Raw genomic sequence first — 121,896 nt, forward strand, 5'->3', positions numbered from 1 at the left:
TCTCTCAAAATAAATAAATAAACTTAAAAAAAAAAAAAGATGAAATACTTCAGCTTCAGTCAAACGGCAATGCTCCAAAAGTGAAATCCAGACAGTACTGAAATGAGCTAACAATGGGGGAAGGAAAGGGAACGCAGATGTATCCACCTCTCTGTTTATGACATCCTTCTGATTCTTCCAAAGAGAAAAAGTAGAAATGAGATGACCTGAACCACAAAGACTAAAAAGTAAAAAAAGTGAAGACTGAGGTTTGTGGTATTCAAACTGGTCCTGATATCTGAACTAGGGCTTCACACGAGCCACTGCCTGGGTTCTTGGCAAAGCTGAAAGGAAAGCAAAGTTTGTCTCCAGCAGGCATCCATCATCTCATCTCATCTCTACCCTTCTGACAGCAATAGCACTCATTATATCTTCTGATTGCCTTATGTGTCATATAAGGCATTCTATACTCATTCTAATTTAAATGCCATAGAGTAGTAAGTATTCATGAAATGTTTTAATTTTTTTTTAGTGTTTATATTTGAGAGAGGGAGAGAGAGACAGAGCATGAGCAGGGGAGGGGCAGAGAGAGAGAGACGGAGACTCAGAATCTGAAGCAGGCTCCAGCTCTGAGCTGTCAGCACGCAGCCCGATATGGGGCTTGAACTCACAAACCGTGAGATGATGACCTGAGCCAGAGTCAGATGCTTAACTGACTGAGCCACCCAGGCACACCTCATGAAATGTTTTAAAGTACTCTTAAAGTTGGGGCACCTGGGTGGCTCAGTCACTTAAGCGTTCAACTCTTGATTTCAGTTCAGGTCATGATCTCACAGTTCATGGGATCGAGCCCTGAATCGGGCTCTGCTGTCTGACAGCACAGAGCCTGCTTGGGGTTCTCTCTCTCACTCTCACTCTCTCTCTCTCTCTCTGTCCCTTCCCCACTCATGCTCTCTCAAAATAAATAGATTAAAAAAAATAATAAGGTAATCCTAAAGTATTAAAAGGCTCAACCCCTTCAAGAATTAGTGACTGCTAAAACTTATTTTCTAAATATTTTCTAAGTATCTGCTATGTGTCTAGCACTTGCTGTGTGACAGTAGTGTTTTAAAAATCCACCTACACCTGGGTGGCTCAGTTGGTTGAGTGTCCGAATCTTAACTATCAGCTCAGGTTGTGGTCTCACAGTCATGGGATCAAGCCCCATGTTGGGCTATGTGCTGACAGCATGGAGCCTGCTTGAGATTCTATCTCTCCCTCTCTCTCTGCTCCTCCCCTGCTCTCACGCACACACACACTCTGTCTCTCTCAAAATAAATACTCAAAAAAATTTTTTAACACTTTATTGTAAAGTAGGTTTTGTGATAGATGGCTTTGCTCAACTATTGGCTAATGTAAGTGATCTGAGCACGTTTAAGGTAGCCTAGGCTAAGCTATGATGTTTGTTAGGTTAGGTGTATTACATGCATTTGCAGCTTAATGATATTTTCAATTTATGATGGATTTATTGAGACATTACCCCATCATAAATTGAGAAGGATTTGTAATCCCTATAGTATTCCTTATTTTTTTAAGACCATTTAGAAGGTCACAATCAGCATTTAAAAAATAAAATTGATGAGAAAATATGAGAGCATGTCACATATGGTAAGGTTAAGTATTGTTTCATCAAACTTTAGTTTTGTTTATATGCATATGCATATACAGAACACTGGGTTGAAATGTAAAATGTATTTCTTACTATAGGTTACAAATGAAAAAGTGTACAAGTTCTGCAGAGTAATGCTATTCCAAGTGTGGCCCACAGACCAGTGATGGTTGGGGAACTGTCACCCGTGTGTGATAACATAAGAAATTTATGAAAGAATGTAAATCAATTAAGCACACTGAAGTTGTTATAGTAGCAAGACTTTCTCTGTGAAGAAAGCAATCCACTGATTCATATTCAAGCCTATCACACAGATTGACTACTTCGAGTGACACTGCTCTAGAGGATAAAGAGAGTCACCACAGGGCTTCTGATTCAAATCTTAGTTTAGTTACCAAGACCAATCTAATACTTATTAAATAATAAGCCATCAACTAATTGCTACTCTGTACATTAATATGTGACTCCAGTCACTGGGAAGTCAAAAGAAGGAGAAAATGCAGTGTAGCTTCTTCCAGCCACTCTCTTCTCTTTTGTGCTGGGAGTTCTGCTTTCAAGGACCAACTTAAGGTCCACTTCTTCCATCCTTGATGGCCCCAGTTCTTGGAAGTTCATTTCTTGATCTCAGGTCTACAGTATGTGTAATCTATGTCATTGCCTTTGCCTTAGTATGGTATTTGGGCCAAATGACAGTTATGACTAGTTTTTAAGACCCTCATACCTCATAAACATGCAGTGCTCATGATGATGTGATGAAGCAGAGACAGAAATTAGCCCTATGGATGAGATTTAGCTATGAACAGAGAGAAAGGAGGGCATTCCAGAAGAGGAAACCAACATGAACAAAAACACAAAATGAGGAATTAGTATGGGAAGGCAATGAAAAAAATAAGGAATACTATAGGGATTACAAATCCTTCTCAATTTATGATGGGGTAATGTCTCAATAAATCCATCATAAATTGAAAATATCATTAAGCTGAAAATGCATGTAATATACCTAACCTAACAAACATCATAGCTTGACCTAGCCTACCTTAAACGTGCTCAGATCACTTACATTAGCCAATAGTCGGGCAAAGCCATCTATCACAAAACTTACTTTACAATAAAGTGTTAAATATCTCATATAATTTATTGTATACTGAAACTGAAAACAGAATAGTTGGAGTGTATCAGTTGTTTACCCTCACTATCACATGGCTGACTGGGTGCTCTGGCTCACTGCCACTGCCCAGCATCACAAGAGAATATACCACATAGTGTTGCCTGGGAAAAGATCAAAATTCAAAATTTGAAGTACGGTTTCTACTGAATGTGTATCACTTCTGCGTCATCAAAAAGTTGAAAAATCCTAAGTCAAACCATTGTAAATTGGGCACCATCAGTACTGGGAAATTATCAGATCAGTGGATTACATGCAAATGTACTCTTTACGTGTCACTACTCTGACATGCTAGATCCCTAGCACCTACCTCAGTCCTTACAGTCAACACTTAATAATGGTTGGCTAACAATAAATTATATTAGGTAAGGAGATGGAGTCATATCATGGAGGACTTCTGAAGCCGTCAAGTATTGTTTATATTATATTCAGCAGGCAATAAACTAGTTTTGTTTTGTTTTGTTTTTTGAGAGAGAGAGAGAGAGAGAGGGAGAGAGGGAGACAGAGAGGAAGGGAGAGAGAAGAGCAAGCAGGGGAGAGGGAGAGAGAGACTCTTAGGCCCCAACGTGGGGCTCAATCTCATGGGGGCTCAATCTCACGACTATGAGATCATGACCTGGGCCACAATCAAGAGGTGGACGCTTAACCAATTGAGTCACCCAGGCACCCCTAAACCAGTTTTGAAGGGAAAAATGGTATCTCAGGGCAGGTCAAAGTGGGAATATACAAGATGGATGTGAAGAAACAAGAACAAAAGAATAATACTTTGTAATCCCTTACAGCTATTCTTGGATAAGAATTAGCAGGCCGTTGCACTTAAGAGAACACAAAAAGGCAGAAGCATGCTTTTGTAACAGACTGAAACAGAAAATTTTCTCTTCTGTACACACACACACACACACACACACACACACCACACAATGGTAGTGCTACTAACAACAACAACAAAATGAATACTGTGGTCTTAAAAATGTCAGTTTACCGCAGCACTTCTCAACCTGGGCACTACTCCTATTTTGGACCAGATAAAAATTTGTTGTGGGAGGCTGCTCTCTGCATTGTAGGATATTTAGGAGCATCCCTGGACTCTACCCACTAGATGCCAGTAGTATTCATCTCCATCCTGTTGTGACAACCAAAAATGTCTCCAGACATTCCTGAATGACCTCTGGGGGGCAAAATTACTCCCAAATGAGAACTATTGATTTACAGAAAATTTTGAACATGTATACAAAAAGAACAACACCTAAAGATGTCTTGACAGAGATATAAATATGTAATTAGAGACTTGGTCCATAGAGAGACCAAACAAATATTAAATCAACTATTAAAGCATTAATGTTAATTTTGATAATCCCTATTGTTTTGGGAGATAACAAAGTATTGACACTTAAATGATACATTATCTAGGATGTGGTTCAAAATAATCTGGTTTTCTTCACTTTTATGTATACTTTAAAATTTCTATAATAGTTTTTAAAACACAGACATCATTTATGCTAATAATAAATCAGGAGAATGAATCAAGGAAATAAGATCTTGTTTCGCTATAACTGATAATATACTTGAAGGGCTCAGAACCTGGTGGGGAGGAGTATGAAAGGGAATGTTTCTAAAAGAGGAAAGAAACAGCCTGAAGAAAAACCAGATAAGTGCAACGTCATGAAAAGCACAAAAAAAGAGCTTCAAAGAACTTTAAGTTCTTACAATGCTTAAAAAGAAAAAAAAAAGAATAAACTAGTCCTAGTTTTGAAGACTGACTGTATAAATTGTCTTCTATTTGGCAAACATTTATTAGACTCCCTACATCTATTCAAGGTGCCATGTCAGAAGCTGTAAGAAATACACAGACTATACCTCCTAACAAAGCTTCCACCTTCTAAGATGAAAGAAAAGTACATAATGTTAATATAAAGCAAAGAACCATCATATAGGTACTAACAAACCATGCCAAAATCTGTAACTTGAATTAAGACTATTCCTAGAAAGAAACCAGAAGGGTAACTGTTTTCTGTAACAGGTGTCTACTTACATTTATAACCTTAATCCATTTTGTACATCTTCTCCCTATCTCCTTAATTTTTTTAGCATATGCAAGAATAGATGAACAGGGAACCACATCATACTTAGTATGTACCAAAAACCACCATAAACAAAAGCAGACATGCTTCTCAATCTTAGCTGTAGAATCCCCTAAAGAATTTTTAAAAACCCACTCCTAAATGCTTATATTAGAATCTTAGAGCATGGGACTTGCACACAGGTATTTTTTAAAAGCTCCTCAGGTAAATTCTAACACGTGGTCAAGACAGATCCATGGACATAAAAAATGGATATAAGCATGTTACTAAAAGCAGTGAAACAGTATGACGATGACAATTAGGCTCTAGTTGATATCAATATTTTAAGTCTTATGATTCCCAATCTATCAAAATAATAAGAAACCATGTTCTTTTTCTTTTTGAAGTTTATTTTTGAGAAGAAGAGAGAAAAGAGAGAGAGAGAGAGAAAGAGAGAGAGAGAGAGAGAGAGAGAGAGAGAATCCCAAGAAGGCTCCGCACTGTCAGCACGGAGCCTAACATGGGCTCGAACTCACAAACCATGAGATCATAACCAGAGCCAAAGTCAGACGTGTAACTGACTGAGCTACCCAGGTGCCCTCAGAAATCATTTTCATTTTTAAAATTATGTAACTGAGAGAATAATAATTAAAATAAAACCTTCAGGATTCCTATACCCATAACTTTTTCAGGACTAATTTGTTTTGAAATTGGTATTATAACATGTAACAATTTCTCTTACTATAAAGACATACAGGTTCACATCATTATTGGTATGTTTCAGAGAATTCAGAATTATGAAAAACTAAACTGTAATGTGTTAGAGGAGACACTGACTTTATTCACCACTACACATGAGTAGTTTTACTTGAATTAGTATGGCGATAAATATGGAATTCCAAATAAGCTTAATATAATATTTCATCATTTACTATATTAAGTTTTATGTTATTAGAGCACTGTAGGTCTTGGTTTCACTTTCCATTTATTAGCACATGACTTCGGGCAAATTCCTTAAATCCTCCCAACACCAACACTGCTACTCCTCAGTTTATGTCATCTACAAAATGGGAATGATTCATCTGCTTCTACAGAGTTTTCCTAAGTACCAAATGACAAAATACCTACAGAGAAATGCTTTGAAAATTGTAACGTACTGTGAAGATACAAAGCATTATGGTTAAAGAAATCAGAAGTGTACCTTACTCCGCATCTACTATTAAATCCAAACATTAGTTTAATACAACTTTATTATAGTAGGTTAATGGCCCCCAAATTCTTTGATATTCTTCCCTCCAAAAAAGGTAGGGTCTATCACTTGGTTAGGGGAGGGCTCTGACTGCTCTAACAGAGAATGCTGGGAGCAATGCTATGCCAATTTCTGGGTCCAGCTTTAAGAGACAGCTTTCACTTCTGTCTCCTCAAATACTTGCTCTTGAAACTCAAACTCCATGCTGTGAGATGTCCAAGGCACATGAAGAGTCCATGTGCAGGCGCTCCAGATAACATCCCCAGCTGAACTCCCAGACAACATCAACTGCCACCCATACAAATGAGCCATCTGGGATATCCCACTCGAGTAAGCTTTCAGATGACTCCAAAACCTAGCTGCTTATCTAACTACAAATGCATGAAACTCTTAAGTGAGAATCAACCAGCTGACCCCAGGCAGCCCAGAGAAATATAACAGATAAAACATTGTAGTTTGAAGCTACTTTGGAGTGACTCGTTATATAGCAATTTGTAACTGGGACAATAACCAATAGTTTTTTAAAAATGCTTCCTTAACTATATCTAATTTGGTTATCAACTCATATTTAATGGGCACATTTTCCCCTTAATCTCTACAAAAATAATTGCAACTTCATGTAGAAAATATGTTAGATATTTTAAGGGAAAAAAATCTAATATGCTTGATTTTAGAACTTTACAGAAGCCATTTTGGATCTTTCCCAGTATGTTCATATTACTGAACAAATGACCACAATGATTAATAAAGGTCAAGCAGATATACAGAGTTAAATGCTAGAAAGACATCTTTAAATTGTTTTTGTTTTTCTCACGCATTGTTTTCTTAAAGAACACATACCTACATGCTTACATGCAATTAATGCATATTTAGGTCATTAATAACAAGTGTTGTTTTACTATTATAAGAATCTTACTATCTAATTTTAAAGATATACCAATGTGCCACAAAAAAAGGGATACACGTTTCAAGGCAGCCAGAGCAATATGATAAAAGCAAAGCACAACCTACATCACCTTTCAGACAAACTGGTCCAGTACTGTGGAGTCACAAGAAACTATTTAAATCCATCAGAAAGACATTTGACAATGAACCTTAAACAGAATCTGTTGAAATGCAAAATCTGCTTACAGAGCAAAGCCCCAGAGCAAGCCTAGAACAGGTACAGTTCCTTAACAATATCACTTGATATTTTTAATGGCTGCAGAAGACATACAAAAACTAAGACTGCTTGCAGATTCGGAAAGAGTAACATCCCTTTCATCTGAAACCCTCAAGGTGCTTAACAAATATTAAATGCCTTCAGGTAAGTATTTTGTTAGTGATTATATGACTTGCTTCAAGGTCATAGAATGAACTGGAGAAAAGAATGAACCCGAGAAGTGTGGTCTACAGCTTTATGTATAAATGAACATCAGTGCGATTCAGGGTTCTGAAATTACCAAGGTGGAGTGGAGGTGAAATTAACTTGTCCCGCAACTCCAGGAGAGAGGCCACATTTTAGCAAAAGCTTTTATTTGGGAAAGTCATATTTTAATTCTGATGAGCTTATAGGCTCTTTAAACTCATACTTGGACTTAACTAAAACCAAGTTTGACTGGGACAGAAGAGGGATTGGGAAACAGTCTAAGAGATGGTATCAAAGGCCTGGAATTGTAGCTCGACAGCAGAAAATCAGAAAACGGAGGCCAGAGGAAGCAGGTCAAAGTCGAGTCTAAGTGTCGAAGAAGAACGAGGAATGGTCAAGGCCACCTCTAAGATCGGAAAACCTGAAAAAAACTACACGAAACTCCCTGGGTAACCCTAGGTAGGCGGCGGGAAAGACTCGAGGTTGGGCCCTTCCTCTAAAAGCCGATTCTATGTTCGGGGTTGTTCCACCCCTCTCGGCGGACAGGACTGGTCTCCCGAGTGACCAGCAGCTGGTGAAAGGAAAGGGTGTTCAATGCAGACAGCTTTCCGAGGAACAAAGGACAGGACCCAGACCCACACTCACCGTGGCGCCGGGAACGCTTGACTAACGCCGGCCTCCTCGCCAAAGGCCCATCTTCCATCAACTCGAGGAAGAATTAGCCTTCGCTAGCCCGACGGAAACCAGCCCAGCGCATCCCCTTTTCCCAGTTTGCACTGCGTTGCGACGCGTCGCGTCTCGGACGTCACGGAGGGGAGGGGCTGCGCGCGCGCCCGTGACAGCTTCCTCTTCCGCAGTCCTGCCCTTACCCGGGCGGAGGGAGGACTAAAGGGGAAGTTTGGGATGGGCGGCAAGGGCAGGGCTCAGGCTAGACTAAGTTTCCGTATGCTTGCCTGTCCGTACCCTGCGCCCTGCATTTGTCGGGCCTAGTTCGGTCACCTTGGTGTTACACGCTTCGTGGGCTTTGCCGCGGAGGAGGCCGGGACTCTTGTGCCTCTTCAGATAGGAGATTTAGAATAGAAAAGGGGTTGGAATCCCCTCAAACTCTGGCTGAAAGTTAAAAATTCTCTGAAGCCAAGTCTCTGGCCAAACAAGGAACATAATCCTAAAACATATATATACACATTTAACAAAAGTTAAAGGCCCAGTGTTACAAAAACAAGAGATTTGAACTTTCTTGTAAGGTGATCTTTGTACTGTCATAGAGAAAGGTGATTGGATGCTCCAATTAGTAAAAGTAAAGTTGCCTGGATGGTAAAGTTTTGTGGATGGAGTTGCTGGGCATGGTCACTTAAGTCCCCAGGGACAATCCAGGTGTCTCATGGGTGGGAAAGCTGGAGGGTGAGGTCTAGTAAGTGCCTGCTAGAAAGGTTTTAAATAAATTGTAATAAATAAACATAGTGCTTCACATACAGTAAGTAGTCTTTTCAATAAATGCTAATTTCCTTTCTGTTACAATGAAATACTTGCAAAAATATGGTAGCTCTTTTATACTTAAGCTATACACGGTTTTCCCAAAAGATTTAAGACTGATATGAAATATACAGTGCTGCCCGGAACTGCTAATTAGGAAGCCTTAGCAAATTTTTCGTAACAAGGAAACAATTTCATCTGTTTTGAAAATGGATGGTAGGAAAGGAAGTTGGTTGTTGGAGTTTGTTATTTTGTGTTTTGTTTTTTCTGTTGAGCACCTTGATGAATTTGGGTATAAAAAAAAAAAAAGACAGGGGTGCCTGGGTGGCTCAGTTGGTTAATGGTTTGACTCTTGATTTGGGCTCAGGTTATGATCTCATAGGAATTCTTGGGTTAGAGTCCCACATAGGGCTCTATGCTGAAAGCAAGGAGCCTGCTTTGGATTCTCTCTTTCAAAACAAATAAATAAGACAACAACAGCAGCAGCAGCAAAACAAAACAAAACAAAACAAAACAAAACTGAGTGTGGGAGTAGGAACCAAAGATAGGGAGAAGAATGAGAAATTCCCTGAAGACCATCTCGGAGAGAGGATACCAGGAATGTGAGGTGATAGAGAAAAAGAGAAATGATAATGAATTAACCAATGAAAAGAGCCCCTTATGATGGGGTGGAAAAAAGATTTTAATAAATACGACTCTTTAACATTCACCTGAAGTTACTTCTGTTGCTCTCTTATAATGGTTCCAATTCCCCCCATAAGTAGAATTTCCCCCACTTCTTAAAGTGTCAGTCAAGTTTGCTCAAACACAAGTCATCTGCCTGAGTTTTTTGAAAACTAAGGAGTAGTGCCACATGTGAGTCAACAGATGCAGAAGGGAAAGCAGGCACAAGATGATGAGATGATTCCAAAACTAAACTAAGATGGCGAAAGCAGGAAAAACCCAGAACCTTCCGAAGAAATTCACAGACATCTGTGACTTCTCAGTATTAGTGGAATAAGCATGCTTAAAGAGTAGGGTTACCTTGATGAAACTATGTTTATTGAATTGAATTGTAAACCCTAGCTCTTTTCCAAATTTGTGTTGTGACAAACTAAGCAACAGTATCTATGGTACCCCAGCGTTTAAGTAATGGGTCACTAGCTGTCTAGACTGCATGAACTGTATTTGACAATAGTTTTAATTCCTTTGCCATCCAGAATAAGCAGTAGTCCAAAATTTACTGAACCTTGTTCATCCTTCATCCGTTCAACAAGTATTTACTGAATGCATGTTCTATGACAGGCATTGTTTTGGACTTGGGATATAAAGTCCCTCCTCAACACAGAGCTGACTTACATTCTAGTGGGGGAGACGTATAATAAACAAATACATGTATACTATGTCAGGTATTATTAAATGTTAATAAAAAAAAACAAAAAAGGGTAAGGGGCCAGAAAACACACTGGTAATTTTGATGGGATAGCCAGGGAAGAGCTCTCTGAGAAAGTGACATTTCCACAGAAACTTTGGTGAGGAGAGGGAGCAAGCCATGAATATGTGTGTGTTGAAAAAGAGCATCCAGGCAATGGGAGAAGCACAGATAAAGTCAGTGAGGCAGGAAAAGGTGAATGTGTTGGAGGAACTGCAAGGAGGACAGAAGGGTGAAGAGAGAATAATGCAGACTCCATAGGATTTATAGGTCTATAAAACATGTTTATCCCACTATCCCCCAATAATGCAAGAAGTGAAGCACATAGTAATATTATATGAAAAATTAGCTTTCATATGGGTGATAAAATTTACAAATTATGTACAAACATTCATTACAATTGTTTTTTAGCCAAAGCAAAAGTATCTTGTGGTTCTTTCACTAGTCACTTGTTTTTTCTATTCATCTGTTTTTTGTTTTCTAAAGTCAGAATGATTACCACATTGCCTGGTTGCATGGGCCATCACACATTTTATCTCATGGGTCTGCATCCCCAGACAAGGGGTGGCAAATCTTGGCTATCCTCTTAGATATCAACATCTGAGTTTTGGAATTCACCACTCGGCACATCACTAAGACTCTATCAGCCATTGGTTTATGTGAAGTTGTAAATAATCAACTATATCACCACTTAGAGTAATTTGAGTTCTATTTTTTTTATGTGAAGTTGTGCTAAACTTACTTCAATAAGGTTTTAGAGATGCACTCTCATTCTACAATTTTAGGGTTTAGTGAACAGCTGTGCTTACTTTTTTCATCTCTTTATGATTTCACACTTAGATCTTCTCTCCTTTCTGCCTTTTGTTTTTCTATCCAAATGGAAGAGTTTTAGTCTGATTATTATGCTCTCCTTTGTGGTTCCCCGTTCAAGTTGTTACTTTGTCTTCTGGATCTTCTCTTCTTCCATCAGATTTTCCTTACAGATGTAATACTCAGAATACAATACTACACATGGTGATGCACATGGTTTTATACCAATGAGAGCTAGTTTTCAGTCTGTTGACCTACCACAAAATTTTCACCTACTTGACTGAAGTCACCAAAGAGTTACTTAAACTCCTTAAGGATTGTTTCTGCAATTTTGTCATGCTAACATTAACTGGCAAAAAGAGAATCCTATTTGACACAGAACTGTTGAGCTTTAAGTGTACTTAATTGAAATCATAGAATCAACATACAGGCTTAAGCCTTTTCTACATTTTTCCAAAAAGAAACTATTAGGTTTTAGCTTAAGGAAGCATCTGATTTAAAGAAGATACTGTTTTGGGATGTCTGGGTGGTTCAATTGGTTAAACATCTGAATCTTTTTTTTAATGCTTATTTATTTTTGAGAGAGAGAGAGAGAGCGTGCATGCTAGTGGGAGGAACACAGAGGGGGAATACAGAGGATCTGAAGGGCTCCTCAAACTCAGGAGTGTGAGATCATAACCTAAGCTGAAGTCAGAGGCTTAACTCACTGAGTCACCCAGGCACCCACTGTCTGACTCTTGATTTCACCTCAGGTCATGATCTCAGGGTTTGTGAGATCAGGCCCTACATCAAGCTCCATGTGTGGAGCCTGTTTGGGATTCTCTCTTTTCTCTCTCTGCCCTTTCCCCCTACTCGTGCACTCATGCTTGCCAGCGTGCGCGTGCACACACACACACACACACACACACTCTCTCTCTCTCTCTCTCTCTCTCAAAATAAATAAACATTTACAAGAAATAAAGAAGATACTTCTTTAAGTAAAACCTCCAAAAAATATTTCTGCAATTTGTTTATTTATATGCAATTTACTTCATTTTTATGACTCCTCACTATCTAAAGTAATATGTCATCTATGGGATGTCATCTAAGGGTATGATTTTTGTTGGGCTGTTTACTTCTTCCAAACCATAGGTAAATATATTAAATAATACATACCCAGTGTTTTTCAAACTTCAGTATTATCAAGCAATATACAGATAATAAATAAAAACATACAGTGCAGGCCCCAAACAAAAACTTACAGACTCAGAGCTAGCCAAATGCACAGGAACCCCCAGCTGCTCACCAATCCATGGAAAGCTGTGTCTGGACTGGCACTAGTGAATGCACTTTGGGAAATGTTCCAGAAGAGGGACCCTGACTCCCTGCCATCTCACATGTTTATGGAGGAGTAGAGAGGGAGCAGGGATCACCTAGTTGATTTGGAGAACTTTGTGCTTTTCTTTTGGCGTTACAATCTTACTGGTCTACAAAACAAGTTTTTGGGGTGCCTGGGTGGCTCAGTTGGTTAAGCCTCTGACTCTTGGTTTCAGTTCAGGTCATGATGTCATGGTTTGTGGGTCCGAGCCCCACATCGGGCTCTGTTTGGTCAGTGCAGAGCCTGCTTGGGATTCTCTCTCTTTCCCTCTCTCTCTGGCCCTCCCCCACTTGTACTCTCTCTCTCAAACTAAATAAATAAACTTTAAAAATAAATAAAATAAAATAAAATAAAATAAAATAAAATAAAATAAGCTTTGACACCAGTTGCCTGAGCAGTTTTCCTTATTGACTCTGGTTTCTGCCTGCAGGCCTTACTGCCTCTCTGCTGAGCCAGATTGTTGCTAGGCTGCAGGTGGAGTGAGCGTCCAAGCACCTGGGTTATCCATGAGACAGACTAGCATGTGTTTCCCTAAGTGTGCAGAAAAATCAACCTTGAGCTTGCATTCACAAGGTAAGGAGAGGGAGCCATGAATTTGCATTTTAAGATGTCCATGGTGATTCTGCTGGTGGTGATCATGGGCTCCACGTGAAGAAATGTTACCTCACTCAGTCATGAGAAAACATTTTCTTCAACCTGATTTCATTTTTCAAATAACTGTGAGAAACTTGTGGAAGATTTTTGAAATTCTAACTGGTTGATGAGATTCTTTATATAGTTACTGGGGAGTTTATAATTTTATCTCTGAAATATTTTAACATTCCAAATCTATCAGTATGTCATTATACAATCTACCAAGTGCGGAGGTACAATGACCCAGCCATCTTTATGGTCCTTCTTGTGGTGGACACATGTGAAACCAGTTGCTGTTCTGATTGATGTTTCTTCCTGTGCCTCCTCTCAGTGGGTCATATTAGTCTGTGAACCGGGTAGTACCTCACTGATTAACTTAGAGAAGCGACGTATTTCGGAATATATAATAGAGTGAGTGTCTCTGTGTCTTTGTATAGTCTATTCATGAATAAAGATGGGATTACTGGATGAACCTATTCCTGTATGTGTCTAGGAATGTGATGATTTGGGATAGGGGAAAATGTGTAACATTTTTTTTTTCACTGCCTCATGATTGGACAACGTGGTAAAGATATAGTGGTCAAGTTATTTGATTTATATTTTCTTCCTATTTAAGATAAATGTGCACAATGTCATTTGCAGATTATATAGATAATTTCTACTGTTTTAACTTAAGTTTCAATCTAGATAAACAAAGAGTTTCATATGCTCTCGTATATGAAAAAAGAAACAACAACAACCTGTTTTTATACTACAAAAGGACTTAACTAATGCCTGCCACATAATAGGTGCTCAATAAATATGTTGCCTGACTGCAAAGCTGGCTGGCACCTAGGAGGGAAAATTGAGAAGTGGTTTAACACTTTTCAATGACAGCAACCCCCACCCTCATTCTTTAATGGTGTCAGGTAATATTTTTATCAATATTTGTGGAGTGCTGTGTGAAAGCAAGTCCAAGCCTGCATTCCAACAAGCCATTTCTTTTTTTTTAATATTTATATATTTTTGAGAGAGAGAGAGAGAGCACAAGTGGTGGTGGGGATAGAGAGATAGGGAGACACAGAATTTGAAGCAGGCTCCAGGCTCTGAACTGTCAGCACAGAGCCCAATGTGGGGCTCGAACCCACAAACTGTGAGATCATGACCTAAGCCGAAGTCAGAGGTTTAACCGAGTGAGCCACCCAGGTGCCCCACAATGAGCCATTTCTATATGTAAATTATGGAACTGCAATTGGCTCTCTGACTCACTGGCATGTGTTGCCTTTGAAATAATCTTTCTTTCCATAATTTATTTGTTTTCCCCCAATTAATTTGTACTTCTGTTCTTCTGTTCAGTAGCAAGACTAGGCAGAGAGGCAGACAAGGTCACTTTTAATCCTTATATCTCCAAATCTCTTCCTTTGACTTATCATGGTATCTGAAATGCCATCATTAAAGACTCATTTCTTCATATGAAAATGTAATATTCCTGAGGAAACCCTGAGAGGCAGCATGAAGGGATCTGAATATATAAGCTCCTCCCTACCTAATAAGAATACAGGTGCACAAGGGAAAGGACCCATGCTAAAGCTCCCCCAGTTTGTTTTTGTTTTGTTTTGTTTTGCTTTTGCTTATAATCAATTTATTTAGTTTATCATGGGAAAGTTCCCAGCTAAATGCAAAGAAACAAGTGAAGTATCCCTGGGTTAATACAGGAGCCAGTGGGATACATGGGGACTGGGCATCAAGGCCAAGGAGAGAACATCAGGTTTCAGAGTCAGATCTGTCCAGAGACCCTAAGACAAGGGTAAGCTAATATCCCAGCACAGACAGCTGCCTTTCTCTCACAGCTGACATACTGCAAGGCATGTCATCAAAATCACATCATTTCAGTGATGTCAGGGGAACAGATATTAAAGAAAGGGAGCCCATGTCCTTGTGCACCTCAGCTGTCGCTGTTTTGTAAGTCACATACTAGCATGTGAATAAGAATTTTATAATATTCTAGGAGCAATGGGCCACAGAGAGGTAGAACTTCTGTGTTTCTCTCTCAGTGTCTCCTTGCTTGTTTTTATTCCTACCCGAACCCCCATCCTTAAGCCACATACTCTGAAAGTCTCTTGTGCACAACAAAAGTCTCCTGGATGACAACAGTTTTTCCAAAGCAGCACCTTGTGCAGAAAAGTCTATGACATCAAAAAAAGAATGTGTCTTTAGTTGGCTATTCTCTGTGAAGTCTTCCACCCCTGAGCAATGTCTAATTGAAAGCATAATTTAGAACACAGATTTAGAAACTGAAATGTGGGTAAGAATTGGAAACAAACTCCAAAAAAACTATAGTCCATGAAGGCTGAGCAGGATAATGATCAATTCACAGATGGTCTCACTTGAAGGTTATATAATTGTTGCTTACACAATCATTAGGGACATATTAGAGTTTACAGCTGATAATCTACAATTTGCTGGGTAAAATTCTTTGTCTATAGGTATGAGATGGTCACGGTCTAGCTCAAAACTTCTCTAACCCTCATAAAAAATGCCGCAGTGGAAGGGGAGTCACATCACTTACAGCATTTTAAAGGGAAGAAAGTCCTGTTAGAATAATAGAAAGTCCACACAGAATATTACAGTTTTAATTTTGAAGGACACCTTGAGTTCCATTTGTCACTTTTCTGTATTTATCTCTCAGGAACAGACTTAAGGACATTTAACTTTTTGTCAAAATAGAAACTGGTCATAGCCATGGTTCTATAAAAATATTTTAAAGGGGTCATTATTTCTGATTAAAATTATATTTTTAGGGGCATCTGGGTGGCTCAGTCAGTTAAGCCTCCGACTTCAGCTCAGGTCATGATCTCACAGCTCATGGATTTGAGCCCCAGATTGGGCTCTGTGCTGACAGCTCAGAGCCTGGAGCCTGCTTCGGATTCTGTGTTTCCTTCTTTCTCTGCTCCTCCCCTGCTCATGCTCTCTCTCTTTCAAAAATAAATAAATATTTGAAAAATTAAAATATTTTTTCAAGTAATACATAACAAGAAAGTATACATCTTCCATCTAATGTAAAAGCAAAAACTATTTCTGTATGTATGTATGTATGTATGTATGTATGTATTTATTTATTCTCAAGTTAGTTAACATACAGTGTCATCTGGGTGTTAGGAGTAGAACCCAGTGATTCATCTCTTACATATGATGCCCAGTGAAGAGTAAACTCTTTATTAGCCTTTTATTTTAAATACAGCCAAAGAATCAGTAGTGACTACAAGCAGTAGTGGGTTCTCCCACAGGGAATCAGAAGAATAGCAAAATAAGGTATAGCTGGTTATTATCACAGATTACTGTTAGGCAGTAATGTTCCTTCTGGAAGGCATAAGTTGGAAATCTTATTAACCAAAGGCTTAAAATAAGGTTGTGAAGATAATGTCATATGAGTAGGCAAACTGAACTTCTCTGGGCCACGGCCATCTTATTTATCAAGTGGAGACATGAACACGCTACCTCACTAAAGCTAAGGACATTCTAAAGTCCATTCCAACTTATTATTCTACTATGCTCATAGAACCTTGTCCTCCTCTGAGAATTGCTATCTATCACCACGCATCTGTCTTGTAGTTCTAGGATACTTGTGGTTTTTTTTTTTTAAGTTTATTTATTTATTTTTGAGAGAGAGGGAGAGCGAGAGTGCAAGGGGCAGAGAAAAAGGGAGAGAGAATCCCAAGCAGGCCTGACATGGGACTTGAACTGACAAACCATGAGATAATAACCTGAGCTGAAGTCAGATGCTTAACCAACTGAGCCACATAGGTGCCCTTAGGATACTTGTGTTCTAGATCTCAAACTGTCCTACCTTTTGGGGGGCTCTGTTTTGTCAATTAGTCCCCCATTTCCCCCTTGTAACTTGTATCTCTGTTTCTCTTATTGCCCTTTCTTCTCTGAACATGAACATGTTCTTCTACCTTAACTACCCCCACCCCACATACACACACACGACACAAAACCCAAACTTTTCCACCCCACGTCCCCCTTTACCATCACTGTCTCACTCTCTTCCATTCATAGCCAACTTTCTTAGAAGAATGCCTAAATTCAGACATTCTCTTTTTTCTCACCTTTCTCTCAGGGGTAGCTCTTCTTGCTGAGGGTGCCAGGGACCTCCTAAGTGCAAGATCCAACGGTGGCATTTCAGTCCTTATCTCCCTTGGTCTTTCTCTAGCATCTGTTGCAATTCTTTCCTTCCTTGGTACCTCTCCAGCTTTGTGGACAGTTTCCTCTTGGTCTCCTTCAAAGATGTTACTTTCCTCATCCACCCCATCCCAAAGATGTTGATGTCTTCCACCACCCTCAGTGTTCTCCCTATCTATCTCACACTATTGTTCTTTAGAGGGTATTTAATTTATCTCATAACTTCAATGACCACTTATTCACTTGGCTCTCAAGTTATTCGGCCCACTCCTCCTTCCAGATCTTATGTTAATTATATTTGCATATAATTTAATATAATCTGATATTATAATAATATACAGTTATATTAGTTTCAAGCATACAGTATAATGATTCAACAAATCTACACACTACTCAGTGCTCATCATGATAAGTGTACTCCTAATCCCCTTCACCTACTTCCTAGGTATCCCCCCACCCACCTCCCCTCTAGTAACCACCAGTTTGTTCTCGATTTTTAAGAGCTTGGTTTTTATGGTCTCTGTTTTTCTTTGACCATTTGTGTTTTTTTCCTTAAATTCCACATATGAGTGAAATCATATGGTATTTGTCTTTCTCCGACTGACTTATTTCATTTAGCATTATGCCCTCTATCCATCCATGTTGTTGCAGATGGCTGGATTTCATTCTTTTTTATGGCTGAGTAATAGTCCATTGTGCATATATGCCACAACTTCTTTATCCACTGGGATATTTAATTTTATGTATTACCTGTGATATTTAATTTTATGTATTACCTTGGCTAGATTATGGATTTTTTAGATGTGATTAACATTTTCTAATTTTTATTTTTTTTGAACAACTTTACTGAAGTATGACTGGCATGCAAAAAGCCATACATATTTAATGTGTACAGCTTGATGAGTTTGGAGTGAAGTATATGCCTATGAAGCTATCACCACAATCTATGCCATAAATATACCCATCACCTCAAAAAGTTTCTTACCCTCTTATCTATTAATTTTCTGTGAGTGTGTGATAACATTTATAAGATTTAACCTCTTAGCAAAATTTTAAGTATATGATATACTGTGCAGTAGATCTCTAGGACCTATTCATCTTCCATAACCAAAACCTTGTACCCTTTGACTAAAGAAGTACAAGGTATCCTGTACCTCTTTGCTTCCTCCCTTCCCAAGCCCCTGGCAACCACCATTCTACTCTCTGCTTCGATGAGTTTGACTATTTTAGATTCCTCATACAAGTGGTGTCATGCAGTATTTGTCCAGATGTGATAACATTTACAGTCAGTTGACTTTAAGTAAAACAAATTACCCTCTATAAGGTGAATAGGCTTTATCCAATAATTTGAAGGTCTTAAGTGCAAAAGATTGAAGTTTCCCCAAAGAATCTCAAGGAAATTCTGCCTCCAGACTGAAGCACAGGACTTCTGCTGGAGTTTTCAGTCTTCATACTCAAGACAATGATATCAAATCATACCTGAATCTCTAGGCTGCCATCTTGTCTTTCAGCTTTTGGATTGCCGGCCCTCACAATTGCATGACCCACTTCCTTAAAATCTCTCTATCTCTCTATCCATCTCCTTCCTATTGGTTCTGTTTTTCTAGAGGACCCTGATAAATACACCTGTCATCTATACATCATGTCCAAATCCCTTAGCATACTCACAAGGATCTTCATGAGCTGGCTGTCATCAATTTATCCAGCCTCACCTGCCTTTTTAAATACGTCTATCTTCCTCTCCTTTCATACTGACTCCTTGGTCATTTCCGGAGCTTGCCACTCTTTTGTACCTTTGCCTTTGCACTATCTATATACCTAGAACATTTTTCGTCCTTCAGAACACAGCTCAAGCTTCACTGTAGGCTCTGTGACGGAGGTAGGCAGAACAAGCAGCTTCTTCTATGACCCTATTGGCACCTTGCACACACATGATTCCTTTAACCATGAGTCACATTTATGAAATTATTCCTTATACACCTTTTTCCCCCCTTCTTTGAAAAATCCTGTTTTTAGCAAGCGTCTAGCATCTAGTATAGTATCTGTTACATGGTAGACAACTGGCAATCAATAAAAAATTGATTAATTGACAGGTAAAGCCTCTCTCCTTAAGATATTAAATAGCTGCCCATCACTTTCAAGATAAAGTCTCTTCAATGCAGCATACAGGGTTTTCCTATTTCCCTCTCCAGTGTCATCTCCTAGCAGGCCTCCACAGCACCTGAATTCCTAGTCATGCTGAACTAGTTGTGGTTCTTTTTTTTATTAAAATAATTTTTTTAACGTTAATTTTTGAGAGAGAGCATGCATGAGCAGTGGAGGGGCAGAGAGAGAGAAACATGGAGACACAGAATCCGAAGCAGGCTCCAGGCTCTGTGCTGCCAGCACAGGGGCTAGAATTCACAAGCTGCGAAATCATGACCTGAGCCAAAGTAGGACTTTCAACCAACTGAGCCACCCAGGCGCCCCAAACTAGTTGCAGTTCTTACAACAAGCTTACCTTCCTTGCATTTACTTCTATTCCTGAAACATGCCCTCGACACACACACACACACACCATTTGGCAATTTCCATTGTCCTTTTAATCTTCACCTCAAGTTTTCTCTCTCCTGTGAACTCTAATCTCATCCCTGCCTTACTTGTTTCTCTGTGTTCCCTTAGCACTGTGTACTTATCCTACTTAGTGTATGACTTGCTTCTTTGTCTATCAATTGCAGTCTAAATCACAGTCTATGTCTCCCCCACTATTGTGCAGCTCCTTGAGAACGAATATAACCCCACTGTGTTGCATTGGAATGGAGTTGAGAGATGTGGGGTTCCCAAGAGTAGAAGAGAGAAAGCAAAGTGGAAGAGTTCTGCTGAAGACAGTTCCCTTACTACACAGTTTGCTGAAGTCTTGCTTTGTAGGCCATTTCTCTGAAGATGAGATATTTGCCTTAAGAAACACTCAGTGGTGGTTGGAGGGTGGAAGGTCACCTCTGGGTGGCTCAGTTGGTTAAGCATCAGACTTCTTGATTTTGGCTCAGGTCATAATCTCACGCTTGTGAGATTGAGCCCTATGTTGGGCTCTGTGCTAGGTGTGGAGACTGCTTGAGATTCCCTTTCTTCCTCTCTCTCTGCCTCTCTCCAGCTTGCTCTCTCTCCCAAAAAAAGAAAACAAAAGAAAAGAGAAAAGAAAAATACCCAGCAAATGCTGTTTTTCAACAATGTTGATTATCTTGCAGCCATGCAGCAAGGTTTAGCAAGTTTCAGCATTTCAGAAATAATTCTCTATTGTAATCTAAGTAAACATATATAGAAAGATTAAAAAAAACACAGGATGTCTTTGAAAGATTTTGGTTTTAAATTTGATGTGGGGGGAGCAATGAAGGGACTGAAATCATTCCTTCTTTCTTCTGACCACATACCCCTTCTGCAGCTCCTTTCTCCCACAGGCACTTTCTGCATCCATGCTGCCACCCTAACTGTCTACCAGCCTACCTTCTTACTTTCCATTCCCAAGGCCTTTCCTCTTCATGGACCTTTGAGAATCCATACTCCCATAAATTGAATATCTCTACCCCAGCCTATCAGCCAGATCTGATGATCTTTCAAAATATTAATGGATGGTCCTCTGAAAAACTTCAAAAACATTGTCTTTGAATCAGACCGCATTAATAACGTCTGTGTTTTGCCACAAGGTGCATGTTCCCCCACTGGGACACAAAAGTGCTCTGCATAGTCCACAAGAATTTCATAACATTTACTAAAAACACCTTCAAATTAAATGTGTCCCTGCTAACTATTTCATGTCACATAATGGTATCTTGTGCACTCAATGTTTCTTCTTATGCCCTTAGGCCTTCCAGGAAATATCTTTCCTGTGCAAATGGTGTCAAGCTGGAGAAATTAAATCTTTGGCCAATCATAAGAGAAAATCTCAAGCTTGGAAGACAGAAATCAACTAGAGTCTGCAAGTTGACATGCATAGGCAGAGAGCTCTTTCACTCCCCCCGACCCTTTTTTCCCTCTTTCCTCCCTTCTTTCTTCCTGCCATTGATTGGTAGGCAAACCATAAGAGATTCTTAAGAACAAACTGAGGGGGGACAGGGAGGGGGGGAGGGCAGGAGGGAGAGGGAAAATGGGTGATGGGCATTGAGGGGGGCACTTATTGGGATGAACACTGGGTGTTGTACATAAGCCAATTGACAATAAATTATATTAAAAAGAAAGAAAAAAGTCAAGTCAATGTGGGAATCCTTTCACAATGTTTGCATATATCAAATCACCTTATATGCTTTAAATATATTACAATTTTGTCAATTATAGCTCAATAAAGCTGAATAAGCACACATGTGAAAAAAAGATATGGATTCATATTTCAAGAAAGAGCAAGCTATATAAAATATTGTGTCCATATGGATATTAGAAGAAATCCTTTTATTGTAGAAAATCTCAAACACAAAAAAGTAGAGTAGTACAATCAATACCCATGTATCCATCAATTCAACTCCCATCAATTGCTTGTAAAAGGTGTATTTTTAAAATGATTTTTTCTTTTGCAAAAGTAATACTTATTCATTGGTGAAAATATAGAAAATACAGATTAGGCAGATGAAAATACATACTGATCACAATTTCAGCCCTTCCAGCAGGGCTCCCAGTAGTCCAATTGATGCTTTTGAACAATTCAGAAAAAGGTTCTCCTTTCCTTGGCTATATGCAGCCCTATGCCTATTATATATTATAAAAAGCCCTGAGTATAAAAATACATATCCTTATGTATTTGTCACATAACTATTAGTACACATCCATGATTAAACTTCTTGGAATAAATTTTCAGGAATGAAATTCCTGCAACAAATGGCACAGCAAATCCCAACCTTTTTTTACACCTGTTACCAAATTGCCTTTGGTGAGGTTGAACGGGTTCATATCCCATTAGACTTTTGTTCATTCTCCCAAAAATATGGTAACATTAAATGTGATGATGAAGGATATGAGTTCATATTTTTTTTAAATTTTTTTTCAACGTTTATTTATTTTTGGGACAGAGAGAGACAGAGCATGAATGGGGGAGGGGCAGAGAGAGACGGAGACACAGAATCGGAAACAGTCTCCAGGCTCTGAGCCATCAGCCCAGAGCCTGATGCGGGGCTAGAACTCCCGGACCGCGAGATTGCGAGATCGTGACCTGGCTGAAGTCGGACGCTTAACCGACTGCGCCACCCAGGCGCCCCGAGTTCATATTTTTTAAAACAAAAAACCCCAACATTTTGTCACTTTGAGTATTAAAAAATAGTACCCAATGTTGCTTTATTTGGGTTTCTTTGAGTAGCAAAGTGAAAAATGTTTTTATATGTATATTAGTCATTCTTCCTGAATTTCCCACATGTATCATTTATCCTTTAGCACTCTTACACTGCCATATTTTTCTGATTTGAGAAATCTTTTTGGATAAAAGATGAAGATATGTATCATACTACTCAGACATTACTGAAAGTATAAAAAAGGCAATTTTTAAGATGCAATCATACCATATTTAAAGAAATGTATTTATTTGATTTATTGGCAATGAATATCTTTTTTTTTAATGTTTATTTATTTTTGAGAGAGAGAGCATGAGTGGGGGAGGGACAGAGAAAGAGGGAGACACAGAGTTCGAAGCAGGCTTTAGGCTTTGGGCTGCACAGAACCCAACGCGGGCTCAAACTCACAAACCGAACCAACTGTGAGATCATGACCTGAGCCAAAGTGAGACACCCAACCTACTGAGCCACCCAGGCACCTGGGCAATGAGCATCTTGAGGGAGGAGCGGATATTAGATTGAACCGTGTGAAATTGCCAACCCTATGTGATAGTGGTTCTCAAATTGTGGTCTGGGATCTCAGGAGGTTCTCAATTCTGTTTTGGGGGGCCACAAGGTCAAAACTATTTTCACAATAATGCTAAGACATCATTTGTACTTTCCCTTTCATTTTCTTACAAATGTATAGTGGAATTTTCCAGAGGCTGCATGGTGTGTGATATTCTAACAAATTGAATATAGAAGCAGATGAGAATCCATCTGTCTTCTATTAAGCCAGACATTGAGATTTGCAAAAAATGTAAAACGATGTCACTCTTAATTTTTTTTTTTTTTGGTTTGGGAAAATGTGATTATTTTTCATAAAAATACATAATTTATATTAACATGCAATTGGTTAAGTTTCTAAATAACTTATTTATTTTTTCAGTTTTAATTTAAATTTCAGTGAATGTCAATAGGTAAAACCAACATAAACAAAAGCTCTTTAGGGCCCTCAATTTTAAAGTGTGGAGTGTCTTGAGAACCCTGCTTTGTGGCATTTGAACAAAGTGGCCTTTATATCAGAGACAGGTGAGAAATACTTTCCTGAGAACTAAATGAGATTAATTATGGGACTGGCTGTTGAGGGTTTCATCTGATCCTGGGTGTCAGAGGCACTTTAATAATTTATTTTTTGTGGTTGTGATAATATGGGGCCCTCTTCAGGATGGAGCACACAGCAATGACCCCTGTTCCCTGGACCTAATGGTAATATTAGAAGAGCAATAATAATGAGAAAATTGGTTGATTGGGGATATTCGTATTTTTACCCCAACCACAAAAATGGTAAAACACGTCCACATGTTCCTTTCTTGCTTTTGCCCCATCAAAATAAAAAATACAGATATATCTAAGGTTATATGGAGAGCTTGTTCCTCCCTGAACTGTACTAGGAAGTGCACAATTTAAAGAGGAAAAAGGACGCACTCTCTGCCCACTTGGGCTCCTTTGGGAACAGAGTCCCAGGAATTTCAAAGTCTTGTCTTACGTTTACTTAGAAATTAATTAACCTAATAAGAAATGGGCTGGGTCTGAATGAGAAATGTTTAAAACTTTACATAGGAGAATAAATGAAAAGATATATCATATTCTTGAATTACAGAACAGAACATTATTTAAAATATCAATTCTATCCAAATCACATTTTGGGTGAAATGCTATACCAATAAAAAGTTGCATATCTTCTGAACCAGCAATATACTTTGTAAAAAAACCAAAAACTCCATGATGTTAGGCTTATTTTTACTCTTAAAAACTTAGTTCTCATTTAATTTTTTTCTTATTTCTTGTTTTCTCTAGTACTCAGATGTCCATATTGAAGGTATTTTTGTATAATTATCACTCTTGAATGGTGAATAATTTATTAACAAGAATGCTGCCCTAAACAAGGAATTCCTGACTTCAATCTCCTTTCACTATCATCACATCCTCTTGAACTTGATGATATTGTCCAAATATCTTCAAGGTGGTTCGAAGACTAGAATGCGGCAACGTACTGACCAAATGTAGATGTCCATAATTAAAATAGTGCTGGACTTTACAGTTGTGAACTTCAAACTAAATGGAGGTTATTATCTATCTAGTTATTTGAGCAATTTCATTAGTGTTGTGGATTTTCAAAAAAATTTTTTAACGTTTTTATTTATTTTTGAGACAAAGAGAGACAGAGCATGAACGGGGAGGGGCAGAGAGAGAGGGAGACACAGAATCGGAAGCAGGCTCCAGGCTCTGAGCCATCAGCCCAGAGCCCGACGCGGGGCTCGAACTCATGGACCACGAGATCGTGACCTGAGCTGAAGTCGGATGCTTAACCGACTGAACCACCCAGGCTCCCCAGTGTTGTGGGTTTTAAGGGAGATACCCTGTGCTCTATAACACAGAAGCAAAGACCACAAAGTACAGAACCTGGTATAATATTCTCTTGTGTTGAAATCATTAAAGAGTTCCCAAATGTGAAGAACTGGGCAGTGAGAGATTTGGAAGGTAGAAACTAATAAGAAGCATGGGCAGTTTTAATAGATAAATCACAGAGAAGCTAGTAACTTACAATCTTGGTCTTGTCTTCATTTAAACCCAATATGAAAACAAGGTTGACAGACTTTAGACCTCTGACTTAGAAAAAATCTTGCATGCATACAGAAAAGTGCACAAATCATGAATGTATATCTCAATGAGTTTTTACAAATTGAATGCACCTGCATAATGACTATCAGATCAAGAAAGATAATGTTATGTATCCCCTTGATAACTCTCTTGCTCCCCTGTCCAGTTACTACACTGCTCCCTCCTCATACATACACCCAGAATAACCACTATCCTCTTTTCTAAACAGAATAGATTATCTTTGCTTATTTTTCAATTGTATACAAATGGATTCTGCAGTATGAACTCTTTTGTCACCAGCCTCTTTGGCTCATCATGTTGTGTAATTCGTCCATACTGTTGTGTGTAGTTGTGGTTCGTTAATTCTCATTGTAGAGTAATACAACAATATAACAATTTACTACAATTATTTGTTTATTCTACTGTAGAACATTTGGATAGAATCCAATAGTTTCTGCTGGGTATATACCTAGAATTGGAATTGTTGGGTAACAGAGTATGCATTTGTTCAGCTTTAGTAGATACAACCAATTTTCCAAGGTGGTTGTAGCAGTTTATAATTTCACCAGCCATGTATGAGAGTTTTATTTGCTCCAAATATTGCAAACACTTGATATTTTCTGTTCTTTCCATTTTAGCCATTTTGATGACTAAAATATCTTGTTGTGGTTTTAATATACGTTTCTTTGGTGACTAAAGAAGTTGAGTACCTTTCAAGATGTTTACTGGTCCTTTGGATAGTATAGTCTCTTTTAGGAAATGCCTATTTAAATTCTGTGCCCATTTTATGATGGAGCTATCTTTTTCTTATTGTAGGCATTTTTAAATGTAATTTGGCTATGAGTCTTTTTTATTTACATATTTAGAATATCTTTCCCTCTGTCTCAGCTTTTTTTTGTCTTATTGGTGTCTTTTGATGAAAAATTTATAATTGTTTAATAGTCCCAATCTATCACATTCCCCACCCCTCTTTATGGTTAGTATTTTTTATGTCCTATTTAAGAAATCTTTGGTCAAGAAGTTATTCTCATATATTTTCTTCTAGAGGCTTTATTGTTTCACTCCTGATTATTTATTTATTTATTTATTTATTTATTTATTTATTCTTTTTAATGTTTATTTTATTTTGACAGAGAGCACATGCATGTGAGTGGGGGAGGAGCAGAGGGACAGGGAGAGAAAGAATACCAAGCAGGCTCTGTGCTCACAGTGCAGAGCCCAATGCGGGGCTGGATCGCACAAACCATACAATTGTGACCTGAGCCAAAAATCAAGTTAACTAACTGAGCCACTCAAGCACTCCAACTCTGGAATTTTAAAATTCCTGAGTTGGGAAAGTTGTGAAAATCAACATCTATCCAAACTGAAGAGCTATTTTTGAAGAACCAGTCACAGAGCATTGTGATATAAAATCTGAAGTAGTTGAACAAGCAGCTCTCTGCAGTAAGAATACTAGGGAAAGCAATTACACAACTCCCACTCTACTTCAGCAAAGTGTCTCTTACTAACTAGGCCATGCTGCAAGCTAGTCAGAAATTAGTTTAATTGCAAAGGGACTGGAAAAAAAAAATAAAACAGTGTGAGATTTTTCCACCCAGGAAAATAAACCCTTGAGATCATCTGAAGTAGAATCTGAGATTCATTATCTCTTATGCCTGGAAATTCTTGTCACAGAGGTATTTCATATCTTTCCCTCCACTAATACCTCTAATACCATGACCTTGCTCCCTCATTTATGCCCTCCTCTTTCTCCTTCAGTTTCTGGTCTGCTCTTTTGTTTTCCCTTTCACTCTACAATCTCAGTCTCCTCAGTCCATCATACACTGGAAACTGCAAACCTTTCCTCATTCAGGCTTCTCCTTCATTGCCAAACTTCACAAAAAAAGTAGTCACATTTGCTGCCCCTATTTTCTCACTTCCCATTTCTCCTTAACAACTTGTACCACTTTGCCTACTGTTTCTACCAATCGGTGGAAACTGCTCTCTTGCAGATTCTCAAAATTAGTGTGTCCAAGCTGAATTTTTTCACTTCCCCCAAGCCTTATCTTTTATGTTTATTTCTGTCAATAGTACACCATGCTCTCAGACGCTCAGGCTGCCAATAACTTACACCCATGTCTGTAACATTTCTCCCATTTGACCTCTCCCTTCCATTCCTCTTGCCATCTTCTGCGTGGTCTCCTTCCCTCTCACCTAGCTATTTTAATGGTCTGACTGCCCTCTTTGTTCCTAATGTGCCCTTATCCAACTTATCCTGTACAAAACTGGAATTAGTCTTCTTAAGGTTCTAACCATATCGTGTCCTAATTTAAAGATCTTTAATAGTTTTTTCCCATTGTATTAAATCCCACCACAAACTGCATCAAATTCATTAATTCTTCTTCACCCACACTACAGTAAGAACAATTTCACTTCATGTCTTCTATTTTGGTAACTTTGTTGATGTAATTCTAGATTCCCCTCACTTCTGAATGTTGAAATTCTTCCCACTTTTTCAAGGTGAAAAGCCAACTCCTAATGAATATCCTTTCCCATCTTCTCTATCTGGTAAACTCCTCTTTATACTTCAAGACACAGCTCAAACATAATTTCTTCCTTATACTATCTGTAAAACTAAGTTAATCACTCTTGATCTGTTTCCAAAGCACATTGAACATACAATTATAAAAACAAAAGTCACTACTACATAGTACTGCAATTATTTTCTCATTAAACTACTGAGTCTCAAAAGCAAATATAATCTTAATTTTTACATCCTCAGTGTCTAGTCTAATACCCTGCACAGAGACATCTATGATAAATCTCTATTGACTGAATGACTGAAAACACTTTTTTAAAAGTTCATTTATTTTGATTGAGAGAGAGAGAAAGAGAGAGCATGAGCAGGGAAAGGGCAGAGAGACAGAATTGCTGATAGCACAGAGCCTGATGCAGGGCTTGAACCCATGAACCGTGGGATCATGACGTGAGCCTAAATCAAGAGTTGGACTCTTAACCAGATGAGCCACCCAGGCGCCCCTCAAACCATTTTTGATCTGTAGCTGTAATTTTTGCTTATTAAACTGGCATAGCATTTTCTATATACATCTCATGTCATAGCATCACTTTCTACCATGTGTAATTGTTATCTATGTAGATAGCTTATATTCTCTGATAGATGGTTATCACTGAAAGGCCAGAGATTCTGCCTTATCATATCAAGGGCCTCATGGAGCCTAGTAAGAGGAACCATTACTTACCTACATCATTGGCACAACGAGACTTGGCTTTTGATCAGGACATACTGTGACACACCTGAAGAGCACAATGTTAGAGACAGGCCAACGCAAGCTATTGAGACGGGATTTACCCCTGTCTTCATGAACAGGTAGTTCAGGTTTCTATGAATAAGGTAAGTATTGCTGCTTGCAGGAACCATTCATTTGATTTTTCATTAATTCGTAAACCACTTCGTGGAGAAGAAGGGGGATGTGTCTAGAACAGTAACTATATGCCAGGGATTTTCACATACTTATCTCCAAATCACTATAATGACATTATGAGATGAGCACTATTATTCTAAATTTATAAATAACGAAAACAAGACTCAAAGTGCTTTAGCAGGCATGTGAGACACTCAAGTGTAAGCTCTTTTCCTCCTCCTCATGCCATATACTCAGGTTTCTGGAGAAACAACTGGAGAAACCCTTGAACCAAGGGGGAGTACAATCTGCCAGAATCAAAGGTCAGGGTTATATCAAACCTTGTATTGAGGAAATCCTGAGGAACACAAATAAACTTGTCAAATTTTATCTGGAGAACCAGGGAAGTAACTGCTTCCCACTAGGTTTAGGATTAGGGAACAGAAACATTCCCAGAAGGGATAGAGGCCACATGGTAGTTATGGTTGTGGGGTAAGGAAATAGAGGCTACAGGATTTATAACTGGGAATCAGAAACATTAGAAGATTCGAAATCAGGCGAAACTCACTCTAGTGGGAAACACATTGGAGAGGACACATTTGGATCTTAAGTATAGCATGTGCGTGGCCCTACACGTTCGGTTCAGTTCAGTTACATTAAATGTGCTGGGTACTGTAACAGGTGCTAGGAATACAAAGGAACAAATGGTTCCTGCCTTCAAGACACTGGCATGGGGCAGTCAGTTGATAGAAATAGGAGACAGAGTGCTGGGGAGTCTTTTCTAGAAGGTTTCTGAAAACCTATAGTGATCCCATAAGTGGCCTAGAAGGGTAATCTATGGGTTATTAAGAGCAGGCAGGCCAAAGTTTCTCTGTTTACCTAAAACTGGGATTGATGATCAATAGTCTTGTCCACCTAGCACCTACATATGAGCAGCAGGATATATGTTGCCCCCTGCCTAGGCCCTACTCAAAGAAAAATAATTAACAAAGTAAATTTAAATATGGCTTTAGGTGACTGAATTAGAGGCCTTATTGCTTTTATGTTCAATGCTAGAACAAGGATTAAAACTTCTACTTCCTTTTCCAGTATTCCAATTGACAGTTATGCATTCATGAAACCTACCAATGGGCCAGTCATTTAGTGAGCATTCAATACATTATTGAACAAATGAACAAAGCAGTTATGAGCCACTGTGTGAAGTGCTATCAAAAATACAAAGATATACTTTGAAGATGTAAACATTTATGAGAAGAAATTAAGACATGAAATAATCAGCAAACAAGCTAAGACGTCTGTGAGTTAGGAAAAAGGGAGATTAGCAAGGGCTAGGGCAGACAGCACCTATCAAGAGACTGAAGAGAAAGAAACAGAGAGAGAAGGAAAAGTGTTGATCAAGAGACCTGTATTCTCGTTCTTTCAGAAACTAGCTATGTCACCCTGTATTGAACATTTCCCCCTTGTATTCCTTCCTTTTCTCACTTTTACAATGAGGAAACTTTCAGTGATCTCTGAAGGCTTTTCCAACTCTTAATTTTTATGTTTTATTTCTAGATGGGGGACTCCCTCCTTTTTAAAGGACATACATTTAATTCATGTGGTAAAAAAAAAACAAAACACCACCACCACAATTATCAATCGGTACATTGAAAAGTTCTGCTCCCATCACCGTCCAATGGGCTAACCTTTATGGGTAACCACTTTTATTATAATCTCAGGGATCTTTGATGGTTTTCAAAATACAAACACATATTTATATCTTCTCCCTTTATTAAAAGGCAGCACACTATACACACTTTCAGCACTTTCCTTTTTAAACTTAATGATATATTAAGCTGGAGATGTTTCCTTATCAGTACTTACAGATTATTTTTTTCCTCTGTAGATGGACTATACACTGAATGTTTTTCCCCAAAATTCATGTTGAAACCTAATCCCCAAATTATAGGCATTTGGAAGAGGGTCCTCTGAGACGTGTTTAGGTTATGAGGGCAGATTAGCGCCCTTATTGAGGCACTAATATCTAGCATATGTCAGTCTCCTTACCACTCTTCTTTGTCAGGGTTTTCTCGCTATTTTTGCATGTATATCTTTCCCATATGAGCTTTATAGTCAGCTTGGATGGCTCCCCTTCTCTCATTTCCTTTGCTCCTCAATAACCCTTATTAGTATTTTGACATGTTAAATATAGAAACAATATTTTTATGATGTTGAATTTCTTAGCCAAGAACAAAGCATGGTTTCTATTTGTTACTACTCTTGTGACCTAAAAGATAGTGTTAAAATTTGAAGGTAGAATTTGAATTTGTTCATGTTTGCTAGATTTGGAGAGGCAGAAAATTAGAGTGAATACATTTTTTTGGAGGGAGAATAATCTATGAGGCACATACGATTATTGGTAGTTTGGGGGCAGTAAAGAGACTAACTTGGTAAGAGGAGGGAAAAGAAGCTAACAGTGCCTGCTATGTGTCAGGAACAATGCTACGGATTTTTCACATTCTATCATACTTGACTGCAGAGCTGCCCAAACCTAGGGCTGGATGGGGCCAGATCAAGGATGAGCCTGGAGGTCCACCAGATACTCTGTAGGGTAATGCTCAGAGGAGTATCAAGATGAAAGCAGTATTTGAGGACAATTGCAGTGGCAGTGAGACAGAATAGTCTGGGAATGGAAAGGAAAAGTTAAATTCAGAGGGCAGCAAGACTCAGTAATCTGAAAGAAAAGTGACAAAGGCTTACTTAGGGTGAAGTCCTTGCTGTGGAGATAAATGTATAAATACAAAGGAGATTTCTTACCAGGGAGGACAAGCAAGTTCAACTGAAGAATTAAAGTATGGCTTTGCAGATGCCAATGCAGCCCAGACACAGTCAATTCCACTGTGTTCTTTGACATTGCTGTCTATGGTGAGCCCTTGCGCCAGCTCTCCATTGAGCTGTTTGCAGACAAAGTTTCAAAGACAGCATAAAACTTTCATGCTCTGAGCACTGAAGACAAAGGATTTGGTTATAAAGTTTCCTGATTTCATAGAACTATCCTGGGGCCTATGTGCCAGGGTGGTGACTTCATACACTATAGTGGCCCTGGTGGCAAGTTCACCTGGGAGAAATTTGATGTTTCATCCTGAAGCATATGGATCCTTGCATCTTGTCCATGGTAAATGCTGGACCCAACAAAAACAGTGCCCGGATTTTCATGTATGCTGCCGAGACCGAGTGGTTGGATGGCAAACGTGGTCTTTGGCTAAGTGGGAGGGGGAATGAATATTGTGGATGCCATGGACTGCTTGGGTCCAGGAATGGCAGGACCACCAAGAAGTTCACTATTGCTGTCAACAACACCAACAAATTTGACTTGTTTTACCTTGACCTCCAGCTCATTCCTTCTGAGCTCAAGAGAACACCTTGCCACCCTCACCTGGATCACTATATCCTATAACCTTTGTGCTCTCACTGCAGTTCTTTGGCTCTATATTTTTCTTATTCTCCTCCAAGTCCAGCTGAATTGCAGCATTAGGCTTATAATTATGAAAGGAAAACTAAAGAAAAATGAAGACTGTTTTGAGCCTGGACTATTGGAGAAAAGTGGTACCTTGGTAAAGATAAAGAAGTTGGGGAGAGGAAAGTAAAACAATTTCATCTGAAGAGCTTAAAGGGAAGTGGGATACTCAAGTTCCTTCTTATAGGTCCTGTATGCAAGCAAAGTGCATGCAGTTGGCAAAAGGACAAACCAGTTTTTAGCACAAAAATCTAAATTTAACCCAAAACTTTGGGTTTCACCATTTTAGTAAATAATATATTACCCCACGTATTGTTGCCTACTGCCAAGAAGAGTTGGGTTAGCAAAGGGGAAAAGGCATCTTTCAGCTTTCCATCTTAATGAAAGCCTTCTCAAAGGGCAGAAGCCATACCAGAAGCATTTTGAAGGTTATGCCCTTAAGTACCCTGTAGGTATTCTCTTGCTCAAACTTAAAGCTCTCTATTTCTCATTTCCTGGGTTTTTTTTTTTCTCTTTGGGATCAAGTATTAAACTTGTTTTAATATATAATCAAATGTGATATAACTTCACTAATAATTCCTTTTTTGCTTCACTAAAGAATATCTCCAGATAAAAGTGTGGAGTTTGTGCTGTTATTAACTCTTCATTTTATCTTTCCTTGGCCTGGAGGTGCAGGAATCCAGGGGCAAGGCAAGTGTACCAAGGAGCTTCAGGTCTATCCCATATGACCCACTCTGCAGTCTAGTCAGTGAGGAATTGTTTTAAGCATAGTTGAGTCTAGACTTACCAAAGTATGGTGCTTCTTATTTGGAGGGAGAGATGGGTGAGGAGGAATAAAAATACCCAATCCCATGTAAGGCCTCAATGAATAGATCCTTTTCTTGGATTCAAGTCTTGCTTTAACCAATAGCGCTTATAAAATGTGGGTGGAGATTTGTGAAGCTCTGCCACACTATACGTAAGCATTTTTAAAGTTCCATTGTTATGACCAGCTTAGGAGTAGGGAGAAGTCCCAAGCCTCCTTATATTGCAAACGTGGCAGGTCTTTGGGAAGAGAAAGAAAGGACTGGCTGCTCAGTGTTAGCTGGGCGATGTTTCTACTTTGCACTTACTCCATTTCCTGAGCTGCACTGGTATGGCTTTTAATTGAGGGGATGTAGTCGACAGAGTGGGCTGCAGGAGGAAGGACATGGTTAAGTGTGTCAGGATTAAGCCCCACCCCACTCCTCCACTTTTCTGAGATATAACTGCCATATAAGATTGTGTAAGTTTAAGGTGTACAATATGGTTTGATATACATACATACTGAGAAATGATTACAATAAGGACAGTTAATAAACACATCCATCATCCTACATTTTTTTTTGTGGTGAGAACTTTTAAGATCTACTCTTTTAGTAACTTTTAAGAATACAGTAGTTACAGTCACTATGCTGTACATTAGATCACCAGAACTTGTTCATCTTATAACTAGAAGTTTGTGCCCTTTGACAACCTTCCCCCATTCCCCTGCCTTCTCCCCACCCCAACCCTGGCAACCATAAATCTGTTTCTATACGGTTGATGAAAAAAAAAATCTTTTCTTCTTTTAAGTAGGCTCCACACCCAATGTGGGGCTCAAACTCACGACCCTAAGATCAAGAGTCACATGCTCTATTGACTGAGCCATCCAACTGCTCCTGAGGTTGTTTTTTTTAGATTTGGTATATGTGAGATCATACAGTATTTGCTTTTTTCTGAGTTATTTTACTTATGTCCTCAAGGTTAGCATAAAGCCATCAAGGTTGAGCTCTTAATTTATGTTCTGAAAGTAAGATGAGAGGACCAGTTCCGTATCTTGAACAGTAACCAACACAAATACACGTAATAATGGTCAAAAGAATTCTTGGAGAACCAAAGCTTGGTGAGTTAGGTCTAGAATTTTATCAATTCAGTTTTCATTGTTTCCTTAAGGTATAGTACACCTTTAACTCTTGTCTTGGGACCGTAGTTGACTTAACAGGAAAGGAGAGGACAACAAGACCTCCAAAATCTTTCACATTTTCACACGTGAGTTTGTTTACCTGTTGTGCCAGGCTTTCACTCCTGAAAGAAAAAACAGCATGGAAGAAAGGGTAGTCGGTCATGTCTGAAAAGCAGTATGGCATAGTAGAAATAAAACATGGATCTTGGGAGGCAGACCAACTGGGGGAAAAAAAATCTGAATTCTATTTTCTATCTGTGTATCACTTATCTAGAGTCTGTATTTTCTCCTTTGTAAAATGGGGATAGCACCTACTTTTGCAGAGATTAAATGAGAAAATCTACTTGAATACATTTAATAGTTGCTAAATAAATGCATGGTAAATTTAGTTCAATGTGTACTAATGCCCAGCATTTTCATTTGTACGCTTGGTAAGACACTTAAGTTGAAAATTCTTTGTATGTTAACTTCAGCAGTTATCAGAATCACCCAGAATAGAAGAAAATAAAAGCATAATTGTAGTCACTAGTTATACACAATCAAAATCAAAAATTATTTTAATCTTTTTAGTATAGAACATATAAAGAAAAAAATATATAAAGAACCCTCACATATCCATCATCCAGCTTCTTAATTATCATCCTGTTTCCTTGATATTGCCAAAAATTTATACCCTGTTGCCACTCCAGATTATTTTGAAACAAATCCTAGATAAAATATCATTTCCTCTTCAATTTCAACAGCTCTCTAAAAGATTCTTGTTTAGGGGCACCTGGGTGGCTCAGTCAGTTGTGTCTGACTTTTGGCTTCACGAGTTCAAGCCCCGCATAGAGCTCTCTGCTGTCAGCACAGAGCCCGCTTCAGATTTCAGTCCCAATCTCTCTCTGCCCCTCCCCTGCTCACACTCTCTCAAAAATTAACATTAAAACTTTTTAAAAAGAGATTGTTTAAAAACGTAACCATAACAAAACATTGCAACTCAACAAAAGTAGTATGATTCCTTGGTACCATCAAATATCCAATCACCAGTGTGCAACACACATAGCCCATTTAGTTAATGAATTTATAACTGCATTTATATACCTCTTTTTATGTTTATTTATTTTGAGAGAAAGAGAGTGGGAGCACAGGAGAGGCAGAGAGAGAATCCTAAGCAGGCTCCATGCTCAGCATGGAGCCTGATGTGGGGCTTGATCTCACAAACAAGATCATGACCTGAGTAGAATCAGGAGTCTCAGGCTTAACCAACCACCCATGCACTCCTATAGCTCAATTCAAGAAAGAGAAAGACTCCAAATTCCAAGCCATTCCTGAGATGCAAATTAAAATTTAGGGGTATTAAATTGAAAGACCTCCCAATAGTCACTTGCCATGCGTGAAGATGTAATCATTTCCAAATTGTGCAGGAAACACAAACAATACGTTGGTTGTAGTTAATGTGAAGAAAGACACTATTAATAGTTATGACAACTTGTTTTAATGGACCTTTATGAATCTGGAAAACCAGAAATACATGGTCTTACTCAAGTCGAGCTGCCATAACAAAATACTCTAGGCTGGGTGGTTTAAACAGCAGAAATTTGTTCCTCACAGTTCTAGAAGTCCAAGATCAAAGTGCTGGCTAATTTGGTGAGAGTTCTCTTCCTGGCTTGCAGATGGCTTCCTCATTGTGTCCTCACATGGCCTTTCCTCTTGCCCAAGCTGAGAGATCTCTCTTGCTCTTCTTCCTCTTCTTATAAGGTTACTACTAATCCCATCATGAGAACTCCACTCCCAGGATCGAACTGAACCCTAATTACCTCCCAAAGGCATAATCTCCAAATACTATCACATTAGGGGTTAGAGGTCATGGATTTTGGGGGGACACATTCAGTCCATAACACACCTACACATTTATAAAATGACTACCAAATTTAAGTCAGTAAGCTAGAATGCCACATCTAACTCCTTTTCTCTCCCTAAATTATTCTGGCTCTAAGAAACTGAGATCATCATTCCTGGAAATTTTTCTTTCTGCCCTAATATAATCCCCAGTGCAGGTGGAACCCAGAGCCTAATATCCCTACTTTCTCTCTCCATGTGCCACCTCAGTACCAAGGCAAAATTAAGTAAAAGTCCTTTTTTAGCTCCTATCAGGGGAATTTTTTCATTAAATGAACAATTTTTCCTCTCTTCCTAGGTTCTCTGTAATTCAAACAAAAGCTGAAGGATCTTTCTAAATCCTGCTAAGCTTGCAAATTTGCCAAAAAAAAAAAAAAGTGTAGATGGGGCTGCTTGTAGTCATCCTTGGCCCTTCTCCAGGTTTACTGGCTGCTATGACTGCATAAGCAACCATGTTTTTACTAGCTGTGGGTGTAGCTGCAGGAGCTGCAGCAAAGAATTTCTGTATCCTAAAGAAATTCTGAAAATCAAACCCCATTTCTCTCAATTTAACCAAATGATTTTGTTGTTGATCCTGAAAATATTAGGTAGGACTTGAAATAATCTGTCCTTCAAAAGTTGGCAGGGAAAAATCCAAAACTTTGCTCCCACTCTAATCTATTGACAATGCTGTGGAGAAACATCCGGTACATGGAGGACAACATGGCTGAACCTATCAAAATTAAAAATACATATATGCCCTTTTGCAGAGCAATTCCTCTGAGAACGGAGATGAGATGTACTTAAATATACAAGAAGGTATGTGTACAAAGATATTCGTCCAAGCATTAATTAGAATATAACAATTTAGAAACTCTATGTCTCTCAATTGGATGATGACTGGTTAAATAATCTGCAGAGGTAAGAAAAATATGTATCTTATGCATTCATATGAAAAAGTCAGATGTCTTAAGTGCAAAGTGTAGAAAAATATATATGGCAGCCTCCCTTTTACATAAAAATTGGGAATAATATTCTTTCTTACATGTATAGGCATGAAGAAATTCTGGAAAAATAAAAAAAGTAAGAGCAGAGGTTATTCTGAGGGTGGGAACTGTATGAATGAAAGACAGTGAAGATGTTTAAAAAGTATTCTGCACCAGTGGATGGATTCAAATAATTTTTAAAATCATATGAAACCATAACCAACAATTATTAAATGCCCACTGCCTTAAAATATAGTGAGAAAATAAGGTTTCCCAAATGTAAAATATATAAAATATAAGGTTGAGTGAAGTGGCTGCTCCTAACCTGTTCCTGGAAATCAAAGTTCTTGGTGCTTCTGGGGAATGCTGAGATCATTGATTTTACCAAAGGATGTCACTTACTTACTGGAGGTCTTGTCTACAACTCAGAAACGGGTTAGATAAAGACAGAAGACCTCATGCTTCTACAATCAATTTAAAATTCTTCAGTAGTCTGCCAAAAATGCACATTATTCTTCTGTAAATCTAAAAACGTGCAGGGAGAAACCAGTAATTGTATTGTGGTAGAACATCTTTCTCTTACTTTTCTCTAATGTTAAAATGCTACCCTAAGAGTACACCTAGTAGGGGAAAGCCTTCCTTATTGATTATAGATTACTCAATTTTGAGTAGATACTGCTGCTTTCCGAAAGACATGTGTTCACCACCAGTCTTAATTATCTTTCATTCCAAGTTTTAGTGACCTTGGCTTACAAAGCCATCTTGATCTTTTCCCTAAGAATTTCAGGTGACCAAAATGCACAATACCAGTGAACACTATTAAATAACATCCCAATGTTTCCCAATGTGAATTACCCATACCACAAGCGATACTCATGGTTCTAGGTAGTATGCGAACAAAGCAGCAAATGTCATATCATATAGTGAGTTATTATTGTTTCTTGTTCAAGCACTTGGCTGGAAAGAGTGTTTAGCTAGGTCTTAATAATTGGCTTTGTTTTCATTATACTAATGTTTAGATATATTATTTCTCTTTTAGAGAGAGGGTGCAAGTGAGCGAGGGCAGAGAGAGAGGAAGAAAGAGAAATGGGGCTCACCCTAAGCAGTGCTCTTGTTCACCTCATGTGGGACTTGAACTCATGAACCATGAGATCATGACCTGAGCTGAAGTCAGATGCTTAACTGACTGAGCCACACAGGTACCCTAGACATTTTTTCTTATTGCCAGAGATCTGGGGCACAAATGATTGTCTGGATTATCCACGCTCATTGAAGCACAACAAACAAGTGCAGGTGCTGTTACATAGGTTTCAGGTCACAAATCACAAAAATCCAAATGTCTTTTCTCAGGGCCTAACTTTCCTTGACTCAAATTCACCCCATGGGCTTCCTAAAACACTTAGCTATCCAGGAATTGTATAGTGCACCATATAAACTGGAGTCAAACTGGTTCTCAATGCTACTTATTTTTGCTGTGAGTCCATAGTCAATCTACCAAATAAGGACAAATTGGCTACCTTGGAATCTGAGAGGAATAAATGATAACACACGTAGAGCAAACGGTATGCAGGTTAAATGCTGATTTCCTCTCCTCTTTACTTCTCTTTTTTCTATATTGTCTCCAAATGATCTCATTCACTCCCATAGCTTCAATTACTACCTTGATGTGAATAACTTCTAATTTTCTGCCAGCAATACTGAATTTGTTTTCAGAGTACAAAACCCGAAGTTAGGAGATACGCCCAGGTCACATGCCTAGAGTGGTTAGAGTCTAGGTTAGAAACCAGTTAAGACTTGAACTTGGGGCTCCTCACTCCAACTGCCATGGTCTTTCACCTTCCCATATTGCCTCAAGTTCTGCGGTAGTTTTTGCATCTGTCTCTCTGTTTTTGTTTTTTTTTTAAACCACTGCCTCTCCCATAATTCAGGCCTAACTTATCTTTCACGTTTATAATGTACAGATGAAAAGACTGGCTCAGTCAGTGAAGTGATAGTTGGTAATGTGTATCTCAGAATTGCCCACAAAAGTTTTTTTCCCTACTTGTTAATTCCAACAAAATTAAAAAAAAAATTTTTTTTAATGTTTATTTTTGAGAGACAGAGAGGGAGTGTTTTGAGAGACAGAGAGTGAGCAGGGGAGGGGCAGAGAGACAGAAAGGGGGACACATCTAAAGCAGGCTCTAGGCTCTGCACGGTCAGCACAGAGCCCGATGTGGGACTCGAACTCACTAACTGTTAGATCATGATCTGAGCTGAAGTCAGACGTTCAACCGACTGAACCACCCAAGCACTCCTCCCAACAAATTTTTTAAAACCATGAGATATGGTTTTATATATGTGTGTATATATATATATATATATATATACATGTGGATATATATATGTGTGTGTGTGTGTATATATATATATATATACATGTGGATATATATATGTGTGTGTGTATATATATATATATATATAAAAAATACACATATTGAGAAGTCACCAACCCCCGAACCTACAGCACAATGAATCACAAAGTGAATACCCACGTAACCAGCACTTAGGTCAAGAAACCAAATGTTGCCAGCACCCCAGAAGCTCCCTTGTGCCCTCCTCCCAAATATTACTGCCTTACCCAAAGCATACTATTTCCTTTCTTTTTATAGTTTTTACTACCTAAACATAAATCCTTTCTAAAATTTTTTTTTTTTCAACGTTTATTTATTTTTGGGACAGAGAGAGACAGAGCATGAACGGGGGAGGGGCAGAGAGAGAGGGAGACACAGAATCGGAAACAGGCTCCAGGCTCTGAGCCATCAGCCCAGAGCCCGACGTGGGGCTCGAACTCAGGGACCGCGAGATCGTGACCTGGCTGAAGTCGGACGCTTAACCGACTGCGCCACCCAGGCGCCCCTAAACATAAATCCTTAAATCTAGTTTGGTTTTGTCTGGTTTTTGAACTTTCCAAAGTGGCTATATCAATATACATTCTAACTAGCAATGTACAGTTTCATTTGTTCCAATTCTTGGCCACATTTGGCATTTACTGTAGTGTCTATTGTAGCCATTATTGTCAATGTGCAGCAGTATTTCATTGTGGTTTTAATTTGCATTTCCCTGATTGTAAAAGTTGGGTGCCTTTACATGTTTATTGGCCATTTAGATACCCTCTTTGGTAAATTGGTCAAGTCTTTTACCCCCTTTACTATTGGGTTTTTTTTTTGTTTGTTTTTTGTTTTTATTTTGAGAGAGAGTGAGCACAAGCAGGGGAGAGGGGCAAAGGGAGAGAATCTCAAGCAGGCTCCATGCTGTCAGTGTAGAACCCGATGCAGGCCTCGATCTCACAAACCATGAGATTCTGACCTGAGCCAAAATCAAGAGTTGGACGCTTAACTGATGGAGCCATCCAGGTGCCCTGGGCTGTCTTTTTTTTTATTGATTTGTGGAAAACTATAAATTCTAAATAGGAGCAGACACTTTTCTACTGTTGAACGCATTTGTCTGGTGGCATTAGAATACCACCAACTCCCCTTATTCTGGCCCAAATTCACTAATGAACTCTCTCGGAGGTAATGTAGTCAACTTCATGTACTATCGCTAAAACAAAACAGAATCATTTTGTGCTAGGGAATTTGCTAGAAACAATGGTTTTGAAATGAGACCTGTATTGGAATCCTGCCTAACATTTATCAGCTTTGTGACTTTAGGCAAGTTATTTAGACTATTTTGGCCTCTGTTACCTTACTGGAAAAATGGGGTTAATAATATCTATTTTTTTTAGTGTTGTTGTGAGGGTTAAACGTGACACAAGATATATAACCGATTTTGCATAGTGCCTGGCAAACAGTAACATTTAATAAGTGGTAGCTATTATAAATTTGGGTTATTTCTTTGTAGCCTTACATTTCTCTATGGAGGGAGAAAATGAGCAGATAGATATCCATTCCTTTCTTAGCTGCTATAGTTCTCACTATAAAGTTAAAAAAAAAAAAGCATTTGTTTTAGGTAATCTGGGAATTTGGTTCTTGTGACTCTGTCTCAGTACCTCTGGAGCAGGGCTTCACAAATTACCTGTGGTGCAGTGAAGATTAGGTAACTGTTGCACAACAAACTGAGGGACCATAAGAAGAAAAAATATGGGTAATCAAATTTGTGAATTTATATTAAACCTGGTCAACCAGGAGATGCAGAGGGTGATGGTGATGGCCCTGGAGCATGCTCAGGAGGCAGATGGTGCAGAAGGAGAGTCTCCTTATCACCCTGTTCATATAGAAAAATGCCTAACAGTTGAGGTCATTCTGAAAACCCAATGAATCAAAGAGGTCTGCAAACAACAAACAGTACAGTGGGGGAGCATAACTATGTGGACAAGGGCCAAGTGACATGTGATCAGGTCAGTGCGCTTAAATCTGTGATTCATAAGTCTGAAGATATGAAATAAAAAGAAAGGAGTTGGCTTTTACTGACACCTAGAAAAAAAGGCATTATTTAACAGTAACATAAGAGAAAAAAAGATGATCTTAATGGCATAGAGGACACACAGTTTGCATATCTGGGGGAAAAAAAAACCCCAAAACCTCTCATCATCAAAAAAAAAATTTCTCTCTGGTGAAAGATCATAGGTACCTCTATTAAATATGAATTACTAGAAAAAGCTATTTAAACAAAGACATATAAAACAATACAGATCCACAGACATAAAACTAGTCTTCAATTACTGTAAGTTTCCAAATTCTTATTCACTTTGTGTAAATGCCTTGTCTAGGAACAATAGCAAAGGGTTTGCAGACTGGCATTACCCTGTGGACCATACTTTGGTAGCACTGCTCTGGAGCACTGACAAAAATCAGACTTCTGAATCTGAAGGGCTGAGGTTAGAGCCTGGAAAGTGGGACTGAACTGAAGGGTTGCTCTTGTTCCTGAGTCACCAGCTAGACACCTACTGTTCTTTTTTTTCTTTTCTAAAGTTTGTTTATTTATTTATTTTGAGAGAGACCAAGACAGCACGAGTCAGAGAGGGGCAGAGAGAGAGAGGGAGAGAAAATCCCAAGTAGGCTCTGCACTGTAGAGCCTCATGTGGGGCTTAAACCCAGGAAACCCTGAGATCACCACCTGAACCAAAACCAACTTTTGGGCGCTTAACTGACTGAGCCACACAGGCGCCCCCTACTGTTTTTTTCTAGCCTTAAGTACAACATTGAGTCACTCTAGCTCAAAAACCGTCTATTATTCCCCTTGTATCTAAGATAAAATCCCTATCCTTTAACATGGCATCCAAGGCCTTCCAGGCTGGTTCCACACAACTTTTTTACTCTGATTTTCCACTAGACTGCACTGTCCAATAGTAGCTACTAGCCATGTGGCTATTGAGCACTTAAAATGTGACTAATTTAGGAATTATAATTTTAATCTTTAATTTAAAATTAAACAACAAATGATACATAATTCAAATACTGCAAAACTTTTAAGTATGTTCAGAATGACTGGGCATGTTAATCTACTTTTTCAACTGTAAATTTTATGGAATCAAGTATTGAGGTATGTTTAAATATAAAATACACACCAGATTTTGAACACATACTTAGTAATGAGAAAAAGACTGCAAAACATTTAAAAACATTTAATATTTTTAAATATTGATCACATATGAAATGATACTATTTTGACTATACTGGATTAAAATTAAATTAAAATTAACTGCAATGGTTTCTTTTTTAATGTGTCTGGCTACTATAAACTCACATATGTGGTTTGTTTTATATTTATATTGGACAGCGCTAGCCTAGATAATCATGCCCAAACCTAAGAATAACTCTGGATTCTTCCCGTTCCCTCACTCATGTCAACTCATTAGCAATACAGGTCAGGTCTAATCACCAAATATATCTTCAAATTATCCACCTTTTCTCTATTGCTACCAACCATGTTACTCCTTTCCTAAAACCCTTTGATGCCTTCTACCACACTTAAACTTACCAAGGCAGCCGACTACTTCTACCATTCTTGCTTTCTAAACTTGTTACATTGACCTCCTTGCTATGCACAACAAACTCTTTCTCACTTTAGGATTTTGCTCTGCCATTCCCTTTGGTCTCAAATACTGCCCTTATTCCCATTTAGATCTTAGCTCAGAGAATACCTTCTCTTGATCAACCAAGAAGCTTTTTCTTGAACAACCTCCAAAATTTTGCCTGTTCTCTCCCCTAGAGAAACACTTTATTCAAATACCCTTTTATTTTCTTAATGGAGCATATTATAAGATACTATCTTTCCTTTTGTAAAACTTATTTATGGTCTGTTCCTTGCACTAGCAACAGGAGCAGGAACCTTGTTGGTTTTGTTGCTGCTTAATCTATTCCAGTATTTACAACAGTGCCAGTTACAGAAGGGTGCTCATGAAACAACTTCAATGAATATCTAATTGCCTGCCAGACATATCTGCTTGGCTGTCTCACAAACACTTCAAATTCAACCAGGTCAAAACAGAAACTTATAACGTGTTACTCTTCTTCCCTGTTTCTAATCTCAGTGAAGACAGGACCATCTTTCCAACTGCTCCCCCAACACACCTGGGAGTCATCTTTGACATCTCCCTCTGTCATTCCCTTACCCACTCAACCAAATCACCAAACTCTCAATAACTACTTTGGCCACACTCTTTACACTAGTTGTCACTATCTCCGTCCAAGGCATTACTCTCTCAGATATTACTGTTTTTTCCAAACTGTTTTCCATGCCTCTGAGTTTTGCATAAGTCTGATCTGCCTACCATGCAAATCCATTTCTATGACACTTTTACTTAACGGGTTCCTCTTTGCTCTCAAAAGCTAATCTCTGCACATACCACTCAAGGTTTTCATGATTAAACGTCTTCAAGAACATCTCTAGACACTCCTAAAACAGCATTATCTTCTTTACTCAACACTCTCTTCAAAGTTTGTCTCCTAACTTTGCATGCATTGCATCCTCTTCCTGGAAGACTCTTCCCCAATTCCTTATTAAAGCTAATTGCTTCCCCAGTCCTCCTTCCCAGGTGAGTAAAGGATTTCTCCTGTATGGGATTTCGCAGTATTCAGCAGTTTACCCTCATTTACTACTGATGTTTCCTGTTTACTTGTCTAGGCTCTATGGCAAATCAAGGAGGGCAAGGATTCTGTAACAATCATTAGTTCAACGTTTACTCCAATCAACTCAATGTTAAAGCATATGATATCAAAAACTTGACAAGTTTTTATCAACTGAAGCCTTGAAAACATTACATCAAAAGAAAACAATATGGCTCCTATGCCACTTACTTTGCTTCTGTTTTAGGCAAAATGTTTTAATAAGTTAAAGACTTACAAGCCTTTACCACGTCAATATCACAAAAGGATAACTGGAGATAAATTACTTATCTGAAGTAATCACAAAATCAAAAAGTAATATGGATTTCATTTAAGCTTGTAAACTCTCCTAGATTGAACTCTTGGCGCTGTCTCAGATATTACCAACTCCTAAACATAGGAAGCCAAAATTTGCACGTTAGCAACTTGGGAAAGCCACGTAGGAAAGTCATTCTTAAGCTCATCTGTTAAAAACATACCGGTGTGTTGGATTTCTTAGCAAATCATCACAAGTAAATTAACTTCCAAAGACTTTTACTTTGTAAATTACCACCTCCAAATAAACTTTTGCTACTTTCTTAATAAAATACAACACAACAAAAATCTTGACATTCCAGCCACGGAAACACAGACCTCTACCTTCGAGGTGACAGTAATCCAAGGCAAATTAGCAAGCAATTATTTTAGGTCGCTTAAGTACGAGACGCCTGTGACACCACCAGTATGTTAAACAAACAAACAAAAAAAGGCTATAGAAATAAGTACGTCTTCGTCATGAACCTGACTGCTCAGTTTATGGAAGTGGAGATGGACCGACCATCCTTCGTTCCTCCTCTTGTACCTCAACCGCTACCCCTGTCCCAATCTGGTTAGTTGAATCTAGGGCCACTTTAAGTTAAATCCTAGCCTGCTGGCTGCTCTTCCGTCTCCCAGGACTCTGCTAGGCGACTCTGGTTAACCTCGGAGTGGGGATTCCCCGTCTCGGCGGTCTTGTCAGTGAGAAAAGAAGGTAGGAACACGCACTTTAGTATCCCAACCGCCAGCCCCCGCAGAAAGAGGCGGGAAGACTCGGCCACCAGCCGGGCTCCTCCACCGCGCACATGGCCGGCCGCAGCTCCCACCCCCGTGCCGCGCAGGCGCCGGGCGAGCCGGGACTTGCGGTCGCCGAGAGCGGATCATTCCGCCGCTTTCTTTGTGTGGCTCAAGCTCCACAAATGGCATATTTCCCTCTCGACCGTTAAAAAGAAAAATCAGATCTGTCGTCCCTTTCCTCCTGCTAGAATGGGGTCAGGGAGTGAGTGGGGGAGCGATCTGCGACCGAAGGCAGGGGCGGAAAGGCTCAGGCGAGGGCTTGACAAGGGCCGGGTCCGGGAGGGATGCTGGGAGCTTTGACTCACTCGCACACCATGTGTCCCTCCGCGCGCAGCACGGGGGACTTTTCGGTGGGGATTTTGGGCGCCGACCAGACGCGGCATTTTCGGAAAATAGCGCCCTGTGCAGCTGAAGCGCTTTGTGTGTAGCGGGGCCGCGTCAGCCCGGCCGGGTACGAGGCGCCTCGGGTCCCCGCACCACCTCCTGCTGCTCCCCCGTCGCCGCTCCCGAAGCTTTTCCAGGTCAGTGCGGGTCTGTGTAGGGCCCTGTTACCACCGGATGTGGAAGTTGATCTCTTCGCTGGTAAAAAATAATTCCACTTCCCCCGGAACCCAGATCATCCCCGCGATTTCCTGTTTATTGCATTAAGGCGCCGGGTTTCCGGGGCTCCTGGCCCCGCTTATTCCGCGGGGGTCGGCGGGGTCGGCCTGGACGCCCGCTCCGCCCGCGCCGCAGCCGCGCTTTGTCCGCTGGGCACCCCGCTTCTGGGAGGGGCGGGCAGACATGGTGGCGGCCGCCGCCCCCTCCTCGGCCCCGGCGCGCCGCGGCCTCACAGCCGGCCGGATCCCGGCCGGCGGCCCCGGGGCGGGGATGGGGTCGAGCCGGGGCGGCGGGGGCTCTGCGGGCGCCGGGAGGCGGGCGGTTGGCGGCAGAGGAAGGGAGGCAGGCTGGCGCGGCCCGGCCGGGCCTCGGCGCCCGCCGCCCCGGGAACTGCCGGCCTCTTTGTCTCGGCGGCCTGGCGGCCCCGCCAGCCTACCCGGAGCGAAGAAGGGGCGGCGGGGGCGGCCGGTCCGGGGCGCGGTGTGCTGCGAGGCCTGCGGGACCGGGAGGCGCTCGGGCCGCCGCGGGAGCGGCCGGCCCGGACAGGGTTAACCAGAGGGCCGGGCCCAGCCCGCGCGGGGACGATCGCGGCTACTGCCACGACCTCGGGGACTCAAGTCCCTGAGGGGACAAAGCCCGCGGTTCTGGATGCTCGAGACTTCTGCTCTTGGGACTTGGCCGCCGGGCGGGTGCACTGCTTCGGAAAAGAAGTTGAGAATTTTGCCAGGTCATTTCTGCCTGGACACAGTGAAATCAGTGTGTATTTAGTGTGCTTCGTTGAAGCTGTGCTGCCGTGTTGAATCAGCGTGCGTAGCCTCAGGGGTGCATCGTGAAAACTGAAACCGAAGGAATTATAGAGGCCTGCTTTGTGTGTGTTTCCCCACTTTAAGCTTGTTTTCTGTACACATACTCTTGTTTTAAACCTGATTGGACTGTGGCGAGCAGACGTCTGCTCAAAGGACGGGTAGCGACCACAGTACTTTTGAAGGGGGCTTGGTAATGTGGAAATATTTTAAATACTCTCTCCGAAGACTGATTTGCTGTCTGGATTCAGGCAAGTTACTTTCTGAAGTACATTTTTTCCCCCCTGAAGTATAGTTTTTATCTGGAAAATGTTTTTGATGTAGTCCGTAAATAATCCTTGTAAAGTAATTTTCCATTCCAGAATTAAAAATGCGCTGTAATTTATTATGCAGATGTTAGTCGAAAATTCTTTTTGCAGATACTTAATTTCACTTGTAGACCCACCCAGCTTGGTTTAAATGTGTTCGCAGTGACCCATAACGTCAGCCTTGACACTTCCACTTTCAGGGTCAGACTTTGAATTTAAGGAAATTAAAGATGGCTTTATGCGTTTTAAAAATTCTGTCTTTTTAAGTATTTCCCCCAAAATAACAGCAATAAAATTCCATTACATGTTAACACAAGTCACATATTGGCAAGAGTTGACATTGTTTTGCATTTCTGCAAGTCTTTTAAATGCTTTAATACAAGACAGCTAGATTTTTAAATCTGCATTCAGTCTGTTGTGGTATCACACCATGTAACTTCTGAAAACTCCCAGAACCCCACTGTATGCTTATGACTTTTTTTTTTTTAACTGAGAAATTTGTCATTTTTATCCTGTCACCATACATGTCAAATGAGTATATTAAACAAGATACATTTTAAAAATATGGTTAGGAAGATTGATTCCTATACTTTTGTCTTGGGTTCTAAGTTTTTTAATTTGGTATTTAGATATATAAACAGTATCAAGAATAAAGTTTGCTTAATGTACATATCCTGGAGACTCAGGAAAATATTTTAAGTGACTAACCTTAATTTTTAGTTCCATATCTTAATCTATGGAAGTAAAATATGAATTCCATATTAGATGTACCTGTGAAAACTTGTGTGTAAATGTAATATTTGAAGAAGGGACACTGTCAAAGCACTGCAGGACCTCTCCATTTAAAAGGAATCCTGCAGTGAAACATTTGGTCAAACAATACTTTTGTAATGTAGATACATATATTTAGAGTTAAGTCTCCTAACTTAGAGTTTGAGTTCTCTGTCTCTTTCTGTCAATCTGGGTATTTTAGGTTGGGGCCCAGTTATGCTGTAAATGTGTGAAAATGTAAGGCCATACTTTGGTTTAATGGTTTTGAAATGAAGCTACATTCATTTCCAGTTGTTTCTGTGAACTCTAGTTTGATTCTGTCAGGCTGTAGTTCTCTACTGTTCCATCAACAGGAAGCATCTGGTCATTCCTGACATAATTGTTTGAAAATGCCAGGTATATTTTTGATGTTTGCCATGAAAATGAAAATAAATATCAGATGGGATCTCCCCCTCACCCAGCATCTCTAAGATGTATTTATAATGGGCCTCATCTGTAGAATGGCCTTTTTTTTTTTTTTTTTTTTTTTCTTCTTCCTCCTCTTGAGTACTTCATAAGTTAGGGACAAGTAAGGCAAACAAATCACAAATTCAGAACTCATATGAAATTTTGAATCATGAATTTATTTTGAGTGTGTATTTTTGAGGGTGCAGTGTCCCTTTGAAAGTAGCCTAAGTGTGGATGAATTCACTGATGGTCCATCTCCTCTCTGTCTTGTAAATATTAAAAAAAAAAAAAAAAAAAGGGAAATGAAACATTAAAGTTCAGGGTAACTTAGTTTTCTAGTATTTCTTTGGCCCCAGAGCTTTCCAACTAGTAGTCATTAATTTCTATAGCATTAACGTGTCTATCTTGGTATTAGACTTAACTTTTTTGAAGGTATTATTCCATCAGGCTCTCCAGAAGGTCTGTGTACTAGTATTAAGGCCTGTATGTTTTCCCACCTTGTTCATAACAGTGTTTTGCACAGAGTAGATGTGTTGTTGCAATCAGCTGTCAGTTCAGTTGTTGATGGGCTAGTATACTTGAATTTAGACTTAAGTATGTCCATGATGGAAGTGTAGAGGCTAAAGCATGAAATGATTTCTCCACTGAAGGTGAATCCATATGCAGTCATTGATACATTTAGAAATAGGAGTCTAAAACTCTTTGTCCTGGTTCTCTTAATCTTTTAATGGGAATAATTGGAAAGGCTGGCAGTTAGAGCCCAAGGTGCTAGTGCACAAATAGAGAATGTGGAAAAGAGTCAGATCATTTTAACTGTATGTTTACCGTGAGTCAACACTATGGTATAATATTTTTTAAAGTAAATGTCATTTTGGAGTTGGTAGAACAATGTAGAAAGAGCAGGTGTTATCTCTGCTTTACTTGTATTGGTTGTATTATACCTGGGATATTGTGTCGGTTTTTCAGGTAGAATACTGTCACAATACGCGTGGCCCTTGCATCAGTTCTCAGACTTCATATTACAATCACCTGGAGAGCAGAAACATGGAAGCCCAAGCTTAAGTAGGATAGGACCTGGGCCACTGTATTTTTTTCGAGTTCCCCAGGTGATAGACACTCAAGTTTATAAACCAGTGAGCTATACAGCATATCCAGAGGACCTTGATCATGGAGGAAATGGACATGAGGAAAGGAGAAAAGGCTGAAAAATGCCCTGTTTGGCTCAAAGAAGAGAAAGAAGCTCATCTAAGAAATGATAGCTATCTGTAAATACTTAAAGGTCTATCACACAGAAAGATCAGATTTGATCTGTGTAGAAAGAACTAGGATCAGTGAGTAGTAGAGGAGGCAGGTTTCAACATTCTTTCAAGAGAAATTTCCATGAAACAGTAAAAATATAATGGGTTGGTTTGGGTGGTAGGCTCTCTGCTTTCACTGATGATGTTCAGTTAGGGATTCTAGGGTGGAGGAATTAATACGCTGAATGAGGATTTGGGCTAGGCGTCCTAAAGTTTCTTACAAAGTTTTGAGTTTTTATGATACAGGTCTAGGTTTGCGGTACAGAAGTAGAAGAGCGAAAACTAATTGAGTGAAACAGCTGTTAACTGGATCACAGTTTTCACCTTCTTGGATGAAGAGAAATGAGTATTAAGTGAGAGAGCTATTTGATGAGGCCTTTAAACCCAGCTGTAATTTGGCAGACTCAAAGCCTTTAAGAATGGTCATACCTTCTGACATGGGAATTTTCATTTAAGGGAATTTTTCTTGATGTAATAAGAATAAGGGTGTGTGCAAAGATTTAGCTCTGAGCATACTAATTGCAGCACTGTTGATAGTAAAAGCTGTGTATCAACATTTGACCCCCCGTCCCACATTAATTATATGAAGTAGAAAATACCTTCATTTTTCAGAAGAGAAAACAGGCATAGAGAGGTGAGGTAGCTTGTCTAAAGGAGCAGAGTTAGTATGTGGTAGAGCCAGGACTTGGATCCAAGCAGTTTGATTCCAGAGTCAGTAACTCTTGATCACTGTACTTGATCTTGATCATTGTACACAACCTGAATGTTTAACAGTGATTGTTAGGGTACATATTCACAGTGGGGTACTGCCTAGCTATTAAAATATGATGTTAGAAGAAGGTAAAGTCATGAAGAGATGTCTTGACATATGTTAAGTGAAAAAGTAGGTTTAAAAGCAATTCCATTTTGGTTAAAAAACATAATACACTTGATCCTTGAACAATAGGGCTTTGAACTACTTGGGTCCACTTATACACAGGTTTTTGTTTGTGTTGTACAGTACTGTACTGTATTTTCTCATGATTTTCTTAATATTTTCTTTCCTATAGCTTGCTTTACTGTAAGAATACAGTATATAACATATACAAAATACGTATATTGACTGTTTATGTTATCCATAATTATGCTTCATGTCAGTAGTAGGCTATTAATAGTTTCTGGGGAGAGAAAAGTTATACTCAAGATTTTCAGCTGTGTGTGTGTATGGGGGGGGGGTTGTATGTGTGCCCCTAAGCCCTGCATTGTTCAAGGAAAAATTGTATTGACATCTGGAAGGGTATGTGCCAAATTGTAATTGATTTTTTCTGAGTGTAGTTTTAAAAGTGATTATTTTCTTTTTGTTTATTCAGGTTTTCTGATTACTAAAATGAATATATGTTTTTGTGTATTTCTTGTAGTGAAAAACATTAAAATGTTGTATTTCAATAAAAAATTGAAGATGATTAGCATAAACTGAGGAGTTTGCGTTTTATACTGTGCAGTTTATGCAATTTGACTTAGGAATTGCACATAAATGGGACTTTGTAAGTTAATGAAGTCTTGTATTTTTTTAAGTTTGATTATTTACTATTCTAATAGTAATACATTAATTGAATAGAGAAAACAATCACTGAATCCTACCATTCTATCATAATCCGTTCTCTATTTTGTATTTTCTCCCTCTTACGTGTGATATTTTAAATGTACTCATCCCAGTTTAGTCACTCTCTAGCTTTGTGACTTCAGACAATTTACTTAATCTCTTTGTGCCTCAGTTTGCCACTTTGTAAATTAGGGATAATTATAATACTTATGTCATGGTGGTTGGTAGGATTAAATGATTTACTGCATATAAAGTGATCAGAACAGTGTCTGACACATTTAATAGCTCAGCAAATGTTAGCCATTAGTATTATAGGATCATAGCCCACTAAAACCCTTGGGGTCTAATAGGTTTGGGAATTAAAAGAGTTTTTTGGATATAGGCAAGGTAATAATATAATCTTTCAACAGAGTCCAGTCCTCTTCAAACATACTACTATTTCTGTAGCGAGATGTATGAACATTTTTACCAAATGGGGTAAAGGCTATAAATAGCTTCATGTCAGTTCAGGTAAGGTTTTACCATCAAAAGAGTTTTTGTATTTTGGAATTGCAGTTAAGGAACCCGTAGAATATTTATTCAGTTTTGAGTCCTATTTTAATATTAAAACATACACCTTTTCATGTTATTATATAGCTTTATAATCTATGGTAATTTAAAAAACAATTAAAAAGAAAACATGTTCACTTTTATTTCCTTTGATGATAAAATATGCTAAACCTCCACCAATATCGTTGATTCTATTACATTGTGTAGAATCTTTTCTAGAAGAGACTAACCTCTAACCCAGTTACCTTTTTTCTGTTTTATACTTGAGGGATAAGACATTAATTTATTTATTTTTCTACTTTATTTGTTTTGCTTTTTAATTCCAGTTAACATACAGTGTTATATTAGTTTCAGATGTACAATATAGTAATTTAATAGTAACATACATCACCCTATGTTCATTACATCAAGTGTACTCTTTAATCTCCATCACCTATTTTACCCATCACCTCCCCCCCCCCCGCGTTAACCATCAGATAGTTCTCTATAATTAAGAGTCTGTTTCTTGCTTTGACTCTCATTTTTCCCCCTTGTTTTGTTTCTTAAATTCCACATGTGAGTGAAATCATATGGCATTTGTCTTTCTCTGACTGATTTTGCTTAGCATTATACTCTCTAGCCATATGTTGCAAATGGCAAGATTTCATTCTTTCTTATGGCTGAATAATATTTCATCACACATATATATATTTGCATATATATATTTTGCATATATATGTGTATATATATATTTATATATGTGTGTGTGTATATATATATATATATATATATATATATATATATATATCACATCACATCTTTATCCATTTCATCAATCAGTGGACACTTGGGCTGCTTCCATACTTTGGCTATTGTAAATAATGCTGCTATAAACATAGGGGTGCATGTATTCCTTTGAATTAGTGTTTTTGTTTTCTTTGGGTAAATACCCAGGAGTGTGATTGTTGTAACTTGGTTTACTACAGTAGTAATTCTTTTAAAAGAGGTGAGTAGAGGCCGCTATGGTACTTTTCTTTTAATATGCCCTTCCATTCTGCAGATGTGGAAACTAGATGGATATTTACCCTAAGTCATAATATTATTAATTGTAGAACTGTACACTGGAATTAGGTTATTTCCTCTCATAAAATTGAATGTCCAGTCTTTGATTCCTGTACTCTTCTGTGTCTACAACACTTACCATGTATCTAAACAGAGGGAAAAAATTTAAACTGTGCCTTAGTGTGAGCTGCTATAATAAACACAGACTTGGTAGCTTATAAACAACAGAACTTTATTTCTCACAGTTCTGAAGACTGGGAGGTCCAAGATCAAGGTGCTGGCATGGTTGGGGTCTGGGGAGGACCCTTTTCCAGTTGCAGACTTGTCCATTGTATTCTCATGTCCTGGAAGGAGCAAGGGAGCTCTCTGGGTGCTTTTTATTAGAAGGACGTAAACTTTACTCATGATCCTTCCTCATGACCTAATCACCTCCCAAACATTTCACCTCCCTAATAGCATCACTTTGGCATATAAATTTGGGGGCGAGGGAGAGACACACAGGCATTCAGACCATAGCAGATGGTATGGTGTTTAAGTGAATGATCTGAAAAATTTCCCTTATATCCTGGCTTGTGTGAAGTCTTAACATTTTGCCCCTGTGATTGTTCCACCTGTGTCTTCAGCCATTCCTTTCATACAGACTCTCAATTTCTCTTAGTTTATTCCTGTATGCATTAGATATAGCCTGAACTTAACACCAGTCACTTCTTTCATATTTACCTGTTAAATCTTTCCATTATCTCCTCTGTTTTTCTTCACAGTCACAGCATATTTATGGGGGTAATTAGGTGGGTAATGACGATTTCTTGGCCACTGAATTTATGCTGAACAATTCCCAATGGGCCTTTGTAACTTGGCCATTGTTTTATTAATCTCACATTTTTCTGTTTTCTCATATGTCTTCTTTCTCTTTTTCAAAAGATACCATTGATTTGATTTCTACTTAATTGAAAAAGTGAATAGAGGGGCGCCTGGGTGGTTCATTTGGTTAGTGTCTGACTCTTGATTTCAGCTCAGGTCATGATCCTAGGGTTGTGGGAACGAGACCCCGCATTGGGCTCTACTGAGCCTGGAGCCTGCTTAAGGGTCTCTCTCTCTTCCCTGCCTCCCCTCCCACCCCATCCCTGCTTGTGCCCTCTCTCAGTCTCTCAAAAAAAAAAAAAAAAAAAAGAGTACAAGTTTGCACATTTTTTTTTTTCATTGTCACCATGATGAATCTATTCTTTCATCTTATTTTGTGAACTGGATGGAAGTGAATTCTTTTTGCTTTTCTAGGAATCTTGCTTCCACACAACTTTTCGTCTTGGATCACTTTGATTGTTAAGTGCAGTGGTTGGGTAATAATAAATCTAAAAGTGATGGAAATTGCTCAGTTTTTCTTTGTAAGCTTTATCATCATCATACTTAAATCTTAAAGTTGTTTATAATACATGTTTCTAATTTATTATTTATACCCATTAGTCAGCACAATTCTTTAGATTACTCTTTACTGGATCTCACTTTGTCCTGAGGCTCTGCTTTGCCTATTATTTCCCTTTCTAGCTTTAGAGTCTCTTCGTCCAATCCATCCTACATACGGCTGCCAGAATAATTTTCCTAAAACTTTTTTTGAACCCACTGCTATTAAACCTAAACAGTGGAGGAGAGAGCATGTGCTATGGGCCTTTGCACTCTGCATTGTGGCAAGCAAAGTGAATTGAACTTGTGCTGAATAAATGTTTGAATGGATCACCGTTTGCTCAAAACATTGAATGACTTCCAATTGTCTGCAGGATAAAGTCCAAACTCTGCTTTCTGGCTTTCAAACCTTTCACGTTGTGCATCTTCAACCTTACTTCAACCTTGTTTCCTCTGTAGTTTACCATGCTCAGGCACAATTCTGCATGTTCTTCCTTTTCCTTTTCCTTGATAGTCTTGTCAGGGCCTATTGACATGCTTGCTTTTAGCTGGGCCCTGTCCTAATCTTTGGTGGTATGGTAATGAAAACAGAAGACAGAGTCTCTGTTTTCTTGGAGCTGACATTCAGGATGAGAGGGGAGGAAAAGCACAGTAAATAAATTATCAGGTGGTAGTGAGTGGAATGAAAAGGAATAAAACTGGATAAGGGGTGAGAATGGTAGAAGGTGGTTGCTATTTTAGGTGGTCAGGGAAAGATCTCTTTGGGTGTCCTAGAACGAGGGAGTAAACCATGCAGTTATAGAAGTGAAGAGCTTTCTGGGCAGAAGAAACAACGTGTGCAAGACCCTGAGGTGGGAACATGTTTGGCTTGTTTGAATGATGAAGAAGACTTGTGTGCCTAGAGCAGAATGAATAAGGAGGAGTGATAGATTAGAGAGGTAGTGGGGAGCTAGACTGTGCTCCAAACAAATGTCTTTCATTGAAGAGGCCTTCCTTGACTACATCACTTTGTTGATTTAAAGCTTCTCTGAACCTGTATAGCGACTATGGAAGTTGCTTTCCAATTATTTTTTTATTGTGATCCACAGTAAAAAATGTATTTTGTATCAATAATCAATACATAAATAAATGTATTTTGCGTACATGTTATATGTGTGTGTTCTGTGTGCATATTTATGACTGGAACAACAATTTCATGAAACATGGCTTACTTTTACTATATTTGCTATATGGTGATACTTTTAAAAATGTTGACTTTAACCTGCTAAATGATTTCACAGTCTGCTAAAGGGTCATGACCTACAGCTTGGAAAACAGTGATCTACGGTATAAGCCCACTTAAAAAGAATCACAACCACTCTTATTATAAGCCACATATCCTTTCAGGTTATGAAATATCTTCAGTTAAAGAACATGGTTTCAATTATTTTGTGTATGTGTTTTTAGTGTTTGTTGTACTGCTGAATAGAGAGGACTTGTTTAATTTGGCAAATAGCTATTGAGTGGGATACTAGAAACTGCTGAATACTAAAATACACATAAGAATGAGATAAACGCTTCCTGACTTCCTAAGGCTTGCAGGAGAGGAGAGCTTGTAAACAAATCCTTGTAATAGAGTGGAATCCATATATTTATGGAAGTAGGTTCAGGGCACAATGAGAAAATAGAGAAATGATTAATTCTTTTTGCTGAGAAGGGCAACAGGAGCTTGTTGGAGGAGGTAATGTCTGAACTGAGTTTTGAAGAAAGAATATGAATACATGGTGAGGTAATTTGGGGTAAGGAGACTTCTTAGGTAAAATAACATATAAAGGAATGATGTCACAAGACAGAATCGTATGTAGGGGTAATTATAGGTAACTGTATTATTGGAGTATAAATGCAAGTAGGAAGTGGTGAGTTGATGAAGCCACAGTGATGCATGGGCCAGATCCAGAAAAGTCTGAAATGCTTTGTAGGAAGTTGCTACATGGGAAGTAGAGATACCATCTCTCAGTAAGTCCAATACAGCCAGTTTTTCCCCAAGTGATGAAATATATTGCTATTTCCTCAATTGTGCCCTAGTGGAAGTTGGCCTACATTTATGGGCTATGTCGTACCAAATAAAGTTTTTTATATATTAAATTTTCACCCATTGCAATGTTAAATTGACTCTATAAGAAGCATTTGAGAACAGAGACCCACTGAGGAGATGGGAGATTCCCATTTCAGGGTAATTCTGGGCTTTATGTTTATGAAGTGGAATGGTAGGTGGCCAGCTATTTATTTTTCACTTCAAGTTAAATATACATGTAATTAAAATCTGTATTTGATAGGTGATTGGAATACATGACTGTATGTTTTAGGAAGATATTTTGATAAATTTAGCCAAACCCCAGTTTAACACTTTATGACAATGTCCAAATACAGAAATTTCAAATAAACTGGGAAGAATATTTGTAATGTATATAATAAACAAGAAATATATATATAATGCACTCCTACAAAGAAACAGTGACATAGAAAAACAAGGAATACAAACTGGCAGTTTCAGACGAGAAGACGTAAGTGGCCAATAAATATTTGGTAAGTTATGCAATCTCATTAGTAATATGAGAGCTACATATTAAAGTTAGGCAAAATTTTAAAAGCTTACTAATATTAAAATTGACTATATTGTGAGGAAATAATAAATATTATATAAACTGTTGGGAATATAAGTTGGTTTGGGGATGTAAATTGATGTGGGCAATTTGTTAGTATCTGTTAATTTAAAATGGTATTCCCAACAAGTCTATTGCCTGTTGTCTGCACTAGAGGAACACTATTATATGTGCATAAGGAGGCATATACAAGTTTGTTCATTGCAGCAGTTTATAATGATAAAAAGTCTGGAAAAATAAAACTGGTCGTAATAGTAAAATAACCAAGTAATTGGTATCTTCATACTATGGAATAAAATGTCATTTGAAGAAATGAACACGGCATATACTGAGCGATAAGTTGTAGAACAGTATATATACTATGTTATTAAATATATACATAAGGAAAAAAACCAGAGCAGTGCTGTATTTTGGAGGGGCAGGTAGGTATATATGCATGTAAATGTGAAGAATATGGTCTAGTAAGGTAAATCCTGAACTGGTAGTAAAGTGCTTAACTCTTGGGTGATGGATAGAGGATTGGGTTTGGACAGTAGAGATAAGGAGGGATGATTGAAGGGAGTTTTTCAGTAATCTTTGGAACTTAAAAATTAGAATATTAATTATAGTGTATATTTAAAAAATCATTAAAATAATGATCAGTTGACAATAGGATTGACAATAGTTGGGATGGAAGGAAACCAGTTAAAGGGGTACTTGATTAACATAGGCATGAGAGGGGCACCTGGGTGGCTTAGTCCGATAAGCCTCTGACTTCGGCTTAGGTCATGATCTCACAGTTTGTTGGTTGGAGCCCCGCATCAGGCTCTGTGCTGACAGCTTAGAGCCTGGAGCCTGCTTCGGATTCTGTGTCTCCCTCTCTCCCTGCCTATCTCCTGCTCATACTCTGTCTCTCAAAAATGAATAAAGGTTAAAAAAATTTTTTTAAAGTAGGCATGAGAATGCAGTGGCAAAGACAGTGGAGAGAAGAGGACTAATTTATAAATGACGTGAAGGTAATTTCACAATGTGTATCAACATTACAATTGTATTTACTTTTGTCTCAATCCTACTTCAGGGAATTTATCCTACAGTTATATGAAATGAAGTGATATATTTACACAGTTCTTAGTTGCAGTGTTGTTTGTAATAGTGATAGTGTCCAGCCATAATAAACTAAGACCTATCCACACAACGGCATACTAAGCAGCTGTACAAAAAATGAGGAAGCTGTCTATGGACTAATGGGAAAAGATCTCCTGGATGTGTTAAGTAAAAAAGCCAGTGGAGAACAGTGTATGTAGTAATGCTACCATTTGGTAATAATAGAAATAGTGGAAAGATACTCATGAAACTAGTAAAGGTGATTATTTGTGGCTGTGGGGAAGGGTAATAGTGTAAGTGCTTCCATTGAGACTTTCAATGCATACATTTCTGTGTTTGGATTTTTGAGCTATATAAAACTGTTGCCTATTTGAGAAAAATGAAATTAAGAGAAAAAGAGATGTGAAGTAGACCCTATAGTCTTTGATGACCAATTGTATGTAGAGACATGAGGGAAGGAGGAAGTTAAGGGTAGCTCTCACATTTCTAATTCAGGGAGGTAAAAAAGGTCATAGCAACATCAGGGAGTATAGGAGGAAGATTAGGGTTTGGCCTGTGCATGGGAAGTTCTGGACTTAATATCCAGATGAATCCTTACTACTTCTTAGTTTAGTGTTTGTGTATGTATTTGTGTGTGTAATTTATGTACTTTAGATAAGGAACTTGAGCTTATTTTAAACATGAATATTAAATAATCATCAATAAATATTTTTTATCCTTAGATTACATTTCTGTTTTAGGTTTTATGGAGAACAGCTTTGTAATGACTTCATAATTTTACAGTTAAATAGGGACACTGGGATGCACAGATAGAATGTAGATAGAGAAATAGAGAATGTAGATCTGATAAATACAAAGCTTCTATGGGAATTAGGAACTTAATTTATTAGCATGGTTCTGATTTAATCACATCTTTTGGTATCAGAAATTCAAAGAAATAAACATAGCTTTGTATAAGGATGTGATCTTTAGGGTACCTGAGATTATACTGTAATATTTAAAACAATATTAAAACTGGTTTAGACAAGTTTATAGTAGAGCATGAAAGTTATTTTTTATATAGCATGCTTGGGAGTAAATGTATATTATGTAAGACAAGGAAGTTTAACCTTAATGGAGAAAAGGAGTCACAACATTCTGGGTACTGCCTAAAACAAGTTCATGCTATGTAATTTGGTATTTAAAATTTATTTGAATGAGTTATATTTCAGAATCTAATTTTGAGGCCCTAATTTATCCATACACCTTTTACCTGATTTCTGTTTGGCTAGAGTAAAAAAATAAAACGGGAGCACAGTAGATCACATACATGCCGGGACTTGCAGATGAATGTAGTAAATCTTCTCTAGGTTTATGTTAATAAGGACTTGGGTGTGGAATAGCAGTACAATAGAGCTGCTAAGTAATTCTTACTTGAGATTTAAAATTTTAACCGTTTTATATTTGAAGAAAAGACATCTTCTTTTAAAAATAACAAATAATGTTCTCTATATAATCCTGTAACACTTGCAGATGGTTTTGCTTTAGTGAGGGTGAAACTGTTCTGTCACCTCCAACCTATGCTTACTCCTTAACCCTTTGCCTTTCTCAGCACCACAGTCCTCTGGAGCTTTAGGAAACACAATTTGAGAAATGCTGGATTGGGGTGGGCTACAGTTTGGGCATGGATGGATTCTTACCTCAAATATGTTTGTTTGTTTGTTTGTTTGTTTTGTTTTTAGCACACAGCACAAAATTTTATTCATAGAGTAAAAGGAATACATGAATAGATGTAAGATGTTCCTAGATGGTAAGTTTGAAGTTATAAATAAACCAATTCTTTGTACATTAATTCAGTATACATTTTTCTCTTAAGCCTCAAAGATCTCATCCACTCCTTTGGCTTTTAATGCCATTTTATATGCTGATGAGTCCTAAAAGTGTGCTTACAGCCCTGACCTCTCTTAAAAAAAAAAAAAAATTAATGTTCATTTATTTTTGAGAGAGACCAAGTGCAAGTGGGGGAGGGGCAGAGAGAGGGCAAGGGCGGGGAGGCACAGAACCCTAACCAGGCTCCAGGCTCAGAGCTGTCAGCACAGAGCCCAGTGTGGGGCTTGAACTCATGAACCACAAGGTCATGACCTGAGCTGAAGTCAGATGTTCAATCACCTGAGCCACCCATGCGCCCCAATGACCTTTCTTTTTGTACAGCCAAGTTCTCATTGGACATTTTCACCTGGATGACTTACAAGCCAAAACTTAACTCTTATTTTTCCACCTAAAGCGGATCCTATTCTAGAGTACCATCTCTATAAGTGGCACGTCTGTCTACTCATTTTTTAAAAAACTTATTTAAATCCAAGTTAACATATAGTGTAGTATTGGTTTCAGGGGTAGAATTTAGTGGTTCATCACTTACATATAATACCCAGTGCTCATTCCAACAAGTGCCTTCCTTAATGACCATCACCCATTAGCCCTTCCCCCCACCTCCCCCCACCCCCCACAGCAACCCTCAGTTTGTTCTCTGTATTTAAAAGTCTTATTGGGGCGCCTGGGTGGCGCAGTTGGTTGAGCGTCCGACTTCAGCCAGGTCACTATCTCGCGGTCCGTGAGTTCGAGCCCCGCGTCAGGCTCTGGGCTGATGGCTCAGAGCCTGGAGCCTGTTTCCGATTCTGTGTCTCCCTCTCTCTCTGCCCCTCCCGCGTTCATGCTCTGTCTCTCTCTGTCCCAAAAATAAATAAACGTTGAAAAAAAAAAATTTAAAAGTCTTATGATTTGCCTCCCCGTTTTTATCTTATTTTTCCTTTCTTTCCTCAATGTTCATGTTTTTTGTTTTTTTTTTTTAATTTTTTTTCAACGTTTATTTATTTTTGGGACAGAGAGAGACAGAGCATGAACGGGGGAGGGGCAGAGAGAGAGGGAGACACAGAATCGGAAACAGGCTCCAGGCTCTGAGCCATCAGCCCAGAGCCTGACGCGGGGCTCGAACTCATGGACCGCGAGATCGTGACCTGGCTGAAGTCGGACGCTTAACCGACTGCGCCACCCAGGCGCCCCATCAATGTTCATGTTTTGTTTAACTTCCACATATGAGTGAAATCATATATTTGTCTTTCTCTGACTTATTTCACATAGCATAATACACTCTAGTTCCATCCATGTTGTTGCAAATGCCAAGATTTCATTCTTTTCAATTGCTGAGTAATATTCCAGTGTGTGTATATGCACGTGCGCATACACACACACACACACACACACACACACACACACACACGAATGTTACTTGGCAATCAAAAAGAATGAAATCTTGCCATTTGCAACACACACACATCTTCTTTATCCATTCATCTGTCAATGGACCGTTGGGCTCTTTAAATAATTTGACTATTGTTGATACTGATAGTTAAATAATTTGACTATTGTTGACAATGTTATAAACATTGGGGTGCATGTGCCTCTGCACATCAGCATTTTTGTATCCTTTGCATAAATACCTAGTAGTGCAGTTGCTGGGTTGTAGAGTATTTCTATTTTTAATTTTTTTGAGGATCCTCCATATTGTTTTCCAGAGTGGCTGCATAAGTTTGCATTCCCACCAACAGTGCATAAGTTCTTTTTCTGCATCCTCACCAACATCTGTTGTTTCCTGAGTTGTTAATTGTAGCCATTCTGACAGGTGTGAGGTGGTATCTCGTTGTGGTTTTGATTCGTATTTCCTGGATGATGAGCATCTTTTCATGTCTCTTAGCCCTCTGGATGTCTTCTTTGGAAAAATGTTTATTCATGTCTTCTGCCCATTTCTTCACTGGATTATTTGTTTTTTGTATTTTGAGTGTGATGAGTTTTTTGGTTTTTTTTTTTATAAATTTTGGATACTCTTTATCCAATATGTTATCTGCAAATATCTTTTCCCATTCCATCCATTGCCTTTTAGTTTTGTTGATTGTTTCCTTCGCTGTGCAGAAGCTTTTCATCTTGCTGAGGTCCCAGTAGTTCCATTTTTGCTTTTATTTCCCTTGCCTCCAGAGACAGGTCTAGTAAGAACTTGCTGTGGCTGAAGTCAAAGAGGTTGCTGCCTGTTTTCTCCTGTAGGATTTTGATGGTTTCCTGTCTCATATTTATAGGTCTTTCATCCATTTTGAATTTATTTTTGTGTGTGGTATAAGAAGTGGTTCAGTTTCATTCTTCTGCATGTTGGTGTCCAGTTTTCCCAGCACCATTTTCTGAAGAGACTGTCTTTTTTCCATTGGATATTCTTTCCTGCTTTGTTGAAGATTAGTTGGCCATTACATTTGTGGGTCCATTTCTGTGTTCTGTATTTCTCATATAACTTTGATGTGTCCAGTTGAGTGAAAGGATGGTAATATCCCAGTATATAGAAATTAAGCATTAGTGGTTCTTAATCAAGTATATTTTACCTCCAGGGGACATTCAGCAATATGTAGAGACTTTTTTTTTGATGTCATAAAATGGGGGACAGGGTGGTGTTACTGGCATCTGATGGGTAGGGACTAGGGATGCTGCTAAATGTCATACAATGCATAGAAAAATCTGTGACAAAGTCGCAGTATGTCAGTACTGAGAGAAATCCTTGGTTAGTTGAATACCACCTATGTATGTAACACTGTTACAAAGTACTTACCGGTGCAAATGGCACTAAAAGAAAACCTTGTCTATATCCACAAGAAACTTATAACCTAGCTAAAGCATCTTAAACTTAGTAAGTTTGTGGCCAAACTCTTAAACATATTTTTTAATGTAAATTTATTTTTGAGAGAGTAAGAGAGAGAGAGAGACAGAGACAGAGCGCAAGCAGGGGAGGGGAAGAGAGAGAGGGAGACACAGAATCTGAAGTAGGCTCCAGGCTCTGAGCTGTCAGCATAGAGCCTGACGCAGAGCTCAAACTCAGGATCTGTGAGATCACGACCTGAGCTGAAGACAGACGCTTAACCAACTGAGCCACTAAGGCACCCCAGGAAATACTCTTTATGTGTGCTGTCCAATATTATAGTCTGAAGCCACATAGGGCCATTGAACACTTGAAATGTGGCTAGTGTGATTGAGGTACTGAAGTTTGGTTTGTTTGTTTTGAGAGAGAGAGAGGAAATGTGAATGGGGGAGAGGTAGAGAGGGGGACAGAGGATCCAAATCCGGCTCTGCGCTGACAGCCGCAAGCCCGATGGAGGGCTTGAGCTCATGAACGGTGAGATCATGACCTGAGCTGAAGTCGGAGGCTCAACTGATGGAGCCACCCAGGTGCCCCAGGGTACTGAAGTGTGTGTTTGTTTGTTTTGAAAGAGAGCATGAGCAAGGCAAGGGCAGAGAGAGAGGGAGAGAGAATCTCAAGCAGGCTCTACACACTCAGTGCAGAGCCTAATGTGGGGCTTGAACTCACAGGTCATGACCTGAGCCGAAATCAAGAGTCGGACTCAACCTGCTGAGCCACCCAGGCACCCCTGAAGTTTTAATTAAATAGCCATATGCATCATAGTAGTGCAGTTCTATAGGACATACTTGGGCAGAATGAAATTGATACCACATGGCAGGAAAGAAACGTATGAAGGACTGAAAAGTAAAGTGACACATATTTGGAAAATAAAAATGAATCTTAACTGCATAAAACAGAACGTCTAATGGATTAAAAGACAAGGCAATAGCAGAAGGGGAATAAAAGGTTCTAGGTTCTGAGGTCTTTGTATTATATAGAAGGAGGGTCAGTTTTAAAAATATCCTTTGTATGGGAAACTTTAAATATGTAAAAGCAAAGGAGAGTATAATGAAGCCCCCATGTATTTATGTATTCATTGGCCAATGATGATCAACTCAAGACTAAAATGGTTTCTTACATATTCTTCTTTGTTTTATTTTATTTTATTTTATTTTATTTTATTTTATTTTATTTTATTTTATTTATTTATTTATTTTTATTTTGAGAGAGCAAGCTCACTAGCAGGTGGGGGGAGAGAGAGAGAGGAAATCCCAAGCAGGCTTCTCACCATCAGTGTGGAGCCCAATGTGGGGCTCGAACCCACAAACCATGAGACCATGCCCTGAGCAAAAACCAAGAATTGGATGCTTAACTGACTGAGCCACCCGGTTGTCTCCCTCATTATTTTAAAAGTGATCCCAAGTATCACATTATTTAATCTATAAATATATTGTTTTTATCTCTAAAAATATATAAACTTAAACTATAATACAATTATCCAGAAAAATATAAACATAATTCCTTAATATCATTACGTATTTAGGCAGTGTTAACATTTCCTCCATCTCCAAAATGATGTTTTTTCTTTTCTTTTTTAGAGAGAGTGAGCTTGAGTTGGGGGAGGGTAGAGGGAGGGAGGGAGGGAGGGAGGGAGGGAGAGAGAGAGAGAGAGAGAGAGAGAGAGAATGAATCTCAAGCAGGCTCCACACCCAGTGCAGATCCCAATGATTATGACCTGAGCTAAATCAAGAGTCAGACATTTAGCCGACTAAGCCACCCAGGCTCCCCACAACTGCTGGTGGTTTTTTTTTTTTAATGCAACATTCACATTTATTGAAATATCTTATGGAACAAAAAAGGGGAGTACTGAACATCTAACAGCTGTAAACTTTCTCAGGTATTTCTTTATCCAAAATGATTTTTTTTTTTTACCAACTTAATTTTTTAGGTCATAATAATTTTTTTAGGTCAGTTTTAGGTTCACAGCAAACTTGAGGGGAAAGTATTTTCCATACACCATCTGCCCCCATACATTGCATAACCTCCCCCATTATCAGTATCCCCACCAGAGTGGTACATTTGTTACAATTGATGAACCTACACTGACACATCATCGTCACCCAAAGTCCATAGTTTACATTATGATTCATACTAATGTTTTATGTTCTATGCATTTGGGCAAATGCATAATGACATGTGTTCGTCATCATGGTACCATACCGAGTATTTTTACTGCTCCATAAAAAAAAGATTTTAAAAATTTACATTTAGTTTCTTCAAATTGTAATCCAAACAGGGTCCACACATTGCCATTGACTGATGCTTGCTTAGGTCTTTATTTATTTTTTTAATGTTTATTTCTTTAAAAGTTTGTTTTTAACATTTATTTTTGAGATAAATCTTGAGCGAGGGAGGGGCAGAGAGAGAGAGAGGAAGTCACAGACTCGGCAGCAGGCTCCAGGTTCTATGCTGTCAGCACAGAGCCCGATGTAGGGCTTGAACTCACGGACTGCAGGATCATGACCTGAGCCGAAGTTGGACGCCCAACTGACTGAGCCACCCAGGCACCCCTTTAATGTTTATTTATTACTGAGAGAGTGCAAGCGGGACAGAGGATTAGAAGCAGGCTCCTAGCATACAGCAGAGAGCCTGATGTGGGGCTCAAGTGCAGGAACCACATGATCTGAGCTGAAGTCAAGAGTCAAACTCTTAACCGACTGAGCCGTTTAGGTGCCCCTGCTTAGGTCTTTTAAAGCAAGATTTTGGTTAACTCTAGACTTTTAATGCATGGTATAATTCTTAGGGAACCACTGCAAGAAAAATAGAGGCTGTAACTTCCAAATCAGTAGAAGAAATAGATGAAATGTTAAAAAAGAATCAGTCCAAAAGAAGACAGAGAAAAGAAACTGAACAGGTAACAAATGGAGAGAGCACAAAATTAGATGCTAGATTTAAACCTAGTTAAAGGTAAAAAGTAAATAATTGCACAGGTATCTTCCTAGCCTAAGGCATCATCAGCTGTTGCCTCCAATAATTTCCTAAGTAGTATTCCCGCCTCAATTCTTGCCTCCCTCTATGTACTACCCATATAATAACAGGAGTAGTTTTAAAAAAATGTAAATCAGCTCTTTTCTGCCATCTTTCTGTGCCACCGTAATGATGCACATAAATGTCCTGGCAGATTCTCTCAAGAGTATTAACAATGCCAAAAAGAGAGGCAAACACCAGGTTCTTATCAGGCCATACTCCAAAGTCATAGCTGTGATGATGAGGCATGGTTACGCTGGCGATTTTGAAATCGTTGATGATCACAGAGCTGGGAAAATTGCTGGGAACTTCATGGGCAGGTTAAACTGTGGAGTGATCAGCCCCAGATTTGATGGGCAACTCAAAGATGTAGAAAAATGGCAGAATAATCTCCTGTCTAGCCAATTTGCTTTCATTGTACTAACCTCAGCTGGCATCATGGACCATGAAGAAGGATGAAACACACCGGAGGGAATATCCTGGGATTTTTTTCTAGGGATATAATACATATGTGCAAATAAAATGCCTCAATGGACCATATATATATACACATATGCATGCATATAAATCATATCACAACACTCTCCTGTTGAAAACATTCCAACAACTTCCTGGTAAATTCAGTGAAGTCCGTACTTAGTAGTGCCTGTAACACCCTACATGATGTGGTCCATTTCTGTTTCTGTGACTGCATATCCTGCTATCATTTTTCACTCAAGCTTAGGGCCCTTAAACTTGCTGTGCCATCTCCCTGGATCACCAGGAGCAGTCAGAATTCTTAGTTTTTTTTTTTGTTGTTGTTGTTTTTTTTTTTAATTTTTTTTTTCAACGTTTATTTATTTTTTTGGGACAGAGAGAGACAGAGCATGAATGGGGGAGGGGCAGAGAGAGAGGGAGACACAGAATCGGAAACAGGCTCCAGGCTCTGAGCCATCAGCCCAGAGCCTGACGCGGGGCTCGAACCCACAGACCGCAAGATCGTGACCTGGTTGAAGTCGGACACTTAACCGACTGCGCCACCCAGGCGCCCCAGAATTCTTAGTTCTTAAAAAAAAGCAGCTTAGTTCTAAAAACTAGAAACCACCTCTGGTTAATTTAGCAGAAAAGGAATTTGTCACAGGAAGAAACCACCACTGTCAATGGAATCTGCTTCCATTCTTGCCATAATGGATTCTATATACTTGCTGCTTTTTTATGCATTTATTTCCTAAGTTATAGTCCATCCTGGACGTTTCTTTATTGGAGTGGAGGTCATGTAACTGCACCCTAGCTGCATGGAAAGCTGGAAAAGCAAATATTTAGCTTCACTAGTAGGTAGAAGTTTCTGGCTTCTTTCAGGACTCATCAGAGGGGAATTCCTTGGACATCTGAAGATGTTTTGATGCTGAGCCAAAAGAGTGACCTGTCCTTTATGATGCTTTTCTCAGGAATCCTTCCTTGCTTTGCTTCCTCCCTTAATTCACATTTCTACTCAAATGTCCTCTCCTCGAAGAGGCCTTTCCTTAGACTTTGTCTAAAATGGTGATTCCCCATCTCTAATCCAGTATTTTCTCTTTTCTTATTCTGCCTTACATTTTCTTCATAGTACCACTGTTACTGATTGATTAATTGGTAGCCTCTTCCCCAGGAACACAAGCTCCATGAGGGTAGGGACTTGTTTCTGTTTACCTTTCTGTTGGCACATATATGCTTAGTAAACATTTGTTTAATGAATGAAGGGAAAACATAGATAATGCTATAAATACCTGAGAAAATTTAAAGGGAAGGATTATTGAGGAATTAGCTCATTTAAGGAAGGTTTATTGGAGGGATGCTTGGGTAGCTCAGTTGGTTGAGCATCTGACTTCGACTTTGGATCAGGTCATGATCTTGCAGTTTTGAGTTTGAGCCCCACATTGGGCTCTGTGCTGACAGTTCGGAGCCTGGAGCCTGCTTCAGATTCTGTGTCTCCGTCTCTCTCTGTCCCTTCCCGGCTCATTCTCCCACCTTCTCTCTTTCAAGAATAAATGAACATTAAAAAAATTTTAAAAGAAAGTTTATTGGAGAAGAGAAATTTTTAAAATGGGCTTTGATTGGAGGATTTGGAGAGAAGGAAGGTAGCTATCTAAACTGGGCAAATAGCATGAGGGAAGGCATTGGGTATGGAGTAAGGTGGACACGTATTGAATAAGAATTGTTTAGAATCTGATGGCTATCAGGGTCCTTTATGAGGTGGGAATTGAGAAAAGTGGACAAGGTGAAGGTGTGAGGTTACAGCAGGTGATAGAGGGCCTTGAACTAATAATAAGGTGGTCTTTTACTTGCTGGAGAGTAAAAGATGACTAGTTTTTTTTTTTTTTTAATTAAAAATAAACTGGTATTTTCACATAGTATTATGCAGGCGTAAAATAGAATGAGGTAAATCTCTGGAGAATTGGGGCGCCTGGGTGGCGCAGTCGGTTAAGCGTCCGACTTCAGCCAGGTCACGATCTCGCGGTCCGTGGGTTCGAGCCCCGCGTCAGGCTATGGGCTGATGGCTCAGAGCCTGGAGCCTGTTTCCGATTCTGTGTCTCCCTCTCTCTCTGCCCCTCCCCTGTTCATGCTCTGTCTCTCTCTGTCTCAAAAATAAACGTTGAAAAAAAAATTAAAAAAAAAATCTCTGGAGAATTTTCTGGGAAATATATTAAGTGGAAAAAAAAGCTAAGTGCAGAACAGTGTATGTAGTATACTCTCTTGGTATATGAAGTGTGTGTGTGCGAGTAAGAATATATATACTAATTTGTTTATGTTTCAAAAAGAAAAACTGAAAAGCCAAACCAGAAATTAATAAAATGGTTACCTTGGGGTGGGGAAGAGGGAGGGAGAGGGAATGATGTGAAGGAAATAGGAATGGAAGTGAGATTCCTGTTTAGTTTTGACTTTTGAATTATGTAAATATTTTACACATTCAAAAATTACAATTAAATGAAAATAAAAACAATCTCTAAAATTGGGAACAAACTTAAAAAAATGAACCTATTGTATATCAAAATAGTTCTTTAAATACATGGAGAAAAACACACTCAAGTGACTTTTGAGCTCTATATCAAATGGCATATATGCTAAGGACAAAAAGAACTGCAGAGAAATCTTAAACCTCATTCATTTTATTGCTAGTTGTAATGTTGATGTTTTTATTATGATACCATTGGATACATGTTTAGGTTAAAGCCAATAAATAAGATTGTATGCTTATATGTTAGAAGTCAATAGAAATACAAAATCAAAGGAGCTAGGCAAAAAAGGATATTTATAATGTTGAACTTGAATTATAAATGTCAGTATGAATTCAGGATTTAAAATATGTATATTTCTTTATTTTTAAATTTTTTTAAATGTTTATTCATTTTTGAGAGACACAGAGAGATAGAGCATGAATGGGGGAGGGGCAGAGAGAGAGGGAGACACAGAATCTGAAGGAGGATCCAGGCTGTGAGTTGTCAGCACAGAGTCTGACATGGGCTCGAACTCACCAACCATGAGATCATGACCTGAGCCGGTCAGACGTTTAACTGACTGAGCCACCCAGGCACCCCAAAATATCCATATTTCTTAATTCCATCCATATATATATTTCTTTCTTAGATGTGTCCTCTGAAAGGATCTTGAAAGTGTGTCACTTTCGTAGATAATAAGTACTTGTATTACCTCAGTTTTGTTCTTTAAATACTTTATTGAAGAAATAACTGGTTCCAGGACTGAGGCAGGGAACGTACATAGTGAACCTAGGACAATTTGTGCCAGAAGCAAGAAACCTTTCAAAGACACAAGAAAAGCCTACCTGAAGAGGCTCTTTTTGGCCAAAATTGAGACAATTTGAACATAAAAAAGAATAAGGAGAATAATTTGAAACAATATATAATAAAAAAAACAAATGGAGATGGCTATTACCTATTCTTTACTCTGAAGATTGGTAATTTAACAATTGAACTGTCTTTTTTGGTAGAAATTTGCATGGTGCCAAAGTAACACTCCACAGAATACTAGTTGGTCTCAAAACAATAAAACTTTACAGTGGAAGGATCAGGCTTATTACCAGCTTTGTTATTAATCTTGGCATCACTAACAATGAGCCAAAAAATATGTGCATCCTGATGTGATTCAATATCAAATAGACTGCATCAACTGAAGTATTTTTTTAATGTTTATTTATTTATTTTGAGAGAGAGAGAGAGAGCAGTGGAGGGGCAGAGAGGGAGAGAGAGAGAGAGAGAGAGAGAGAGAGAGAGAGAGAGAGAGAATCTCAAGCACATTCTGCACTGTCCACACAGAGCCTGACATGGGGCTCGATCCCACTAATCATGAGATCGTGAACTCAGCTGAAATCAAGAATTGGATGCTTGACCGGCTAAACCACCCAGGCACGCCTGAAGTAATTTTGTAGAACATTTAAAATCTGAATTTAGTCGGACTTTTCAGACTTTCAGTTTATAAGTAATATGGGAGATGAAAGAAATTAAACACCACCTTAGATGAAGCAATCAGAAAAATACAGAATGTGAGATATAGATGAACTGGCCATTTAATGTCATAGGAGAGGAAAACAAGGGTAGCAGGGGGCGGGGGGGGGGTGGGGAGAGGAGGAAACTGTCCGAGCATATAATTAATCTAGAGATATAACAACCAAATGCAGTATGTGCCAGCTGTAAAGTACATTTTTTTTAGAAAGGAGTAGGATGAAGCAAGATGGCCAACTTTTAATTTAGAATGTGGGTGATGGGCATATGGGTGTGTGTGTTTGTGTATATACACACATATATTCATTTATATGCATACATATACACTTTTCTATATTTAAAAGATTTTATAATAAAAACTTAAAAATATTTTCCTGTTTATGGACACTTAGGTTGTTTGTAGTTTCTTTTTCTTCAATTACAAATAATGTTTCTGTAAACGTTCCTATACATGCTTCCTTTCCTTGTGTACATGTTAAGGAGATACGGCAACTTTCTAGTAGTGGAATCCTGGATCAGGGTAGACGTACCTTCAACTCTGCTAAATATTGATGATTTGTTCTTCAAATGGTTGTATTGATGAGGTTTTTAGACAAGAGGATTATGAAATGTATGTCTTCCCTATTAAGTGATGAATTCTTTGAGTGTAGGTACCATGTAGAGACTCATATAGAAATGTTTGAGTTGAACGAACTTGTATTTTAGTGGGACTGCCTGGTAGCAGGATGAGAAATTAGGATTAGGTCAGCTAAGAGGGTATTGTGATGTTTAAGGTATGAGGCAGTGAGTGTGTAAGACTGGAGGTAGTAGAGAGGAAGGGATGAATATTAGAAATCTTGGAGAGAAAGGATTGAAGTATATGTGCTTTTATTGTCAGGTAGGATATTGATGATTCACTGTTGTGACTTCTAATACCCAGTAGTTTGTTGGCTTCACTTTATAGTAAAGAGGTAAGTTATGCTTCCCTATTAACTCAAAACCATCTACTGACCTAGTTCTAGTAGAGTTCTAGCCTTTTCTTCATTCTCTGCTTGCACTCTTTTTAAGCCTCAGTCTTTTCCTGGGATAAAGATATTGATTTAAAAGAGACTAGTAGTTGAATGGGGTAAAGGGGCAGTGGGTTGCAAAGATGGAAGAATTTATGTAGTAATATGGGTAGAATTTGTGGGTAGCTTCATTCCCAAGTCAGTTTGTGAAGTCTTCCTAGGACAGAGGATATCTTCCTGTAGTTTTTAAGGGGAAAGTTTATCCAGTGTTATAACAGAGGTAATTAATCAGATGTAGTTTTTTCTAAGAGAATGTCCTATATCTTATTTTAAAATGTTGCAACTTTTTGTAAATTGTAAAGTTGGTGCCTTCAAGAAGTTTTGATTAATGGTTCTAGAATAGCTTTTTCCAACAGAAATATAATGTGAGGAGCATATTTAAAATTTTAGAGCAGCCACATTAAAAAAAGGTGAAATTAATTTTAATAATATATTACATTTAATCCCATATACCCAAAATATTACCATTTTAACATGTAATTGATATAAGTTATTAATGAGATATTTTGTATTCTTTTTTGGTACTAAGTCTTCAGAATCTGTTGTGTTATACTTATAGCACAGCTCCATTTGGACTAGCTACATTTCAGTGCCCACTATAATTATGGCTAGTGGCTACTGTATTGGACAGCTCAGTTCTAGAACATACTCAGTTGAAACGTTTGAACTCAGTTTGATGCTGATTTGACCCACTGTCATTGAGGGTGGCCATGAGCTGATCTTGCTTCATAGACCTGTTGCTGGTTATTAGATAAATTCTGGCTTCCTGTCCAAATCTTCCTGTCCAAGAGTGATTTTGAGGGTCCCAGACAAAGCCATTATCCAGATTTACTGATTATATTCACACTTTTCCCTTTTGCCTCAGAAAACCTAGAACTGACCTTGGACTGTTTTGAAACAAATCTGTCAATTTGAGTTGCTGCCAATAAAAAGAATATTCAAGCGAGTTCTAATCTCACTCATTTGTAAGGATTTTAGTTACAACAAGGCTGACAGGAATTCAGCGAGCATTTTATTGATTGTGGTATTTCTTAGAATTTGTGACACTGTCAGCCTTGTTTGCATTTTTAAAGTCAAACGTTATGACTCTTGGTTATCTGAGGTATTTCTGGAGTTTCTACTGTGTGCTAAATGTTTATTCAATGAATGTTTTTGAGCATTTACCATACTTTAGGCACAGTGACAACTTGTAGCCAAGTAAACAGGCACATTTAGTGTGGTCTGATAAATGCTATGATAGAAACTTCATATGCTAGGAGAAAACAAGGAAGGACACTTCAGTTAATTTTGGGGCATCAGGAATGGCTTCTCTGAGGAGATAAGCTGAACTCTGAAGGACAGGTAGGAATAAATATGGCAATAGTGGGTGTGGAGAAGAGAAGATTCTTCCTGGCAGAGGGAATATTTTTTATAGATATCCAACAGTGAGAAAAAGAACCAAGTACAACATTTTTCCTGTAATTCAGAATTCAGTGTGAGAGGTAGTGAGTAGTGTACATGGAATGGTGGCAACAGATCCCAAATGTGAAAGGCCTGGACTCTTATGGCAGAGTTTGACATTTTTGTTGTTGTTGTTGAGAGAGAGAGAGCACGCGTGCGCACACACAAGCTGGGGAGGTGCAGAGGGAATCTCAAGCAGGCTCTGAGCTGTCGGCACAGAGCCTAATGTGGACCTCGATCTCACGAATCATGAGATCATGACCGGAGCCAAAACTGAGTCCAGTGCTTCCGACTGAGCCACCTAGGTGCCCCAGAGAGTTTGACTTTAACTGAGTTAACTGAGGAAGAACGTGATTTCATTTAAGGATGACTAAGAAGTTTGGTATTAGAATGGAGAATAAATTAGAGGAAGACAAGACTGAGGCATAGACACTATTTAGAGGTGTCCTAGGAGAGAAAGGATGGAGATGAGCAAAGATTGAGGCAGAGAGACAAGACTGTCAACATATATTTATTCAAGGCCTACTTTCTAGCATTGGAAAGAGGTAGAAGAATTTAAGAGACATTTAGGAGGTAAAAGTGACAGGTCTTAATGATTGATTGGAATTGAAATGGGTAGAAGAAAGGGGTCAAGGACGATTCCAAAGTTTCTGATCTACAAAACAAGCCACTACTTGGACAGATTGACTTTTTTTTTTTAAATGTTTTATTTACTTTTGAGAGGGGGGGGAGAGAGAATGAGCGGGGGAGGGTCAGGGAGAGAGGGAGAATCCATGAAGCAGGCTCCAGGCTCTGAGCTGTCAGCACAGAGCCCAACATGGGCTCAAACCTGTGAACCACAAGATCGTGACTGGGGCCAAAGTCAGATACTTAACTGACTGAGCCACCCGGGCACCCCAGCTTGATTTTTAAAGTACCTTGGAATCTATAGGTGGAGGCATCTATCCAGTTGAACATTTGAGTCTAGTGCTTGGACAGAGTCTAGGACTGAAGATAGATTTGGAAGTCATCAGGTAATCTTGGCTAAGAAAGATAAACTTTCTAGAGGAGAGAATGTAGAGAATGAAAAAGAGGGCTGAAAAATGACACACTGAGAAACTGCCAATATTTAAGGGGAAGAGAAAAGGGATCCAGTTGAAAGACACATAAGCTACCATCCTTGCCTCTAAGCATTTTATAATTTAAGTGAGACACATAAACATGAATCATTTGGTGACCAGTGCAAGTCAGAGTCTAATTTGATGCCAACTTTTATTGTACCACCTCTTGTATTTTATGTGAAATGAAGTTAAGTGTATAAAGGAAGTGGTTAGTATTTAGGCCAGGGAGTAGCATTGGTAGTGCATGCATTCAGTGGGGACATCTAGCCTGTGGTCACTAGAAGGACTCAGATGATGGCATATTGCATAGTATGTGTATTGCCTGTGGTGTGAATGTGGACTCTGGAGCCATTCAGCCTTGGTTATTCTCCACTAGCAGTATGACCTTGGGCATGTAATTTCTATGACTCAGTTTTCTCAGCAATACAACGATGATGATAATTCTGACTTGAAGGTATTGTGAAATTGAATGAGTTAGTATGTGAAAATTCTTAGACTGTGTCTGGCACAATCTCTCTTGTTGTTTTCTCTATATATATGTACATACACATACATGGATGGCTGTGTTATACTTTACTATGTTACACCCACTATATGTGTATATGTAGTATTATATACATGTTAGGAATTATCATCATTTAATAAATGGCGTGTCTGATGAGGGCTCATGATTTGGGCAGGATAGGTAGGCACCAGAGAAGAAATGTTCCCTCTATGAAACTTAATGTGAACATACATGGTTTTTAAACAGGCTTTCACTGGTAAAGTGGGTGAAAAAACGGTATGAGAATCCCCTTTCCTTCTGATTCCCAGTTGGAAGCAAAGAATGCCCTTTTAATAGAAGGCTTTAAAGATGTTAAAGCCTTTGTGTGTTATGTTATCCCTGTGTGATAGTGGGATTTCCTCAAGTCATATTTTCTCAAGAAAAGTTATTCTGGAAGGAAGTTTTTCATCAGCTTTGTGAGTATGAGTTCACTGGATCCTTGGCTTTAACTTTGGGAAAATCTAGATCTGGAATCAAAGTTCTGGCTTTGGGGATTGGGAACCTTGTGGAGCAGCAGTCATTTTATACTGATAGTGGGAGTGTAAATTGGTATAATCTTTTGGTGATAATTTGGTAGTGTCTATCACAATTAAAATGTGAATGTAGGGGCACATGGGTGGCTCAGTTGGTTACGCATCCGATTTCAGCTCAGGTCATGATCTCACATTTTATGAGTTTGAGCCCCGTGTGGGGCTCTGTGCTAACAGCTTGGGGCCTGGAGCCTGCTTTGGGTTCTGTGTCTCCCTTTCTCTCTGCCCCTTCCCCACTCATGCTGTGTCTCTCTGTCTGTCTGTCTCTCTCTCAAAAATAAAGATTACAATAATTTTTTTAATGTGATGTTAAAAATGTAGCAATTATACTTCTTTTGTAAAAAATTTTTTAAAGATTATTTTTTTACTTTAGAGAGAGAGAGAGAGCATGAGTGGGGGAGAGGGGCAGAGGGAGAGAAAGAGAAAGAGCGAGAATCCCAAGCAGGCTCCATGCTCTGCACTCAGCAAGGTGCCTGATGTGGGGCCCAATCCTATAACTGTGAGATCTTGACCTGAGCTGAAACCGAGAGTTGGACACTCAACCAACTGAGCCACCCACGCGGCCCTAGCAAAATTATGCTTTCTAGAATAGTTTTCATAAAAGTGCTAACCCAAGTGTATGGGTTTGTTACAGCACTATTTGTAAAGATGAAAAATGAAAATTGATTGAATAATTAATGTATTCATATTCCATATATTTATTTCTTATTTCTGTAGTGTAATAGTTTCCTATTTTCTGTAACAAATTACCATAAACTTAGTGCCTTAAAACGACACAAATTTATTATTTTACAGTTATGGAGGTCTGAAGACTCAGAATTAAGATTTTAGTAGGGTTGTGTTCCTTCTGGAGGCTCCAGGGGAGAATCTGTTTTCTTTCCTTTTCTAGTTTTTAAAGACTGCCTGCATTTCTTGGCTGGTGCAGCACCCCCCTCCCACCATCTTCAAGGCTAGCAGCTATAGCAGCTTCAAATCTGTCTCTCTTCTCTCTGTTCTCTGCAACCTTCTCTTTGATCCTGACCCTCCAACCTTCCTCGTATAAGGACTCTTCTGATTGCATTAGGCCCATCTAGATAATCCAGGATCTTCCTATATCAAGATCTTTATTGACATTTTGACAATATTTATTCTTCCAATCCATGAGCAGGGAATGTCTTTCCATTTCTTTATATCTTCTTCAATTACCTTCATAAGCTTTCTATAGTTTTCAGCATACAGATCTTTTACATCTTTGGTTAGATTTATGCCTAGGTATTTTATGCTTCTTGGTGCAATTGTGAATGGGATCAGTTTCTTTATTTGTCTTTCTGTTGCTTCATTGTTAGTGTATAAGAATGCAACTGATTTCTGTACATTGATTTTGTATCCTGCGACTTTGCTGAATTCATGTATCAGTTCTAGCAGACTTTTGGTGGAGTCTGTCGGATTTTCCATGTATAATATCATGTCATCTGCAAAAAGCGAAAGCTTGACTTCATCTTTGCCAATTTTGATGCCTTTGATTTCCTTTTGTTGTCTGATTGCTGATGCTAGAACTTCCAACACTATGTTAAACAACAGCAAAGCTATCTACACGTTCAATGCAATCCCAATTAAAATTGCACTAACATTCTTCTCGAAACTAGAACAAGCAATCCTAAAATTCATATGGAACCACAAAAGACCCCGAATAGCCAAAGTAATTTTGAAGAAGAAGACCAAAGCAGGAGGCATCACAATCCCAGACTTTAGCCTCTACTACAAAGCTGTCATCATCAAGACAGCATGGTATTGGCACAAAAACAGACACATAGACCAATGGAATAGAATAGAAACCCCAGAACTAGACCCACAAATGTATGGCCAACTCATCTTTGACAAAGCAGGAAAGAACATCCAATGGAAAAAAGACAATCTCTTTAACAAATGGTGCTGGGAGAACTGGACAGCAACATGCAGAAGGTTGAAACTAGACCACTTTCTCACACCATTCACAAAAATAAACTCAAAATGGATAAAGGACCTGAATGTGAGACAGGAAACCATCAAAACCCTAGAGGAGAAAGCAGAAAAAGACCTCTCTGACCTCAGCCGTAGCAATCTCTTACTCGACACATCCCCAAAGGCAAGGGAATTAAAAGCAAAAATGAATTACTGGGACCTTATGAAGATAAAAAGCTTCTGCACAGCAAAGGAAACAACCAACAAAACTAAAAGGCAACCAACAGAATGGGAAAAGATATTTGCAAATGACATATCGGACAAAGGGCTAGTATCCAAAATCTATAAAGAGCTCACCAAACTCCACACCTGAAAAACAAATAACCCAGTGAAGAAATGGGCAGAAAACATGAATAGACACTTCTCTAAAGAAGACATCCGGATGGCCAACAGGCACATGAAAAAGATGTTCAACGTCGCTCCTTATCAGGGAAATACAAATCAAAACCACACTCAGGTATCACCTCATGCCAGTCAGAGTGGCCAAAATGAACAAATCAGGAGACTATAGGTGCTGGAGAGGATGTGGAGAAACGGGAACCCTCTTGTACTGTTGGTGGGAATGCAAATTGGTGCAGCTGCTCTGGAAAGTAGTGTGGAGTTCCTCAGAAAATTAAAAATAGACCTACCCTATGACCCAGCAATAGCACTGCTAGGAATTTACCCAAGGGATACAGGAGTACTGATGCATAGGGGCACTTGTACCCCAATGTTTATAGCAGCACTCTCAACAATAGCCAAATTATGGAAAGAGCCTAAATGTCCATCAACTGATGAATGGATAAAGAAATTGTGGTTTATATACACAATGGAATACTACGTGGCAATGAGAAAGAATGAAATATGGCCTTTTGTAGCAACGTGGATGGAACTGGAGAGTGTGATGCTAAGTGAAATAAGCCATACAGAGAAAGACAGATACCATATGGTTTCACTCTTATGTGGATCTTGAGAAACTTAACAGAAACCCATGGGGGAGGGGAAGGAAAAAAAAAAAAAAGAGGTTAGAGTGGGAGAGAGCCAAAGCATAAGAGACTGTTAAAAACTGAGAACAAACTGAGGGTTGATGGGGGGTGGGAGGGAGGGGAGGGTGGGTGATGGGTATTGAGGAGGGCACCTTTTGGGATGAGCACTGGGTGTTGTATGGAAACCAATTTGACAATAAATTTCATATATTGAAAAATAAATAAATAAATGTCTGGCCAACTCTAAAAAAAAAAATCTTTAATTTAATCATACCCGGAAAGTCCTTTTTGCCATGTAAGCTAACAGCTAACATTCACAGATTCTGGGAATTAAGATCTAGACATCTTTGTGGGGAGCATTATTCAGCCTACCACACTTCGTAAAACTGTGCAGCCAGTAAAAAGAATGTTTTTATCTGTGTGCACTTAGATGTCACTGATAAAACAAGAGGATCCCTGTTAAGTGGAAAGAAGCAAGTTGCAAAACCATATAGTATGATCCCTTTTTATGTTTTTTGTTTGTTTAAAAAGAAGTCTTGTGCCTATGTGTGTTCCTGTAGGCATAGAAAAGATCTGGAAGGCTACACACTAAACATTTAAATTGTTGTAACTTCTGGGGAATAAGACCACAGGGAAGTGTGGGGATGACTTTGAATTTGAATGTTACATTTTTAATATACAGTGAAAATGTATTTATTACAATTTTATTTTTATGAAAGTATACATGTACATAGTTGAAAAAGTAAAAAATACAAGGTTTTATAGTGAAAACAAAAAACCACACACAAACAGAAAACAATAACCCTGAGTCCCTTGTGTTATTCCTTCTCACCCCAGAACCCTCTTTCCCAGAGGTATCCATTCTTTCTTTTCATTTTTTCCCCCTAGTATTTCCCTCCATGTTTCTAAATAACAAGCTTATGCTATTAATTGATTTTTCTGTTTTGGGTATCTTTGACTTCCTACTTATGAAGATGAAGCTTTGGCTATCTTTAAAAAAAAATTTTTTTTTTCCAACATTTATTTATTTTTGGGACAGAGAGAGACAGAGCATGAACGGGGGAGGGGCAGAGAGAGAGGGAGACACAGAATCGGAAACAGGCTCCAGGCTCTGAGCCATCAGCCCAGAGCCTGACGCGGGGCTAGAACTCCCGGACCACGAGATCGTGACCTGGCTGAAGTCGGACGCTTAACCGACTGCGCCACCCAGGCGCCCCGAAGCTTTGGCTATCTTAAACCAAACCACCTCTAAGCATATTTTTCCTCACTCTTCATCTTCTTAATAGAAGTGCACCAAAAATTTTCCTGGATTAGTGTTCAATGGTTATTATAATCCTGGAACTACCATTTTTTACTAACCCATGCCATATTGGGATTACATTTTCTTTCTTCTATAGGTTTTTGTTTTCTTCCCTCTAAAAAACAAATTGTGTAGTTTTTTCTTTTGCCTTACTTTTCTTGTATCCATCATTAACCCATCTCAAATTCCCCACAGGAAATCTCATTCTTTTCCTGGCAGTCTTACTAGCTTATCTTTTCCTTGAAGACCTTCTTCTGGAACCTCTGTCCTCTGGCTCCAGTCTGGATTTACTTTCCGGGTCTCTGGTCCAGCACATCTTGGGGTCTCCTTTACCATTATCTTGAGGATCCTCTTCACTCTATTTATGTTAGATCCCTTATTTCCTTGATTCTTGTTTCTGGTTTACTCCTGGTTTTGGAGGACTACATCTTCTAGTGGCTTTCTGAAATAAGGGTCTGTGGGAGATGATTTTTCTTTAGACGTTTTATGTTTGAAAGTGTCATTTCATTTTTAAGTTAAAAAAAAGTAAAAAAAAAAAAAACCACTATACAAAATGGGAAAGGGAGAAAAATCCAAATATACCAGAGTTCATATGATTATTTTTCTTCAAAGGAATTGCACAGAGAAAGACTTAAAGGGCACGTTCTTTTATATCCCAGCAGATTCCCAGTGTTCTCTAATTTAGAACGCAAGAGTTAAGAAATACGGGTCTTCTCTTTAGACTAAAACTAGTGCTCTTTGGTAAATCCTTTAACTTTTTGTTTGTCTCCTTTGCAAAATGGAGACCATGACTATTGTGGTAAGGCTATTTAGTTACCTGAGACAATGTAGATAAAGATTTAGCAAGATGCCAGGTGCTACTTTTATTATCAGTATTATTTTCTTATGAGAATATAGGGAACTAAATTCTCATGCCCAACGATATCTTCCTACATATAGTTATGCACATGACTGTAATTACTTAATTTTACTTAGAGTCACATTTTACATGCTTTAACTGTTACATATTATTTATAAGTAATAGTCTTAAATGACTATAGTACTGTGTTAAAAGGTGTCTTTATTTTTTAGACATACATACTGAAATATTACAGATAAAATGGTATGATGTCTGACATTTGCTCCAAAATAATATGTGTGCGTGGGAAATAGGCTGGCCATAAATTGATAATATTGAAGCTAGTTGATGGCTATTCATTATACTATTGTGTCTATTCTTGTATTTGCTCAAAATTTCCCATAATAAAAAGTAAAAAAAATAAACGCTTGCAATATTCCATTATGATCTATCTTAATTTCTTTAACTATTGATTATAGTAAGGCATTCCAGTTTTTATCTATTTTAAATAACATTACTATTAATATATTTATGTTTCAGATAGTTTCCTTGTGTTAGGTTCATGAGTGGGATTATTTGGTCAAAGAGTATGATCATCTTCATACACAGTACTAAATTGCTTGGATGAAAAACTTTAGAAAAATTTTATTGGATTTATAATTGTTTCCATTGGGCATAGGTGTGATATTGTAAATTTACTCTGAAGTTTTTAATTAGGCAGTCAAGGTTTATTATTTAGTATATTGTGATGGGATTATATTTTCTAAGTGCTTTCATATTCTTTTTTAATGCTAGTAACAGTTCACATGGAGCTAGTACTTTACAGTTTCATAGAGTTTTCACATCCAGTAGATGATTTAATCCTCAAAATATCTCTATGAGCTATGAATTACAGAAATTTAAAACAAAATAGACTTTAAGCTTTAACAATGGAGAGTTAGTAATTCTTATTACCACTAGATGGCTCTCTCAGCATGTAGTTTTGAGCAAAAAGTAACTACTTTGTAGACATTTTGAAGTTCTTTTATAGATCTTATTAAAATTCATATTATTAAAGTTAAAAAAATAATGGTTTGTATTAGATTGTGATCAACTTTTTCAGAAGTAGTAAAAAAAACTAAGGATGGAATTTATTGCAGTGGGTTTGTAGATTACGTTTCTTTTTGAGAGGAAAGGGGTATTAACCTGGATGGCATTCAGTACCATACATACAGTGTATTTTCAGTAAGTATATTTAACATTAATTAAAATTTACTGAATTGAATTATGCTTCTTTATTTTCTTGGGGGAAAGTTATTTGCCATACCAAAAAAGCAACATTTGTTGCTAGGTCCTTAAATGATTTTATGTAAATTTAACACTCTATCTGTGGGGATTTAATAGATAAATAATGAACAAAGTAAATTGAGGGGGCTCTCTGGAGCTATGGCCCCTCAGTCAGTTTGTTGTCTTAATGTATTTGAGATCCTCTGAAGGTTAGAATTACTCTGTGATGTGTGTGGTTCCCCTCAAGTGAGAATCAGAAATGAAATTGCTACATTTTGGTATTGTCATTGTTTTAAGTTTTACTAATTGTCTACAAAAAATTAAGAGTGCCTTTGAGTTTGGTCTTACTTGATCTCCTATGTATTTTCTTCCAATGATTTTCCAATCTTATTTAGATCCATTGCTGTCTTTCTATAAAAAAATGTTTTGTATTGTCCCTTTTGCTAACTTGAAGTGAAAATTATGGTTAATATTACATATCTACATAATTTCAAAAGGTCATTATAATACCTTATAATGAAGAAATGGAAGGAAAGCAATTTATAATAAAATGTATATTTCAGTATGTAAATACTCAGGCAGACTACTCTAGATGAGACAAGAAGTTGTCAAATGCTTGCCCCATAGAGTCATTTGTAGTCACTATGAATGATAGCTGTGAAAGCTGATTGATAGTGTTTTATATTGGTGATTCCAGATAACCAAGTGGCATTGACATGGGTGATGTGATTTTCCAAAATAGTGAACAATTCTTAGTAAAGTTCTGAACAAAACAGATTTATTGTATGGTTGCCTTCTGAGAAATTTGAATTAACAACTATGGAAAAATACATTTTGTTTACATATTAAGTTCTAGTCTTAGATGTATTCATTGGAGCCTTTGGAAGCCACCCAGAACATGTGACAATTCTTTGCCATACTGAATTGTTTCCTGCATTGCTAGACTTCTAATATCCCTGACACTTGCCCATTAAATGGTGGTAGAGCTTTCACCTTACTGTGTCTTGCATCAGTCCCCAAAATGCGTTCACATATATCCAAAGGGCCCTCTAGGTGGCAGTGCTGCTACCATTTTGAGACCTAATGGTTTTAGAGTATCCAGCTACATATATCTACTATATGGCTATGTTGCTCATGGAATTTTATTTTATTTTATTAAATTTTTAACGTTTCTTTATTTCTGAAAGAGAGAGAGAGAATGCGAGTGGGGGAGAGCAGCAGAGCAAGGGAGACACAGAATCTGAAGCAGGCTCCAGGCATCGAGATGTTAGCACAGAGCCAGATGTGAGGCTTGAACTTACGAACTGTGAGATCATGACCTGAACCGAAGTCGGGGGCTTAACCAGTTGAGCCACCCAGGTGCCCCAGTTGTGGGATCTTAAAACTACAATAACTTGAGTAACCTGAGTCCTTAAATATGTCATGTTTTGAATAACTAAGACAACTACAGAATTGTTAATTATGGGAGAAGTTGATTCATTCAAACGCATCACTGTTTCATTGTAATTCTTGTAAGCAGATCAGTAAGTTTACTACTTTAAGTACCCAATACCAGCATTTTTATTTTTTTCACTTTTCCTGTTTAGTAAGTCAGTAGTATATAACTTTCTTTAATGTCAGCATTTAGTTAGTTGATAGTCATACAATGTAATTTGTCCCTTAAAGAAATCTTTTTATTTTTTTTAATGTTTATTTATTTTGAGAGAGAGAACACCATGCATGTGTGAGTAGAGGAGGAGGAGGAAAGAGAGAGGGAGGGAGAGAGAGAGAGAAAGAAAGAGAGAGAGAGAATCCCAGACAGGTCTGTGCTGTCAGTGCAGAGCCTGATGCTGGGCTGGATCTCATGAACCCATGAGATCATGACCTGAGCCAAAATCAAGAGTCTGATGCTCAACTGAGTCACTGAGGCACCACAAAAAACCCACTTTTGATTTAGGAAGATAATATAGTAACATTATAGAAACTTTGTAAAATGAAAGCAAAATTTCCCGTAAGCTTATCACTGACATATTGTCCCGTGTTTTGTTCTCTGTGTGTATATTTTGACATTCAAAAATTAGTTTTGTATCTTTTAACTTAATGTGGCATAACTTTTTAATGTTATTATGTAACTTTCAACTATATTTTAAGCTACTGCATATTCTCAGATTCCACAATTTTCCTACTTTGTTCACATGATAAAAATGTAATAATATGTATGTAGATCTATTTGTATATATGTGTATTGATAGATCTGTTTCAGTATATTATTTTTTCTCAGAAGTAGGATCATTTATTAAGTCATTAAACTTGAACATTTTGGTAACTTTTATGTATTGCCAAATTGACATTCTAAAAAAGCTGATCCAGGAGCACCTGGGTGGCTAGGTCAATTAAATGTCTGACTTTGGCTCAGGTCATGATCTCGCAGTTCAAGAGTTCAAGCCCCACATTGGGCTCTGTGCTGACAGCTCAGAGCCTGGAGCCTGCTTGGGATTGTGTGTCTCCCTCTCTCTCTGCCCCTCCCCCTCTTGCGCTCTGTCTCTGTCTCTCAAAAATAAATAAACATTTAAAAAATGTTAAATCTGATCCCTTTATACTGCTATCAACATGTATGTCACTATATATGGAAGTGTGAGTCTCAACTCATTCTTGACTGCATCAGAAATTACTTTTATTTACATTTATTTGACTTATGACACTGAACATTTTTTATGCTTATGAATTATTTGTTTTCTCTTTTGGAAAATTATGGTCATGTCCTTTGATTGTTGTTATGTTGGGTTCATGGTGTTTTTATTTTCCCCTTTTCATTTTGAATCAGACCAAAATTTTGCGTAATTAAAACATTGATGTTTCTTACATTCATTTTTATGGCAAACTTTCCTTTGCTGTATTTTATTTTATTTTATTTTATTTTATTTTATTTTATTTTATTTTATTTTATTTTATTTATTTTATTTTATTTTTTAATACATTGAGGTTTCATTATCTACCGATAGAAGATAATATGTGATATCAAAGAAAGGGGTGGAGAGTGAAGAAATCAGGTTCTGGAGGGAGATATTTATAATATTGTATCTGACAAAGAACTCATATTCAGAATGTATGTTATGAATGCTTACAAACATTAAGAAAAAGGCAGACAACCCAGCTTCCAAAAATGAGAAAAAGCCCTATACCCAGATGTCTCAGTCATCTGGAAGTGTGCATGCTGAATGAATTCAAACTGATTTTATATTACCTGTGTAGATATACTCAACAGGGTATATTTTGGGTGAAGATTTATTTCATTATAAAACCACATTTATATTAAGTTTTGGTGATACAAGTGGAGTCACTGTGTTAGTGTGGCCAGTTTAGATTTTACTGTGCTTTTTTTTTTGGAAGAGAGGTCAGTTTCTTTTTGCCTTACCCTGCCTTTTGTAGGAAATGATTGCAGGTTCTTTGCTTATTGAGTGTAATGTAAATTTTTACTATCCACCTGCTACATATTTCCTGGGAAGAATCCTTCATCAGAGATCAGTAATCTCTTTAGCTCATAGTGTCTTTAACAGGATTAATTTGTATCTTGGGTTCCAGTGACTCCATCGAGGTATGAGAGAATGGGAAGAAAACAGAAAGGAAATGGGAAATTCAGGGGTGAAAATGTAACACACAAAAAAGCATGCAAAAACCCCCACATCAAACACATAAATTCACCTGATTGTTTTTCTTCTTCACCATGGAATATATTCTAAATTATTTTTATCCTTATAAATTGAATAATTATAAGAAGTTCTTTCCTGCCTTGTGACAAATACCTGTTTTGGACATGTTCATCTCACTTAATCAGCCTCCCAGCATTAGTACCTGTTTCTGCTTACTCCTTCCTTACAGCTATTCTCATGTTGTAGAATCTACTAAAAAATACAGTAATGTAAGCATAAATCTGTTCTTTCAAGGGGCGTCTTTTAATCAATCTTTTTACATTCCCTAACATCTCTTCTAATTATGTAATGAAGTCTGACCTTCCTGGTATAAATAACCTCTCTAAGCTCTGTCAACTCCCTTCTTGCGTAAGTATGTACATATGTATGTACATACATATATACATACATACATACATAGTCCTCTCCCCTCCTTCTTGAATAATACCTCTTCATACAAGATTAGAATATACTAATCAACCTGACATCCCCTTCTTAGAACTTCTTTCCCCTTGACTACTGAATTCTCAAAGGGTATTCACTTATTGAGGCAAATTCATAACACGGGCACATTTTTCCCTGTGGAAATCTCAGGGATTCAGTATCTTCCCTTCCTCCCAGGCCTCAAACCCTACCTGTTTGCCTTTCCTCAAGGATACTATATAATATCATTGAATAGCTTTCCAGTTGAATAGTCTTTCTGAATTTGGGAACTTTTTTCTCCTCAGAACTATCATCTCTTGAATTTGAGCATCTCTGATACATTCAAATCTTTCTTCACTTGTGTACCCTTTCATGATCGTTCCCTAACATATATTTCAGTATTTCTTATTCAAGAAGATACACTCCCCACTTACCTCCACACCCTCACTCCCACACACTTTTACAACTCTGGCCTGTGACATTAGTGTTTTCAGGTATCTTGAATACAAGATAATGAAGTATACTTAACTTTCTAGGTTCTTAGTGAGACATGTAGTCTTTTGATAATACTGTTCAACTTTCTTTTCAGCATTTTCTTTGAATGTGAATTGTGTCCTTTTCTGGAAGAACTTGAATGTATATTGACTGTGCAATCATTCAAAGTATTATTTTTACGTTCTGAGTACATCTACTGATTTACCATTGCAAAAAGCTGTTATGATATATTTATTTTAATTTTCATCAACTACAGAGGACAGTATCTTGTACCTTATTTCTGTTTACTGTTATGAAAAACTATTGCTGCAACTACTCCAGTGAAAACAGTTTCTTATCACTCCTAAATATTAGACAAGCCTTCTCTGCTGCTTACCTCATCTGTGTTTACTAGTTATATTTGGAGAATTCAAACTAATTTTATTATGATAGGTAAAAACTTAATGAAAAAGGGAATATCTGTTCCAAAAATTCAAATATAAATTGCTTTTGTGTGATCTGTAGTTGCAGATTAACCATTTCACAAACTTTTAGAGGGATATTTGAGAATTGGTATTAATAAAGATACAAGAAAAATAATCATGTCATAATGTATGAAGAGAGATGTTAAATTCATCTTTCTTTGTTTAGATGTCCCTGGTAGATTTGGGGAAGAAGCTTTTAGAAGCGGCACGAGCAGGTCAAGATGATGAAGTTCGTATTTTGATGGCAAATGGAGCTCCTTTTACTACAGACTGGGTAAAGAATGATTTTAATGTTGTACTCTTTTTTTTCTTTCTTCTTCTGTTTAGTTTTTTTCAGATAAAGTCAGTATTGTATTTATATGTAACAAAAAATTTTTTTTGCAAATTTGTAGTTTTAGAATTATAGCTGTCTTTTAAAGGAAATGATTTGTATCTTTATGTCATGTATATATGACAACCTTATCTAGATATTCTGTCTACAAAAGGGCTTTTCTTTTAAACTATGGAGTTCAATATTGTAGGGTGAATATAAAATGTAGCTGCTTGGAATTTAATTTAAAGCTGATAAATGGCACAGCTAGAATTTATAATTCAGAAAATAACAGATAAAGATTGAGGTTAAGGTGATAATTGCTCCTAAAAAGGAAATATATTCATATTTCAATTGATACTTGTTAACACTATTGCAAACATGATCAAAGAGGAAGAAAGGAATGGGAACATGTTCCTAGTAACTATAGAAGACAATTGTGAGGAAGATAAAAACCATAACTGTACTTAATTCCTGGGGTAAGTCGAAAGAGATGGTCTTGGGAGTGTGAAGGGTTAGGAATCTGGATTAACCTACCTAACTGGGAACAACTAAAAATTCCAGATTTTTGATTTTGTTGTTTCTGGTATACTTGTCCTATGCTCTTTTTTGTTTTTCATTAAAAACAAAAAAATTTTTATTATGGAATATTTCAAGTATCTATCAACCCCTGCATACCCTTCAGCCAGCTTCAAAAATTACCAAATATACCAAAAAATGATGAATCTTGTTTCCTCTATAACTTCATTCACTTTTTGTTCTGTATTATTTTAAAGCAAATTCTATGAAATATTTTATTTCATCCATAAATATTTCAGCATTTGTCTTTCTAAAAGATAAAGCATTTTTTGATTAACTGTTTAAAAAAAATCTTCTTTACTGCACTAATGAGTTAGAAAGAAAATAAGGAATTATTAACTTGCAAAACTAAGCAAACAACCAGAATCCAGAGAATTTTGACCCTAAGAATATTTGCTGAACTCAGTGAATTTGCCTGTTGTTTGCCCACCTCACTGGCATGGGTTACTGGAGACAGAGACCTGAGACTGCTCATAGAAGCCTCCTAAGAAATCCTCTCCTCATAATTCTGGAATCCCAAAGAGATGCACCTTCTGTGTAAGCGTAAACCAGAAATGCCCTTTCCCTCTTCCTACCTACTTCTGTCCCTGCCCTTGCCCTGTTGTTAGGGCACTGCAAGGAAAATGAACTGACTTGAAACAAGTCACCAAATGGAAAGAAAAAAAATTATTGATGAGGATTTGGAGTCACAAGCCATCCCTGGACACATTTGTCACCTGAACTCATAAATTCTTGTGCATTCTGAAAAACTGTACACTGAAAAATGAATTTAAAATAATCTTTGGACTGAGGTTACCCCAGGTTCCTGGAAGAAGCAAATTAATATTCTTCCCGGGGAACCTACCTTCATCACAGTATCCACAAATGAAATTTCAAGGAAAATGAACAGTCAAAAATGACTAAATGCACAAGGACACAAAGCAACTTGGAAAATAACTCACTGGAACAACTAGCACCAGAGCAGATTAACAAGGATTTTAAGTTTATTTATTTATTTTTTTGAGAGAGAGGGAGAGAGAGGGAGAGAGAGAGAGAGAGAGAGAGAGCATGCACCCATGTGAGCAGGAGGGGGGCAGAGAGAGAGAGGAAGAGAGAGAATCCCAAGCAGGCTCTGTGCTGTTAGCTTGGAGCCTGATGCAGAGCATGACACAGGGCTCTATCTCACGAACTGTGAGATCATGACCTGAGCTTTATTTATTTTCTTTATTTTTATTTAAAATAATTTTTTAATGTTTATTTTGAGAGAGAGAGAGAGAGAGAGAGAGAGAGAGTGTGTGTGTGTGTGTGTGTGTAGGAGTGAAGGAGAGGCAGAGAGAGAGGAAGACACAGAATCTGAAACAGGCTTCAAGCTCCAAGCTGTCAGCACAGAGCCTGATGTGGGGCTTGAACCGACAAACCATGAGATCATGATCTGAGTTGAAGTCGGGTAGTTAACCAACTGAGCCACCCAGGTGCCCCTCTAGATAAGATTTTAATAGATTAGGAACAGCTAAAGAAAAAGCTAATAAACTGAAAGGTATGAAAAAAAATCCAGAATACAGAAAAATAGAAAATTTAAGATCTCAGAAGTCATGAAGGCTGGTATGCGAAAGTCTAATGTATCTAATAAAAAATCCACAAGGATAGTGAGAAGAGGGATGAAATAATTTTAAGAGATAATGGGTGGGATTTTTTCCAGAACTGGTGAAAGAGAGCAGCTCAGATTCAAGTAGCCCAGCTAATCTGTAGGAGGAACAATTAAAGAAAAATCTACATCTAAACATATCATAGTGATACTATAGTGTATCAAGACAAAAGGATCTTAGAAAAAAAATTTTTTAATGTTTATTTTTGAGGGAGATAGAGTGGGTGCATGCATGGGAGTAGGGGAGGAGCAGAGAGAAAGGGAGAGAGAATACCAAGCAAGCTCCACACTGTCAGCGTGGAGCCTGATGTGGGACTCGAACCCACGAACTGTCAGATCATGACCTGAGCTGAAATCAAGAGTCAGATTCAACCAACTGAGGCACCCAGGCACCCCCCCAGACAAAAGGATCTTACTTAACAAGGGTTAGTATCAATAGTACATAATGAATTCCCATGACAGCAATAAAAAAGACACACAAGGCAAAGAAGACTGGGCAAATGACTTGTTAATGGGCAAATGAAAGAGAAAGTTCAAATGACCAATAAATGTGAAAAGATGCTCAACTACATTAATAATTGGGCAAATGCAAAGTAAAATCATGAAATGCTATTGCATATCTACCAGATTTGCCAAAAAAAGCTTAGCAGTCTCAGACATTGGTGAGGATATGTGTAAATTGCTATAAACATTGTGGAGGACAGTTTGGCAGTTCCTAGTAAATTTGAACATGTACATGATCTATGATGCAGCAATTGAACTTACAAGAATACTTCCCAAATTGGGGTACCCGGGTGGCTCAGTCACTTGAGCGCCTGACTCTTGATTTCAGCTCAAGTCATGATCCCAGGATTGAGGGATTGAGCCCCACGTCTGGCTTCACACTGAATCCTGCTTGGGATTCTCTTTCCCTCTCTGCTCCTGTACCCACTCGTGTGCATGCTCTCTCTCTCTTTCTAAAAATAAAAATAAAAATAAAAATAAAAATAAAAAAAGAATGTTCCCCAAAGAAACTCTTGAATAGTGCTTGCCATGGAAAGTGCTTTAACAGAAATCTTACTTGCTATTATTATAGTAGTGATCTTAACAAATTTCATGTTCTAGTGAACTATCTTGGTTCTTTGGAACATCAGTGCCTTTGGTAATCAGAGTTAATAGGGACTTTCTATGCCTCTAAATGTGTGTAACTTAATTCTAACTTTCACCTATTAAAGTATATGCCTCTGATAAGGTTCTTCCTAACTTACATTTTACTACTTCCCCTGCATACTGTGAATTTAATGTTATTATAGTGGCTATACCACATGCAAGAGTTTCAGGAGAACTGGGCTCTGTTTTGGGTCTGTCCTGACTCACCTTTGGCAAGTATACCTCAGCAGGTTTTTCCCTTGAAAAATGATTATATGAACTTCTTTAAAAAGATCACTGAGTTGCTTTAATAAATTTATTTTTTTAAGTCCTTCAAAAAGAATTTAATGCAAAATCTACACTATTATATTTATTTGATATGAATTTCATAGATGAAAATTAGTTTTGTGTGACTGATATGGGGAAAACATTCCAGTACTTAGAAAAATTTCTCAAACCCTAATTATCTCTAATTTATGATGAAATTAATTTTGTTCATGCTATTTATCTGTTAAAAAATAAAAAAGCAAGTTTGAATTAAATAAAATACTGACTTTTCTTCCTCATTGAGAAATGTGTGGGAATTCCTCTAGGACGAATATGTGGTAAGCATAAATTATTTTCTTGAGTTTTGAGTTACTCTGTAAACAGATAATATAATCTGTTTGCTATGTAAACAGAAAATATAAACTAGAAGGTAGTAATAGAAGTGTGTTAAAAAACGGTTATAGGGGAGCCTGGGTGGCTCGGTCAGTTAAGTGCCTGACTTTGGCTCAGGTCATGATCTCGTGGTCCGTGAGTTCGAGCCCTGTGTTGGGCTCTGTGCTGGCAGCTCAGAGCCTGGAGCCTGCTTCGGATTCTGTGTTTCCCTCTCTCTTTGCCCCTCCCCTGCTCACTCTCTCTCTCTGTCTCACTTGCTCTCTCTCAAAAATAAATATAAAAAAAGCCAAACAAACCACAATTATAAATGTGGATTTTTTTTTTCTTGCGGTATAGCTGGGAACCTCTCCACTTCATCTGGCAGCACAGTATGGGCATTACTCCACCACAGAAGTACTACTCCGAGCTGGTGTAAGTAGGGATGCGAGAACCAAAGTGGACCGAACGCCATTACATATGGCAGCTTCTGAGGGCCATGCCAGCATAGTAGAGGTTTTGCTTAAGGTATGTGTTCTCTTTTTGCACTTTGCTTTTGAAAGTAAGCCTTCAAAGGATTTATGGTTTTGTAAGAGGGAGAAGGGAACTAGTTTTATTAAATATCTACTTTTTTTTCCCTATGTTACCTCATTTTTTTTGTATGTAATTCCATCAAATGAAAATTATCTTAAAGCTTTCTTTGTGGGAGAAGAAGAACTTCCTCTAGGTATGTTCTTAGTTAAGTCAGACAGTTGATTTCTGAGACCTTGGTTTCCATTATGATGAGGGACTATGGCTTTGTCTGACTTGACACAGTTAAAATATGGAAGGAAACATAAGGCTTGATTAACAAATAAATAATACAAATAAGGATTTTTATTATAGCCTTTAGATCAACTTACCCAAAAGACATACAATATGTAAGCCACAAATGTGAACACATGTAATTCTAGATTTTCTATTACCTACATTAAAAAAGTAAAAACTAATTTTAATATTATATTTTATTCAACCTCATATATATAAATACTGTCATTTCAACATGAAGTCAATGTAAAAATTGTTAATGAGATATTTTACATCCTTTTTTTTGGTGTTGTCTTTGAATTCCAGTGTGTGTTTACATACTTAGTACATTTCGATTGGGACTAGCCATATTTCATGTGCTTAACCACATGTGTGTAGTGGCTGCCACATTGGACAGTACATCCCTGATAGCTCCTTTTTTATTTATATAAAGGATATATTTTGTTTTATTTATATATGAATATATATATTTTATATTTATATATTATGTATATATTATATATTTTATTTATATAAAAGGATAGCTCCTTTTATTATTTATATTATACTGGTTTTGAAAACAGAGGCTATCTCTGTATAAATAAGGGAATAGAATTAAAGAGGGTTTTGGAGGAGTGCTCATAGCAGTCCTTCACTTCTTATGCCATTTTATGTCATGATGTTCACCTCTGGGTGAGTGAAAAAATCATTGCTGCACTCTTAAGAAATTAGAAGGAAAACAGTTGGCAAAGTTAGCATGATAGAAAACTGATTAAGTGACAGATGTGTGGAGATCTGTGGAACATACAGATTATTCAACACAAAAAATAGCCGATCATGTTAGTAGCACATTATTGCTTTAAAGCATAGTGGCTAGTATTTTCCTATTTGGAATTCTTTATATTTCATATTGTAGAAATATCTTATTTTGCAATATATTTATAGCATGGTGCCGATGTTAATGCAAAGGACATGTTGAAGATGACAGCTCTGCACTGGGCCACAGAACACAATCATCAAGAGGTGGTGGAACTTTTAATCAAATATGGTGCTGATGTACACACGCAAAGTAAATTTTGTAAAACTGCATTTGATATTTCAATAGACAACGGGAATGAAGATTTGGCAGAGATATTACAGGTAACCTTTGGCTTTAATTTGAGAAAATAAAAGGATCTCTGTCTTAGGATGATTTGAGCTATTTAGCTTCTAGCTTTTCATTTTGGATTTCGTTATTTTGGACAGTCCTTTCCTCTTTCACTTACTCTTTGTTCATTGCTATTCATTTTTCTGAGACCATAGTCTTTACATGTAACATTAGAAGATTAAATAAGGTGTTTCTGTGTTTTTAAGTTCCTGAATTCCCCTTCTAGACATTTTATTCTATTAATTATTTTTGTTGCATATTTGGATACAGTGTGGTTTTTCAAAATATGTTAAACTTCCACTAAAAATTTTCTTTAGCAACTATAACATTGCCCTCTGAGTAATTGATGCAGTCTTTATAATTTTGGTTGGTTTCTTTTATTTTTCATCATCCTCAAAAAAAAAATCTGTTTATGAGCCTAGTTACTTATGGCTTTTGGGCAAGGTTTTTTTTTTTTTTTCATGTTTATTTTTGAGAGAGAGATTAAGAGAGAGAGAGAGAGAGAGAGAGACCAAGCACAAATGGGGGAGGAGCAGAGAGAAGGAGACACAGAATCTGAAGCAGGCTCCAGGCTCTGAGCTGTCAGCACAGAACCCGATGTGTGGCTCGAACTCATGAACTTTTTTTTTTTTTAATTTTTTTTTCAACGTTTATTTATTTTGGGGACAGAGAGAGACAGAGCATGAACGGGGGAGGGGCAGAGAGAGAGGGAGACACAGAATCTGAAGTAGGCTCCAGGCTCTGAGCCATCAGCCCAGAGCCTGACGCGGGGTTCGAACTCCCAGACCGCGAGATCGTGACCTGGCTGAAGTTGGACGCTTAACCGACTGCGCCACCCAGGCGCCCCGAACTCATGAACTTTTGAGAGCACAACCAGAGCTAAAGTTGGGTGCTTACCCGACTGAGCCACCTAGGCGCCCTGAGACAGGTTTTTTAAATAACCAGTATTGCCTCTCTTTTCTTTAGCTACACAACATTGATGTAAATTATCTTTACTCAGAACCTCTTGCCTATCTTCTTGTTCTCCTTCCCAGTAGAACTTTTCTTTAAGACACTTCTGACTCTACTGAAAAGATGTTATATGTTCAGGAAGATGAATTTTGTGGTGCCTCTTGGAATTCTTTTACTCCTAGGAGTGCAATTTGGGGGCCAGGGTTGAAGATAGAAAAGAATTAATTGGGGAGGACATGCTTTATTTATTTATTTTTTCCCTTCAAATTTTTATTTAAATTATATTTAGTTAACATCCAGTGCAATATTGGTTTCAGGAGTAGAATTCAATGATTCATTCACTTACGTGAAACACCCAGTGCTCTTCATAACAAGTGCCCTGCAAAGGACATGCTTTATATGTATAGTGTTATATATTGCTGAATATAGTAGAGGAAATAATTTAAGTAATATAATTTCTGTAGCCACAGGGCAGCAAAATATCCAACTGTGTTCTATAAAAGCCTTTCAGATATTCTTTTCTCATGGGATTTTACTGCTTTACCTAATAGGGAATTAGGATGTAAATTCCTGTCTCTGATTTACCACTATGCTCTCAGTAGACTGTATACAAAGATTTTCATTTGTATTATAGGATTCTTCTTAAATTTTAGAACTTCCTTTGTGTTTCTACTGAATTGAGAATCTGTGCCCTATGTTCCGGTTGTAATTCTGAAAACACTGTGTTGATTTGGCCCCTAGATTGCTATGCAGAACCAAATCAACACAAACCCTGAGAGTCCTGACACTGTGACGATACATGCTGCCACACCACAGTTTATCATCGGACCTGGAGGGGTGGTGAACCTAACAGGTCTGGTATCTTCAGAAAATTCATCCAAGGCAACAGGTATTGAGATGCATATAGGATAGCTGTTGGGATTTTATGCTTTAGTAGGTGTTCCTCCTTTTATGAAAGGACTGTTGGAGAATGAGGGTAAGATTATATCAGTCACTTGGTTTTCTTTCGTATTGGCAAAAAAAGATTTTTATGAGACAATATCAAGAAAGATGATATTGCAAAATGAGCTACAATATTATCTTTCAAAAACTAATGCTATCAAAGCTTGTTTTTCACAAAACTATTATCCAAGCTTCTTTTAAGAATTGAATAAAGCAAAATAGAATATCAGAAAAATGCAGTAGAATTAAGCTCCTTTAAAATTAAAAAAATTTTAAATCTATTTTCTCTTTTCTCGTAGATGAAACAGGTGTATCAGCTGTTCAGTTTGGAAACTCCTCCACATCAGTATTAGCTACGTTAGCTGCCTTAGCTGAAGCATCTGCTCCATTGTCCAATTCTTCAGAAACTCCAGGTTAGAAAAACAAGTCAAATGCGTACATTAAAAGGTTGGAGACTCAAATATTTACAAGGCTAGGAATATAATATAAAGGGCTAAAGTGAGCAGATTTCAGATTCTGGCCATGTGAAGGCAGGGGGCCAGGGTAGGGGGGTATAATTTGTTGTCATTCAAATATTTAAATTAGTGTGTTTTCAAATTGTGATCAATAATAAAAATAACAACAGGTCATTGAATGCTTACTGTGTATGCTGTGCACCATGGTAAATGTTTTACTTATGATCTCATTGAATCCTCACCCAAAAGCTTGAAGGTCTTCATTACTGGATTTGACTCATTATGGTGTTCTGATTGAAAGGTGTATTTTTTTTCAAGGGGAAAAATGTACCTACCTCTCTCTTCTCTCTCTTTTTTTACTAACTAGTGCTTATAAACATTTATCTATTCTCCAGTTTCAGCTTCATAATCAATGTTTGAATCTACATCTTTTTATTTGGGAGTCTTAAGATTTTTCAGAATCCCTGTTGATATGCTGCTTTTATAGCCTATACCTGGATCTCCTTAGCATCTTTGTCATTGCATAAGCATAGCAAAGAAGATTAATTTCATTGGTGGTTTCTATTTGGTTAAAATTTAAATTTTTTGTCTGAAAGTATGTATCTCTGAAAATTAAGCAGATATTCTTGAAGGTCATCTGAAATTTCGACACTTAGATATTTGGCTCCATGAATTAGTCATACCAACTTCTCTAACTTCTACTTTTGAAAATGTTATATATGGTCTAGTCTGAGAGATTAGGAATTTCAGTTGACTTTTATTGCATGTGGCATACAATCTTCTGAGCGCAGTAGTTTTTCATTTTAATGCTACATCATAGTGGAATCTTTCTGAAGATATTTTAAGAGCTTGAATTAAGTTAAAGTTCAGGTGAGTACATTGCCACCAGTGTAAATAACTCAGCTGAGGTGTGAAATCAGATAAAGAAATATCTTCTCACCACTTAATTTCTACATGCTCAGGCTAATTATTTCTTGACTGTTAAATTTCTTTTAACATCAATTGTCAGACTCATCTCGATTTTAGGAAATGTTTATGTGTACTTTTTTTCAAGGACATCCTAGTTAGGATCTGGGAAATAAAGTAGTGCTTGCATTTTATATATGATGAAACTGAGATTCATGAGATTAAATAATTTTGCCCTAAATAGCGTGGTCATTAAGTGGTAAAAAAGTTCTGTGCTCAGGGTCTGATTGATTCCCAAGTTGTATGTATGTCTGTGACAACTATAATATACTGCATTTTTTTGGTGATCAGTGGACTTGTCTCTTCTAGAATGTTTATAATTTGGCTTGTGATAGGAATAACTATTTCTGTGATTATCATTTTCTCTTATATCAAACAAAAGCATCACCATTCTTGCTTTTACTCCTGAGGTGTGTCTGTTGAAGCAGAGGAGTGTTTTGCTCCTCTGTCCTTCTTTAATGGATGGAGATTTAGGGATTTAGGTAGATAAGAACTCCATTCCAGTTCATTCCATTTTGGAAATTATTCCAAATTGAAGATATAAAAAAGTGAAAAGGTTTTCTTTTGGAGGTTGCAGCTGCCTTTTGCCCCATGAAGAAAACCACCGCCATGTAGTATGCTGTATTTATTAATAAGCAGAGGCAGCTATATTATCCTGTCTTTCTACCAAAGCTTACAGGCCACTCTTATAGGTATTTTCTATTAAAAAAATCAAAACTTCAGGCAACTCACATCCTCACTCCCTCTTTCTCTCTGCTTTAAAACAAAACAAAAATGTACAAACAATAAAAATTCATGGAGGGATAGATCATGTTTTGTGATGGACACTGAAAACTGTTCTTGTGCTCAAATTTCCACTTGTTGTTTATAAACAGCCATTCATTTTTAATGAGAAAATATTTATTCATGCATTGAACAGGTTTTTGTTGAACATCTCTTTTGACCGCATTACTCTGCTTGGTGCTAGAGAGAAAATGGTAAATGATCAGATACAATCCCAACCTTTATGGAACATGTAGTCTTTTGGTAGAACAAGATATTAAACAGATAAAATAACTGTCATTAGTGGTACATACAAAGAATGCAGGATTTTAACCTAGTCTGGTGGGTCAGAGAATCTTCCTAGAAGGAGATATTTAAACTAAAGATTAAGTAGGAATTAGTAAGCAAACATTGGGGGAAGAGTATTTGAGGAAGAGGACACATGTAAAGCTTTTGAGGCAGGAAAGAGCTTGAAAGGGGACTTCAGAGGCCAGTGTGGCTAAGCCCCGCAAATGGGAGAGTAACTCCTGGTGGTTGAAAGTAAGATTATAAAGGACTTTTGGGACACATAGATGGCTCAGTTAGTTAAGCATCTGACTCTTGATTTCGGCCTAGGTCATGGTCTCACTGTTTGTGGGTTCGAGCCCTGCGTCAGGCTCTGTGGTGACAACATGGAGCCTGCTTGGGATTCTTTTTCTCCTTCTCTCTCTGCCCCTTCCCCCTCTCCATGCTGCATGCTCTCTTTCTCTCTCTCTTTTTCTCTAAGAATGGATCAATAAACTTAAAAAAAAATAAATAAAGGACCTTTAAAGTGATTATTACTTTGGCAGACTCTGAAAGGAAGTTCAGTTAGGAGTCTAATGCAGTCAGCTGGGGAAGAGATAATGGTAGCATGGGTTAGGATTTGGCAAAGAGATAAGAAGCAAATAGATTTGAGAATTATTTGGGATGTAGAATTGGAAGTCTTGATTGGTTGGATGTAGGCGTTACAGCTGTGTAGTTTGTCTGGTCCTTTTAAAATAAACTCTTTCGGGGCGCCTGGGTGGCGCAGTCGGTTGAGTGTCCGACTTCAGCCAGGTCACGATCTCGCGGTCCGTGAGTTCGAGCCCCGCGTCAGGCTCTGGGCTGATGGCTCGGAGCCTGGAGCCTGTTTCCGATTCTGTGTCTCCCTCTCTCTCTGCCCCTCCCCCGTTCATGCTCCGTCTCTCTCTGTCCCCAAAAAAATAAACGTTGAAAAAAAAAAATTTTTAAATAAACTCTTTCATGAAACACTAATTTCTGGCTGTAGCCTGAGGTCCTATATTGATTTTGCTTTGCTTAGCCTTATTCTTTTTTGCAGCCCAACTACATAATCTCTTGATTAAATAGACATCTATGACCACCCTTCTTTTTTTCTTTAGAGCAACTTCTGTTCATTTTTATTAAGATGTTTTTCTAGAGGTATAATGCACCTGATAGCTCTTTTCTTCCTTTCTCCTAAGAGTGAAATTTGAATCAGGTCCCCTTTGCACATTGTTTTTTTGCTGTTCCTAAACTAGATCTGTAAAAGTGAATTAATTGGCTTTAAGGGATAAGTTACTGGACTTTATAAGATTGTTTTGGTTTTGCTTTTTTGTTTTTAATTTCAGGTTCAATTGTAAGCACAATACCTTTGAAATGTTTTTAGTGAGCATAGTTTCTAGTGTTGAAATATTTATATGTAGAATTTTCAATCCCTAGAACATCTTACAAATGGGTTTTTCTCTGTCTTATTAGGCTTTTATGGTGTTATAATTAAGAAGTTTTGTTGAACAAGAGATCTCAGATATTTTCAAAGATGCTGCAGGTTATCTAGGCTCTCTTTGTATATAACAATCTGACTTTTGATTCAGACCAGTAAATATTACACTAATTTTTTTATCCTTTAGAGGTGTTTTGACATTTAGAGGTGTGTGTATGTATGTATTTATTTTTTTTAGATTTATTTATTTTTGGGAGAGTGTAAGTGGAGGAGGGGCAGAGGTGGGGGGTGGGGAGACAGAGGATCTGAAGTGGGTTCTACACTGACAGCAGAGAGCCAGATGTGGGGCTTAAAGTCACAAACCGTGAGATCATGACTTGAGCCAAGGTCAGATGCTCAACCAACTGAGCCACCCAGGTGCCCCTGTATGTATTTTAATTAACACTCTTAAAGTTTTAGGGTTTCTCTTTTATTCTTACATGTTTCAACATTTCACTATTGTGTTGTTCATAGGGTTTCTGAGGGACACTTTGTCTTCTTACGTAATTGGTTTTCTTATAATTTTTTCTTAAATTCCTTACTATAGTACAACTTAAAAAAGAAAACTTTTCAGATGAAAGGGAGGAACTCTATTATTTTAATGACAGTCATTGCGAATAGTGCAAAGATGAAAGTTCTTGAATTGTGCCTTGATTGTGTGTGATCTCAGAAATTTCTTAGAGATGATTATGCTTTAAAGCATTTACTACTTGTAGTTAGCATTCAACCAGAGTGAACATTTCTTTTTCATATGGATATATTTTTTTAAAAAATCAAAGCAATAGTTAATGTGTTTGAAAACCTTAGTAGTTGTTCTTTTGAATATATTACTATGGCCTACATTTCATTTTATAATTCTCTTCCTGAAATTTTCTTAAGTGCTTGGTGATAAAGCCTAATTATAGTTTAAGAGAAACAAAAATGAGAGAACTCAAAACATAAAGGTTTTTTGTGTTTTCAGTATTATCTTCTGCAGTTTGTATCGTGACCCTTGATTACCAAGTAACAGAGTAACAGGGTGGCAGCCAAGTCTGTCACCCTGCCATGAGTACATCTTTGAAAACTGGGGTCCCAATAACTTACCTTGCCTTTTCTAAAAAAGGAGCTCATTGATAACCCATGATGTTCTACTGGGAGTTGGTAGCAACTTAGCATGTTTTAGAGCAACTCTGCATCTGAATGGTAGGTAACACGACTTCGGGAGAGAATGGTTTTATTTAATTACTCTTTTTATAAAGTGTTGCCTCAAATAATACATGAAAAAACCCTGTATCATTAAGGAATAGTTTTTATGTGATTTCTCTTTTCAGAATTAGTTATGTTAGAACAGTTTTTAGGTTGACAGTTTTCAAACCCATAGAAAAATTGGGGGATAAACTTTGTATCTTTCACCTATACTCACCAACTGTTAAAATCTTGCCACACCTGCATGTGTACACACACACACACACACACACACACACACACACACACACACTTTTATTTTACCACATTATCTGAAAGTAGGCTGCAGATACCATGACACTTCACCTTTAAATACTTCATCATATATCTCCCAAGAACAAGGATAGCCTGCTACATATTCATAGCTCCGTTATATTTCCTAAAAACATCAACATTAATTTAGTAACATTATCTGACATGCGGTCCACATTCAAGTTTTCTCAATTGTCGCCAAAATGTCCTTTGTAAGTGTTTGTTTATTTTCCTCCAGGATCCAAAGTTCACATATTGTATTTGGTTGTTGTGTCTCTTTAGTCTCCCCAAACCTAGGACAGTCCTGCTGCCTCCGTTTTCTTTCTTTTTTTTTTTTAATGTTTGTTTTTGAGAGAGAGAGACAGAGACAGAACGCTAGTGGGAGAGGGGCAGAGAGATAAGGAGACACAGAATCTGAAGTAGGTTCCAGGCTCTGAGCTGTCAGCACAGAGCTCGATTTGGGGCTCGAAATTACTAACCACAAGTTCATGACCTGAACAACTACCTGAGCCAGCCAGGTGCCCCTCCATTTTCTTTTTGACATTGAAATCCTTGTAGAGTCTATGCCCATTGTCTGGAAGATCATTCACATTCCGGATTCATTTGTTTTTTAATAAGTAGATGCAGGTCAGACATTTCCAGGAAGAACACAAGTGATATTTTGTAATCTCCCATTGCATCATGTCAGGAGGTACATGTCAGGCCATCCTGATAATGACCACTTGGTAAGAGTGGTTACTGCCAGGTCCTTATAGGCACATTTTCCTCTTACTAATCTTCGGTGTGATACTTTGAGAACATATGAATATCTTGTTTCTCAGAACATTTCAGTGGTTTTAACATCCGTTAGTGATCCTTGCTTGAGTCAATTATTACACTGGAGGTTACAATGATAATTTTTCTTATTTTGTCAATTAGATGTCATTCTTCTATCAAGATATTTCTTCTTTCTCCCTTTCCTCCTTTTTCATGAAGGAGAAACGGATTTTTAAAGTTTCATTGTGTTGTAATCCATTAGTGTCATTTTTCCTTTTGATGCTTCTTTATTGAAATGTAATATGCATACAGAAAAGTGCATATATCATAAGTTTACAGTTTATTGAATTATCTCAAAGTGATTACTCCTGTGTAATCACTGTTTAGTTCAAAAATGGGAAGTACACAGTATATATTTTTTGTTTTTTAAATAATATATTTTATTTAACCCAAAATATCCAAAATATTTCTATAAGAAGTCAATAAAAATTATTAGTAAGATGTATTACTTTCTTTTTTTCATACTGTCTTTGAGATTCAGTGTGAATTTCATACTAACAGTAGCATCTCACTTCAGACCGCCACATTTCAGTTGCTTGATAGCCACATAATGTGAATCATTACTCTTTTTGCATAGTATAGCCTTAGCCTTAGGTTTGTCAGAGCTTTTTGAGCAACTCTTAGAATCTATAAAGACTGATCCGGGGGCGCCTGGGTGGCTCAGTCAGTTAAGCGTCCGACTTCAGCTCAGGTCATGATCTCACAGTTTGTGGGTTCAAGCCCTGTGTCAGACGCTGTGCTGACAGGTCAGAGCCTGGAGCCTGCTTCTGATTCTGTGTCTCCCTCTCTCTGCCCCTCCCCCACTCGTGCTCCTGTTTCTCTCTCTCTCTCAAAAATAAATCAACATTTAAAAAAAAAAGTAAAAAAAAAAAAGACTGATCCAAACTGTGTTATTGAGTTTTAAAACAGTATTACCTATTTTTTTATTATTGAGGTAATACTGGGATATAACTTTATAAATGTTGCAAGTGTACAACATTATAGTTCAACATCTGTAAACACCACAGAGTGATCACTGCCAAAAGGCTAGTTACCACCCATCACTATAAAACTGACCCCCTTTACCCATTTTGCTGTGCCCCAATCTATTTCCCCTCTGGGGATCATCAGTCTTAAAGTAGTATTGTATATTTTGATGAACTTAAAATACCATGTAGGAGAAGGGAGGGGAAAATTCTTTTCTACACCTTAGGGTCTTCCATTTGGAGTAAGAATTAAATTTATATGAGCACGATTAAAAGGAGAAAAAAACCCAAAGTTTTATTACATGCCCGCAGTGGCTCCGTAAGGAAATCGAGACCTGAAAAAGTGAGCACGGCAGGCAGTTTTCCCTCTCTCACACCACCTTTCCCTCGTTGTGGCAGTAGGATGGTGCTGCACACCCCACAGACCTGGGCATGTGGCCTGCTGGCCTGGCTGGTGCACCCTACACACTGGTCCAGTGCAGTAATCCGGAAGATCACACAGCACAAAATCCAAAGCAGGGGAGGAGTGTGGGCTTGGCCGCTCAGACTTCAAAGCCAGAACCCTGGGTTCTACTCCAGGTTCATGGTGGATTGTACCAATTATTGTGGCCACAGGTAGGGACTTGTAAGGTCAGTGTGGGACTCAACATGTCTAACATGCTCCAGTGGTAAAGGAAATTTGCAACTTTTAATGTATGTAGTGCCTCTTCCTAGACTGTCAAGGAAGCTATACTTTAACATTTGCTGATGTCAAAATGACTGAGAAAAATCTCAAATCATGGGCTCTATTTCTGCCTCAATCACACGTTGTACATCTGCTTCATTAAAAAACAATAACCAAAAAGGAGCATTCCAAGCATAAAGGAAAAAAAACAATCCCCTTGGATCCCATAAGATTAAAGTCACAGAGCCTTGCATGTATGAAAAACATAAGATAAAGTCTGTAGCTTTATGGAGTATCCTTCCTTATGTTAAATATATATAACCCTTCATCAAATATTCCTTTCCTGGAAAATTCTCTTTTTAACATTGTGTACCAGGCGGTTGTCCTAATTTGGGCTCTGCTCTTTTCTCATTTAACTTTAATTTTTATTTTTTTCACGTTTCAAGTTTTAATTTAAATTCTAGTTACCAGATAGTGTAATGCTGGTTTCAGGAGTGGAATTTAGTGATTCATCACTTACATACAACACCCAATGCTCATCATAAGTGCCCTTCTTATTACCCATCCCCCCATCTAGCCCATCCCCCACCCACCTCTCTCCGGCAACCCTCAGTTTGATCCCTCAAGTTAGGAGTCTCTTATGGTTTGCCTCCCTCTCTTTTTTTTTTTGTTTTTTCCTTCCCCTATGTTCATTTGTTGTTTCTTAAATTCCACAGTATATATTTTGTATCTGATTTATATCACTGAGCATGGTTTTTGTCACATTTATCCATGTTTTGCATTTAGTCATTTTAATGGCTGTGTAGTATTCCAGTGCATGAATCTACCACAGTCTTTTTATCCATTCTGCTTTTGATGGATATCTGGTTGGTTTCAAGTTTTTGACTGTTGTGAGTAAAGCTGCTATGAATGTTCCTGTGTATGTTGTTTGGGATCAGTAGTTGGGCATAGGATTACCTGTGGGAAAGGATTTGGGCAGCATTAATTTGTGATTTCTTTACCCAAGCAAGGCCAGGGGTGCTGCTTTCAGATGTCAGAATCCTTTCAGAGCCTCTATTTTTTTTTTTTTCAACGTTTATTTATTTTTGGGACAGAGAGAGACAGAGCACGAACGGGGGAGGGGCAGAGAGAGAGGGAGACACAGAATCGGAAACAGGCTCCAGGCTCTGAGCCGTCAGCCCAGAGCCCGACGCGGGGCTCGAACTCGCGGACCGCGAGATCGTGACCTGGCTGAAGTCGGACGCTTAACCTACTGCGCCACCCAGGCGCCCCTCTGAGCCTCTATTAAGAACATAGTGTTGGATTTTATTTATATAAATGTTAACATATTGTATTATTTACTGTCATGCAGTACTAGATCTGTAGGCCATTGCTACCAAGGCAACCCTTGCTCACACAATCCAGAAAGAGAATAATGCCTATTCTGTTTACTTGAAAAATACAAATTTCCATGTTTCTTTGAATATGGAAATACATATCATCTCATACGTAAACGTAAATAGAATACAACCACATACAAAATTCTCTTTTGGATTGTAGAATTTTATTAAGCAAGCGTAACCTTTGTTATATCTGTGACCTCAGAGGATTTTATAAATTTTGTGCCTCATATAACTAAATGAAGAGATATTGCTTATTTAAATATACATATGCATAGTCAGAACTCATTTAGTTATAAATTGTGGGGCCTGTAGTCTGTTGTTAATATAGGTATGCACAGCACCACTGGAGACTGCCTTTAAGAAAAACCATGTAACAGTGTTTCTGTGTAAGAGAACAGGGAAAGCCAAAGTAGCAAAGAAAAATAAACTTCTATCTGTACTTTTGTATATGCTCACTGATCTTTACATATATATTTTGTTCCAGTAGTGGCTACGGAGGAGGTAGTTACCGCAGAATCTGTGGATGGTGCAATTCAGCAAGTAGTTAGCTCGGGGGGCCAGCAAGTCATCACAATAGTTACAGATGGCATCCAGCTTGGAAACTTGCACTCCATCCCGACCAGTGGGATAGGTCAGCCCATCATTGTGACCATGCCAGATGGACAGCAAGGTTGGTAGTAGGCATTTGCCTAAAGTTTGAGTTTATTCTCAAGGCTCGGGAAATTGTGATATGTTTTTCAAAGCAATTTTTTTTTTGCCTTAAAATATATTTTTGCAACCTTTTGCAGTAGGCTTGATTGGCTAATTTTATCTGCTTTTTAGGCTACTATTGAAATTAGCTTGCTTTCTCTGAGTATACGAGGTGGAAAGAGGAACTGGCTCCAAAGTATTCCCGTTGGAAAAAGAGCTTAAATAAATAGTTCAGAATATGCTTTGGACAATAATTTCTTATGCCATTTATTGCAATTCACATATCATACCATGTAAGAAAAGGCTCCTTACAAAGAAGTTGGACTTAGGACTTGTAGTAGGAATGTGGTGGCCACTTTTAGCATCTTTGTTTGTAATTTCCCATTTTTTCCCCTTGGAAACCTCTGAGAGTAGTAAGATTCAACAAAAGCCCCGACCACATTTTCAGGGACGCTGAAAGGCTGAGAAAACCACAAAATTCCATATTTTAAATGCTGCCAAAAACATCTAAGACCATTAGAGCCATGGAAACTCACAGAGGTGCATCAAGAAAAGAAAAGGGATTGAGCTCAGGCATTAGCATAAATACACACTCCCAGCAAGACAGGGCTCAGTCTGTGTAGGAGGTGCCATAAGCAGGGCTGAGGCAGAGGAGTACATGAATGCTGAAGGAAGCAGAAAGAGAAGGTTCAGAAAATTCCTATCTGAGCAAGCATTGCCATGTACCCAGCATCCCCTCCCCAATACATACAAAAACATGTGTGCACACGCATAACCTTTTAGACAATGATTAGGATTGCACAGACTGTGCTCATTCATGGTCAGTGAAGGAATTAGGGAAGGGAAAGGCTGGAGCTAGAAGTTCTCCTAAACCAGGTTTGGTTTAGAGTGACAGAGGAGGTATAGCACTGTAGAGCCACCACGTCTCAGGAAAAAAGTTTGTCACTGTAGCAGAAGAAGAGGAAACCATTGACTTGTGAAGCCTGCAGAGATCTTTCCAATTCTGCAGAAATCTGCTGATGGCTCATCCAAGATACTTTCACAAAGCTTCACAGAACTAATTCTAGTTATATAGAAATAAGAAAACTTTCACAGTATTTGCTTATATCGAGCAGATATAATGTTTCTAAAACCTGACATTATAGAGACTAATCTCATCCCATGAACAAATGGAAGAAATGTCATGTTTTGGGATAGGAAGATTCACTGTCATAAAGCTCTCCATTCTTCCTGAGTTAATTTATAAATGTAGGGTGATATGAAAAAAAAAAAAAAAAAGGACTATTTTAGTTTGCTACGGCTGCCATACCAAATTACCACAGACTGAGCGACTCAGCAGAAGTTTCTTCTCACAACGCTGGAGGTTTGAAGTCCAAGATCAAGGTTTGGCAAATTTGGTTTCTTCTGAGGCCTTTCTCCTTGGCTTGCAGATGGCCGCCTCCTCACTGTGTCCTCATGTGGTCAGCCCTCCTTCTGTGTGTTGTCTGTACCTTAATCTCTGCTTCTTAAAAGGACACCAGTCCTATTGGATTAAGGCCTACCCACATGACCTCATTTTACCTGATTTACCTCTTTGAAGGCCCAGTCTGCAAATATAGTCACATGGTGAGGTACTGGGGTTTAGGACTTAAGCATTTGAATTTTGAGGAGGACACAATTCATCCCATAACAGAGACTATCAGGTTTTTTTCCTGGAACTGGCCAGATAGATTCTGAAGTTTATATTAATGGGAGGAGGAGGGAAGAAGAGTAAGAAAACTTTGGGAAAGAAGAGCAATGAGAAGAACTTACTAAATATTAAAATAAATTTTTAAAGCCCCCATAATTGAAAAATGTGTAACTGACATATGAATATATACAGACTATGCAGACAGTCCAATGAAGCAGATACAAGGCTCTCAATTCTTCTTGAGTTAATTTATAAGTGTAATGTGATATGAGTTAAAAGAAATAAAACACTTAAATCTCAATATCTCTAATGTTTTAAATTACAGTGTACTAAATAAATATTTTACTTTTTTTCATTTCTGTTTGCATTTGTAAATGACAGAATTTTTAATATTTTGACAAAAAACTTCAAAGGCTCTAAAACAATTGTGATTTCCCCCATTGATTATTAAAATTGCGTGGTTTCAGCTCACAGTCATTTCTATGGTCCCACACTGCTTGCTATGCAAAGCAAGGACAGCTTCTCTCTCTCTCTCTCTGTGTATTTACATATGTATAAAAAAATACTAAAAATTAGGGACAAAGTCCAACAACCCAAAAGAAAAACAGGCAAAGTCTATAAACAGACAATGTTCATAATGATGTGTCCACACATTGGAATATTATGCAGCTAAATAAAAGAAAGCTCTGTGTATACTGACGAAAGATACCCTAGATACATGGCATGAAAAAAGCAAAGGCAGAGCAATGTATCTATTATATGTGCATTTGAATGTACGGTACCTTTTGTATAAGAAAGAAAAATGAGAATGTATATTCATGTTTTTGTATAAATTAACACAACAATAATAAATCAATAAAAGTGATTATCTGTTATGCTTATTAAACATTTTTTTTGATTTTCAGCCATACAATGAATATGTTATCTGTAAAATTAAAAAAAAAATAAGTAGGTGTGTTAAACAACAAGTTTATTAAAAATGCACCACAAAGACAGATATGGACATCCTCATAGAAAGCAAATCAGTGCTTTGAAAATAGTATTTTGGAACATATTTATTTTAGAGGAGTTATGTCAACAATGTCACAGATAGTTTTATTTCTACTAAACCTATCTAAAAATGAATTAATGTATACATTTTTTTTCATTTCAGTGTTAACAGTACCAGCAACCGACATTGCTGAAGAAACTGTTATAAGCGAAGAACCACCAGCTAAGAGACAATGTATCGAAATAATTGAAAACCGGGTGGAATCTGCAGAAATAGAAGTAAGGAGTCTTTTACCCGGTGTGTTTTGCTGCAGTCATCCAAAATAAACTCAATTTGCTTTTCTTTATTTTTAATTTCCTTTTGGTGTTTTATATTTATTACTGACAGTGTTGTCTTGATACAGAATGAAAGTACATAGTATTATTTTGTCTAGTTATTTGCTAATACATATAGCAAGCCCTCAATAAATAAATATTGAATGAATGAATGAATGAGTGAAGAATTTGTTTATAACAAAGTCTGTCATCGTGATAACATTGGAATGTCTTTGGTTCTTGCACTTCATCCTTTATTTTCTATTATATTTACATACATCATTCTCACAAGTCACTAAAGGAAATGTCACTGTGTATTGATGAAAAACATTCTTTTCTTTCAAAAGTGAAATTCAAAGACCTATTTGGGCTGGAAGATCCTTTTTAAGAAGGTTGATGTTTGTTGACTAGGTTATTTTTAAAAAACCATAAGTAACTGCTTATTTCACTGTTAAGTTCTTTAAAAAGGAATTTAAATTTAAGCTAGCTTTTGAAAGGATTCAGTCTTTTTCCTTCTAGTTTGGCAGTACAACCAAAAACCATAGATGCCTCCCAGGTTTTTTTTCTTGCATGACTGTAAATAAAACTGTGTCCCTTGAATTTGATATTAACTCATATAAAGTGTAAGTAAAGTTATTCTGGAATAACTTTGAAAGATCAACTGCAGTGTAAAGAACATTGGACTTGAAATTAAATGCGTTAGATTTGAATTACACCTCTTGCCCCTATTAGCTTGGAGGCACATTATCTTACTTTTCTGAGTTTCAGTCTTATTTTCGCTCATATGAGAGTTTTGGGTAATGGTATCTGTATTTTGGACATTTTATCAGAGATGAAGAAGTCAGCATACTCATTATACTCATATTTGTAATATCTGGTATATGTAAGTAGTAAGTGTTGCCGAATATCTTAAATATTGTTGGTGAATAGGAATTCTGAAGGTTCTTATCCATAGAAAAGAGGATTACTTTATTTTGAAGGGGGCACTCAGGATTTTATTTATTTTTAATATTACTGTTTTAAAAATGTTTATTATTTAAAAAAATTTTTAATATTTATTTTTTGAGAGAGAAAGGGAGACAGAGTGTGAGCAGGGGAGAGGCAGAGACAGGGAGAGAGAGAGAGAGAGAGAGAGAGAGAGAGAGAGAGAGAAACAGAATCTGAAGCAGGCTCCAGGCTCTGAGCTGTCAGCACAGAGCCCAACGTGGGGCTTGAACTCACGGGCTGTGAGATCATGACCTGAGCCAAAGTTGGACACTCAACTGACTGAGCCACCCATGTGCCCCAAAAATGTCTTTTTTATTTTGAGAGACTGAGAGAGAGAGAATGACTTGGGAAGAGGCAGAAAGAGAGGGAGAGAGAGAATCCCAAGAAGGCTCTGAGCTGTCAGAGGAGAGTCTGATGCTGGGCTCAATTTCACAAACTGTGAGATCATGACCTGAGTTGAAATCAAGAGTTGGACGCTCAACTGACTAAGCCACCCAGGCGTCCCCCAGGATTTTATTTTATTACTGTTTTTTCAAAGTAGTCTCCATATTCAATGTGGGGCTTGAACTCACAACCCTGAGATCAGAGGTCACATACTGTACCAACTGAGCCAGCCAGGTGCCCTGAAAAGAGGATTTTTTAAAAAGTCACTAAAAGGCAACGTGATTCTGACTGAGGACAACTAGAATATTTCTTTGCTCCAGTGCATCTAAGTGTAATGCTGATACATCTTTAACCACAGTCACAAAGGACATATTACTGAGTTAAAAAGAATCTGATTCATACTTTAACCAGAATGTTTTGTAACAGTATGGCTTTAATTATTGAGGGTAAATTGCTTTGTTTCTTCAAAATTTAAAATGATATTCAGTACATGGACATTCTTACAGTTTATTCCATTGAACAGTATTAGTATACTTATTTTGTAATCTTTTAAATATGTTTTTTTGGATGTTGACTATCATTTCTGGCACATAAGGTTAAAAAGTTTTGTCATGTACTTTGCTTTAACTAATAAAACATTTTTTAAATTCTTTGAATTTTATTGAACATAAACTTACTGAATTCAACAAATTATGTGTTTAAAACAGTGAATGTGCAGCCTGTGCCTTTATTCACCTAATAACCAATGAGAGTTGCTGTTTCCTTGAAGGTTCAGCCTGATTCCCCTCTTATGGTCTTTCAGAGACCAGGGAGAATAATTTCAAATAACAGGAAAAGTATGAATTGAGGTATAGAAATGAACTGGAACCAAGGAGATAGAACTTCAGGGAGATGGAGTTTTAGTTTGGTATAAAGAAGTGGGTTTTTGTTGTTGTTGTTTGTTGTGTTTTGTTTTTAGTAATTAGAGCTGTCTGGTAATGGAAACCTCATTCTCCATCACCAGAAATGTTAATGCCAACATTGCATGATCTCTCTAGAGCTATTACAGAGAGACCTTGAAGTATGCGGTCAGTATAGGTGGTAGAGGTGGGCTGAGGATATAGAATGAAGAGTGGCCTCCATTGTTTTCATCAAACCAGGCACTCATTTCCTTATAATACCTGGAGTTGTTCTTTTGAACTTATTTTCTTAAATGACCAATGGAGTTGTCTTGGGGGCAGACTTTTATACTCTAAGTGACAGCTTAGCCTTTAACCGGAAAAGTTTCTCACAAGCAGTGGTTCTCATCTGGGATGTTTTTGACCCCAGAGGACACTTGGCAATGTCTGGAGATATTTAGGGTTGTCACAACTAGGTCGGCCACTGACATATAGGGGGTAGAGGCAGGACATGTTGCTAAACATCCTACAATGCACAGGACAGCCTCCATAGTAAAGAATCATCTGGTTCAAAATTATCCATGCTGAGATTGAGGAACTCTGCTCTACAGCAATTAAAAATTATGGGCACCTGGGTGGCTCAGCTGGTTAAGCATCTGACTTGGGCTCAGGTCATGATTTCATGGTTTGTGAGTTTGAGCCCGGTTTCGGGCTCCTTGCTGTCAGCATGGAGCCTGCTTTGGATTCTCTCTCTGCCCTCTCCTGTTCTTGCGTGCATACTCTCTTTCTCTCAAAATAAATAAACATTAAAAAAAATTAACTCATTATACAGAATCTAACATATTTGGGGTTTCTCTGTATGTTTGTGTCCACAACTACCAGAGTGACTGTTTATAAGTCAAGTGCTAAGAATTTACAATTTCCCAACTAACGTTGGAGAGGTTTATTAATAATCTCTACAAAATTAGCTTAAATAGTAGAAAATGTATTGTAAATGGTGAAGCTTTTATATTTGCATTATAGCAATAAAGGAAATGAAATAGGTTTGTTTTTTGAAAGGGAGGTCTGAATAAGACACCAAATTGCAATAATGTATATCATATCACCCCCTCCATACTACTGCATTAAAGGTATTTTTGGGGAGAGGTGTGATATTTGTGAATTTCTTCCATAAATAAACATTAGGCTATTCTGAATTGAAATTAAAACTATTCTTTTGTAATGTGGGAGGGAGGAAATATAATTAGTGCATTAGGAATAACAGATTCTTCTATTATTTAGTTGTGTGAATTCAGGAAATACCTTTACCTTTTCATTGCTATGGAGGTTAGAGATTAATATGTTTATTAGCAAAAAATTTTTTTTTTTAATGAAATATTTGTGTCTTGTAACCAGTGATAGACTGGGATCCTTAGTGTTCTTTTAAAATTTGATTTCTGTAAACTTTACACAGTGTTTTATTTGATGCAGTTTTTTCAATCTCTTTTCCTTTTATTGATATTCTTTTGATCCACCACAGTTTAAGATTTCCTGCAGTCTCTCTTTTTGGTAAGTTTTTTCTCTAGGGCTGGGGTAGGCAAAGTTTTTTTTTTCTGTGAAGGGCCTGATAGTGAATATTTTTGGCTTTATGGGCTTTATAGTCTGTGCTTCACCACTTATCTTTGCCATCGTAGTGGGAAAGCAGCCATGGACACTTTGGAAATGAATAGAAATTTCAGTAAAACTTTGTTTATAAAAACAGGCTCATATGTGGCTCATGGCACTTGGAAAATTGATGTTTATACACAAGGAAACAGGCAGCTCACACACCCTGCCCAGTTTCTTTCTTTTTAAGCAAATATTTAATGGTTAAGAATATGGGTATATTTTATCATTTTCTGATTGTGTTATCTTGATCAAGTTGTTTAACCTTATAAGGCTTGATTTCCCCATCAGTAACAAGGCGGAAAATAACAGCACCTACATTATCAGATGGTTACAAAGTATAAATGAGAATACATGTAAAAGACTAGGACGATGATGGGCATGTGATAAATGCTCAGTAAATGTTAGCTGCTATTAAAATTATCTTCTAAAATATATATAGAAGTAGAAGATAAATGAGTAGAATGATTTTTTTGCTCTATAATAGCTAAGGTAAAATAAATTTGAATATTAGAAAATTAAAAATAATAAAATGGTTATGAGATCATTGCTACCAGCTGAAGCAGAATTCAAGAATTTTGTTTGAAAATAAAAAAGCAAACTCAAGTCTTTGCCCTATTAGTCCATTGCCTGGGTTTGGAGTTGTAGTGTAAGAGAAATATCTTCTCTATTGCAACCAAACTGTGACTATTATCTGAATTTACTTTTTTGGAATTCTTCCATATTATACTGTTAAAGGAAAAATACTTGAGTATTACATATTAATAGACTAAGGTATATTTATTTACACATGTCAAAGTCCTTTTTATCGTGCTTTTATTGCAAAAGGTCAAAGCCATAGCCTTGGCATTTCTATTTATTTAAATTTTTTTTTTGTAATGTTTATTTTTGACAGAGAGAGACAGAGCATGAGCGGGGGAGGGGCAGAGAGAGAGGGAGACACAGAATTCAAAGCAGGCTCCAGGCTCTGAGCTGTCAGCACAGAGCCCGACGTGAGGCTTGAACTCACAGACCGTGAAATCATGACCTGAGCTGAAGCAGGACACTCAACCGACTGAGCCACCCAGGCACCTGGCATTTCTATTTATTTTTAAAGAGTTTTTTATTTTTGAGATTGTGTGTGTGTGTGTGTGTGTGTGTGTGTGTGTGTGAGAGAGAGAGAGAGAGAGAGAGAGAGAGAGAGAGAGAGAGATGGAGTGTGAGCAAGGGAGGGGCAGAGAGAGAGGGAGACACAATCTGAAGCAGACTCCGGGCTCTGAGCTGTCAGCACAGAGCCTGATGCAGGGCTCAAACTCAAACCGCGAAATTATGACCTGAGCTGAAGTCAGATGCTCAACTGACTGAGCCACCCAGGTGCCCCTTGGCATTTCTATTTAAATATAAATCTCAAATGTCAGTGTGATGCATTGTTCATGTGTGAAACAACCAAATTACTGTTTACATTAAGGAAGTGTCTTGCATATAATATATGTTCAGTAAACATTTAACAAATAAATTTGGAAACAAAGGATCTCTTTGAGTAAAGTAAGAAGTGATATTTTCCACTTTTTAGAGATTTTTATTTGCTTTGAAAAGTGAGATGGCAAAAAGTTTTCCTAAATACCTACACTCCTGAGAACTAAAAATGGAAACACTTAAAAAAACTTTAATAATGTTAACTGCTTTCAGTCTTGAGGATTAAGTGTAGTGCAATGATCTTTTACCTTTCAGACTTTACAGATATAGTTAAGAAATGCAGTGTAAATGAATCTTTTATTTGGCCTAGTAGAAGGGAGCTATCTTTTCATTTATATTAAGATACATTTTACTAATTGAATAAAAACAAACTGTATTTACTGTTAGACTACCTCACTTAATTTGCTTTCATCTTCTGAAGTAATTGTGAATCCCTTGCTGTTTCTAAATGTTAATGAATAGCTAGTATTAGAAGATACCTTAGAGTTAGAGAATCTGTCCCAATATTTCCTACCAAATTCAAAACTTTGGTTACCAAAGGATTTTATTTCTTAACACATGTCAAAATTTTTTTTTTTAAATTTTGATGTTTATTTATTTTTGAGAGAGACAGAGCATGAGCAGGGGAGGGGCAGAGAGAGAGAGACAGAGACATAGAATCCAAAGTAGGCTTCAGGCTCTGAGCTGTCAGCACAGAGCCCGATGTGGGGTTCAAACTCACAAGCTGGGAGATCATGACCTGAGCTGAAGTCAGACACTTAACCGACTAAGCCACCCAGGTACCCTAACACATGTGAAATTTTAAAACACTTCTGCACGGCCATGAGTGCTCACTTCTGCACGGCCATGAGTGCTCCTGCCAGTGGTGGGGGTCTAGTTCCTGGAGAAGCAGCACCCCTCTCCCACCTTTTTCATTGGCGTGCTCAAAGTTCTTCATAGTTCACTGCCAAGGTAGTGGTGTTGATTTCTTGCCCGAGGCTTGACTCTTGGGTGTCCTTTCTGACTTGTTCCTACTCTGCCATTTTGCCTGGAGGAAGGGTAAGAAAAGGGTAAGAAAAAGGTAGCAGGGAAGGGCATGGGCATTTGTTAAATGGAGATGGAAGGGTGCATGTGTTTCTTGTACGTTTTGTGTAAATGGAAGCCTACTTGCATAATCTATCATTACTACATTTGGTGGACCCAGGGGAAAAAATACACGTTGGACTTCATTCCCAGTATGAGGAAGGGAATGGGATCAAAGGAAGGAGTATTAAATATGCTCCTCCTTGGAGACCATGTATGACTAGTGAAGGGGAGGGAATCTTTTGGTGTTCACAATGGACAGGAGTCAAAGAGGCAGTGGAAGAGACCCTCATACTGCCCTCTCCCCCAGTAGGTTGCTGACCCTCACCTCCGGTTCCCTCTGGTCAAGTGTCTTGTCCAGTATGAACCTGGCGTTTCTTAGATTAATAATAGTCCTACCCTCGGCCTTCATCCCACTGAGAGGTCCTAGCCTCTGTGATGAGGTTGTGTATGGGCCTGTGCAGGTTGAGCTTTTGTCCATGCGCATACTAGAGGCATGAGAAAGGAGTCTTTGAAATGCTTTCCCTTAGGCAACTGAATAGGGGCAGAGTGAGGAGGAGAAAGAGTATCATTTTCATTGGGCTAGATTTGTGTTTAGCATTTAGAATTGAATGCATATATTTTATATTTGGACAATTTAATGAATCACCATAGAGAAGTTAGTATTTTATTGGTTTGTAAAAATGGTATAATTTAGGAAAAACTAATCTAGACCAGCACCCCTTCATTTTAGAGATGAGGAGTCTTACTTATTACCATAGAGGAAGATAGTTTCAAAAGCAGTAACATTAGAATCTTGTAAACTCAACTGTGTTACGAGGGAAAAGCTATGTCCTCTCTGAATACCATTTTGCTCATCTGTAAAATGGGCATAATCTTTATCCTAGAGGCTTGTTATTGGAAATCGCCTTGTTTGGTCACATAATAGGTGCTCAGTAAATATTAACTGTTATAGTTTATTGTACCTTTACATAAAACATCACAGAGGTGTGAAGAGGTATATTTCTGTCTTAAAGTCTTCATTAGTTTTTATAGTATATATAAAAGTACAGGTACACGGTCTGGGTTCATTATGTTAATCTTATTTTTAATTGGAGTAATTTCTTGAGGTCAGAAACTAATCCGTATCAGCGTGGAGCACAGAATTAGGGGCTTTAATTACTAATGAATTGACTGAAAAGGCAAGATGCCTAGGAAATGTCAATGTAGGTGGTGACTACATGTAGCTACTACAGATTTTTCTATTTGAAGGATGCATGCTTGTATATGTTCCTAATGTATTTGTGCAAAAATTGAAAAAACAAACACCTTTTTTTTTAATTAGGAGAGAGAAGCTCTTCAGAAACAGCTGGATGAAGCAAATCGGGAAGCACAAAAATATCGACAGCAGCTTCTAAAGAAAGAACAGGAAGCAGAGGCCTACAGACAAAAATTAGAAGCTATGACTCGCCTTCAGACTAATAAAGAAGCTGTTTAATTGAAATGAACATGTAGTTTGGATTTACTTTTGGTTAAGAACGAACCCAGTCTTGAACTGTACACAAAAGGTGCAGTCGCAGGAAGCGAGGAGAACAGAAGAGACTACGGATTGATGACTGGACTTAAGCCATGAGCTTTGAATTCTTGTAACATAAAACTTTAGAAGTTGTGAAATGTATTTAAAACTGAATTCTGTAAATAGTTTTTGTTTTTTTACAGTTCCAAATGAGTTATAAAGATTGTTGAAGAGATCCAAAAACACAATAAGCCACTGTTTTTGTGAATTCTTTTTGATTTTAGTATGAACCTTAATTTCTCAGAAACAGAACAGTTTTAAGGGTGATCATTGTTGATTAGACCAAATGTTATGTAATAATTATGTGGTGGACTGATGCTGGAATTACTCCTGTAGGTATAAACTTCTATATGAAGAGAAGATTTCTCCCAGGAAATCTTTGTACAGCTTTAAGTTGTCTCAGATTCTCTGAAAACATTTTTTAGAAAGCAAATTTTTATATTTGTTCAATTTCAGCTATACCCAAGTAGATTTACATGTATATGAAGCAAATATTTTTTAAACTTTCTGTTTGTACATATTCTGCATGTTTTATAATTTCAAAATGCATCACTTGCATAAGTATTTTTCCCATAAAGATGATGAAAGTTACTAGGAGAAAAAAAATCCTTTTATTTAGTAGGTCATTGAGAGTGAGTAAGCTAGCAGCTGGTTTTATTGGAATGACAATGTTCTTAGAAGGAGCAGCTTACAAGAAAACTTGAATTTGCAAACTGCAAAATCTATGCTTTTTTGAAAATTTCATAGTGGGGACGTGAAACTGTATTCTGTGCCTTCCATCATGATTTCCACATGAAAGCACTTTAAGGCACTGGATTTTAAGATAATGTTTTTGGGATACTCAAAGCATATGGGTTTCTGAAATATTTCATGGACTCATTTCTCCCCAGGAAATTATTCTTATGGAAAAAAAATTGCTTTTGTATGTAGAACAAGAACTTTTTGTACTAGTGATGCTATAGATATGTCTAACATAACTTTTACTTTTCCCTGTGAAAGCCGTATGTCTGTGCTGTGACTTGCTCTCATCACAATATTGTTGAATTCCACAGTGTATGGACATTAAACTCTGACATACTGTTCGTTCTTTTTTTGTAAAACATAACTTCAAGCTCTTTTTTTCTTGCTTTATTTTTTAATGTTTTATTGCTTTATGAAAATGTTTAACCCTAATACCCTCCTAGATTACCTATCTGTATAAAGAAGCAATTACCCTTAAAACTGTACTCTGGCCTACTTTTCTATTTTACAATTAAATATCTTTTCCACATATGTTCAGTGTAGACTGATATTTTAACCCCACATTAAAAATTTTGTTCTGTATCTTATAGCTATATTCCACCAGAATGAAAATATTATATATTCTTCACACTGTGTCTTATAAATCCTGGAGGTAATTTCTTGGGAATTTGTTAGTTCTCTCACTGGAGTTATTATAGTTATTAAGGTAATAAAAGGATCTGTGAACTATCGGCCTGATAGTTGCTGTTTGGAAACTTAGAAAGGTTTGAGAACTCCAAATAGAAGAGAAAAAACCTTTTCAGTTTTCCACTAAATTTAACATATATTTTAAATGATCTACACCTATAGATTTAACAAATGCTCGGACATATTTTCAATAGCATGAAGCTACTTTTTCTCTCTCTCTTTTTTTTTTTTTTTATCACTTTAATGCATTTATGGCTTTGTTAAGCAGGGTGCCTTTGACATATGCAATATTGGAGTGGAGAAGGACCACTATGTACACCCCGGGATGCAAACCACTGTAGACTTTGCTTCCAGACCAGATTGGCCCCAAAGAGCCTTGAGACAGTGTTGGAAATAAACTCCTGAAAGCTAATTTAATATGTTTTTTGACTTCTAATCTCCTGTTGTGCTAGAGACTTGGCCTGGGACAAGAAGGAATTTTGATTTATAATAACATTTGACATAGATGGGAGAAAACAATTGGTACTTAAAAGGAGTAAGTCTATGATAGTATCAGGTTAATACTCAGATGTCTTTGGGAGAAGTTCACTTTTTTCAGAGTGTTCCATTGACCTTGTATAATTCCTCAGTCATCTATATCTGATTCAGTGTGCTGTGAAATCAATAGTTAGACAAGAATGTATAACAAATTTAAAAAAAAAATTTTTTTTAGCTTGTTTTCAGTTGGGCTGAAAAAGCTTTGCATTCTCATTCTGTGTTTTGAGCAGAGGATTAAAGGAACTGACAGAATAAAATAATATAAAAGTTTTCAGAAATCCATACTTAATGTGTTTCCACTACCTAACGATGGATTTGCAGTTAAAGGTCATTTGGTTACCATATCAATGTGTGAACAAACACCTTTTAGAGCAGCCTTACTCCAGGGTTCTGTGAGAGAATCAAGCCCTAGTGCCCTAAGTACTGGGCCTAATGGATTAATATCTTTTAATGAATTAGTTTCTTCCTTGTGCATCTAGAATAGTACTGGCTATGTACTATCTAGACACTGAGCTCATTTGATGTCTTAATTGCTTCATTACTTGGTTCAGATTTAATACTTCCCTGTGTCCAGTCACTGGAATTTGAGGATTACAAATCTAAGTTGGGTCTGTGATGCTTTAAGAAAGCATCCTCTGGCAAGTAGTATCTGCGGGGACTGTGCTTCTCAACTAACTTTCATTTATTGTTACCTATTTTATTTATATCCTAATCGCTTCTGTAAGGGCTTGTGATGTCATTTGTTTTAACTTGCTTTAGGAAAAATTTTCTTACGTCAATCTTTCATGCCACGAATGGCAGAGTAGTACTCCGTTCTTTTACTTTGACGCTGGATTGCTCTATTTCTTTGTGGTGCTGGAGGGCTGGGAGTTGGGGAGTTTTCTCCTGTGACATTCAAAAGAACAAAGTGAAATGGAAGAGGGAATAAATGTGAAATCCCATGCCATTTTTGTTTATGACCAAAAGATATGTGTATAAATATTTTTATCCAAAGCATATTGCTAATGAAAATCTATGCCAGCATATTTTTCTTCAACATGATTGTTTATGATGTTATTTATTGAACATTAGAAGAAACCATTGCCTATAACGGGAATTGGTGAGTTGATAGACCTATTCATGGATGCTTTGTGCTAATATGACTGATTATTTTTTTCTGTTTTACTCTATACATAGCTTCTTCCTGATAAAATCTATAGTTTTCTTTGTGCTTTAATACCTGGAAGACCTTGAGGACTAACTCAAAATATACCAAGAAGAAAAACCTTTTCAGATAAAATCACAAAACAATTGAAGGAACCTTTGTGGATGAGCTCCATATGGAACCCATATGGGTGGGTTCCCAAGGCATTAGCACTCAGGCTTATATAGCAAATAGAAAAAAAAACCTTTTCTATTCACCTAGCTTCTATTGAGTAAATAACTCCTCCAGCATGTCAGATCAACTTAGGAATGAACTAACAGATTTGTTATTTCATTAAGTAATATTTACTGTACTTGGACTTCATTATAGATAGCTAGTTTGTTGTAGTTGTGAATGATGTTTGCTATTTGCTTTCTCTGTGTTAGGCGAGAACATCTCAGTGCACATGGATTCAGTTTGACGTAAGCTCCCTGAATTCATTCTTAGATTACTCTGTGGAACCCATGATGGAAAATGCAGTATTATCACTGGAAATATGCTTCTGGTTCCAAATCAAAATTGTGATATCAATACTTTTGTGACTTGTTAAAACTATTTTCCAAGTGTAGAGATATACAGATAAGTGGTCTTAATAGTTTTTGATCATTTTGATACCCTGAGCACCTTCAAAAATATTTCAGTTTAAGAATAATCAAATATTGAATGAATATAGTTTGGGTATAAATTATTGAGGACTCTTCACTTTTAGATAAAGGCTATAACTTCCAAAAAACAACAATTTGCTTCCTGGAAAAATTTTGATGTCTCTGCGATTCTGTCCATTATGCTTTATTAATTGTTTAGGTAGTTTTTTCATTTGAATAGCTTAGATCTCATGTGCACAGTTGATATGTAATATGTTTTCTAGATTACTTAAATATCTTTGATCTTTTTCTGTAAGAAAATTATTTTCTTATATATTTTTTGTGTGTCAGGTAAAAGTAAAGCATTTATTTTTGTATTACCATTTTTTCATAATTACTCCTGATTTGCCATTAAGAAAGCTTAGGGGCGCCTGGATGGCTCAGTTGGTTAAGCATCTGACTCTCGCTTTTGGCTCAGGTCATGATCTCGCAGTTTGTGAGATGGAGCCCCAAGTCGGGCTCTGTGCTGACCATGTGGATCCTGCTTGAGATCTCTCTCTCTCTCTCTCTCTCTCTCTCTCTCTCTCTCTCTGCCTCTCCCCTGCTCGTGTATGTGCTCTCTCTCTCTCAAAAGAAATAAACATTTTTTAAAAAGCTCATACTTAGTGAACCTAGTCTCTTTTTTAAAAAAATTGTTGGTTTGCCAAAGTACTGACTACTTACAAACATTTCTGCTCAGTATCAGAGACTTTTGACATCAAACCCTGAAGCATATTGTTAAGTGTGCTTACTATCTTTGTTAGGTATAATTCAATACTCATTAGTTCTGTTGTTGGTTTAATGAAAACTAAAAAACATGTAGAAGGACACAAAACAACAATATAGCAAACATTCATGTACCTACTACCCAAGTTTAATAAATCTTAAGTTTATCTTGTTTGTTTCAAATCTTTTTAGAGACAGAATGTTCTAGATGTAGTTGAAGTCAGTTTGTTTCCCTTCCTCATCCCATTCTCCACCCCCACCAAAAGGCAGCCACTTCCTTGAGGTTGAGATGTTTCAGTCTACCCACATTTTCTTGCTTTTACTACACACTGGATTTTGTAAATACATGGTAGCGTTTTGTGTGGTTTTTAAACTTTAGTAAAGCTGTCATTCTATACATATGTCCTTCTGCATTTTGATTTTTTCAATTCATCAGAATTTTGTTTCATTTTATTTTTTAAAGTTTATTTTTGAGAGAGACATAGTATGAGCAGGGGAGGGGCAGCGAGAAAGGGAGAGAAAGAATCCCAAGCAGGCTCCACCCTGTCAGTACAGAGCCCAACGCGGGGCTCGAACTCACAAAACCATGACATCATGACCTGAGCCAAAACCAAGAGCCAGACGCTTAACTGACTGAGCCACCCAGGTGCTACAATTCATCAGAATTTTAGACATTTATTCATATTGATACTTGAATACTTTTTCATTTTGACTATTATATAAAATTAAGTAAAGACATACCATGATTGATTTATTTTTTGTTCTATGTATAGATATGTCACTTCCAACTTTTTGCCATCACAAATAGTACTCTGTGAACTATGCGCTTACATGTGCTAAGTTTCCCCAGAAGGTGGAATTGTTAGTCTAGGGCGGTCAATTTTACCAATATTGTCAAATTCCTTTCTAAGGTGGCTGTGAATAGTGAAAAGTGATGAGAATTCTCATTTTCCCACATCTCACCAACACATGACACTGTCACACTTTAATATTTTTACCAACCCTCATTGGTATAAAATTGTTCTCAATATTTGCAGTTTCCTATTATGAGTGAGGCTGAACATTTTCATCCTGTTCTTTCTTGTTCATTAGTGTTTATTCTTCTGTAAATTGCCAGGTCATGGCTGAATTTTTAATTGGGTAGTTTTTCAAATTGCTTTGTTGTAGCTTAATATTTTTCTGGAAACTGATCTTTTGTTGGTTGTATGAGTTGCAAATATCTTCTCCCAGTGTCTGATTTTTTTTTAAGTTTATTTATCTTGAGAGAGAGAGAGCAAAGCATACATGTGCAAGAAGGTGAGAAGTAGAGAGAGAAAGACAGAGAGAATCCCAAGCAGACTCCACGTTGTTAGTGCAGAGCCTGAGGCAGGATTGGAACCATGAGATCATGACCTGAGCCCAAATCAAGAGTGGATGCTTAAACGACTGTGCCCCCCAGATGTCCCCAGTGTCCAATTGTTTAAAAAAATTTGCTTATATTGTCTCAATTAGTACATATTTACTATATGCGATTCTCAATGCCACCAGGCTGAGGGAGATTCCCAAGTTTCATATGAGTCTAACACTCAAGTGTATAATTAAAAGTGGGATGAAATTTTAATTTATAATTTGATCCTTCTCATTTTAGTTCAACATCATTTTCTTTTTATAATGTATGCAGTAAGGGACAGATTTGATTTTTACTTGTATCATTTTTAAGAGATGTAATATATTACCTAAGATAATTTTTTTCAATTCTTGCTCTAACTTTTGATATAAATATTTATTTATATTTGTATATTTTATAAAAGTCTATTTCAAGTTATATTTGAAAGGACAATGAGTGTTTGGATTATTGCACATCATGTTAAATAAAGTTTTTGGGAGCATTTAACAGTCTCCAAAAATTAGAATTTCACTAGCCTCCTGCTCCTCGAGGTCTGGTGTCTTAAGAGTTGCAGATAACATGGGGTGCCTGGGTGGCTTAAGCATCCAACTTCGGCCAGGTCATGATTTCATGGTTCATGAGTTTGGACTCTGTGCATCGGGCTCTGTGCTGACAGCTCAGAGCCTGGAACCTGCTTCAGATTCTGTGTCTCCCTCTCTCCATCCCCCACTCATGCTCTCTCTCTCTCTCTCTCTCTCTCTCTCTCTCTCTCAAATTAATGTTATTTAATGAATAAACATTAAAAAAATTAAAAAAGAATCTCAGATAACAATATTGAGAGAGACATCTCGCTGTGATGGAAAGAACATGAGTATTGGACAGATAGTGCTGTGTTCGAATTTTGACTCCTTCAGTTATTTTGTGTAATTTTAGCAAAACATTTTAATTACCTTGAGACTCAATCTCTCAAGGATGAGCTAGAAGATGGCTTTCATAAGGTTGTTATGAAGACTGAATCAAATAGTATGCATAAAAGCCACAAGGCATAATGGTTAGTACTTAGTAAGCATTTGTTAATTATATTTTGAGGAAATACGTAGAAGGGGCAGAGCTCTATTGAAAGTATGTAAAGGGCACTCATTCTAGCCCTACACTCTCCCTTTGGACAAACAGGT

At 37.8% G+C, this 121,896-nt stretch overlaps 3 protein-coding genes and 1 pseudogene across 9 annotated transcripts in view; 3 read left to right on the forward strand and 1 right to left on the reverse strand.

Moving 5' to 3' along the window:
• USP8 (ubiquitin specific peptidase 8) overlaps positions 1–8,227 on the reverse strand; it is a 77,518-nt gene extending 69,291 nt beyond the window's left edge. The window contains 1 exon segment of the mRNA XM_043555436.1: positions 8,095–8,227. The gene's annotated coding sequence lies outside the window, so the exon portion shown is untranslated.
• Positions 8,228–29,098: 20,871 nt separating this feature from the next.
• LOC122468019 lies at positions 29,099–32,062 on the forward strand (annotated as a pseudogene).
• Positions 32,063–45,198: 13,136 nt separating this feature from the next.
• GABPB1 (GA binding protein transcription factor subunit beta 1) lies at positions 45,199–116,130 on the forward strand. 7 transcript variants are annotated; one of them, XM_043555439.1, is made up of 9 exons: positions 45,199–45,629; positions 86,048–86,155; positions 90,519–90,686; positions 91,890–92,084; positions 93,784–93,931; positions 94,284–94,397; positions 103,714–103,899; positions 106,742–106,857; positions 114,628–116,130. In XM_043555439.1, exons 2-9 carry the CDS (start codon positions 86,048–86,050, stop codon positions 114,778–114,780), a joined length of 1,188 nt encoding a protein of 395 aa, XP_043411374.1. In that variant the 5' UTR covers positions 45,199–45,629; the 3' UTR covers positions 114,781–116,130. The 7 variants fall into 7 exon arrangements, with proteins under 7 accessions (XP_043411374.1, XP_043411380.1, XP_043411375.1 ...); XM_043555445.1 differs by having other exon boundaries at positions 45,208–45,629; positions 93,784–93,895; positions 103,717–103,899; positions 106,742–106,876; XM_043555440.1 differs by having other exon boundaries at positions 45,209–45,629; positions 103,717–103,899.
• On the forward strand, positions 65,001–66,190 carry LOC122468658 (40S ribosomal protein S15a-like). Its single transcript, XM_043555446.1, has one exon. The coding sequence runs from the start codon at positions 65,477–65,479 to the stop codon at positions 65,804–65,806; it is 330 nt and encodes a 109-aa protein (XP_043411381.1). The 5' UTR covers positions 65,001–65,476; the 3' UTR covers positions 65,807–66,190.
• Positions 116,131–121,896: the final 5,766 nt, after the last annotated feature.

Source organism: Prionailurus bengalensis, chromosome B3 (assembly GCF_016509475.1).
Source record: "Prionailurus bengalensis isolate Pbe53 chromosome B3, Fcat_Pben_1.1_paternal_pri, whole genome shotgun sequence".
Classification (NCBI taxonomy): Eukaryota; Metazoa; Chordata; class Mammalia; order Carnivora; family Felidae; genus Prionailurus; species Prionailurus bengalensis.

Bases quoted from the DNA above. Each gene is read 5' to 3' on its own strand.
- GABPB1 (XM_043555439.1), top strand. From the start codon at position 86,048: ATGTCCCTGGTAGATTTGGGGAAGAAGCTTTTAGAAGCGGCACGAGCA. The intron at 86,156-90,518 runs GTAAAGAATGAT...CTTGCGGTATAG, and splicing joins CTCCTTTTACTACAGACTGG to CTGGGAACCTCTCCACTTCA. The intron at 106,858-114,627 runs GTAAGGAGTCTT...TTTTTTAATTAG, and splicing joins TGGAATCTGCAGAAATAGAA to GAGAGAGAAGCTCTTCAGAA.
- LOC122468658 (XM_043555446.1), top strand. From the start codon at position 65,477: ATGATGCACATAAATGTCCTGGCAGATTCTCTCAAGAGTATTAACAAT.